Here is a 144,179-nt window from a genome sequence, read left to right as displayed (position 1 = left end):
TTCTTTTGAATGATTAGCTTAGATTGATGGGTTTGGAGCCCATAGTGGGTTTTATTAATTTCAGTTATATGTTCAGGGGTTACTTAGTGGAAAAGTGATTATTTTTAAAGTATGAAAGTAACCACTGTGTTGGATTTGATTGTCTGAATGGCTTATATGGGTTTGATTCATTGGATTGATAACATACTAGGGTCAATTTTAGTTTTATGTTTTATGATAAGATTTATTTGATTCTAATACAAAACATTCACTACCAATACTGAAAGCCTTATTAAGATCCCTTTTTAAAACACAAATTTGATCATGAAATAGCTTAGGCCCTATCTGCTTCCTAATATTAACTCTTGTGCTTTATTATAAATTTCCCTTCTGGCCTCAATGCAATAATATGGTTGGGTTTTAGATATTCAGGCTCCAACGCACTGTGTTTGGATTCAGTTCTCTCCTATCATATAGTTTTAAAGAATCATATTTGGTCAGTGTAAAACATCCATGATTATTAGTTTTATGGAGGGACAGTGCTCTGTCATTATTCAGTGAGGCCCTTCATTAATTGGTTTTATTTGATTTTTTTCCCCTAACAGGACACAGTCTTTGATCCATATTCCCTCACTTGTGGCCATATATTTTGCTACATGTGTGCTTGCTCATCTGCATCAGTGTCAATTGTTGATAAGTTAAAGTCAGTAGAGCCTAAAGGAAAATGCCCTCTGTGCCGAGAGGTAAGTTAATATCTTTATAGCCTTTGCTTCTTGGTTCATTCCAGTGACAAAACGGTGGGGTTGGATTGGGGTAGGTCCTAAATTCAAGCTTTGCAAACCAAAGTATCTTTCTATTGTTGGACTCATATAGGTCTTTCTTTTATTGGACTCAAATAATACCATATTCTCTCTGATTCATCAATTTAGAACCAAAAAAGAAAAAAAAATAGAGAAAAAATAATAGATTTGTCGTGATTTGAGCTATTTTATGTTTTAGAGACTATATATGTCTTTACTTCGAACATAGTGAAATAATGGATTTGATAAACAATTCAATAAGGTGATCTGCATTATGATGGAAATGTGCAATTCTATGTTAAGTATAGTTTTTCATTTTTTTTTTTATATTTTCCCTATTTACATGTATTGTGGCTTGCTTCCAACAATTTTATTTTTTGATTGTAAATCATTAGAAAGCAAAATAAATGTGTTTCATTTATTTTCTTTGTGTATTTTATTCACATATTTCAATTAGGTAGTCAAAAGTAATTTGGCTGGTAAAAAGTATTGTTCTTTATTGCCAAATGTTTGTTTGAATTGGAAGCCTTACAGAACAATTTTCATGAACAAGGAACCCTCATTTGTTTGGTATATTTTATGTTTAGTTGGCCTTTGGTGTTACTATCAATTACATATGGCTTGGTCTTAATGAAAGATTATTTTAAGGAAAAGTAAGTGGGGTTTCTGTATTGCTATTTATCTCTGAGTTGAGGACTTCTTTCATTGTAATTTTGGATGGTTCTTGCTTTATGTTGAACGAAATTTCTTCAATTTGCTGCAAACCTTGATGGGTATTGCTTAATAAAAAGTTATTTGTCTCATATATGTGGTCAATTGCAACTATCATGGCCATTGCTCTTGCACATGGAGGGGTAAGTCCATATGACTTCAATTTTAATTTTTCTTTAAGCTTGAACATTTTTTTATTGACATTGCTTCTTTTTTTGCTATTGTAACATTGTCATTTTGTAGAACTTTTAGAAGTCAACATGAATGATTATCGTTAGGTTTTGAATCAATAGTTCTGAATTTGTTGATGAAATTTCACACCATGAAATTTCTATCCAAAAAACTGTATGCTTTAGTTTTACCTAAGAATGTTATGATATTCTTTTTCATTTCCATCAAATTTGATAATAGTTTTCCCTCTCATCGTATCTTGAATCTCCAGGAGAATATATCTCTTTCCAATTTACAATAGATTATAATATATAGGATTTAGAGAATGTATAACAACTCCTTTATTGCAGCTTATGAATTTTAAGGAGAAAGATGGCTTCTCATTTTGATTGGTGATGAACTGGACTAATTATACTACTCATCAGCGACATGGAATCTTTCAGGTTAATTTTTACTTTGGAATATTTATTCTGTTTATTCTCCTTTTAACAAAAAGGAATATCACATCAATGTTTCCCCTTTTTTGATTGAGAGAGTTTAGCTTAAGGTTGTCTAACTTTTATTCTTTTGATAGTTAAGGTGAAAAGGGTTGCATTGGTGAGTTTCTTTTGTATTTCTCTTACCTTTCAAAGGGCACAAGACTGAGGATGTATACTTTTATAATGCCTGGTCTACATGAGATGGAGTTTCTACTAATGAACAATTAGATGCTTGTAGTGCACACAAGACTGAGACAGGGCTAATGAATAACATTATGTAATAACATTATAACCTTAGTTCACCAAGTTCAAGGTCCTTAATGATTTTCTTTTAATATGTTATTTATTTATTTATTTAAATGGATGTAGTTTATATAAAGATATGTTAAGCATTCTTGTGTTTGCATGTTGTGCTCCCTTTCTACTGTTTACTAATTGCACCATATATGACTTTACAAATGATACTCCTAAATGTGATTTTTTAAGCAACATTGATGATGACAAGAACAAGGAATAAACAACCAGGATTATCAGGATTTTGCAAACAGACTGAATAATAGAAGGGATTATGTTAAAAAAATTGATAGAGACCTTAAAGTTCATGAAAGAAAGGCTGCAATTGATAATAGATGTAGGATGCCTACCAGTAGTTTGAGGTTGTTAACTAAAGGTACAAATAAGTTATACAAAGTTAGATGTTGTTTTTAACTTTGTGCTTGGTTAGAACAAAGCAATTGAATTTCCCATATTGGTATAGTGTTTTAAGAGATTTAAACTTTTATAAATACTCATGCATTATTTAACATTATTAAAAATAAATAAATAACACTATTTTAGAACTTAGTTATTAATTTTCCTGTGCATCGCACGGGTTAGCGACTGGTTAATAATAACAGTACAGTATAGTAAAAGTTTATGTAAGCCAAAAAAAAAAAAAAATTGCTAAAGCTTTTTCTTATATTATATCTATTTCAGTATAATAATTCATAATAATAATACCGTGTCGTATCTTTGACTTTAACATCTTTTTTTAGAGAGATATGATATGTTCGTATCTTTGACCATACGGCAAAAATATCTTTTTTTATGAGCGTAACTTTACCTTAGTTTGCGTTTGATATATCAATAAACATGCAAAATGTATTTCACGTATTTTAAAAAATTCATTATAAAATATGTTTGCAAATCATATCAGTGCTCAACAAATTTGGAGAGCATTATAGCTTTGTAAAACTTCTCATATTTGTATTTAAACCTCTCTCTCTCTCTCTCATCTAAAAAAAAAAGAATCTATGATAATTGGATGTAAAACAAAATAATTAAAATAGAAAAAGTAACCATTCACTTTGAAATTGAGTTGAAGTTTACAAAACTAGAAGTATGCACATCCAATTTTCTAAAATTTTCCTATTTTACCTCATTAAAAGTTACTTTTTCTACTTTACAATCCACTTACATCTCATTCCTCTGTTCACAATACATCATATTAAAAAGATAATCTAAATAATTATTTTTATATAATTTATTTACATCCAACAAAGCAACGACTCCTTGTTGTTTTAATAATTAAAATAAATACACCTCAAAACTCTCAACAAACCCACCCAACCATCACACATTTGAGGTATCCAGACCTATCATTGCCAGAACTTATAAAGCTTGTCAATCCTGAACCCATCACCGCAAACCCATGGTTCCTTCTGCCAAAACCCACATAAATAGCCGCATCTAATGCATAAATTAACCACCACAAATGACAGCATCAAATCAGTTGCATCGAGTTGTCAACCTAGCAAACTCATTACCACAAACCCACTTTCTATTTAGCTTTTGAGTTTGAGAGCGAATTGACTCTTGAATAAACGAGAGAGAGAGAGAGAGAGAGAGAGAGAGAGAGAGAGAGAAGACTACAAAGGAATTCTCACTTAAGGATGAAAAACTCTCTCTAAAAGTTGGGTTTTATAAAACCCTTAATATTTCTAGGGTTTCTATTTGTTAGCCTCAAAATTTTATGGGTAATGAGATTATATATAGTGTGGGTGAAGGAGAGGAAATGTCACACAAAAAATCCAACTATTCAAAGTGCCTGGCGAATCATTGGTGGATCGACCTACCCGTGAGCCAATTGCCAGCCACTAGGATAACTAAATTTTGATGAATCACAACAAGTGCTCCTCACATAATGTATGGAAACCTGGTGCAGTTGCCAACCAGTCTCCAACTAGTTGCCAAATGAGCTATCTTAAGCAAATCTTCACCGTCTTATGACTATATGCATTACAATAAATCTCACAAAATACAAAGAAATAAAATCATGGAATTTACAACAAATTTATCATGGAATAATGTCAACATAGACGTTATGGAAATCATAACTTAACAAAGAGAACAGTAGTTTTTGCAAACTTTTGAATAAAGGATATACAAATTGGATGTAGGGAGTGGTTTTGTGTAATTTCATAATTTGGTGTATAGGATTCTTTCTCCCTCTCTCTCTCTTTATATATATATATATATATATATATATATATATATAACGTACCATAATATAATTTAGAAAAAGATTGTCCACCTCAAAAAGGAATAATATCAATCAAACACACCCAAAATAATATAATGATATAATTTATAATAGTAAAAGCCATCATGCCAAATATTCATATTGTAAACAATAATTAAAGGCTCTTCATCTTTAAGCTCAAAATCAAAATAATTCACAAAGATCTTCACTAACACCGACACATTAGGTTTCCTTCAAAAGAAGAAATGCACTTTTGGACAAAATAGAGACATATCATAACAAAATCATTGCAGATGAAGAATCTACTAGAGTTCTTGGTGGAGAAGACAAGAAAGGCTTGGGAGGGATTTGCAAGAAATCAAGGCTTCCTTCCAACATATTTACCACTTTACTCATTGATGGCTAGTTTGAGGGATCAATATGTATGCACCACAAACTCACTGTTATCATCTTCCTTGCACTTTCTTCATCCTCTTTGTTAATGAGGCCTTGCAATCCTAGTTCTTCATCTAGTTCAAGACGTTTGTAAATCCAACGTGGAATATATATTTCACTAAAACAATCAATGCTAACATCAATATTCTTTCTTCCCCAATCATTTCTAAAACCATCATTCCATAACTGTAGACATTTGACTATTGAGAGACCCCTCCAAAATTTCTACAAAATAGTTCTAGAGCTATATATCCTACCGTTGCTCTTGCTCCCAACATTGATATGATGCTCTCTTCTTTAGAGCATATTTTTACAAGGCCAAAATTTAAAATCTTTGGGCAAAATTTTCATCCAAAAAAATGTTGTGGGGCTTTATATCCAAATGCAAGATTCATGTATTGCAACCTCTATGCAAGTATTCTAATCCCTAAGCAATGCCAACTGCAATCTTGTATAATGTTTCCCACGCCAATTGACAATCAACATTTGTGCAAAAATCTTCATATATGAACTTTTCAAGAGATCCATTTGGCATAAACTCATAGATTAGAGCTCTATGAGTTTATGAATGGATAGCTGGGACTAGAAGTTCAATTGTTTAAGGATTTGCAACGATTGGAATCCAATTGTGGGTCCTAATTGATTTGTATGATATTAGCCCGAGAGATGGTTTCAACATCGTATAGTAGTGTTTCTTTCCTCTCCAGTTTGATCTTCGGGGTTTTCATTATTTGATGTGGATCTTTGCAATCATGTAAAAGAAGCAAACCACATTTTGGGCTTGACAATGTAAAAGATGACGGAATCCCTTATCCACCACAAGGACCACAACTAATGATAAAGCACATGATTAATTTTTCAATTGAGTGAGTCACTTTTTTTTTCTTTTTTTGAATTGCATATCATGAATTGCAATTGAGATCTAAAACTGCATGTGTTACACTTAATAAAATAATTGGATCGGGTATGGGTAAGGGTGACAAAATAAGCCCAAACCCATTTGCCCACCCAAACTCACCCATTCTAATTAAACTCAAACCCACCCAATTATTAGTTGGGTTAAATGAGCATTAACCCAACTAGACCCAGTAATTATTGGGTTTTAACTAAGAACCCATTGAACCCCATTTAACCCAAAAACAATATACCCAAATTTAACACAGCCTTATCCAAAAAAAAAGAAACTCAGCCCTCAAACGTTTAAGGCTTTCACGAGGGATTTCATTTTTCCCTCATTTTCTCAGAACTCGATGATGCCGATGTTCATGACAACGGAGAACATATCGGCGACGTTGAGTCATGGAGGGAGGTTTATTCAGGCTCATCTTCCTCTGATCGGTGGAAAAGATCCTCTCTTTCTCGTCTTCCTCGACCTCTTCCGGCTCGTCTCGGATGATTTCGGGATCCACAGCGGCCTCGTCGTCGATGTTGATGTCATCATCGTCTATGAAGTTCTCGGAAGTGCGAGGGATTTGATCGGTGTTGAATCCGGCAGAGGTCGGTGATTCCGACGTTGAAATACGCGTCGGATTCTCTCCGTCTTCTCCTCTGGATTCTCTTCGGAGTTCTCTTCGTCTTCTCCTCCGGCCATTAACTCTTTCTCTCTCTTTTAATTTTGCTTCGATTTAATGCTTAATTTGGTTTAGTGATTATTGATTACTTAGCTAAAATTGGGAAAAAAAAAAAGAAAAAAGAAAAAAGAAAAGAAAAAAGAAGCTAATTAGGTATAATAGTGTGTTATGAAGTGTATTTAATTAATGGTAATGGTGAATGAGAATTGAAAAATTGTTTTGATTTATTGCTTAATTGGTTTAGTAATTAGTAATTATTTCGTTTTTAATAGAAATTTGATTGCTTTATGTCACTTAGCAAAAACTAGAAAAAATAAATAAATAAATAAATAGTGAATTGGGAATAATAGAGTGCTTTGGTTATTTTTACTTTAGTGACATTTTGATAATTGGGTAATTGGGTGGGTTGGAATTTACCCATAATAATTCGGTTGGGTTGGATTTGGGTTAGAAACAATTAGTTAAATGAATTTTAATGGATAAATGGATTTTGTAAACCCAACCCAATTATGCCCCACCCCAAACCCGTCCATTTGCCACCCCTAGGTATGGGTATACCATACCCATATCCAATCCAAGGCCATTCCTACTCATGTATTTGGAAAGTGGATATATACATTTATTGGAAACAATTTACTCGTTGAATAAAATAACTTTATATGCAATTTGTTTTACTCATGTATGTGTAATGTCTGTGTATGTGAGCGCTTGTTTTCCAATGTCTTTACCTTCCTCCAAATTAGAAAAATTAAAATTATTCCCTTGATGTCACTAGCCTCTTCTATAACACAATTAGAGCTTTCGAATAAGGAAAAAGCTTTGCACTTGCTTCTAATACATTTTCTTTGCCAATTTCCACCTTTTGAAGCAAGTGACAACTCTACAGCAATATAGAAACATTTGACTGCTTCAACGCTTGCTTTTTATGAAGGAATCAGTAGTTAACGATACAAAAACAGGTCATTGTTTCTCGAAGTTGCATGCTAATAAAGTTAATTGGTTGAATATTGAGGCATATAATACCTGTCATAGTCAATGCAAGCTCATATTATTGAAATTTCTTAGGTAAATGATATTGAGAGTGTGATTGCATTTTATCGGTTACAGTTTGATAGGCAATATGGGTGAACAAGGAAAAAATACAAATCAAATCTTTAATGGTTCAAAGGAATGAATGAATTATATATGTAACCATATTGGGAGGAAAAGTTGGCAAATGAAACAAAACAAGAAAAAAAGAAAAAGAAAAGTTAAAGATGTATTGGATGCTCCAAAGATATTGGGTTTAGGAAATATTTTTAAAATTTTTTAATAAGAAAAGAAAAATGTAACTAACAATTTTGATAGCTTTGTATATTTTTAATAAATATTATATAAAATCTTCCTAAAATCATCTATTAAAGCCGGCCAAACCCATATATAAAAAAAAACTTATTTCCTAATTATATTCTCAAGTATTTTTTTAAAGATAATATTCAGTAAAAATGACACACGTTTTATTTATTTATTTATGGAATTAGCACAGGTTTTTGGTTTTGGGCCACGCAGGCAACCAACTTTATCTTAAAAAATAAAAGAAAGAAAAGAAAGAAAGAAACAGTTATCAGTTATACTGGACACCCATGCAAGAAAGAAGTAAACAATAATATGGTAATGGTGTTGGGTTCTTTTTCTCTCCTCCACATTCACAACCACTTCCCTCCAATCCACAAACACAACTTTTATGGAAAACACTTACTGTACAAACTTCAGACTAGAGGGTTTCCTTTTAGAAATACAATTAGTCAAGTAATACACATAGAAATGTAATAAGGATAACACCCTTTAAAAAAATAATTTACTCACCCGACCCGGGTGGTGTATGGGTTGGATCTGAACCTGACCCGAACAGAACCGTGCTCAGTCCTAGCAAAATTATAGTCATACTTTTATACTGATATGTTAAAAGTTTAAACTAAAAACTCAGGCAGAGCATGAGAGTCAATCCAGGAATGAAGTGATGCCGTTTTTATAGCAATTAAGGATCCAAACTTAAAATAAGACGACGTCGTTACACTTAAATCACACTGATATGAAACAAGAGGTGAGAGCATAGATTCGTAAAGAAACGGTGACGTTTCTATTTAAATAGTAATTCCTCTTTTAAAATGAAACACGGATTCACGTACCTCTCTATTTTCAGTCTGTTGAATTCGTTACTAATGGAATCCACATAAAAAAGATATCAAACGACACCGTCTTGTTGTCTGATTTTTTTGATAAACAATAAAAGTAACACCAACTTGTTGTCTGATCTGATTTGATATTTTCTTAAATATAGTAAATATAAAATCTGACACGTGGCTTGTTACATGTCACAATAATACAATTCAGCTAAAGAGAAAATAAGTTGGCTGTAAATGCATTAACTAATACCATTGGGATTGACACCTCTGCATGAAGAAAATATTGGAAAATTTTGCCAAACAGTATAATTCCAAAAATATTTTAGGTGGATAGTATGTATTCAAAGTTATTTAGTAACATGGACTCTTTTTTAAAGTCGAGTACAACAAAATCAACTTCCTAACAAAAATTAGTTCTAACGTGGATTAAAAAAAGAAGAAAAAAGCCACATAGGCTATTGAAAGTCAAGCATAATAAAGTCGACTTACACTGAAAGTCGACTATACCAAACTCGACTTCCATGGTAGTAAATTTCATCATCTCCAAAACCCATTTTCTCACACTTTCCACGTCCCCACCGACTCCCAAACCCAACATCATCATCAACAACAACAACACAACACTCCGAAGATGATGAGAGCCGAAGCAATGGTGGTGGGCCCACACCAGCCCTAAAGCCCAAACACGACGCTGATGGAGCTTTAATCGAAGTGGTTCAGCGACCCAAAGGCCGCCCACTCGGTTCCAAAAACAAGCCCATAAGCCCGTACATTCTCGAAATCCCAGGCGGAAATGACGTCGTCGAGGCGATCTCGAAGTTCTGTCACTGCAAAAACACCGATCTCTGCGTCCAAACAGCTTCGGGAACTGTCGCCAACGTCATGTTATGTCAGCCGTCAACCACTACCGGTGCCACCATTACTTTTCATGGCCGCTTCGACATGTTATCGCTCTCCACCACCTTCCTAATGGCGTCATTTCCTCCAATCCCAAATGGGTTCACCATCTCCCTCGCCGACCTTGCGGGCCAGATTGTCAGAGGACTTATCGTCGGAGCTTTAATCACCGTCGGAACTGTCTACATCATAGATGCCTCGTTCAACAACCCCAAGTCAAGTTTGGTACACGTGACTTTCAGCGGAAGTCGAGTTTCTTATGCTCGACTTTCAATAGCCTATGTGGCTTTTATCCTCTTTTTTTAATCCATGTTGGAACTAATTTTTGTTAGGAAGTCGATTTTGATGTACTCGACTTTCAAAAAAAGTCCAACTTACTAAATAACTTTGAACACATGCCATTCGCTGAAAATATTTTTGAAATTGTATTGTTTGGCAAATTTTGCCAGAAAATATTACTAATAGATATGCCCATCATCCAATTACCAAACTTGTGAATTACTGGATCAAATGCCTATATATCAAAATTAGAAGAAAATATTGTTGGATATATTTCAACAATTTACTGATGTGATAAAGCAAAAGGAACAATATACAGATCTAAAATTAAACAATAATACAAATAAATATAATAGGCAAAAGTAATAAATAAATAATGAATATAAATAATAAGAAATCTGCAAATAATTGAAAACTCACAAACCAGATGCTTGAAAGGATAAACAATGCATGAAAGGATGAACAATTGAGATCAAGTCTTGGGTTTTACACAATCTCCTTAAAGCAGATTTCGCCCTTCACACTTTCACTGTGGTGCTTTGAGACTCATGGACGTCTGCTTCCTAAGATAAAATGATCTTCAACACGAAAACGAAGCACACAAGGTCGTGCTCTGCGAACTACCCAATGCCTCTTTCTCTCTCTTTGACACAAAAATGAATGAACAAAAATTTCACTGGAAGAGTTTTCTCTAAAAAAATTCTTTTTTATGAATAAGGGACAATAAAACCATACGTAACTTAAAACTGAAACACTGTTTTAGAGATAACTGCTGTGCACAGTCTAACTGACTCAATAATAAAATAATAAAATATTATTATTAATTGGATAAGTGGGCCTAGTCTACATATGCCTAAAGCCCAACCCAATATCCAGCCCAAAGCTCATATTTTCTATTATTTCCAATGTGGGACTCAAGGATTTTCACCACTTATAATAACATCTTCAAGTGAATATATAAAATATCAATTTCTTATTCACTCCATACTATTTTTCCAACAAATATTGTTTACATAAAAGAGAAGAGTAGTCTTATACTATTAGAAGAACCAAACTATTTATACAGAAGAAGAGCTAGAGAAAAAGTAAAACTAGCATATATAAATCACTACCAAAAAAAAAAAAAATTATTTATTACAACAAAAAAAATTATTGCAATTACATTAGAGTCATTGCAATAATTTATGCAAAGTGTTGCAATAAAATTTGAAATAATTGGTTTGTGCTAAAAAAAAAAATTTGTTGCAATAAACCTTAAATATTTTAATGACAATTTTGATGTAATAGTATATTTGTTGTTGCAATAAAAAATTTACTACTTCGAATATCTTGTAGCAATAGGCTATTATTTCACAAATTTTATTGCAATAGATTGCAAAGAATTGACAAAAATAATTTGGGTCAAATTATTGCAATGATATCTTTATTGTAATAAATAATCGTTTCATATTTTTTGTGGGGCCAGAGAACTTATGACCCGGCCCACTTTCCATTAGGACTCAGAGCTCGTGCCAAAGAGAATAGTTGCCGAGGACAAGTGATGAAAGACCAAATAGCCTAGAGATGCAGTCGAGGATGACCCTGTCCTCGGCATCCCAAGACTTCAAAGGGAAGAGCGACATGTCGTCAAAGGCAGCCTCCAAAGTGCCCCCAGAAGAAGAGGCGAGTAGAATGGGACTCACATGGGGGTACGGAGTGGGGGTGGTTCTAGGTAAATACTTCACCTCCGCATTGAATGCGCCCACAAACGTCCTAGTCATATTAATGAGAAAAGAATCCTGAACAGTGTGGCTTCGGTTATTGCAACTAACAAAAAGCAGGGGGAGGCGACTGATGGGACAGGTATTCGAGTAGGTACCTACCTGATCAACAGATGGAGGGTCAGGATCAACCGAGAAGGGCTATATAATGTGAAGGCTTATGTGCCAAAAAGAGGGGGGGACAAGTTGTCTCCCAGGCCATGGAGTCCTAAAAAAGGAGAATAATAAGAACATGAAACTCCTCGGATGAGGTCTAGGGACCGGAGCCACTCAAGACGTACCGGAAAAGATTATTGTTAAACACGTCAGGTTCACCCTTGTGCAAATCGCTATGGAAACCATGATTAACTACCGTCCGATAACCAAGGCCTATCCTTTCAAGCCCACGCTCTACAAATTTTATTGTTTGGACCCTTAACATGCAAACCTAATATCATTTTGGGGTCGTTATAAATTGATTCCTTACAATTGGCACCGTCTATAGGAAAGGCTTGTGCGTTGGCACAGGCGGTGGATCGAGAAAGTCTCTTCATCACTTCCAACAACCCGTCGTAGTGCCCTAACATAAAATTCCATTAGGGGCTACGCTTTTCCATTAGGGGCTACGCTTCGAAGCGTTAGTAGCGTGGATGGTTCTAGGGGCTTGGCCGAGGGGCTAATCCCCCCAAACCAACGTCCCACGCCTTGGCCGGGGGGCTAATCCCCCCAAACTTAAAGAAAATTCTAAGTTTTGAACAAAACCAAGGTATTGCATGGTCCTCGGACTCAAACCTATCGGGAAACCAACTACTTAAAGAAAATTCTAAGTTTTGAACAGAACCAAGGTATTGCATGGTCCTCGGGCTCAAACCTATAGGGAAACCAACTACTTAAAGAAAATTCTAGGTTTTGGATAGAACCAAGGTATTGCATGGTCCTCGGGCTCAAACATATGAGGAAACCAACTATTTAAAGAAAATTCTAGGTTTTAGACAGAACCAAGGTATTGCATGATCCTCGGACTCAAACCTATGGGGAAACCAACTACTTAAAGAAAATTCTAAGTTTTGGACAGAACCAAGGTATTGCATAGTCCTCAGACTCAAACCTATGGGGAAACCAACTACTTAAAGAAAATTCTAGGTTTTGGACAGAACCAAGGTATTGCATAGTCCTCGGACTCAAACCTATGGGGAAACAAACTACTTAAAGAAAATTCTAGGTTTTGGACAGAACCAAGGTATTGCATGGTCTTCAGACTCAAACTTATGGGGAAACCAACTACTTAAAGAAAATTCTAGGTTTTGGACAAAATCAAAGTATTACATGGTCCTCGGACTCAAACCTATGGGGAAACCAACTACTTAAAGGAAATCTAGATACCAAGCTCGGCCTAACAATACACATGACATCTCGGATGATGCCTATATCTCCCCAGAAGTATGTTCAAACACAAGTTCAACGCCCTATGGGCGCGGGTAAGTTAGAATTCCGGGATATGATCCCAAATATATCATATGCACAACCATTCATACATGTTATGATAACTAGTTCAAAAATCAGGAGATCCGCAATAATAGTAAGTATCAGCAAGGCCAACTAACATGTAATTTAAAGGAAAAATGAAGAAAATAATTTCATATATGTGGTCAATAAGTTCAATTGCAAGCAAACTATAAAGTTTCCAAAACAAAAGGGAAATTAGTTAAATAATTAAACTAGAAACAAATGCAAAGGTCGGCTAGGGCTTCTACTTCTTCAATTTCGTTTTGGCCATATCCTGGGAAGGCTGAGCAGGACTAGCTTCGGGGCCCTGGGAGACATCCCCTTCTTGGGAAGGCTAGGCAGGATCAGTTTCGATGCTCTTAGGGACATCAGTAGGAGGAATGGCCTGTAGGGGCTGAACAAAGATGGCTGGCTCCTCGATACCAGAGATTTGAGCACTGACCGTGGGCTCGTCACCCTCTTTAGGCATCTCGGGATTCAAACCTCCAGGTGCTTCCGTCGTATCATGAGGCTCTCCTCCTTCAGTCGACTCGCCAAGAGGGACGATGATCTGTGCAGCGTCTGACTGAGCAACCCCTGCCTCGTGTTGATCGCTCATAGCCTCGGAGCTGGTGGAGGTGGTCTCACAGATGGCTGGAGGATAAAATATGCTCTCCGCCTTCCACAAGTCAGACGAAGCTTCCACCCCAGCTCGTTTGAGGGTCTCTTCCCAAACCTGGGAGCAGTATAGCCTGCATACGCCAGGAATTTAAGCTTTAAGGGAGGCCTGGGTTTCAGCTACTCCTATCTCGTAAGCCTCCTCCTCAGCCTTGTCCCTAGCAGTTTCGGCCTCGTTTCTGGCAAACTCAACCTCCTGCTTGGCCTTTACGACTTCGTCCCGGGCAAACTTCGCCACGCCCTTAGCATTGTCTGCCATGATCAGTTTCTTCTTCAAATCACTTATCTGCTCCTTGGCTATCTGCAATTGCTCCTCAGCATCGAGTAAGCGCTTTGTCTGTTCCTCGGCCTATTTTTGGGCACCCGTTAAACCTGCCAAAGCATTGTCCCTGTCTCGGGTAGCCTCCCTTAAATCCTCTCTAACCTTCGTGAGGTCAGCCTCGGAAGCTTTGAGGGTCCGCGCAACATCTATACGTTTGGTGCGTTCAACCTCGGCGGCCTTACTCTGCCCCTTAACTTCTTCCTCCATCCTATAGGTGGTCTGGATAGCCTGCCAATTGAGACAAGTATATCATGAATGAAAATCCGGGAACAAGAATTGATAGAGTCTCAGGTTTTAAGAGTCTTACCATACCCAGGTACCTCTTCACATTGAGGAAAACCTCCTGCATCCTCATATTCTTCAACTCCTCCACATTAGTAGGAAGCAGCATGGTCCTCCCTAACGCGTCGGCCACATAACCGCCATCGCCGTCTCCAAGGTTCCTCATGGATGCGTTCTCCAGCAATGACTCCCCGTGGAGCATTGGGGCAAGAAGCCAAGCACTTGGTGCGGATTGGGCTTCGATCCCTTTCCCCTTGCTTTGGGCGGATTGGGCTTCGATCCCTTTTCCCTTACTTTGGTGTCCAATTTTTAACTGTTTTTGAGCTTGCGAGGTTTCATCCCTTTCCTGAGAGGATTGGGATTTTCCCTCATCCATGGGTTCCTTCCCCTTGGGACTCCTCTTTCTCTTTGAGTCAGCGGGCTCCGGCCGAGGAGGCAGAGCTGATTGAAGAGGAGCAGGAAGTTTGGGGTGGGGAGATTGTGGCTGCGACTTAGTATACGAGGACCTAGTCTGGACGAGTTGAGGCTGAGACGGGGGAGTTGGAACATTGGATTGCGATTTTCCCGGTGCACCCTTCCCCGGTTGACCTTTGATGAGGTCAAATAAGCTGGTCGGGGGCTTTCTCTTAAAACCCATCTCGGCTCAGGAGGATGTTCCCACTGACAACAGTTCCACTTCAAACAAGTCTGGGTCACCTAGATCACCAGAAGGATCCTCGGATGGGTCGGTTTGGTCAAATGCCCCAAATCCCTCCTCAGACAGACCCAACTCGCCTTCGTTCTCCGCTGCTTGATGAGATGGGGAGGAGTCCACCAATGGGATGCCCTCTGGGACAGGAGATCCTTCGGAGATTAAAAACCCTTGTTCGACTATGGTAATTTTTGGAAGCCGAGGATGGTTAACATTGATCATATGCTTTAGGTCGGCAAATGACTTCAGAAGGGGAGTGTATCCTAAGATTTTGTGAGCGGCTTTGACTTGACCATCCTCGTCATTTACAAAAACTGCTGCTTGAAGAACAGTTTCCAAGTCAACCTGGTTAACTAGATGAAAGTGTCGGTGAAAGGCGTTTGGATCTGCAAAAAAAGACATGCACATGGTTAGTAACCGAACCACATCAAATTAAAATGGCGCAAAGGATCGGCACCCTTCTATTCTTTATACCCCACCTGGTTCTCCCTCCACCATTGGGCATGGAAGGCCATCATGCCATTCACCGGATACGATAAGGAAGTCCTTGTTTGACCCCTTGTTGGAATCGGGGAGGCATTGGATTAGTCGAACCCTCTCGTCTCTCGTTTTCATGTAATAGGATTTTCCCTTCAAATTTTGGAGATTGTGCACCTATTCACATCATGATGGGTTAATCTTAGCCCCATTTTTTCGTTTAAGGCATCCACACAACCCAAAATCCTAAACATGTTAGCGGCGCACTGGGTGGGCGCTAATCGGAAATGCCTAAGGTAACCCTTCATTACCGGCCCTATGGGGATACTCATACCCCCCTCGACGAAGGCGAGAATAGGAATTACCACCTCGCCCGTCCTTCTCAGAAGATGCCATTCCCCCATCTTACAGTGCCTCAAACTCACGTTGGGGGGAATCCTATAATCGGCGATGAACTTTTCCATCGCCTCTTCAGTATCAACCAATTTGCTCAATCTCAATTTAACCATCTCTAAGAGTTACTAAACAAACTCAATAGATGACGGGAGAAGGAGAGGAACAAGAGAAAAATAAACCTAGAAAAGAAAAAGCATGAGTTAGTGAAGGCAAAGAACTTACAGAAAAGAGGAAAGGTGTCTCGGACAGGCTTTTTGTGCTGGAGATAAACTTGAATTTGGATGAAAGTTTGGATGAACCCAAGGTATATGCGCTAGAACTCTTAAGTGCAAAAGTGAAGAGACAAATCAGTTTCAAAAATCATTTATACCTCCCATCGAAATTAACTGCACGAATTTTCCCGTCCATAAAGGCAAGGAAATCTCTACCGTTAGATCACCATCGCCATTGAACGTGGGAAGCACAGAGCCACCCGCATTTAATGAGGACACGTTTCACCTTCCAAAGGCTGTAGGAACGTGTCTCGGGCAGACGAAGAATCTCGAGAACCGATAGGTGATAAGGATTGACAAGTTTTGACAGAGGCCTGATGTCATCAAAACCCTCCTATCCGGCCGAAGATCCGGACAGCAGGATTTTGAGGGGCTATTGTGAGGCCAGAGAACTTATGACCCGGCCCACTTTCCATTAGGACCCAGGGCTCGTGCCGAGGAGAGTAGTTGCCGAGGACAAGTGATGAAAGACCAAATAGTCTAGAGATGCAACCGAGGATGACCCTGTCCTCGGCATCCCAAGACTTCAAAGGGAAGAGCGACATGTCGTCAAAGGCAGCCTCTAAAGTACCCCCAAAAGAAGAAGCGAGTAGAATGAGACTCACATGGGGGTACGGAGTGGGGGTGGTTCAAGGTAAATACGTCACATCCGCATTGAATGCGCCCACAAACGTCCTAGCCATATTAATGAGAAAAGACTCCTGAACAGTGTGGCTTCGGTTATTGCAACTAATAGAAAGCAGGGGGAGGCGGCTGATGGGACAGGTATTCGAGTAGGTACCTGCTTGATCAACAGATGGAGGGTCAGGATCAACCGAGAAGGGCTATATAATGTGAAGGCTTATGCGCCAAAAAGAGGGGGGGGGGGGACAAGTTGTCTCCCAGGCCATGGAGTCCTAAAAAAGGAGAATAATAAGAACATGAAACTCCTCGGACGAGGTCTAGGGACCGGAGCCACTCAAGACGTACTGGAAAAGATTATTGTTAAACACGTCAGGTTCACCCTTGTGCAAATCGCTATGGAAACCATGATTAACTACCGTCCGGTGATCAAGGTCTAGCCTTTCAAGCCCACGCTCTACAAATTTTATTGTTTAAGCCCTTAACGTGCGAACCCAATATCATTTTGGGGTCATTACAAATTGAGTCCTTACATTTTTTATTACAATAGATTGTAAAATAATTGGTATTAGATCATTATAATAATATATTCATTGCAGTTTCATGTTTGTAATTGCAATAAATTGTAAAATAATTTATATTTAGTTATTGCAATGTTATATTTGTTGCCATAAGCTGTCTATTTGAAATTTCTATTGTAATATATCACAAAATAATTGATATCAAATTATTACAACAATTTCTTCAATATAAGTTATTGCAAAAAAATTTTGATTTCTTCAATTTAAGTTATTGCAAAAAAATTTCTAAATTCAATTTAGTATTAAAGTCTCTATTGTAACTGAAAATTATAAATTATTGCAACTAATTATTATTAATGTAATAACTTACTACTTTTAAGTTACTACTGCAATGATTTTTAAATTTTAAATGTGATATTATGTCTAATACCACTATACTAATTTTGTTGTAATAGACTTATTTTGGTGTAGTGAAATATATCAAAATGTTTTACACCAAAAGAAATGAAATATATGTTTGAATATGGGTTTAATATTTGCTATTTGTATTATAGGAGGTGTTGTTAACATGAAGGAATCACTCACACTTTTTGTTGTTTACTAAGAAATGCAATTTACAAAGACAGCCAATTATTGTTCATTTTTTGACAATAAAATTAATAGCAAAGAGTGAGGGAGTTTATAGTTCCTTGTTTCATCCTTTTAGCCTCCAGTATATGTCATATCTATTTATTGCATGTGTATGAGAGATTTCATGCAAATGACGGGAATTTTTGCCATAAACTTTTTTGCCCTAGTATTTTTAACTTCTGTTAGTGTGTTTGCCTCTACTTCTTATATTTCATCCATGGCAGTTGGGTATACAAATTTCATTATGGTAATTTTGGGAGTTATGTTAGTTGGTCAATACAGAAGACGGGTAGTGCTGCGATCTTTTGCATCTGCGATGGCCTTCACATTATTTATGATATTTGGTCTACTACGATTGAATGACTATAGTGTGGTGTACAAGTGGATGTTGCTGTTGCCATTTCTGTTTACATTTTTTTCTATATGGATGGATATGCGGTGATCAGTGGACCACTAGGATGGCTTAGTGTTCCTTTACCTCGGAAAGCTAAATGTATGGGATCTATTTTGACATTGACAATTTCCATGTTACTCTTAAGCTTAATGGCCTACATATCAGTGCCTGTTGGATGCACCTACAAGGAATATATTGTTCTCCTTTTTGCCATGCATGCTCTAGTGATGGAAGCCTTCATTAGCATTTTGGTTCCAGAAATGAGAAACATAAGTGAAGAAGAAATGAATGTGAAAGCATAGGGAACACATTGACTTTGGAAAAAGTACATACGATGAAGCCTGAAGCCTTGCTATATTCACTATACCAAAATAAGTCTATTATAGTTTTAATACAACAAAATTAGTATAGTGGTATTAGACATAATATCATATTTACAAATTAAAAGTCATTGCAATAGTAACTTAAAAATGGTAAATTATTACATTAATAATAATTAGTTACAATAATTTATAATTTTCAATTGCAATAGAGGCCTTAATACTAAATTGAATTTAGAAATTTTTTTGCAATAACTTAAATTGAAGAAACTATTGTAATAATTTGATACCAATTTTTTTGCATTATATTACAATAGAAATTTTGAAGATGCATCTTATTGCAACAAATATATCATTGCAATAATTAAATGTCAATTATTTTACAATACAATGACAAACATGAAACTGCAATGAGTATATTATTATAATGATCTAATACTTATTTTACAATCTATTGTAATGAAATATATGAAATAATTATCTATTACAATAAAGATACAGTTGCAATAATTTGATCAAAATTATTTTTGTCAATTCTTTGCAGTTTATTGCAATAAAATTCGTGAAATAATAATTTAAAGGCTACCTTATGATATATACCATCATGGCAAAGAACATTCACAATAGCTTGTGCAAACTTTTGGGGGGGGGGTCTATTTTAGAATAAGAATATTCTTTTTTCTATTTTACCTAACTATTTTTCAAAGAGAAAACGTTCTGTCCGGAGCTGGCAGAAAAGAGAGGTTTTACGCCACCAACGAGGAGCTACCACATCAGATATTCAATGAGGCCTCAGTACACTCTATCACACAGGATTGTAGCTCAAATAAAACCAAAATCACCAAACAGAACGTGTTCAGAAGCCTTACCTGGAGAAAACAGCACCAGCACCAACGCCTCCTCTCCTCTGACCAACGGAGCTCCTCCCCGTCGCTAGAGCCGCCGCGGCGTCGTTCTGAGCCAGCGCCCATGCACCAAAATGCTTCGGTTTGTTCCGATTAACCCTTTATTGTTTGATTAGTTATCTCCCCAATATTTAGGTTTCAAAATTTTGATGGGTTTGGTTTTTTGGACGTTAATCACTTGCTTTGGTATGGGTTTTGCTGTATTTTGGTACCATGGAACCCTAAACAAATCTGATTTGTCTATTATGAGAATCTTGTTTTCATGTTCCAGCTAATTTTGTTTGGGTTTCAAATCGTGATTTTTTTTAGGAAGAAAATTTTTGGGGTTTTTCTTTGTATTTTATCCCTGATCTTGGCTACTGTGTTTGTTCTTTTGATAGGATTTAGTTAGTATTTCAAGTTCTTACATGAATAAATTATATATTATGTTTGCATTAAGATCTTTGGTGATATTAACCATCAGAGTGACATACTTATTTTCTACATGTCCCTTAAAGCTTTTGGATTGTCAAGCTTCTATAGCTTTAGAAGAAAATGTCATTGTTATTTGGGTGATTCATAATAAGGGCCAATTTAGATCAAGAAATTATCATAGTTAACTATAAAACGAAAATATTCAAATATAAATAGGAAGATAAATAGTAGAATTGTAGGAAAATTGCTATAAGAAAAAACCATTCTGTCATGAAATAATGTGCAGTTCCTGCTGTAATTATCTGTTTATGGAACTCAGCCTATCATAAGTTTGGCTTTACTTAAACATAGTAACGCTTTGCTTGAATCCATATCAATAAGGCTTTGGCATGTCTTTCAGCTACTCTAAGCTCTGAAGAACTAATGTTATTTCCCTAATAGGATAAGATATAAAAATTTGTGTGATGACTTGCCTTTTTTAAGATAAAACCCTTTTTTTTAAATAAATTTAAAGAAATTGCAAACTTTGTACCTTTCCATTCTCTCTTTCCTTGCGCAGCCTAGGGACTTCATCTGCTGTTGCACCAAAGAGGAAAAAGTTATCCTCCCCAATTTCCTCCCTGATTTCTACATTAGCCCCATCCAGTGTACCTATAATGAGGCAACCATCGAGTGCAAATTTCATGTTGCTTGTTCTGCTTGCCTCCATGCCTGCAGTGCTAATATGTTATGACAACTCACTTCCTGGAATAAGTATTTCTACGACAGATACATTGTAATTTGGTACAAAAACTACCTGGAAAATGCATTGGGAAGCAAATATTTTTTTTCTATACAATATTTTAATTCTGGTGGATAGAACCATCTTCTTGTAGTTTGTATTAAGACAAGTTTTATTTTAAGATGTATCTTCAATCATATGATTCTCTTTTTTCTATTTTGAATCATGACATGTTTTATTTCAGGTGAATCCGTGAATGTATTATTTTTTTTGAGAAAGATATGATAGATTTTATTGCTTAAGGCTGAATAAAAGAAGCATAAAGAAAATGGTAAACTGGAGACATATTTCCAGTGCAGCAAACATGCATACCCAGTCCAAAAAGCCGCCCGTGGGGCTTAGCTGGGATTGTAAAAGAAAAACAATACAAAGTAAAATAAAAACAATAAATACTGAGGCAAGAATTCAGTGGCTGGTTCGTGCTTCCATAAGTCTCTGATACTCCGTTAGTAAGGCTAAGGCTCCATCTGCAATGACTTTCGGGTGCATCTGTACTCTTTCAAAATAGAACTTGTTTCTAGCATTCCATAGGGCCCAAGCCGTGATAGCCCAGACTTCTATGTCACTACAATCAAGTCTATCCTGCAGCATCCTAAGCAGTACGAAAAAATCTGTAAGCTCATTTGGACATTTCTGCCATCTCCCCTTACAACAACCCATGTATTGAGAGCAAATGGACATTCCCACAGCACATGACAAACAGACTCGGGTTGTTTCTTACAAGACTCACACAGTGGATCCACTACTACCTTCTGCCTATGCAGATTCTCTCTGGTGGGTAATATGTTGGAGCACGCTCGCCACAGAAAGTTCCTGACTTTTGGGGGTACATTCAGAGTCCAAATATGTTTCCACACCTTTTCATTACTCCGATTATGAGAGATTTCTCCAATTTGCTGATGTGCTAGCCTTAACACCACCTAGTAAGCAGACTTAACAAAGAAGTCATGGACCTTATTTGCCTTCCAAATCACTCTATCCTCTTCCTCTACCCGTGTGAGAGGTATCGCCAAAATTTCTTGGCGAGTAGCTTCAGAAAACAGAGTATTCACTTTACCTCGATCCCATTGCTTCGTTTGTTAATCAATAAGCTCCTTCACGCACATATCTTCTAGTATATCTCCAATCAGTTCCGGGGGGTGAGGGAGCCATTCATGGGACAAAATTTTTATGGTTTCATCGTTGCCAACCTGCTACTTTGAACCAGCCAGGATTACCTCCCTCGCCGAGAGTAGATTGCGCCAAACATACGATGGATTGTGGCCCAACTCAGCATCCAAAAACGTAGTGGTTGGAAAGTATCTGGCTTTATAAATACGGTAAAACAGAGAGTCCGTTTTCTGGACCAGTTTCCATGCTTGTTTAGCGAGTAAGGCTAAATTAAGAGCGTGTAAATCCCGAAAACCCATCGTTGCCAACCTGCTACTTTGAACCAGCCAGGATTACCTCCCTCGTCGAGAGTAGATTGCGCCAAACATACGATGGATTGTGGCCCAACTCAGCATCCAAAAACGTAGTGGTTGGAAAGTACCTGGCTTTATAAATACAGTAAAACAGAGAGTCCGTTTTCTGGACCAGTTTCCATGCTTGTTTAGCGAGTAAGGCTAAATTAAGAGCGTGTAAATCCCGAAAACCCATTCCGCCCATCTTCTTCGACTTGCACAGCCTGCTCCAACTCATCCAATGAACCTTCTTCTCATTCTTTAGCTGACCCCACCAATATCGAGCCAAGATAGAATTGATATCCTCACATACTTGCTTCGGTATTTTGAAAATACTCATTGTATACGTTGGTACCGCCTAGGCAACAGTTTTTATGAGTATTTCTCTCCCCGCCTTTGAGATAAACTTCTCTTTCCACCCGGTTACCTTCTTAGAAATTTTTTCCCTCACACCTTTAAAGGTGTTTGTCTTAGACTTTCCGGCAATCATGGGCAACCCGAGGTACTGCTCACAGTCATGAAAAACTTGTGCTCCTAACATGTTTTGCACGGCCAGCTTGATATTTGCCCTTGTGTTTTTCCTAAAAAATAGGGTTGTCTTCCCTCTGTTAATGGCCTGACTGGAGCTATTTCATAACTGTATAATATGCGTAGAAGGTTCTGACATTCCTTAATCTTGGCTTGACAGAATAGCAGGCAATCGTCGGCGAAAAGGAGATGAGATACACAAACTCCCCCTCGGCAAGAAAGTATTCCTTGTATCCTTTTCTGCTCCTCGGCTCTCTTTATCATGGCTGAAAGACCCTCAGCGCATAAGAGGAACAAGTATGGTGATAACAGATCACCTTACTTGATTCCTCTTGTGGGTTGTACATAACCTTTAGGTTCACCATTTATAAGGACCAAATAAGAGGCTGTATGAATAGTCTCCATTGCAAGTGTCACCCATCTCTCATCAAACCCTAATCTAATCATCATCTTCCTTAAAAACAGCCACTCTACACGGTCATAAGCCTTACTTATGTCCAATTTGATTGCTATCTGACCATCCTTTCCCCTCTTTCTATTCCTCATTCTGTGAAGTACTTCAAAGGCAATGGTAGTGTTGTCCGTAATAATTCTTTCCGGTATAAAAGCACTCTGAGCCTCAGAGATCACTCCTGGTAGAATCTGCTTCAAATTGTTGGCTAGGACCTTTGAGAAAAGGCGAGAGATCACATTGCCTAGGCTGATGGGCCGAAAATCACCTAGACTTTGCGGATCATTCTTTTTGGGCACCAAAACAAGGTGAGTATAGTTTATTTTACGAAGCAAGCGACTCGAATTAAGAGCAGACAGGATAGCATAAGTAACATCATGCCCAACTATATTCCAAAATTTTTGGAAAAAGAAAGGAGACATACCATCCGGCCCCGGCGCCTTTGAGGGGTGCATTTGAAATAAAGCTCTCCGTACCTCCTCCCCTATGTAAGGCTCCAACAATGCATTGTTCATGTCATCTGTAACACGTTTATCCACTGCTTCAAGGACACGGCCAATCTCTTCATCTCCAGGTTGGCTTGATGTAAATAAATTTTGGAAGTACCCCACAGCTGTGTCCGCAATCTATTCATCATCCGTACACCATTCCCCTGTTGCATTAAAAACTCCCAAAATCTGATTCTTACGTTTCCTTTGGGTGGCTCTCTGGTGAAAAAACTTAGTGTTTTTATCCCCGGCAAGTAACCATATTGCTCTAGATCTCTATCTCCATGCTAACTCTTCATGGTGCAGAATGTTATTAATTTCTGCCTTCGTTTCCCTTATCCTTTCTAACAGTGCTGGATCATTCCTACAAGTCAGCTTTTCCAGCAAACGTTGCTTTTGTTGAAGGATGACTTTGGTATTTCCAAATGCCCTCTTTTCCCATTTAATCAAAGCCAGCCGTGTATTTCTTATCCTCTGAAATAGACAAAACATTAGACTGCCTCCTTCTACCCTTTGTCGCCATCCTTCTTCAACAACCAGTCTACACTCCGAGTGGGAAGCCCATTTTTCCTCAAATCTCCTGGGAATATTCTTTTTTGTCTTCACTTCGCTGCTTGCTTGTATAGTCAACATAATTGGGATATGGTCCGAATAAGAAACAGAGAGATGAAATACTTGACTCCTTGGGAATAAGTCTCTCCAAGCTTGATTTGCCCAGGCCTCATCAATCCTCTCCTGGAAAAAATCCACTCCAGGCCTGCCATTATTCCATGTGAATTCACCTCCTTGAAAGCCCATGTCGATCAACTCACAATGAGCTAGTGTACTCCGGAAAGCTAACATTGGTGAAAAAGCCTTCTCAAGCAGTCCTTGCTTCTCATCAGAGGATAGGATTTCGTTGTAGTCTCCTATGCACACCCACGGCAAAGACATCCTAGAATGGAGGTGGCGCAACAAAATCCAAGACTCATGTTTGTGACATTCCTCAAGGTACCCATAAAATCCAATAATCCTCCACGGAGAACCTGGGTGTGTTTGAATGATAACATCAATATGATGCGGAGAGTAAGTTTGTATATGCAAGTCAACATCATCTTTCCAAAGCATCGCTAGGCCACCCCGTCTTCCTCCCCAGCTTCTGTCACATGATACTACCAATCCCCCTTGATAGTGTAATTCCTCCTTCAACTTTCTCATTTCATCAACCGTTTGCTTAGTCTCCATGAGAAATATAATTTTGGGTCTCTTCTCCCTCACCAAATTGGGGAGGAAATTAACTGCGCGTTGGTTCCCAAGCCCCCGGCAGTTCCAGTTGAAGGCATTCATTGCGATCGGCGGGGCTGGCATCTAGCCTCCACCGTTGGATTAATTGTTTTTTCCATCTGCATCTCAATCCTTGCCTTCTTGCACTCTGTTTTTTCAGGCTCTGCGACATCTTCCCAAGCTCTATGCTCTCTCTTCAAACTTGTTTTTTTATCAACACTCCCTTCCTCCTGTTTGGCCGCCTCACTTTTACGTAAACATTTCTTCCTTGTGGCTTTTTGATTTATTGGGCCGATTGGGTGCATGGGTAGAATTTCAGCATGTGGTGAGTCACATGGCCCAGATGTACTCTGTTTAGCATTTGTTTCTGTTCCAAAAGGAATAGAGTTAGTGCCGTAATTAAGAGGGACATTATAAAGGTTAATACCTTGATTTGCGGCTTCAAAGGATACTCTGTTCCCCTCATCTATTACAAAGTCCTTAATTGTAGGGTCAACCATCATCAACTCTGTTTCCGTTGAAGTTGCTTCCAAAAGGGATGGGATTTTATTTGCCTCATCATTAATCCCTGATTTTTCGGCATTATCATAAATGATCATTACTCCAGAATTTGAATTCGAATTTGCCACCCCCTGTGCCAGACCTCTGCCACGGTCCACCCTGCCATTCGTTTCATTTTGCTGTTGAAATCCCTATGGACGTCTCCCCATGTTCCCCTGGCTGCCTCTATACCCTACTTTCATCCATTCTCCATAAGGATTCTCCCCTTCCACCAACTCCGGTGAAACCATGTAAAATTTTTCTTCATGGCCCAACATATCGCACCTATAGCACAACCCAACCAATCTCTCATATCTAAACGCCACTAGTACTTTATCCCCTTCCGGACTTATCACTAGACTACCTCGACGTAGAGGTTTGTTTAATGGAACCTCCACCCGAATCCTGAGGAATCTTGCTTGGTCTGCCGTGAGAGCTTTTGAGTCTATAGCCACCACTCAGCCTAATCCGCTTCCAATATCTCTCCCTGCATCTTCGTTAATGAGGTCGAAGGGTAAACCCCATACTTGCACCCACATAGGAACCGTTGTGAACTTTACTGATCTCGACGTCATCCCTTTCTCCCATCGTCTCAACACCAGGAGCTAGTTCTCAAAACTCCATGGGTCATTATCAAGGACCCATTTCATTTGGCTCTCAATGGAAAATTTGAACCAGTATAATCCTCCTCCAATGTCCACTATTTTCAGGTCATTCCCCATCTTCCACACTGATCGTAGTAAATTCTTTGCCGCTCTCTAATTAAAGGTTCTAGAACCCAGGAACTTGCCAATAAGACTGAGTGACCACTCCTCTAAAGTTTTTTCTCTCTGTGTTGATCGGATTGTTATTTCCTCACCTTCCTCCATCGTGAGTTTCAGCTTCTCTATCTGTTCTATAAAATTAGTATCCATTGCCCTGCCCACTATAGGGATAGTAGGTTAGGCGAAGAAAGACTCTCACCTCTCCCTTAAGGTTTGGTGATAGAAAAAACTCACCTAAAGTGAGAAGAAACACTCCTACTCAGAGGAGAAGAAAACCAATAGGAAAAATGCACTTAAAGCACTATAGGAAAAACTTTGAAGTCCGTGAATGTATTATCAATTAGAAACTTTTATTGCAAATTGCGACAAGTTTTATTTCAGATGTATTTGTAATCTTATGATTATCTTTTTGTATTCTGAATCATGACAGGTTTTATTTAAGGTGAAAGTATTGTCAATTAGAAACTTAAAAAAAAAAAATTTGTGACAGGTTTTATTTCTGATGTATTTGTAATTTTATGATTCTCTTTTTTGTATTTTGAATCATGACAGGTTTTATTTTAGCTGAATGTATTGTCAATTAGAAACTTAAAAAAAAAAAAAAAAAATTACGACAGGTTTTATTTCAGATGTATTTGTAATCTTATGATTCTCTTTTTGTATTCTGAATCATGACAGGTTTTATTTTAGATGAATGTATTGTCAATTAGAAACTTGAAAACCAATTTGAAAATTTTAAAACTATTCATTTGAATACTAAGTGATACTAATGCAAAAAAAAAAAAAAAAAAGTTTTGCTAATTAACACTATGAACAAGAAAATTTTGATCTTTATATTCAAAAAATTTTTGCTATATTTTTTCCCTCACCTCTCTAAATGTGTGTAATAGAATTTAAACTTTGTAAAGGGTCTATTGTATGATATTCGGATTATGTGAATGTTCATAACTGTCTCCACTCAAATAAGTTTTCTAATGGGTTTGTAAGCAAACCATCTCCTAAATACAGCTAATCAAGATTCTACAAATAACAAAATTGGGGAATTTTGTGAATTTCATTATATGGAGAGAAAAATTTGACTCCCCCCCCCCCCAAAATATGGTTTTTTATTTATAAGGAATGAAGAGTTGTAATAATAATAAAAAACACATTTGAAAGGTGACTTATACCTTCATTGCCAAAGAAAATACACATTTGAAAGGTCACTTATGCCGAAACTAACACTCTAAAATGTTGCCAATGCTCTCTTGTTGTTCTACAAAATTTTCTAGTAAACACGTTTTTTTTTTTTGCGATTGTTTCTTGAGCAAACAACCCTTCTTACTCGAGTAAATTCTTCAATAATAGAAAAAAAAAATTCAACAAGGTCTTTACAGAAAGTTTGCTTGTCCTTTGCTGGAGTGGAACTTAAATCGCTTGAACAAAACTAAATTTTGCTAGAGAAAATTTAAATCTTGATCAAGTGAGATTTTGAAAATTGCAATTTAATTTTACATTAAAATATTCTCTATTCTTCTAATTACAACCATGTATAACTTCAATGTGGTAAAGGGTAGGAATTATTTGTCCAGGATAGATTATATTATTATACAACTCTTTCATGTGATTACATAATTAGCATGCATTTGACAATAAACAGAAGAAAAATACAAACTACATCACACTAAATTTATCATGGTCCACCCCAACAAATTTGATTACAAGGGAAGAAGTATATTGTTCATAATCAATGACAGTGCTTTCTGTGCGTCCTATCATCAGTCCTTTCCAGCAACACCAATAACTGCTCCAACTTCAGTCTTTCCTATTGCAAATCAACATAAAGAAATAACACAAGTTAATAAATTAATAAACAAAAGTGGGTCTAGAAATGGACTTACATCTAATTATGAACATCAAGTTTAGATTGAATTAAAACTCAAATTCAAATTGACTCAGGCCAGAACCACTTTTTCTTAATTAAAGTGACATACATACGAAATCAATCAATGGTTAATTCAAGATAATATAGGATACTAAGGATATGGTATGCAGACTTTGGAAAATTTGATCGAAAAGAAAGTTAAACAGAGCAAATACATCAGTTTGGATATGATAAATTTTTGGTAACTGTTACAAGTATTTGTCCACCAAAATTTCGAAATAAAAAATTATATATATACATACTTAATACACACACACACACACACGATTTTATTAGAATTTTGCCCCCTGACCCTAACATAGATCTGCCAATGCAGATGCCATTGTTTTAGTGACAAAGTACAGGGGTTGTCATTGTAATTTACCCTTTAGGCAAGACCCTTGTCAATTCACAAAGTACAAAGAGGTGCACATTACAGCTCAAAATAGTACATCTCTCTCAAGCCCAATTCATCAGTATGGCATTTGGATAGCGCCTAGAATGAGTTCAAATGCTCTGCTCTATTGAACATAGCGAAGTCCATCCCCACCCCTCCCCCCCAATAGTACATTCATTTTGTTTCTCATAGCATTTGGAAGGACCATCAAACTATAAATTTCAAAATCAATGAGAATTTGGTGCAAGAAATGGAAATTGTTAAACAATTATATACTTTACTAGAGGTCATATAGACACATACCTTTGGTGGAATAGATCACCAAATTGCCGGATCTTGTTCTTTGCTTGCTTTACGAACTCCTTACGATCTCCTTTGTGGAACACCTCCAAGTCGTAGGAGAGGCTACTAGAGTCTCTCCTAATTTCCACGCTCCAAATTCTAGGGAACAGTAGATGGTGTCCCAGAGAGATGGCTTATTTGAGAGAGCACTCAAAAACTATACGTATGTTCACTCACTGTCATCTGACTGATGTAGGAGTACTTTAAATACTAGTAGAGATTCACTTACTATCAGATATATGTGATCCCTAAAAGATCTCATCTGTTAAATTTAAATTACTCCACTACTAATATTGATAACTCATATTAATATTTGTTAAGATCAAATTTAAACTTACTTATCAGATAACCCATGTGGATGATTCATGGGCCATGGTTTATGGGTTGGATCAAAACTAGCCCAATTTCTAACATCTCCCACTCGTCCACACTAGGTACTACAGTCAGAACTGGCTCCTCTCAATCTCTTGTCCAATCCTCTCTTTATACAGAAAAATGGAGTGTGCAACCTAATGAGAAGGTGTAGGGTAGGAGTACCATATGAAGTCACCATCTAAACTAACATAGTACATCACTCATAGTATCTCGTTTATGCCCCAGATTATTTGATCACACCCGATCAAGTTTCTTTAATCCCTCATGAGTTCAAAACTCAAAGCAACACTTGATCCTATACCATATAATATGCTCATGATTATGTTGAAAAACAAATTCCTCATAATCGCCCGGGCTATGAGCCATAATATAAATGGTGTGTTCTAAATAATCTTCCCCAGACACTTATGTCAATTCATTCACACTTGACCGCTTTCCTAGACATGCTCTGCGAGACCGTATATATCATGGCCCTGAGATGACATGCTAAAGTAGTGACATCAAACATTCATTTCATGACATAGTTCTAGGTCGAAAAAAAAGGGCACAGAATGGACCATATTATGGTCGACTAGGGCTCACATAGTGATGGAGTAGGGATATATCAATCACTACCTTAATTGGTCGGCTATAGCACATATAGTATAATTTGTATGCTACGGTGGAGCTCCCACTCAACTGGGCTTGTCACACTCAAACACCATACAAATCTTAGTCCAATTGCCACAAAAGCAACCAAACTGAGTTTCTTAGCACAGTTACACATCAAGTTCCTGTCCAAGATCTCACATTTGGCTTTATTCAGGTTTCATGAAGTTGTGGATACACTTCAAGTGCGACTCCCATAAGTCTCATCTTAGCCTAGCTAAGGCAACATTCATTATATTATCTTTCACTCCTCCCTAAGCGTCAAGATGATCACTTACTTGATTTACAGAAAAAACAAAGTGATCACTATGTCTCATCCTGCTCGCTACTCAAGCGCTAGGGTGATCGTCTATGTGAGTAGACCAATTTAAGCTTGGTGACATAATCTCAAATAATGTGTGCTCAGTATGCAATATCAATCACATCACAAGATGAATCAAAATGAATAACATCGTTATTGCATAAAGTATGAATAAACATAAATATCCATAAGGTATCCAAAAACATATCAAATCATACAAAGTCCCAAACTCCTAACATGAGCCTGAAAGGCATCTCTAGCAATGGCTTTAGTAAGTGGATCAGCCACCATCCTGCTAGTGGAGATATGTTGGAGGATCACCTCTCCTTGTGTAATAGCAAGACGAATGTAGTTATAACGAGTTTGTATGTGTTTGCTTTTGCTATGATACTTAAGATCTTTAGCATGAGCCAAGGCTGCCATATTATCACAATACATCTTTACAGCTTCATCTATAAGAGATGTCACCTTTAGGCTTTGGAAAAATCTCTTTAACCAAACAGCTTCTTGTGCTGCTGCTGAACAAGCAACATACTCAAACTCCATTGTGGATAAAGCAATGCAAGACTGTTTCTTACTACACCAAGAGATAGCTGCACCACTAAGTAGAAATGCATAACCTATAGTGGACTTGCGCTCATCTCTATCACTGGCCCAGTCAGCATCAGAATAATCTCTTAATCTCAAATCTCCACCCTGATAGCAAAGAATGAGATTCGATGTCCCACGAAGGTATCGAAAAATCCTCTTAACTGCTTGCCAATGAACAGGTCCTGGATTACTTTGATAACGACTAACCATACCAACTGCAAAACAGATATCTGGCGAGTACACAACATAGCATACATCAGACTTCCAACTGCACTTGCATAGGGAACTCTTGCCATTTCTCTCTTTTCTTTTTCTGATTTAGGGCAATCTTCAAGGCTTAATGTATGTCCCTTCTCAATTGGAGTGTCTATGGGTTTGGAATTATGCATACAGAATTGCTCTAAGATCATCTTTATGTAAGTTTCTTGAGACAAACCAAGAAGCTTCTTTGAGCGATCCCTGAAGATCTTAACTCCAAGCACATAATTAGCCTCTCCCATGTCCTTCATTTCAAAAATAGAGGACAACCACCTTTTGGTGGTGACAATCATCTCCATGTCATTTCCAGCCAACAAAATGTCGTCCACATACAAAGACAGGATAAGTAAACTCTTTCCTGATCGTTTGACATACACACAATGGTCTTCTTCCATCATTTCGAAATCAATTGAATAATAGCCTTATGAAATTTGAAATACCATTGTCTAGACACTTGCTTTAGGCCATAAATGGAACGCTTAAGGCGGCACACTTTGCGCCCTTGTTCCTTGACCTCAAAGCCAATAGGTTGATCCATATAGATCTCCTTGTCTAGTTCTCCATTGAGAAATGCAGTCTTTACATCCATTTGGAAGAGTTCCAAATCCAAATGTGCAACAATAGCCAGAATAAGGCGAATAGAGACAAATCTCACTACTGGGGAGAAAGTCTCTTCATAGTCTATCCCTTCTCTTTGGGTATAGCCTTTCGCCATGAGACGAGCCTTATATTTGTCAATCGATCCATCTGCCTTGCGCTTTATTTTTAAGACCCACTTGTTTCCAATGGTCTTGCGCCCAGGCGGAAGGTCAACCAACTCCCAAACTTGATTCTTTGCCATAGAATCCATCTCATCCCTCATGGCAACTATCCATTCATGTGAAGCAGGTGAAGCTAATGCTTCCTCATAGAAGCAGGCTCATCAAGGTCCAGTGAATCACATATAAAAGATTCCCCCTCAATCTCAAAATGACGACGGGGAATAGTTCCACGTTCACTTCTACGTACCTTGGATCCTTGTGTGTCACTATCTAGTGGTTTGCTCCCACTAGGAGCAAAATCACTCCCACTATCTTTGGCGATTTCAGGATGAAGTTGTGATTCTCCACCCTCGCCCAAAGATGGTATGACACCTTCAAGTTCTTGCAGCTCATAAAGCTGAAGATCTTGTTTTGCTTCACTGATGCTTGGAAAATCATCTTCAATGAAGTTGACATCACGAGACTCTATCTCAGTCATTCCACCATCAGAATGTTCACCATACATTACATACCCCTTTGAGCTTTTTGAATATCTTATAAAGATTTTCTTACTTGCTCTAGGGCCCAATTTCCCATACTTATGGGAAGTACTGTGAACAAAACCTGCACAACCCCAAGGCCGCAAGTTCTCCAAATTGGGTTTTGCACCAGTCCATAACTCATATGGTGTTGTGGGAACTGACTTAGAAGGCACACGGTTAAGGATGTAGGCAGCAGTCATCAATGCATCCCCCCAAAACGAAATTGGAAGGTTGGCTTACGCCATCATCGATCTAACCATCTCTAATAGAGTACGATTCCTTCTCTCTGCAACACCATTTTGTTGTGGAGTACCAGGAATCGTCAATTGCCTACGTATCCCTTTTTCCTCACACAGTTCCTGAAACTGTTTAGACAAATATTCACGACCCCTATCAGTTCGAAAAACCTTTAGGTTCCTTTCTTTCTGATTCTCAACCTCTGCCACAAAGCGCTTAAAGCAATCTAATGCTTCAAAGCGATGAGAAATCAGATAGACATAACTGAAACGTGAATAGTCATCTATAAATGTGAGAAAATAAGAGGCGCCATGGCGTGCCTTAACATTCATAGGTCCACATATGTCTGAATGGACTAATTCCAAAGGATGAGTTGCCCTTGGAGCCTTACCAAAAGGCTTCCTACAGGCCTTTCCAGCTAGACAAGGTTCACACATAGGTAGGCTTACATTAGTGATAGACCCCAATAGGCCTTCTCTAGCTAGTCTAGCCAATCTATCTTTTCCTATGTGTCCAAGTCTAGCATGCCACATTACAGAATCAGAAATATCATCATTATGAGCAATGAAAGAAAAAGAGGAATGATCTAAATCCAACATAAAGAAATTATTAGATAAATAACCATGTCCATACAAGGTTTTATTTAAATAAAAGTCCAACTAAGGACCATCAAAACGGAAACTAAATCCAAGTGTAAGCATAGTAAGTACTGAAAATAGATTACATTGGACACCAGGTGCATGAAGCACATCATGAAGAAGTAACGTACGTCTCAGATGCAATTTGAGCTGGTAGGTTCCAACTCCTATGACTTCTTCTTGAGCTCCGTTACCCAAAATAAAGTACTGTGTGCCTGTTGGTATCTTTTTGTAATCCACACACCCAACTCTATCTCTGGCTATATGTTTGGTTGCTCCTGAATCTACAATCCACCCAGGAATAGTATGAGCAACAAAAACATGTGTACAAACATAAGTAATAGCAGAGTTGTTAAGAATGGATACCTTCTTCGGCTCAGTGCACTCACGAGCGAAGTGACCCTTCTTACCACAGTTGTAGCACTTGATCTTTGCATTATCCTTCTTAGCACGCTTGCCCTTTTGGCGCTTTGCTATCTTGCCTTCTTTAGGCCCAAGGTTATCAGCTCCTTTGGCATTCCTCCCTTGTCCTTTGCGTTTAGGCCTGAATGCCTTCCGCTGCCCAGATTGGGCGACAAGGAAGGTGTTTTGGTGCGCCCCCATGTGCTCTGCCTCAAGCTCAAGATGACGAGAAATATCAACAAAAGTCTTGATATTCTCACTATGTGTCAAAACAAGCTTCATTTGCCCCCAAGTAGGTTCAGGCAGTGAACGTATCACCATTGTGACCTATTGTTCATCAGAGAGATTATTACCAGCAGCCTTTAGGTCACGGATCAATGCTGACATTGTCCTTAGATGTTCAGCTATTCTATGCTTTGAATCCATAACATATTGTTCAAACTTCAAAATAAGAGCTCGCAACCTAGTTGCTGAAGTCCCTCCAAAGGCAATCTTAAGTTGGTTCCACATCTCTTGGACATTTGGGTAGTTCTCAAACTCCCCAATAAGATCATTGTGCATGCTACTCAGCATAGTGAAGCATGTACAACGATCTTTCTTAACCCAAGACTCATAGGCCTCTAAGTCACGGCGATGTTGGGCAGTATTCCCATTTTCAGGTTGCATCATCACATTGGTTAGGGTTTCAAGGACCTCTTGTTCATTAAGCAGATATTGAATTTTTCTATGCCACATATCATAGTTGGTTCCATCTAGTTTCTCACCCTTAGTTAGATCAGCAACTACTTTCTTAGTGGCCATGTTCACTACATTCATTACACAAGTTGACATTAGCACATACATTTTTAAATTTTATTTTCAAAAATCCAACTAGACCATGATATTCCTTTCTACATAGTGAGATCGAAAATTTTGCTAAGCTCATAATCATCTCTCACTATGTAAATTGGAATAACACATCTAATTGATTTTAAATAAAATTTTGTGATGATAGCGAACATTAATTATTTTGTGAGGACTGCTACTCCTATTTTGATAATGGACTAGTGCCTCCAAATGTTATGGAATATGATACGGATTCATTTGATTCCAGGAAAGCCCAAAACCCTTTATGAGCAGAACTTATCAAGCAAAGTTTATATATCTAGACAAAATAGTTGTAAATGGAATATGTGAACACATACCTGCAATTGAGGCCAAACTAAATGCAGTAGGCACACTGGTCTCTGCCTCAACAACAGCTTTGGCTGCCGCAATTCCAACTACCACACTCTGTATAAGATTTAAACCTGCGCAAATGGAAGCAAGCATCCCACCAACCAAGCAATCACCAACCCCTGTGAGCCTAACAACTGATGTAGGAAGTGCTAGAAAATGCACGACAGCACGCAAAAGAACAAACACAGCAGTGCAAGACCGGGGATAAAATACAAAGAAAAACCCCAAAAAGAAGAATAACAATGACATTTTCTTCTGAAGCTATAGAAGCTTGACAATCCAAAAGCTTTAAGGGACATGTAGAAAATAAGTATGTCACTCTGATGGTTAATATCACCAAAGATCTTAATGCAAACATAATATATAATTTATTCATGTAAGAACTTGAAATACTAACTAAATAAATCCTATCAAAAGAACAAACATAGTAGCCAAGACTGGGGATAAAATACAAAGAAAAACCCCAAAAATTTTCTTCCTAAAAAAATCACGATTTGAAACCCAAACAAAATTAGCTGGAACATGAAAACAAGATTCTTATAATAGACAAATCAAATTTGTTTAGGGTTGAACTTAACCACTTTGGAATCCAATCAAAACGCACCAATGTACCAAAATACAGCAATACCCATACCAAAGCAAGTGATTAACATCCAAAAAACCAAACCCATCAAAATTTTGAAACCTAAATATTGGGGAGATAACTAATCAAACAATAAAGGGTTAATCGGAACAAACTGAAGCATTTGGGTGCGTGGGTGCCGACTCAGAACGATGTCGCAGCGGCTCCAGCAGCGGGGAGGAGCTCCATTGGTCAAAAGAGAGGAGGTGTTGGTGCTAGTGCCGTTTTCTCCAGGTAAGGGTTTTGAACATGTTCTGTTTGGTGATTTTGGTTTTATTTGAGCTACAATCCTATGAGATAGAGTGTACTGAGGCCTCATTGAATATCTGACGTGGCAGCTCCTCATTGGTGGCGTAAAACCTCTCTTTTCTGCCAGCTCCGGACAGAACGTTTTCTCTTTTTCAAAACACTTGCATCAAATTATAATTCTAAACTCTATTTCATTAAATTAGATATCATTTTTTCCTTAATTTTTTTAATCGTTTTTCATTCTTGCACTACAACCATCATCCACACTTTTTCTTTATCCTTGGAAAATACAAAAAAGAATAAAAAATTAAAATGCAAAACTACAATTCTTGTGTATATTTGCACAAGTACTATAACAAAAATACATTCTGCACAACAAATGCATACTGAGTTATTTATGACCAACATCCAATAGTGCTCAAGCAGGAGAGAGTTGATAACTCTGAATATTTTCAATAAAAATTGTATAAATTAAAAAAAAAATTCTTTTAAAAAAATGTGTTAAGGCGGGCAAACCCATATATAAAACTTAGACCCATTTAACCAGAGATTTCTAGTAACGTTGTTTGTATTTTTTGAAAATAAGTGTGAGTGAAAAAATGTGTAAAAATATGTGTAATGTTGTTTAAATACTGAAAAATGTTATTTAAACAACGATAACTAGGGCTGTCCATGAGTCGGGCCGGGTCGGTTTTGGACCCAACCCAGACTCGACCCGCCGGCGTTGGGTGGAGGGGCGGAGGAACCCGAAACCGACCGCCGGAAAAATCAATCGATTCGGTTTTGGGTGATGGCCAGTGTCGGTCGGGTCAAGTCGGTTGCCGGAATTAAAAAAGGGCATCCAAAAAAAAAAAAAAAAAAGAGTCACCGAAATCTGGAATTTTCGCTGAAAACTGGAAAATCTCGCCGGAAACTGGATTTTTTTTTACTAGAAATTGCTAGAATTTGGCTAAATCTAGCTAAATCCCATTAGATGTAGCCGGATCTGGTCGAGATCTCACCGAATCTGGCTTGTTTTTCCAGGATTTGGCCAGATTTTTTTGTAGTTCCAATCGGGTTTGGGTTGCTCGGGTTTTGGAGATGCAAACCCACCACTTGACCCGTCAGTGTCAGTTTTTGAAAATGGAAACCCGTCGCCGATTAACAGGACCTTCAATTTGAGCTAGAATCGGACGGTTTGGTCAGGTTGTCGGGCTCCAGTCGGGTCTAGACAGCCCTAACAAATGGGCCCTAAGGAATTTTGTTGGCAAGGTTTTTTTTTTTTTTTTTTTTTAAGTAATATTCAGCAAAAAAAAATGGCAAAAGGTTTTGGTTTTAGGCCACGTAGGCAGCCGACAAAAAAAAAAACAGTTATCAGTTGGACTGGACACCCGTGCAAGAAAGTAGTAAACAGTAAGATGGCAGTAATGGAGTTGGATTCTTTTTCTCTCCTTCACATTCACAATCACTTCCCTCCAATCCACAAACACAACATTACTTCCTCTTCCTCTAATACGCCAAAGTCACAGAAGAACCTCCTTACGAGGCGGAGGGCAATAGCACTTGGTCCAAGCCTATTTGTTGCAGTTGCTTCTTCTTTAACTCACCTTGCACTTGCCCAACAGCAACAAGAAGACCCACTTGAGCAAGAAGAAGACAGAGTAGTGCAACTCTTCCAGGTCTTATTACTCTTCCTCTTACTCACTCTTTTTCTTCTGTTTCTGCATTTGTTTTTGGGGGACATTTTAATAACAATAATTTGCTCTCAAACTGATACTACTAGTTGTTGTGAATGTTGTCATTTATTTCACCCATTTTTGCTTCTGTTTTGAGTGATTGGAACAATTTGTAATTTTCTTTTCGCATTTGGGTACCCAAATTAAAAAAAAAAATCAATTTAGGCCTTTTTGGCGTTATAATACCACTTTGTAAAATTCCTATCAAGGGTTTTTTAGTGCTCTATATGAGTTTTTATTTTTGGAATAAAATAGGTTTTAAGTCGTCTATGACTATGAGAAAACCATTTGCAATTTATTTAAACAATAGAGGTATATTTTAAAAATTGCAACTTTAGGGTTTACTTTAAAACCAAGATCAAAATTTAAGGTTTATTATTTACCAAAAAAATTTCTTTTGAATATGTACAAATATTTAGAGTGGAAGTCCTAACTGCTGATAAGGGACATACTTCTTCAATAAATTAACCTTAAGCAGCACATTGAAGAGACAGAGACAGTGCACACCTCCACCATAAGCCATTTTCTTAAATTGCAGCACAATTGGTTTGATACCATGCCTTATGAAGTGAAGGTCACTAGTTTGAATCTCCCCTTTCCTCCTCCCCTTTGGGCCAGAACATATCAAAAAATGAAAGAAAGAAAGAAAGAAAGAAGGCATAAATGTTAATCAGTTCTGTGTTTTTTTTTTTTTAATTTTCATCTTTGCCCCTGCATGCTTGTATTGATTGCTTAACTGGCGGAGTTATTTTTGAATTATTGTAGGAAGCTTCACCATCTGTTGTTTTTATTAAAGACCTTGAAATAGTTAGAAGCCCCAGGACCACTTCTGATGATGTCAATCTTATTGAGGATGAAAATGCAAAAGTTGAAGGGACAGGTTCAGGCTTCATCTGGGATAAGTTTGGTCACATTGTAAGCTTTCCCCTCTTCTGTTCTTGTATTTGAATCCATCTTTAGCGTTATATGCTATTGCTTCTTTGTTTTCCTTATCTGCAAAGTTCAGTAGCGAGTTCCCTAAACAATTATTGTCATCAGATTATCTTTGCAGAAGAAAACACCATGCAAGACCTGGGTTTTGTTGATGGTTTAACATCTTTTCCTAAAAAATTTGAAAAATGAATATCATATAACAAAATATACCATATTGCTAACATCCTTACACCCAATGTTGCAGGCTTGCAGCTGATACTTACATATTTACCTGCATTTATACTTTTCTCTAGAAAACTGAAAGATGGGTTCATTTTAAGCTTGAATTTTATGTATGAGTTAGTGATATGCGTACTTACCAATCTAATTATATATATGTTCTTAATACTTATGGGTGATTTCTCCAATACTAATGAGAAAAGTCTTATTTTTGTGTGTGACAGGTCACTAATTACCATGTTGTAGCTAAATTGGCAACAGATGGGAGCGGGATACATCGTTGTAAGGTTTTGGCTCTTTTCTTTTAGTTATTATTTTTTGTTTCACTTGTTTTGACAATCATCATTCAGTCAATGTACTAGCCCTTTGTTTGAGTAACAATGCTTCGGTTCTGTATTTACAGATTTATCTAGCGGACACAAGAGGCAATGGCTTTTACAGGGAAGGAAAGATTGTTGGTGTTGATCCAGCATATGATCTGGCCGTCCTTAAGGTGTGCACTGAAACTGTCCTTTAATTTCTTTGCCACATACTAAGCTTCTTATCATGGATATATAATGTAGACTTACTTTTATAGAAAAAAAAAAAAAGCTGCAAACAACTTAGGGTGAATTCCAGGAGGTACCTCATGATAAGGCTTATCTCATAGACTATTTCGATATTGACTAGGTTAAAATATAAGTTGAAAAACTAAGAATGGTAACATTGTAAAATAATCTACTGCCTATATTGCAGAGAAGCATGAAAGTGCTTAAGATAACTTAACCTCATTTTCTGGGAGAGCAATGAAGCAGTAGTGGAATGTTGCACCCTAGATGGTGAGAGTCCAATAGCCGAAAGCATCACTAGCTTAAGCTTTGACATGAGCATCATGGAGAACATGGAATTTGAATCAGGAAGGATCACCTTGTAAGGTAAACACCCTTGACCGATAGTGAAGTATCAGGGAGTGAAATAACATGAACCGTAAGCTCCCAAGTAGCAGGAGGAGCTCGGGGCTCTAACTGTGTGCCTGTTGAAGAAAGAGCTAGTGACTTATGGGTAGTGGCTTGGTTAAGGGAATCCACCATAGCCATAGTGAAAGCAAGTCTTCATAGGGAAATTTTTATTGCTTATAGACCCAAACCTACGTGATCTACCTAGACTAGGATGAAGCTTGGGTGAAACTAAGTGGAGGTCTGAACTGAATAATTTTGAAGAATCAACGGATGATTTGTGGTTGGGATGAAATGACACCTGTTAATTATTTTTACATTTAGATGTTGCACTTTGAAATGCATATACATCCATTTGTTTCCTCTTAACTTATACAATTGTCCTTGGACTCAGAAGTTTTGCATTGTTACTAAATGCTATTCGCTTCAGCACCAGATCATATATGATGTAAAAATTGGTATACAAACGTCATATAAGGAGGAGGTGGAGAAAATTTCATACTTGAAAAACAATTAAGAGATATGGTTAATACTAGATGACATAAACTTATCTCAATGGAACTGTTTATGATGTCAATTCCACAAGTGATGTAGACAAAAAGCCACAAGAAATCAAACAGGTTTGTTTTAAGACGATAATCCTTGAATCCATAAGGTGAATTCTGGAATCCACTAGAAAATTATAGGAGAAAACTCTCAAAATTTTTTTATTCACGAAAAACCAAATTGCCTTGGAGGTTACAATGTACATAAATAGGAAAAGATAGGGCTGCAAGGAGACCCTTAGAAAACCCTGAACAAAAGTACTCCTATGGTGAATAGGAGACAGCTAAACTCCCTAATTTTTGTTAAGCACAGAATTAGGCTCAAAAATAGGAAAAATTACCAAAAAGAAAAAAATTTAGAATATTACAAATCAAATGCTATAGTCTTTAGGAGATGTCTCAAAACAAACTAGACCTTATTTTGAATTTTAAATTGAAAGTTATAACATAAAGAAAATCTATCATGACTAGCAAAAGTACTAATTAAAGGAATTTTCCCAAAAAGCGGTGTAGGTCATGGTCGTAAGGCGATGAGTTTTGATCCTCACCATGATTCCCTTCTAGTCACCAAATTTCACTTTAATTTTTTTTTTTTGGCTCGGATGATTTTTATTAGTACTTTTCTACTCCTAAATTTCTTACGTGTTGACTTTTGACACACTCTATAGAAGGAAAGTCTGTCCTGTCCATTCTAAATCAACTAGCCCATTGTGGATGGAAAAGACATTTCGAAAATTAATGATACAGAGAATAATGATGGATTGACAACGGATTTCACATTTAGGATTGAGGTGTGGAGGTAAGTTTTATGGTCAAGTTAGAAGCTGAGGTGCAAATTAAGCATCAACATGGTAATGATGAATCATTGCATCTGAAATCAATTGAAAGACAAATTTTGTGAGTATTTAATAAATTGAATTTTATGTTATCCTTTTCTTAAAAGACAATAATGCACTACAGAGTGGCAGCCCTCACATAACCAAGAAGCAGCCCCTGCACCACCCTTGAATCTGCATCATCAAAACCACTAACTCATGCATGCCCTAGGATTTGATTGTGGGGTCTTCAGCACAATTGTGATGATAAATCAATCATTAAAGTTTTTTTACTAATTTATCTTTGTGTGAGATGACATTGGGAGCAGGGTCGTGATGTGAATCAAGCTATAATATTGGCTTTTGATTCGCTTGCAAACGTCTCATTAGAGATTGTGGTGAGATGTAAGAGGCAAGCTATTAAGATTTTTTTATTTTCAGGTAAATGCATGTTTACTTTAAAACCAAGCTCGAGCTGAACGATGTATGTTTTAATAGGCTTATTAGTGCTTTTAATATTCCCAACTACTACTTGGTCTCAACTTATGGTTGGCTCAACTAGAGGCTTCTTGGTGATCACTTTTGAGTCTTGAGATAAACAAAACAAAGACAAATGCTGCTTGGGGATCATCAAATTTAAATCTTAGCTTTCATGACCTATTGCTCGATATGGTTTGCCTTGTATACTATCTTATATGAAAACTTATATAATTTTATTCTCTTTATATTTTCATTGTTGAATAGAGTTTCATTCATCAAGTTGAAGATTTTAGGATTGGATATATGCTATTACAAAGCTTAGTTTTTTATCATGTTTGATTTGACATGCCATGGTTAACTACTATATACGGTAGCAAAAAGTCTAGAAAATGTATTTGGTAAGAGAAACAAAAGTTGACCTTTCTAATTGGAGGAAAAGTTTGATGCAAGGAGCTCCAAAATCATTAAGATTTTATTTTATTTTTGAATTGTTTTTTTAGAATTTAGAATATTGATTTTAATGTTGAGGGTTTTATGGGATTTAATTAGATATTTTCCATATTGATGTAATCCCTAAACCCTTGCAATTAATCTTAAAAAAATTAAAGCAATATGAGAACATCTTATTTTAGCTAATGCAAATTCATAGAATAGGGAAGGATAATGGCAGGGGTGGTGGTAAGTGGAGGCAGAGGAGACCTTTGGCAAGCATAGCTTCAAGGCCTAAATAGGAATGCTTCATGCTCTTTAGAGTCAATTTTGGGCTTGGGAGGGAATCAAATGCTTCCCAGCAAAAATTTCACCTATTTGACTCCTTCCATTAACAAAAAAACAATGAGATATCATTTTCTATGTAGCTCTTCCTAATATACCTCCCATGAGCTGGTCAAAAACATAGAAACTCTATCATTTGTTGATTACCATGCAATTATTATAGAAGATTGAACTAAAAATTTGTAATTTTATGTAATGAAGTGAGATTTTACATTCCAAGAGATGTATTATTATCTCCCACCTATGAAGTCTTTGTTTTGACCTCAGCTCATATATGATGGGTAACCAGCTTTCTTGGAATCATATTTACTCAATATAAAAGAACCGGTCAAAGACAAGATAGAAGGCCTTTCAAGTGTGAACTGCAGCATGAAATGCACATGAGATGGAAGTATCCATGGATTTTCCCTTTTCACCTTTGCAAAGAACATATAAAACTAATTTACAATGTGTACTTCATTCATTATCTGCATAAACAAGAGAGATTTCGAAGAGTCACTTCTAAGGACAAATTCCCTTATTCATTCCCTTCCGCATGATGACATTTTTGTCTACTTGTGGGTGTTTTGCATTATGTCATCTCTATGTAAAATTATTCAAACATAATATTATGGCCAGGTTAGTGTTGAAGGGATTGAATTAAAGCCTGTTGCTGTTGGCACATCTCAGAATTTACATGTTGGTCAAAGCTGCTTTGCCATTGGAAATCCTTACGGATATGAGAACACTCTGACAACAGGGGTAATTTCTCTAATATGTCTGCTATATAACCAACCAAAAGAAAAGAAGAAGCAAAAAAAAAAAAACGTTTTAATACCAAGTGTGAACTATAAAATTTCACAACTGAGGTCATAATCTATTTTAAGTCTATTGTACTTTGTTTTGGAGTACTTTGAGGCTTTGAGCAGTCAATTGAGAGTGTTATTTTCTCTTTGGCATGTGGCCCTGTCTTTGGTAAAAGAGTCTAACATCCAAGTATTTGTTACTTTGAGTTGTGCAGGTAGTCAGTGGATTAGCTAGGGAGATACCCTCGCCAAATGGAAGGGCCATTCGAGGAGCAATTCAGACAGATGCTGACATTAATGCAGGTAAATTTCATTTTGCTTTCAAATATTTGAAATTCCTTGATAATCATCACTCTTTCTCTTACTTCAGTAAAGATTGTATTTATTCAATCCATCCTATTATATCTAAATTCTTTATTGTTGAAGATTTACTCAGTTTTGTATATTGCAAATATGCAACCATTACTCTTTGTCGTTGTCGAGTGATATAAGATCATACTACTATAATTAGCTACCCAGCAAACAATGAGGCATTACCTTGTGCACTGGCGGAACCGTAGACATTTGAGTGGGGGCAGTTGTCTTCACAAAAAATTTCTAAGATTTTATGAAGTTATGGTTTGTTCAAATTTTCAGAATAGTTTTGGATATTTATCTGATTATTACACCCACTGATATAAGATATCAAGTAGAGTTTTTATTCAAGTAAAATGTAACTTTGTATTGAAGTGTCCATTTTAATTTTTCCTCAATTAAGTAACCTTATGATCAATTGAATTATTTGGATATAATTTGTACTTTGATTGAGTCATTTGCTTTTTATCTGCATTGAGGGTGGTTTTATAGTTTAGGATTTGCATTCCACAATCTTGAATAGATTAGAATTATTGTTTTTTATATGACAAAGTTGAACTGAGTTCTTACCAATGCTAATTTTATAGTTAAATGAATTGCTATTCTTACCAATGCTAATTTTCATTCCATGATCCTTCATACTTTGTTACATGGAATCTGTACAGGTAATTCAGGAGGGCCATTAATTGATTCATATGGCCATGTTATCGGAGTCAATACTGCAACTTTTACTTGCAAAGGTGAAGAGATGCTTCTTAGTTAATTTTACTTCTCTTAATTGCACCTTTGACCTGACATTTTGATAAATGAACATCATGCACATGTTTTTTTTTCCCACTGTAATAGCTTGAGCCACTTGTTTTTTCACTTCAAAGGTGCATTGCCATTTGTGATATAATCTTCAGTAACTCGTTCAGCATTTGGAACTTGGAAGGATAAAGAATGGGAGGAAGTAAAGGGGAAAAGAAAAAAACTTAGTTACATTTCCCTAGGTATTGTACCATAGGTTCTCCAACTAAACACAACTGCATAAATAAATTAAAAGAAATGGAGGGAGAGAGAGAGAGAAAGAGAGAGATAGATAGATAGAGAGGGGAACGATGAGGTCCTATTTCATGAACCTTATTTTTGAACCTTAAGAAAATTCATATTTCACAAACCTTATTTCTACTAGAATAATATATATAAATATATATATATATATATTTATATATATATAGGTTAAGTTATTACAATTTATAGTTGAGGGATTAAATTGAACTTCACGCAATAATTAGAGGAACAAATTAGTTATTCAGGTGTGGTTTGGATCCACGTTTGTTGCGTCCCATTTGCAAAAATGCGCGTTTTAGCTTCTTTATTTATTTATTTTGCTTGCTCTCAACCGCAAAGGTTGACTTTTCAATCGTGAACAGTGCACGGATGTATTGTTCACGGACCCACAAATATCACTTTTTAACAACTTTTTCATTAAAAATGGGTCCTAGGATACTATTCACACATTTAAAAATTATTTTGCTGCAGTGTTTTCAGTTTTCAGTTTCAGCAAAATAAGTTCTATCCAAATAGACCCTTAATCTAAAATATAATAAAGATGCTAGAAGCCAAGATCAAAGTTTTGAATGCTATTGGTTCTTCATTGTATTGCAGGGACAGGAGTATCATCAGGTGTTAACTTTGCAATACCAATCGACACTGTTGTTCAAACTGTACCTTACCTCATTGTGTATGGAACATCTTATAAGGACAGGTTTTGATCATGTTTGTAAATAATATGAAACATGTACTTGGTTGGTCTTACATCAAGCTTCGAAGGGTAGGGTTTTGGTCATGTTTGTCCATAAATATTCTTTTGAGTGGAGTTTATTACACACCACTTAACGCACATAAATAAACGCACACATCATTTTTGCACTGACAGTATATGTGTGTATTTATCCTAAATCATAATTCCTATTATCATACTTAATATCTTGGGCCACCACATGATGTCATACTTAATATCTTAGGGCTGGAACTTGCCCATGGATACCCCCGCCCTCATGGCAAAAGGAGGTACCACTTTTGCCCAACAATGGCTATGGTAATTTGATACCCCCAGCCCTCATGGCAAAATGAGGTACCACTTTGCCCAACAATGGCTATGGTAGTCATAAAACAATTAAGTCGTAAAACATAACTCTTTTAATTGAATCATGCACATTGGGATTTAGAAGCATAGAGGATAGTGTTAATTATGCATACCATTTTGTACTCAGGTCCATACATAGGTGAATTTGAACTGAAATGGTGAGTTGAAGATACAAAATCCTAATTGTTTGTTTTGTTTCTTAACACCAAACAATCTCTATCTCTTTCTTAACACCAAAATCAGATATAAATGATTTGGTGTGAATGCTCTAACCCCATAAACTAAATTCTAGCAATTAGGAATAGTTACAACCCTATTTTGATCTCTAACTTATCACTGATAGACATGTTTTAATAAAAAGTACATGTGAAACTAATATCGCGTAAGCTACAAGAAAATAAACATATTGCTTTCTGAACGGAAAAGAAACTAAACATGTTAGCTTTTGAATGAAAACCTCAAATCTACAAGGGGTTCCTTGAATTCACAAGGTGATATGGTTTTGGAATCCACCAGAAAGAAATAGACAAAGTCTATATTTTTTATAAATCTAAAAACTGAACTGCCTTAGATGCTACAATATGTTTAAATAGCAAAAAAAAACTTATAGCGGCTAGGAAAACACCCAAAAACCCTAATTCACGCTCATCACATAATTAGATGGTAAAATAGTAATTTTTACCAAAAAAAGCAAATTGAAAATACTATCTCTAAAAGACGTCTCAAAACAAACAAGATTTTATTTTGACTTTTAAACTAAAAGTTATTAAGAAAAAAACAAATATTACTATAAATAGCAAATACATTATTTTTGGGACCTTAACGAAGGAATTTCCCTCAATTTAGGCAACACTCAAGATAATATCGAGTCTGGATCGGAATGCCGGTTCTTGTCAACTTGCCAAATTTCATACAATTCCAACACTGTCATTGCGATGGCCTCTACTAGCACCCCTTGATCTTGCGCCATGACTTCTAGCACCCTTGTGGCTTCAAGAAGGCATGTGTTGTATGTTTTACGTCAAAAACACATTCTTAAACAACTAATAACAGCTCATGCTCTATCAAGAAGAGCCAAGTTGTCATCAGATTATTTTGTTTTGGACATGAAGCTACATTTGTGACTTATAAGAGTCATGCTAATAAATTTTAGTATTATACAAACCTCACGGTGTTAATATTTAAACATAAAATGAAAATATAGTTTTCGTTTATTACGTTGTTGGTTTAAAAAAATCACATTTATTATCACATTAATTTATAAATTTTTTTTATTATAAAATTAGTTATAATTTTAGTATTTTAAAACTATAAGGAATTAATGATGGGTGTATAATTTTTTGGAGAACCCTATTGACAAATATTATATCAGAGTATTGATGAAGCCAGTTTACATAAAATCAGCCCCTCCCTATCTCTCTCCCGGATCTCTCTGTCTCTCAATTTTCGACCTGGGCTCTAAGTTTGAGAGGGTTTGGGTTGGGTTAGGTTAGGTGTGGGCTTGCTAGGTTTTTATGTAAATGGAGGCTTCTGTTGGGCTTGAATTTGACGTGGGCTGATAATTTATTTATTTCAAATGGGGCTTTGGTATGAGCTTAAAATATGGGCTGGTCTGATTGTAAAGGAAGTGTTGGATTTCAAGGTTGGGTTTGGACCTGGGCTTGGTACTGATTGAGACTGGCTTCAAAGGTGTGTGCTTATGAGAGTGATAGTTTTGGGCTTGAGAGAGTTTTTTTTTTTTTGAGAGAGAGTTGGGCGGGTTCAATGGGTCAGACCTAGGACTAGGCCACATGTGTGTCATCAATTTCGAAACATTGTGGTTGGTTGGTTCCTTGTATTTGGAAACAAGGCAGCTGTGATTAACGAAATTGAAGAAATGTAGAAGCTTCTATTAAAATGTTAGTACTTAAGAAAAAAAAACTGCAATGACAATTTCAACATCTTTCTTTTGATATTTAACAAATTTCATTATAAAGTATGTAGATTAATAAAAACTTTCTCAATAAATCCAAATCCCGGATATATTTATCTCTTTCTCACTAAAGACATAGTATAAGATAATCTTTCTTACACTTCATTTGGAACGAATGAAAGATGAGAGAAAAGGGGAAAGTGATGCATTATTTCTGTTTGGTTGATAGAAGAGAAGATAGTTAAAGTTCAAAAGGAAGGAAAATATATCATTCCGTGCTCACATTTTGCGTCCATCTGATTTGGGTGGAATGGAGAGAAACTCCACTGAAGAATTGCAGCCACATTTGTTAACTTGAAATGTCTCAAAAAGTTACATTTTTGCCTAGGAATTTTATTGCCTTCTTTACTTTTATATATCATGGTTAAAATAATATATAAATATATATATATATATATATTTATATATAAAAACATTTTTCTTTCCATATCTCTTTCTTTTGTAAACCAAATATAAGAAAGAGAACTGTACAGACTACAACTATCGGTATGCACTGAGCTCAAGACACATTTCCTAAAACGGGTCATTCCTGCCTTACTTACTAAACGAGCACCTAGCCCATTCCCTAGATGGGTTTGGCCCAAACTCATAGCCTGACTGAGCATCACCTATTATACCAAGATCAATTGATGCTTTGAGTCTTGAATGTTATTCACCTAGGATACAATGATCACAACAAATAGAAGAAGAACATTAATTTAAATGCTACAGTGAACAAAACTGTGTCTCTTTCTCATCCTTTGACTACGAATGTGAATGTAAAACTAAAAACCATATGGAATAAATGAGAACTTACTATTTAAAATGGATCCACAAATTATATATAAGAAAATGGTGTCACATGAACAAATATATTATTCGGAGAATTGCTGCACAATAGTAGACACTTAAAATAAATTAATAAATAATTATTTAATATTAGACATCCCGCTTAGAACCACACCCATAAGTATGTAGTTTTATAAAAATATTCAATTTGATTTCTATGTGAGACTTACAAATTTTACACTTTAGGAGTCAATTATACAACAAATCCTTAAATGATTTTGGGAAAGTGCTCACATGATGTTAATCTCTTCATTGAGGAGAAAACTTTCCAATTTGGTCTTGCATGAAACAATGTGTGAGCTCTACTTTAAGTTTGGCTTAAAAGTTGCCAATCAAACCAAAATCCATTTTTCTAACAGAAAATGGTATACTAAAAACAATATTAAAAAATTTACCGATAACAATGATTTTTTATAAGTACATTTTTCATTTAAAAGAGAAATTATCTAAAATTAATTATTTGTACATTAATCATCTAACATTGTGCTTGATTGGAATTTTAAATTTTAAAAAATGTGGTTGGCACATACTAAAACATGCACATGCTAAATTAAGTATTTTTATTTTAGAAGAAGTAATTAGAATAGGAAGAAATCACTATGAAGTAGTTGTCCAAGTTTATTGAAAAATGTATAAAAGAGTTATAGAACAAGCTCATTGTCATTGTCACAATCCATCGTGTAAGAACTTTGGAATAAACTATTGAAAGAGACAAGAAAATTTTTGGTTTACATGCTTTTTCCCACAAGTGGGAGAAAGTATAACATTTATTTATTCATTAATAAACATTTGAAATTGAATCAAATAAAATAAGAAAACTTTTCTAAGACTAATTGAGTTCATTTTTAATCCATGCCATAGGTTTATTGTCCCCTATTGTCATTGTTTAATTTTTGTAACATTAGTAGTGTATAAATATGTAAGAGCTATGGGAATCCTAAATATTGTTATTTTGAAAAAAAAAATCACTAAATATTAGTGTGGGGCCGTAGAACTTGTGACTCTGGCCTACTTTACATTAGGGCCCAAGGCCCGAGCCGAGGATAGCATTGCTAAGGACGTATGAAAGTCCAAATTACCTTAAGACACAGCCGAGGAGGATTCCGTCCTCGGCATCCCTTAATATCCTAAAGGAAAAGACGAGCTCAGTACAGGAGCAAGGCAAGTGAAAAGCTACCAATACTGCAATAAAGAACTCTGCGTCTGACAGGTCCATGCTTTTCCCCATGCTCTTTAGTTTTTACAACTACCCCAAACCACTATAGGTATGGGCCGATGGGACAAGTCTCAACCCCAAAAAGTGGAGCTTACACGTGGATACTGGAAAGAAGGTAAATGCTAGTATAAAAGGGGAAGAGAACCAAGGGGGAGGGGTGGGGTCTCCCAGACCAAAAGATCCCAAAGAAGGAGAATAATAAGATCACCAAGCTCCTCGAATAAGGTCTAAATACCAGAACCCCTCACGTTGCACCGGAAGAAGGCCTTGCTAGACATGCCCAGTTCATCCCCGTGTAAACTGCCATAGAAACCACGACTGACCATAGTCTGACAGTCAAGGCCTAGCCTTTCAAGCCCACGTTCTACAAATTTTATCATTTGGGCCCTTAGCATGCGAACCCAATATCATTCTGAGGTCGCCACAAATTGTGTCCTTACAATTAGAGTTAAAATTCAGAATTCTAAACCACTTTAAATGTCTAAATTAAGAAAGTTTCCATATTGAAAAATAATATAATATAAATTTTAGGTCATAATTAAATTTTCAACGAATTATGATTTAGTAAAAATCAAGTTCTAACACTATTGTACATAAGGATTCCATGCATAAGAAACCTTATATTTAATTTTCAATCTAAATCAATTCATATGTGCCACAGTTGTACAAACATGTTTCAATACTTGTCTCTTTAGCATAATATTTCAATTAAATGCTTTTTGTGCCATGCGTAAGAAACTTTATATTTAATTTTCAATCTAAATCAATTGATATGTGTCACACTTGTACAAACATGTTTCAATACATATCTCTTTAATATTCAATTAAATCTCTCTCTCTCTCTTTGACCAATATAGGGGACCTCGTTCATGTTTGGTTCTGCCCAAAAAATCCAATCCTTGTGACATTTTTCATTAAAAAAAGTGATTTATTTTCTAAGGTTATATGGACATTAGGCATTATGAATTCATTTGATGAATAGTTTATGGATTATATTGTAGTGTGTGTTAATAGGTGTGGTGTCCCACAGGCCACGCCATTTAGGACCTTTACTTAACTTTGGTAACCCTAGTGTATGATTAAGTGGAAATAAAAGGGTTAAGTTTGATAAGCATGCATGATTAGGGATTGTTATATATATATATATATATATATATATATAAAATTAACTAAGTAAAAGAGAAAGTGGAAGGAAAAATACACTCACGATTTTCTACTAAAGCACATCTATTTGATTAAATACAATAATGTAAATGAACCCGTAAGTGCAATTTGTGTTCTGAATATGTATGAAGGGTCCTCAGGTCAAAAAGAAAATTGGAGTAAAACAGCTCTTTTCTTTAGCAAATCCACCTCTGCTGAAATGAGATCCACCATCAAAGGAGTATTGGGCGTGCAGGAGATTATGCAATATGAAAAATATTTGGGTCTTCTATCTCTTGTTGGGAAAGGAAATAAGGCAAGTTTCAGCTGCATAAAAGAAAGGGTATGGAGAAAATTGCAAGGTTGGGAATGGAAGTTTCTTTCTCGGACTGGCAGAGAAGTATTGATAAAATTTGTTATTCAGGCTATTCCTATATATACCATGGGATGTTTCAAAATTCTTTTGGGACCATGTCATGAAATTGAGGCATTGATTAAAAAAATTTTAGTGGCGACAAAGGGGTGAACATAGAAAGGTTTGTTGGCTAAAGTGAGAAGAGATGACTAAGTCAAAGACAGTAGAGGGAATGGGCTTTAGAGATCTTGCTCTGTTTAATGATACTCTCCTAGCAAAGCAAGCTTTGCGACTATTGCACTATAAAACATCTCTTTTTTACAAGGTGTTCAAAGCTCATTTTTTCCCAAACACTACTATTATGGAGGCAACTGAATCAAGGATGGGGTCGTATGCATGGAGAAGCATCCTAAAAGGTAGAGACGTCCTACAAAGAGGTGCAAGATGGCAGGTGGGAAATAGTGAGAAAATAAGGATTTGGCAACATCATTGGTTGCCAAGGAAACACCCTCCACAGGTAATCTCTAATCCCATTGAATCCTTTGAAAATTTTACAGTGGATTTGTTAATAGATCCAAACTCAAGACAATGGATTATGGAGGTGGTTGATGGATTATTTGCACTAGAAGAGGCAGATATAATCAAGAAAATGCCTCTAGCATGTGGGGCTTCTGAGGATCCCCTGTTTTGGCCTCATTCAAGTGGTGGTAGTTACAATTGAAGTCTGGATATAGATTCCTTAAAGAAGAACCAGACTTGGATGGGTCACAGCAATTTTCAAGCTAAGAAAAGCATTTTTGGAAAGCTTTGTGGGCACTGAATGTGCCACAAAAGGTGAAGAATTTGCTATGGCGAGCTTGTCGTTATGCCATGCCAATGAAAGTAAGTCTTGTTCGACGGACCATCATCAACGACCCACTATGTGACTGCTGTCACAAAGCCTCAAAAAATCCTTTACATGTGTTATAGCTGTGTACAGAGCTCAATATTGTCTGGGCAAATTCGGTGCTTTGGGGTTTATGACGTTCTACAACGTTCTAAGATTTTAGAGAGCTGTTGTCTTGGATGATAACACAAAGCAGAAATTTCAATCTCTTCACTTACATAGTTTGGGCGGTCTAGACACAACGGAACCAGATCCATCTCCATAAACTAGCCCAAGCTCTTCATCAGGTGCCTCAACTATCCAAGGATCGACTCCACTCGTTTAAGCGGGTTTGGTCCAAATTCATTAAGAACTAGGAGCACTGTCTCTCACACATCTGTCCACATTGAGCCCTACAATTCTGCTAAGATTTCTCCCAATACAGGACCATACCAGCCAATGTTCAAGCTTGGCATTGCGTATTTATGGTACTTCTCCAAATTGCTATTGTGGGGGCACAGTACACCACAAACAAAACCCATTTATGTCCAATCATGGCATTCACTTTCAACTTCGGCCTTTAACTCTTACAGCTTTCTTTGATGCTGATTGGGTTGGTGGCTCAGTTGATCGTCAATCCACTTCAGTCTATCTCATCTATCTTGGATGCAGTTTCTTTAACTGAACTTTGTTCATGAATTCGACAATTGCTCAAGGACCTTGGTATCTACCTTGCTCATCTCCAGTCTTATGGTGTGAACCTCCCTTTCATCCTAGAACATGTAGTCTGCAAGGATATCGTTGTTAAATTCATCTCCACTCATGATTGAATTGCTGATATCTTTACTAAACCATTGCCTTCTTCTTGCGTCGTTGATCTTCAACTCAAACTCTTGGTCCCTGTTCCAACCATGGGTTTGAGGGAGATAACAGGCTAGACAAACAAGACAGTAGTGTTTGAACTTCAGTAATGTAAGGTAGCAAACTAAACGACAATGTTTCAGCGTGTGTTAAAAAGAAGGGTCTAGTTAACAAACCTCAAAGTAATATTGGTTCTAATGTCCAAAACGGTATTGTAATACAAGTTTTTTATTCCTCTGATTTTTCAATTATCTCTCATTTCATTTCCTTCATTCGTATATGGACCTTAATACACTTCCATTTATGGTTGGTACACATGTAAGACCAAGATGACCTAAGGAGTGACTCTCTCCCTCGTAGGAGTCTCCTTTTCTCTCTGTCAGTAAGAGCCTTTTTCCTCTCTCCTAGGTAAGAGCCTTTCCTCCTCAATAAACTCTGATTTCTGAGGGTTCTCTCTTGGTCTATTATTCTTCTTCTTTTGGTTGTTGTTCTATGGATCAAGAAGTTGTCAATAGCCTAGGAAACTTGAAACTCACTAGAGAAGAAGAGGAAGATATTGTTGTTGCAAATAGTAGTAGTTCTGGAAATTTAGAAGAATGCTCTTTAAGTCTGTTTGGTCGTTTACTGTCAGATCGTCATCAAAATCTTAGAGCTTTAAAGAATACCCTTAGGGCAGCATGGAAGATGGGTTCTGACTTAAGAATTGTGGAAGTTGGGAATAGCATTTTGCAATTTAAGTTTGGGTCTAAATGTCAGTTGGAGTGGGTTGAAAAGAGTGGTCCTTGGAACTTTGAAAATAACCTTCTCCTTCTATGCCGATGGAGGAAGGGGCTGACTTCAAAGAATATTTGTTTTTCCCACTCTCCTTTTTGGGTTCAGATTTGGGGTTTGCCTTTTGAGAACATGGTTGAAGACTTTGGAAGAGAGATTGGCAGCAAAATCGGAAAGGTATTGGAGGTCGACAAAAGAGCTTTACAAGCTGATCAAGCTAAGTTCCTTAGAGTAAGAGTTGAAGTGCAGCTGGATAAACCTCTCCGGAGGGGTGGGTTAGTTAAAAACGATGAAAATGATAGGATTTGGGTTGATTTTAGATATGAAAGATTACCCATTTTCTGCTACAAATGTGGAATCCTTGGGCATGATGATAAACATTGCCTAGTTAATCCCATGGAGAATCCAGCAGGAAACCAGTATGGTGAGTGGCTGAAAGCGGGTGGAGCATTAAAGGATGGAGGTGGAAATTTTAAACTGAAGCAGCAGGCCAACGCAGAGATGAGGGGCGCTGACTCTGTGGGACTGAATAGCAATATCAAAGAAAGAAATGGAGGTAGCGGTCATAGCTGTCCAGCTCTGGCAGTGGGCGGAGGTAGCGGTCATAGCTGTCCAGCTCTGGCAGTGGGCGGAGGAACTGAAGGGAGGAAGGGGACGGTGAGCTTGATGGATACTGACCGGATGGAGTGTGTGAAGTCAAATCCCAGGGAACACGGAGAGAAGGTCAGAACAGAGGATGATGTTGCTGATGCCTTGAGAAGTGGAGAAGTGCAGAAGTCACGTGAAGTGCCCAGCGCAAATCCAACTTGCTTGGTAAGTCAGCAGATGGTTGATGTTTGGGCTGGCCCGGATATTAGTGTGGATGTTCATTTAAGCCCACAAAGAATAAAAGGGGCAGATAGCTTTAATGGGGAGAAGGATTGTGGGCCGGTTATGGAAGCTCTTAATGCTACTCATAAGATAAGGCCTGTTTTAAAAGAAAAAATTATAAGCTTGGGTGGGGAAAAGAACTTTGGGCCGGACCTGAAAGTTAATGATGCAGCTCAAGATATGAGGCCTGGAGGAAATGGAGAACTTAATTGTCACGGGGAAGAGGCTGTTCCTCTTTGTCAGGAACGTGGGCTAGCTCAAACAATTAGAAGGAAGTTCAAGAGAATGGCAAGGGATAAAGGGAAAGCCCAAGAGTCTGTGAATGCTGAAAAAGCCCAAGAGGTGAGTAATAAAAGAAAAGCCTTAACTGATGTTTTATTTGCTTCTGAGGAAACTGCACAGAAGCGTTTATGCTTCGGTGAGAAGGGGGGGAATGTTTATGAAAATTTTGAAACGGCGGTGACTGCTGAGCAGCACCGCCTAGATAAATGATTGCTTTAGGGTGGAACTGCCGGGGGCTTGGGAACCCCCGGTCAGTTCGAGTGTTGCGCGAGCTTGTGCAACGTTGGAAGCCCGGTATTGTTTTCCTGTCGGAAACAAAGATGAAAAATTACCAAATGAATAAAGTAAAATTCAAAATTGGTTTGCTGAATGGATTGATTGTTCCTAGTACGGGTAGGAGTGGGGGTTTAGCTATGCTTTGGAATAGAGATATACATTTAGAAGTCCAAAGTTACTCCAGATATTTTATTGATGCTGTGGTGACTGAAGTTGAGTCGGGTTTTAAATGGCGTATTACCGGTTTTTACGGTAACCCTGAAACTTGGCGTAGAAAGGAATCCTGGGATTTTTTGAGAAGCCTTAACCGAATGTACCATTTGCCCTGGCTGTGTTTTGGTGATTTTAATGAAGTAGTTTCAGTGGAAGAAAAGTTGGGAGGAGCTCCAAGATCGCAGAAACAAATGGATGATTTTAGAGAAGTTATTCATCAATGCGGATTCAAGGATCTTGGTTTTGAGGGTCCCGAGTTCACTTGGTGTAATATGCAAGAGGGTGATAGCAGGGTATTATTAAGATTAGATCGAGCATTAGCTACCCCCGAGTGGATTGATCACTATAAGAATGTTAAAGTGCACCATTTGGTGGAATCCACTTCGGACCACTGTGCTCTTCTTTTAACTGATACTGCTGTTACTCAGGAGTTATCCTCTAAGCGTAGATTCCATTTTGAAGCTATGTGGACTAAAAGGGCGGAATGCAAAGATATCATACAGGGAGCTTGGGTTGACAGCCAGGACTTACATTCCCCCTCTGGAATAGCTGCTAGACTAAGGAATTGTGCAAAAAATCTTTCCAAATGGAACAAAACGGTGTTTGGGCAAATCCCAAAGAAAATCAAGGAGAAGAGGGAAACTCTTAATTATCTGGTCAGCAGAGACAAAGATGGCAGCCTGGGGGGTGACATTAATAAATTACGAAAAGAAATTAATGAGCTACTAGATAGTGAAGAAATTAAATGGCAGCAGAGATCTAAGGTTCAATGGTTAGGACTTGGGGATAGGAATACTAAATATTTCCACTCTAAGGCCTCAGATAGGAGAAGGAAAAATACCATCAACTGTATTATGGATGATGGAGGGGTTTGGCATGATTCTCCTGACAGCATTGCGGAGGTGGCTGTTTCCTATTTCAAAAATTTATACTCCACCGCCTACCCGACTCGCATACCGGAAGTTCTTGATTCTATTCCAACAAAAGTCAGCGAGGACATGAATCAAGCACTCATTAAAGAATTTACTAGAGAGGAGATTGAGGTGGCCCTTAATCAAATGCACCCAACAAAAGCTCCGGGACCGGACGGTATGTCTGCTATCTTTTTTCAAAATTACTGGAGTATTGTTGGCAATGATGTCATAAGCATGATTTTAAATGTTCTGAACTTGAATATGCCTATGACTGAAATTAATAGAACTAACATCACTTTAGTGCCTAAAGTTAAAAACCCCACAAAAATGATGGACTTTAGACCTATCAGTCTTTGCAATGTTATATATAAACTCATATCAAAAGTATTAGCAAACCGTCTTAAAGTGATTCTTCCTTCTATTATATCTGAAAACCAGAGTGCATTTCTTTCCGGGAGACTTATCACTGATAATGTACTTGTTGCTTTTGAACTTATGCATTATCTTGAACATAAAAAAGAAGGTAAAGATGGTTTTGCTGCTATAAAATTGGATATGAGTAAAGCTTATGATAGGTTGGAGTGGGATTTCATTAAATCTGTGATGATTAAAATGGGTTTTCACGTGAAGTGGGTAGAGTTGATCATGCATTGTATTACTTCTGTTTCTTACTCTATCCTTGTGAATGGGGCTGCCTATGGTGATATTATTCCTACAAGGGGTCTCCGGCAAGGAGACCCTATTTCGCCTTATATTTTTCTTTTATGTGCAGATGGCTTTTCCTCTCTTATCCATGATGCTGCCAGGAATTATAAGATTAGTGGAATATCCATTTGCAAAGGCTGCCCCAAGATCACCCATTTGTTTTTTGCGGACGACAGCCTCCTATTTTGCAAAGCAAATAGTCAAGAATGTCAGAGCCTTGTTAATATTCTCCAACTGTACGAAGATGCTTCTGGCCAAAAGATTAATGCAGACAAATCATCCATATTTTTCAGCAGCAATACCTCTGATGAAAGAAGAAGGGAAGTGCTGAATTTATTGGGGCCGATGCAAGATACCCACCATAAGAAATATCTGGGATTACCCTCTATTATTGGGAAGTCTAAAGTGGAAATTTTTGCTGAAATTAAGGAGAGGGTGGAGAAGAAATTGTCGGGGTGGAAAGAGAAAATGTTATCTATAGGTGGCCGGGAGATTCTTATTAAAGCTGTTGCCCAAGCTATTCCGACATATGCGATGAGCTGCTTCCAAATTCCGAAGAGTCTTTGTGTTGAAATGGAAGCAATGATGAGAAAGTTTTGGTGGGGCCAAAGGGGTCAAGAATCTAGAATAGCTTGGGTTAGTTGGAGGAGAATGTGCAAGTCTAAATTGGTTGGAGGAATGGGGTTCAGGAATCTTCAAGCTTTTAACCTTGCTATGCTTGCAAAGCAAGGTTGGAGGCTAATCTCAAATCCAAACTCTCTGGTAGCAAAAATCTATAGAGCAAGATACTATCCACACGGGGATGTTTTCCACTCCAAGCTTGGTTCCAGCCCTTCCTTCACATGGAGGAGCATTTATAATGGGTTGGAAGTTGTCAAAAGAGGCACCCGTTGGCGCGTAGGTAATGGTGAAAGGATTCTTATATGGGAGGACAAATGGCTTCCGACTCCTACCACATTCAAAGTGGTCTCACCCCCGAAGTCTTTTGATGATTATCCTAGAGTCTCGGCACTTATTGACAAAGAAACTAAAAGGTGGAAAGGTGAGATAGTAAGATCTCTATTCCTACCTTTTGAAGCTAGAACTATACTAAACATTCCCCTTTGCCACAGCCTTCCGGATGATCAAATTATTTGGGTGGGTAATAAAATAGGGGAATTTAGTGTCAAAAGTGCCTATTACATTGCTTGTGATGTATTGAATTCCTCAGATGAAGGGGAATGCTCTAATGGCGACTCTAGGACGGCTCTTTGGAGAAAACTTTGGCATTTAAGCATTCCTCCTAAGGTGCGTATTTTTGCTTGGAGATTATGTTTGAATGCTCTTCCTACTCTTGTGAATTTGCAAAGTAAAGGGGTGGTAAAGTGTGATATTTGTCCAACTTGTGGGAAGGAGCCTGAAACTATCTCTCATGTTTTTGTCAAATGTGAAATGGCTAAGAGAGTTTGGAGATGTTGGCTGGATTGCCCTCTTGTGGTGTTGAATGGCAACATGGATATTGTAGATATTGCCTTGGAGATCTTGGGGAGTGGTTCGTCCAACGAATTGGAGTTCTTTTTTGGGGCTGCTTGGGCTATTTGGTCCAATAGGAATAGAATTCTGTATGAGTCCTCAAGCCAAATTCCGGATTACATTTGGAGTTTTGCAAAGAAATTTATTTTGGAGTCGAGGAGTGCTTTGTCAGCTAGCCCTCAGGATCTGTCTCGGCAAGTTGACATAGGACACGTAGCCCCTCTTGGTTTTTTCAAGATCAAAGTTGATGGTGCTACTTCGGAAAGTGGAAAGAACTCTAGTGTGGGTGTTGTGATTATTGATGCAGCTGGTGATTTTGTAGCTGCCTGCTGTAAATATTTTCAAGGCAGATATTCGGTGGAGGAAGTTGAAGGCCTAGCAATGGAATGTGGCCTCCTTCTTGCCAAAGAGCTTATGCTTACCCAAATTATATTGGAGTCTGATTCTATGGCAGCTGTTTCGGGTGTTCTAGATGGCAATTTTGGTGGCTGTGTTGGTCATATTTATCAAGGAATTTGTACTGTCCTTGCTTCATTCAGCAGCTGGAAAGTGAATCATGTGAGACGTGACTACAACAAGGCAGCGCACTCCCTTGCTCAATTTGCAAGGCTGCAGGAAACTTCTCAGGTTTGGTTAGGTGTTTGTCCTCCTATGTTAGCTGGATTGTTCTACTCTCACTGTATGTACTAAGTTTCCTTGAGTGTATTCTTTATCTCCTTGTTGTACTCCTTTCTCATTATGGAATGAAATTCAGTTTAAATTTCAAAAAAAAAAAAAAAAGATGACCTAAGGACATTACATGTGTAAAAGGATCGTAATGCCCTCAGTCCTAACCCTTGTGACAATACACTATTTAAATTTTTGCAAATCATTACAGTGCTCAACAAATTTGGAGAGCATTATAGCTTTGTAAAACTTCTCATATTTGTATTTAAACCTCTCTCTCTCTCTCATCTAAAAAAAGAATCTATGATAATTGGATGTAAAAAAAAGAAATTTTTATTTAAAAACAAAATAATTAAAATAGGAAAAGTAACCATTCACTTTGAAATTGAGTTGAAGTTTACAAAACTAGAAGTAATGACATCCAGTTTTCTAAATTTTTCCTATTTTACCTCACCAAAAGTTACTTTTTCTACTTTACAATCCACTTACATCTCATTCCTCTATTTGCAATACATCATATTAAAAAAATAATCTAAATAATTATTTTAATATAATTTATTTACATCCAACAAAGCAACAACTCATTGTCGTTTTAATAATTAAAATAAATACAACTTAAAACTCTCAGCACACCCACCCAACCATCACGCATTTGAGGTACCCAGACATATCATCACTAGAACTTATAAGACTTGTCAACCCTGAACCCATCACCACAAGCCCATGGTTCCTTCCGCCAAAACCCTCATAAATTGCCGCATCTAGTGCATAAATTCACCACCACAAACGACGGCATCAAATTAGCTGCATCGAGTTGTCAACCTAGCATACCCATTACCACAAACCCATTTTCTATTTAGCTTTTGAGTTTGAGAGTGAATTAACCCTTGAATAAATGGTCAAGAGAGAGAGAGAGAGAGAGAGAGAGAGCAATAAAAGTGAATTAAAAATAAAATAAAATAAAAAGATAAAGGAATTAGAAAATTTATAGTTTTCTTATATGTTTAGAAGAGTGAAAGATCACTAGTCTAATTACTAGAGATAATTAAGACTTCCAAATTTTAATTACGGCTATATCAATTTTAGGTTAAACACAATTAAAGCTAAATTTATGTAATTAACCAATTAATTAACTGAAATATTCAACAATTGTAAGGATGAACATGAAAATACAATGCTAAAGTGTAAAAGGTAGTAGGGAAGAGAATAGCAAACCCAAGATAACACACAATGTGTTACCGAAGAAGAAAACCGAAGAACTCAGTAGAAAAACCTCTCTGCGGCCCTCCAAGACAAAAGGATCCACTAACAAATAAGTTGAAGTATAAGAATAATCGAAGAGTCCTTTCAATCATAATTTACCTAATGCACTTGATCCCTACAAGCTCTAACTTCCAACGAACTTTTCAAAATCTTGTCTTTACTAGCTTTCCTCATCTAGCAATTCCTCCTAATTACACCACCAAGCCTTATTAGTTGAATTTGGCTAAGCTCCGATGCTTCTCACAGAATCAAGACACTTTCAACACTCAATTTGTGTGTAAGTTGTGTTTCAGTAAATCTCCTCTCAAAATATGACAAGGAGAGAGAGAGAGAGAGAGAGAGAGAGAGAGAGAGTAAAGACTACAAAGGAATTCTCACTTAAGGATGAGAAGCTCTCTCTAAAAGTTGGGTTTTATAAAACCCTTAATATTTCTAGATTTCTATCTGTTAGCCTCAAAATTTTGGGGGTAATGAGATTATATATAGTGTGGGTGAAGGAGAGGAAATGTCACACAAAAATTCCAACTATTCAGAATGCTTGGCGAATCATTGGTGGATCGACCTACTCGTGAGCCAGTTACCAGCCACTAGGAAAACTAAATTTTAATGAACCACAACAAGTGCTCCTCACGTAATGTATGGAAATCTAGTGCAATCGCCAACCAGTCTCCTATAGGGGTGTCAATGTTCGACCTAACCCGCGAACATGACACGAACCCGACATGTGTTTTTTCGGGTTAAGGTTGGGCCTTAATGGGTTTAGGTCATAAACAAGTCAACCTGAAAGCGACACGATAAGAAACGTGTCATAAGTGGGTCAACCCACGTAACCCACAATAGATACGTTTGACACGCCAATTTATTTGTGTCAACCTGAAATGACCCACTTAACACAACCCGCATTTAACTCGTATAACAAATAAATATTTATTTTATTTTAGATTTGTCAAAAACCTTTTATATTCAACATATATTTTAAATTTAAAAAGAAAAGTAAGTAATTACAAAAATTTACAAGGGATATAATTGGAAATTGAAACTTTACGACACTAGAACTACTAATACCTTTTCTTTTCTTTTTGGGGGGAGGGGGGAACATAGAACTTGCACAAATAAAATTGGATGATCTTGTGGAAGATGTTATGAATTTGGACATCAACAAAGAATCTATAGATGATAATTGTGGTCATAGTTAGGATTAGTCTACTATTTGCTCAAATTCTTTCAATATTGATACTTGGTATTTAGTGAGTTCCAAGGATATTATATTTTTGTTGAACTATGTTATTTTATTTTTGTTAAACTTTGTTCTTTGAATTTGGGTTAAAGTGTATGCACTTCTTTTGGAGTGTAAAGAATTTATTTCTAAATAAATGTTATATTTTTGTTGAACTATATTATTTTGAATGTGGGTTGAAGAGTTGAAGTATATGCACTACTTTTTGAGATGTAAAAAAAATGATTTCTAGATGGATGTTATATTTAATATTATGCAGGTTAAAATAGGTTGTGTTACATTCGTGTTAACCCAACACGACTTGTTTATTAAGCATGTCAAATGGGTTGGGCCAGGTCAACCCGCCTTATTAATAGGTCGAGTTAGGGTTGAAAGATCATGACGCGATTATTAAATGGGTCGGGTTAGGGTTGAGCCATTTAGTAGAATACTCTTACCTCGACAAGACACAAACCCAACATGCTAACCCGAATTGACACCCCTAGTCTCCCACTAGTCGCCAAAGGAGCTATCTTAAGCAAATCTTCACCCTCTTATGACTATATCCATTACAATAAATCTCACAAAATACAAAGAAATAAAATCATGGAATTTACAACAAATTTATCATGGAATAATGCCAATATAAATGTTATAGAAATTCATAACTTGACAAAGAGAATAGTAGTTTTTGCAAACTTTTGAATTAAGGATATACAAATTGGATGTTGGGAGTGGTTTTGTGTATTTTCATAATTTGATGTATAGGATTCTCTCTCCCTCTCTCTCTTTATATATATATATACACACACACACATATATATACATATATATACACACACACACACACACACATATATATATATACATATATATAAAAAACGTACCATAACATAATTTAGAAAAAGATTGTCCACCTCAAAAAGGAATAATATCAATCAATCACACCCAAAATAATCAAATGATACTAATTTATAATTGTAAAAGCCATCATGCCTGATATTCATATTATAAACAATAATTAAAGGCTCTTCATCTTTAAGCTCAAAATCAAAATAATTCACAAAGATCCTCACTAATACTGACACATTAGGTTTCCTTCAAAAGAAGAAATGCACTTTTGGACAAAATAGAGACATATCATAAAAAAATCATTGCAAATGAAGAATCTACTAGAGTTCTTGGTGGAGAAGACAAGAAAGGCTTGGGAGGGATTTGCAAGAAATCAAGGCTTCTACATATTTACCACTTTACTCATTGATGGCCAGTCTGAGGGATCAATATGTATGCACCACAAATTCACTATTATCATCTTCCTTGCACTTTCTTCATCCTCTTTGTTAATGAGGCCCTACAATCCTAGTTCTTCATCTAGTTCAAGACGTTTGTAAATCCAATGTGGAATATATATTTCACTAATACAATCAACGCTAACATCAATATTCTTTCTTCTCCAATCATTTCTAAAACCATCATTCCATAATTGTAAACATCTGACTTGTGAGTGACCCCTTCAAAATTTCTACAAAATAGTTCTAGAGCTATATATCCTACCATTCCTCTTGCTCCCAACATTGATATGATTCCCTCTTCTTTAGAGCATATTTTGCCAAGGCCAAAATTAAAAATCTTTCAACAAAAGTTTTCATCCAAAAAAATGTTGCAGGGCTTTATATCAAAATGTAAGATTCATGTGTTGCAACCTCTAAGCAAGTATTCTAATCCCCAAGCAATGCCAACTACAATCTTGTATAATGTTTCCCACGCCAATTGACGATCAACATTTGTGAAAAAATCTTCATATATGAACTTTTCAAGAAATCCATTTGGCATAAACTTATAGATCAGAGCTCTATGAGTTTACGAATGGAGAGCTAGGACTGGGAGTCCAATTGTTTAAGGATTCGCAACGATTGGAATCCAATTGTGGGTCCTAATTGATTTGTATGATATTAGCCTGAGAGATGGTTTCAACATCGTACAGTTGTGTTTCTTTCCTCTCCAATTTGATCTTCGGGGTTTCCATTATTTGATGTGGATCTCTATAATCATGTAAGAGGAGCAAACCGCATTCTAGGCTTGTGTCATTGGCGAATGGAAAAGCAATCTTGTCAACTTTTTTGTAGTAGTCAAGAAGATTTTTGTAGAAAAGTTTGTAGTTTGCTTGAAACGTTAAGATGACAGTATCCCTTGTCCACCACAAGGACCACAACTAATGATAGAGCATATGATTAATTTTTCAATTGAGTGAGTCATTTTTTTTTGAATTGTATTTCATGAATTGTAATTGAGATCTAAAACTGCTTGTGTTACAATTCAATAAAATAATCGGATCGGGTAGGGGTATACCATACCCATACCCAATCCAAGGCCATTCCTACGTGTGTGTGTGTATTTGGAAAGTGGATATATACATTTATTGGAAACAATTTACTCGTTGAATAAAAATAACTTTATATGCAATTTGTTTTACACGTGTATGTGTAATGTCTGTGTATAGAGCGCTTATTTTCCAATGCCTTTACCTTCCTCCAAATTAGAAATTTAAAATTATTCCCTTGATGCCGCTGGCCTCTTCTATAACCCTTTAAACAATTAGAGCTTTTGAATAAGGAAAAAGCTTTGCACTTGCTTCTAATACATTTTCTTTGCCAATTTCCAACTTTCGAAGCAAGTGACAACTCTCCGACAATATAGAAACATTTGACTGATTCAACGCATGTTTTTTACGAAGGAATCAGTAGTTAACGATACAAAAACAGGTCATTGTTTCTTGAAGTTGCATAATAATAGAATTAAAGGACAAAATGGGTTTTTACCCTTTTTGGGCAAATTAATTAGCTTTATACCCTCTTTTCCAAACTAAGTAGGGAAATGTCCCTCTTTTAAAACTCGATTTATCATAAATCGAGTTAGACCCTATAGTGGTCATTGTTTCTTGAAGTTGCATAATAATAGAATTAAAGGACAAAATGGGTTTTTACCCTTTTCGGGCAAATTAATTAGCTTTATACCCTCTTTTCCAAACTAAGTAGAGAAATGTCCCTCTTTTAAAACTCGATTTATCATAAATCGAGTTAGACCCTATAGTGGCATTTTTAAGGAGCCTATAGTGACGTTTTTAAAGACCTATAATGGCGTTTTTTAACTCGACTTCAATGAAATCGAGTTATAGGTAAAAAAAATTGCCTATAACTCTATTTCATTGGAGTCGAGTTAAAAAAACGTCACTATAGGTCTTAAAAACGTCATTATAGGCTCATTAAAATGCCACTATAGGATTTCAGAATTTTTTTTTTCTAACTCAATTTATTATAAATCGAGTTTTAAAAAAGGGGTATTTCCCTACTTAGTTTGGGAAAAAGGGTATAAAGTTAATTAATTTGCCCGAAAAAGGCAAAAGCCCATTTTGTCCTAGAATTAAATGGTTGAATATTGAGGTCTATAATACATGTTGTAAGGACGCAATTCGTGGCGGACCGTAACAGTGTCGGGTTCGCACGTAAAAAGGCCCCTAACAATATCATTTGTAGAGCGTGGGTTTGGAAGGCTAGGCCCAGGTTGACAGGCAGTGGGTTTTTCGCGGTGTTCGTACAAGTTTAAGTTTTCCTTCACCCCTGGAGTCTTTCTCCTGGAGGTGGGTTGGGAGGCTCTGGTTTTTAGCCATTTTTCCCAACCCCTTCTTTAGGTTACTTGTTTTTCCTTTTATCTTTTTCTGTGTTCATTGTCCTTCGTCCACGTATAGGATCAACCTTTCCAAGATTGATACTTGTCCCATCAGCCCATATTCAAAGTCGTTGGGGGTGGTTGTAAAAGCCAAAGAATGCAGCTCTGTCAGGTTCAGAGCATTGAATGGCAGTAAGGGCAGCTTTCCCTGGATATTTTAGATCTTTCTTCCTAGTTTCAGTCCTATACCGTTTTTACCCTTTTTTCAGGGGGGACTTTGGGTCTGCCGAGGACTGAGCTGTCCTCGGCGGTATCCAAAGGCTATTTTGTCGAGCTTGGGCCATAGCCCTCCTCGGCTTGGGCCTTCGGATTCTCCCCGGGTAGATGGGTCTGGCCCATAAATCATTTGGGCCCCACACATGTCATAGTCAATGCAAGCTCATATTATTGAAATTTCTTAGGTAAATGATATTGAGAGTGTGATTGCATTTTATCGGTTCCAATTTGATAGGCATTATGGGTGAACAAGGAAAGAATACAAATCAAATCTTTAACGGTCCAAAGGAATGAATGAATGAATTATATATGTTACCATTGGGAGGAAAAGTTGACAAATGAAGCAAAACAAGAAAAAAAGAAAAAGAAAAGTTAAAGATGTATTGGATGCTCCAAAGATATTGGGGTTAGGAAATATTTTTTAAAATTTTTATTAGAAAATAAAAAAATAACTAACAATTTTGATAGCTTTGTATATTTTTAATAAATATTGTATCAAAATCTTCCTAAAATCATCTATAAAAGCCGGCCAAACCCATATATAAAAACTTATTTCCTAATTATTTTCTCAAGTATTTTTTTTTTTAAAGATAATATTCAGCAAAAATGGCCCAGGTTTTTTTTTTCTTTTTTCTTTTTTAAATGGAACTGGCACAGATTTTTGGTTTTGGGCCACACAAGCAACCAACTTTATCTTAAAAAATTACAAAAAAAGAAAGAAAGAAACAGTTATCAGTAAGACTGCACACCCATGCAAGAAAGAAGTAAACAGTAACATGGTAATGGTGTTGGGTTCTTTTTCTCTCCTCCACATTCACAACCACTTCCCTCCAATCCACAAACACAACTTTTATGGAAAACACTTACTGTACAAACTTCAGACTAGAGGGTTTCCTTTTAGAAATACAATTAGTCAAGTAATACACATAGAAATGTAATAACGATAACACCCTTTAAAAAAAATAATTGACTCACCCGACCCGGGTTGGTGTATGGGTTGGATCTGGACCCGACCCGACCCGAACAGAACCGTGCTCAGTCCTAGCATAATCATAGTCATCCTTTTATACTGATATGTTAAAAGTTTAAACTAAAAACTCAGGCAGAGCATGAGAGTCAATCCAGGAATGAAGTGATGTCGTTTTCATAGCAATTAAGGATCCAAACTTAAAATGAGACGAAGTCGTTACACTTAAATCACACTGATATGATACAAGAGGCGAGAGCATAGATTCGTAAAGAAACGGTGACGTTTCTATTTAAACAGTAATTCCTCTTTTAAAATGAAATACGGATTCACGTACCTCCCTATTTTCAGTTGAATTCGTTACTAATGGAATCCACATAAAAAAGATATCAAACGACACTGTCTTGTTGTCTGATTTTTTTGATAAACAATAAAAGTAACACTAACTTGTTGTCTGATTTGATATTTTCTTAAATATAGTAAATATAAAAATCTGACACGTGGCTTGTTACATGTCACAATAATACAATTCAGCTAAGGAGAAAATAAGTTGGCAGTAAATGCATTAACCAATACCATTGGGATTGACACCTCTGCATGAAGAAAATGTTACTAATAGATATGCCCATCATCCAATTACCAAACTTGTGAATTACTGCATCAGATGCCCATATATCAAAATTAGAAGAAAATATTGTTGGATATATTTCAACAATTTACTGATGTGATAAAGCAAAATGAATAATACACAGATCTAAAATTAAATAATAACACAAATAAATATAATAGACAAAGTAATAAACAAATACTGAATATAAATAATTAGAAATCTACAAATAATTGAAGACTCACAGATCAGATGCTTGAAATGATGAACAATGCGTGAAAGGATGAACAATTGAGATCAAGTCTTGTGTTTTACACAATCCCCTTAAAGCATATTTCGTCACTCACACTTTCACTATGGTGCTTTGAGATTCGTGGACGTCTGCCTCCCAGGATAAAATGATTTTCAGCACAAAAATGAAGCACACAAGGTTGTGCTCTGCGAACTACTCAATGCCTCTTTCTCTCTCTTTGACACAAAAATGAATGAACAAAAATCTCACTGGAAGAGTTTTCTCTGAAAAAATTCTTTTTTATGAAAGAGGGACAATGAAACTATACGTAACTTAAAACTGAAACACTGTTTCAGAGATAACTGTTGTGCACAGTCTAACTGACTCAATAATAAAATAATAAAATATTATTATTAATTAGATAAGTGGGCCTAGTCTACATATGCCTAAAGTCCAACCCAATATCCAGCCCAAAACTCATATTTTCTATTATTTTCAATGTGGGACTCAAGAATTTTCACCACTTATAATAACATCTTCAAGTGAATATATAAAATATCAATTTCTTATTCACTCCATGCTATTTTTTTAACAAATATTATTTACATAAAAGAGAAGAGAGTAGTCTTATACTATTAGAAGAACCAAACTATTTATACAGAATAAGAGCTAGAGAAAAAGTAAAACTAGCATATATAAATCACTACAAAAAAAAAAAAAAAAAAAAATTTATTTATTACAATGAAAAAAATTATTGCTATTACATTAGAGTCATTGCAATAGTTTATGCAAAGTGTTGCAATAAAATTTGAAATAATTGGTTTGTGCTAAAAAATTTTTTGTTGCAATAAACCTTAAATATTTTAATGACAATTTTGATGTAATAATATATTTGTTGTTGCAATAAATAATTTACTACTTCGAATATCTTGTAGCAATAGGCTATTATTTCTCAAATTTTATTGCAATATATTGCAAAGAATTGACAAAAATAATTTGGTTCAAATTATTGCAATGGTATCTTTATTGTAATAAATAATTGTTTCATATTTTTTATTACAATAGATTATAAAATAATTGGTATTAGATCATTATAATAATATATTCATTACAGTTTCATGTTTGTCATTGCAATAAATTGTGAATAATTTATATTTAGTTATTGCAATATTATATTTGTTGCCAAAAGCTGTCTATTTGAAATTTCTATTGTAATATATCACAAAATAATTGATATCAAATTATTACAACAATTTCTTCAATATAAGTTATTGCAAAAAAATTTTGATTTTTTCAATTTAAGTTATTGCAAAAAAAATTTTCATATTCAATATTAAAACCTCTATTGCAACTGAAAATTATAAATTATTGCAACTAATTATTATTAATGTAATAACTTACTACTTTTAAATTACTACTATAATGATTTTTAATTTTTAGATGTGATATTATATCTAATACCACTATACTAATTTTTTTGTATTAACACCTAATGTAATAGACTTATTTTGGTGTAGTGAAATATATCAAAATGTTTTACACCAAAAGAAATGAAATATATATTTGAATATGGGTTTAATATTTGCTATTTTGATTATAGGAAGTGTTGTTAACATGAAGGAATCACTCACACTTTTTGGTGTTTACTAAGAAATGCAATTTACAAAGACAACCAATTATTGTTCATTTTATGACAATAAAATTAATAGCAAAGAGTGAGGGAGTTTATAGTTCCTTGTTTCATCCTTTTAGCCTCCAATATATGTCATATCTATTTATTGCATGTGTATGAGAGATTTCATGCAAATGACAGGAATTTTTGCCATAAACTTCTTTGCCCTAGTATTTTTAACTTCTGTTAGTGTGTTTGCATCTACTTCTTATATTTCATCCATGGCAGTTGGGTATACAAATTTCATTATGGTAATTTTGGGAGTTATGTTAGTTGGTCAATACAGAAGACGGGTAGTGCTACGATCTTTTGCATCTGCGATGGCCTTCACATTATTTATGATATTTGGTCTACTGCGATTGAATGACTATAGTGTGGTGTACTACGAAGTGGATATTGCTGTTGCCATTTCTGTTTACATTTTTTCTATATGGATGGATATGCAGTGATCAATGGACCACTAGGATGGCTTAGTGTTCCTTTACCTCGGAGAGCTAAATGTATGGGATCTATTTTGACATTAACAATTTCCATGTTACTCTTGAGCTTAATGGCCTACATATCAGTGCTCATTGGATGCACCTACAAGGAATATATTGTTCTCCTTTTTGCCATGCATGCTCTAGTGATGGAAGCCTTCATTAGCATTTTGGTTCCAGAAATAAGAAACATAAGTGAAGAAGAAATGAATGTGAAAGGTTAGGGAACACATCGACTTCGGAAAAAGTACATACGATGAAGCCTGAAGCCTTGCTATATTCACTATACCAAAATAAGTCTATTATAGTTTTAATACAACAAAATTGGTATAGTGGTATTAGACATAATATCATATTTATAAATTAAAAGTCGTTGAAATAGTAACTTAAAAATAGTAAATTATTACATTAATAATAATTAGTTACAATAATTTATAATTTTCAATTGCAATAGAGGCTTTAATACTAAATTGAATTTAGAAATTTTTTTGCAATAACTTAATTGAAGAAACCGTTGTAATAATTTGATACCAATTATTTTGCAATATATTACAATAGAAATTTTGAATATGCAGCTTATTGCAACAAATATATCATTGCAATAATTAAACGTCAATTAGTTTACAATCTGTTACAATGAAAAACATGAAATTGCAATGAGTATATTATTATAATGATCTAATACTTATTTTACAATCTATTGTAATGAAAAATATGAAATAATTATCTATTACAATAAAGATACAGTTGCAATAATTTGATCAAAATTATTTTTGTCAATTCTTTGCAATTTATTGCAATAAAATTCATGAAATAATAATTTAAAGGCTACCTTATGATACATACCATCATGGCTAAGAACATTCACAATAGCTTGTGCAAACTTTTTTTTTTTTTTTTGGGTCTATTTTAGAATAAGAATATTCTTTTTTTCTATTTTACCTAACTATTTTTCAAAACACTTGCATCAAATTATAATTCTAAACTCTATTTCATTAAATTAGATATCATTTTTTCCTTAATTTTTTTAATCGTTTTTCATTCTTGCACTGCAACCATCATCCACACTTTTTCTTTATCCTTGGAAAATACAAAAAAGAATAAAAAATTAAAATGGAAAACTACAATTCTTGTGTATATTTGCACAAGTACTATAACAAAAATACATTCTGCACAATAAATGCATACTGGGTTATTTGTGACCAACATCCAATAGTGCTTGAGCATGAGAGAGTTGATTGTAATTCGGTATCTCCATTATGGAATTACATGCAAATTTTCTCTCTAATTTTTGCCAATAATTTGGTAACACTATTACTTAATTATTTGTCAATTCGGCATTCCTTCTACCTATTTTATATACCTCATTTCTTTGAATAATTTCACCCATGTCATAAACTCTCTCTCTCTCTCTCTCTCTCTCTCTCTCTATATATATATATATATATATATATATATGAAAAAGTTCATATATGCTCTAAGAATATTAGTTTAAGAAATATTTTCTAAATTTTTTGGGGGAAAGAAAAAAAAGTGACTATCAATTTTGATAGCTTTGAATATTTTCAATAAAAATTGTATTAATTAAAAAAAAAATGTCTTTTAAAAAAATGTGTTAAGGGTGGGCAAACCCATATATAAAACTTGGACCCATTTAACCAGAGATTTCTAGTAACGTTGTTTGTATTTTTTGAAAATAAGTGTGAGTGAAAAAATGTGTAAAAATACATGTAATGTTGTTTAAACACTGAAAAATGTTGTTTAAACAATGATAATTAGGGTTGTCCACGGGTCGGGTCGGGTCGAGTCGGTTTTGGACCCAACCCAAACTCGACCCATCGGTGTCGGGTGGAGGGGCAAAGGAACCCGAAACTGACTGCCGAAAAAATCGATAGGTTCGGTTTTGGGTGATGGCTAGTGTTGGTTGGGCTGAGTTAGTTGCTGAAATTAAAAAAAGGCATCGAAATCTTAAAAAAAAAAAAAAGTTGCCGGAATCTAGAATTTTCATCCAAAACTGGAAAATCTTGCCAGAAACTGGAAAATCTCGCCGGAAACTGAATTTTTTAAAAATGAAATATGCATTTTTTTTGCTAGAAATTGCTAAAATTTGGCCGAATCTAGCTAAATCCCACTAGATCTAGCATGATTTGGTCGAGATCTCACTAGATTTGGTTAAGATCTCGCCGAATCTGGCTTGTTTTTGTAGGATTTGCATTGCTCGGGTTTTGGAGATACAAACTAACCACTCGACCCATCGGTGTCAGTTTTTGAGAATGGAAACTCGTCGCCGACTGACTGGATCTTCAGTTTGGGCCAGAATCGGATGGTTTGGTCAGGTTGTTGGGCTCCAGTCGGGTCTGGACAGCCCTAACAATTGGGCCCTAAGGAATTTTGTTGGCAATTTTTTTTTTTTTTAAGTAATATTCAGAAAAAAAAATGGCAAAAGGTTTTGTTTGGTTTTGGGCCACGTAGGCAGCCGACTTTCATCTTTAAAAAAATAAAATAAAAACAGTTATCAGTTGGACTGGACACCCGTGCAAGAAAGTAGAAAACTGTAAGATGGCAGTAATGGTGTTGGGTTCTTTTTCTCTCCTACACATTCACAATCACTTCCCTCCAATCCACAAACACAACATTACTTCCTCTTCCTCTAATACGCCAAAGTCACAGAAGAACCTCCTTACGAGGCGGAGGGCAATAGCATTTGGTCCAAGCCTATTTGTTGCAGTTGCTTCTTCTTTAACTCACCTTGCACTTGCCCAACAGCAACAAGAAGACCCACTTGAGCAAGAAGAAGACAGAGTAGTGCAACTCTTCCAGGTCTTATTACTCTTCCTCCTACTCACTCTTTTTCTTCTGTTTCTGCATTTGTTTTTGGGGGACATTTTAATAACAATAATTTGCTCTCAAACTGATACTACTAGTTGTTGTGAATGTTGTCATTTATTTCACCCATTTTTGCTTCTGTTTTGAGTGATTGGAACAATTTGTAATTTGCTTTTCGCATTTGGGTACCCAAATAAAAAAAAAATCAATTTAGGCCTTTTTGGCGTTATAATACCACTTTGTAAAATTCCTATGAAGGGTTTTTTAGTGCTCTGTATGAGTTTTTATTTTTGGAATAAAATAGGTTTTAAGTCGTCTATGACTATGAGAAAACCATTTGCAATTTATTTAAACAATAGAGGTATATTTTAAAAATTGCAACTTTAGGGTTTAATTTAAAACCAAGATCAAAATTTAAGGTTTATTATTTACCAAAAAAATTTCTTTTGAATATGTACAAATATTTAGAGTGGAAGTCCTAACTGCTGATAAGGGACATACTGCTTCAATAAATTAACCTTAAGCAGCACATTGAAGAGACAGAGACAGAGACAGAGACAGTGCACACCTCCACCATAAGCCATTTTCTGAAATTGCTATTAGAAAAGACTGAATTTTAACTCCAAAGGGTAACACAATTGGTTTGATACCATGCCTTATGAAGTGAAGGTCACTAGTTTGAATCTCCCCTTTCCTCCTCCCCTTAGGGCCAGAACATATCAAAAAATGAAAGAAAGAAATAAAGCAGGCATAAATGTTTATCAGTTGTGTGTGTGTGTTTTTTTTATTTATAATTTTCATCTTTGCCCTGCGTGCTTGTATTGATTGCTTAACTGGCGGAGTTATTTTTGAATTATTGTAGGAAGCTTCACCATCTGTTGTTTTTATTAAAGACCTTGAAATAGTTAGAAGCCCCAGGACCACTTCTGATGATGTCAATCTTATTGAGGATGAAAATGCAAAAGTTGAAGGGACAGGTTCAGGCTTCATCTGGGATAAGTTTGGTCACATTGTAAGCTTTCCCATCTTCAGTTCTTGTATTTGAATCCATCTTTAGCGTTATATGCTATTGCTTCTTTGTTTTCCTTATCTGCAAAGTTCAGTAGCGAGTTCCCTAAACAATAATTGTCATCAGATTATCTTTGCAGAAGAAAACACCATGCAAGACCTGGGTTTTGTTGATGGTTTAACATCTTTTCCTAAAAAATTTGAAAAATGAATATCATATAACAAAATATACCATATTGCTAACATCCTTACACCCAATGTTGCAGGCTTGCAGCTGATACTTACATATTTACCTGCATTTATACTCTTCTCTAGAAAACTGAAAGATGGGTTCATTTTAAGCTTGAATTTTATGTATGAGTTAGTGATATGCGTACTTACCAATCTAATTATATATATGTTCTTAATACTTATAGGTGATTTCTCCAATACTAATGAGAAAAGTCTTATTTTTGTGTGTGACAGGTCACTAATTACCATGTTGTAGCTAAATTGGCAACAGATGGGAGTGGGATACATCGTTGTAAGGTTTTGGCTCTTTTCTTTTAGTTATTATTTTTTGTTTCACTTGTTTTGACAATCATCATTCAGTCAATGTACTAGCCCTTTGTTTGAGTAACAATGCTTCGGTTCTGTATTTACAGATTTATCTAGCGGACACAAGAGGCAATGGCTTTTACAGAGAAGGAAAGATTGTTGGTGTTGATCCAGCATATGATCTGGCTGTCCTTAAGGTGTGCACTGAAACTGTCGTTTAATTTCTTTGCCACATATTAAGCTTCTTATCATGGATATATAATGTAGACTTACTTTTATAGAAAAAAAAAGCTTCAAACAACTTGGGGCGAATTCCAGGAGGTACCTCATGATAAGGCTTATCTCATAGACTATTTCGATATTGACTAGGTTAAAATATAAGTTGAAAAACTAAGAATGGTAACATTGTAAAATAATCTACTGCCTATATTGCAGAGAAGCATGAAAGTGCTTAAGATAACTTAACCTCATTTTCTGGGAGAGCAATGAAGCAGTAGTGGAGTGTTGCACCCTAGATGGTGAGAGTCCAATTGCCGAAAGCATCACTAGCTTAAGCTTTGACCTGAGCATCATGGTGAACATGGAATTTGAATCAGGAAGGATCACTTTGTAAGGGTTAACACCCTTGACCAATAGTGAAGTATTAGGGAGTGAAATAACATGAAACCGTAAGCTCCCAAGTAGTAGGAGGAGCTTGGGGCTCTGACCGTGTGCCTGTTGAAGAAAGAGCTAGTGACTCATGGGTAGTGGCTTGGTTAAGGGAATCCACCATAGCCAAACCTAGGTGATCTACCTAGACTAGGATGAAGCTTGGGTGAAACTAAGTGGAGGTCTGAACTGAATAATTTTGAAGAATCAACGGATGATTTGTGGTTGGGATGAAATGACACTTGTTAATTATTTTTACATTTAGATGTTGCACTTTGAAATGCATATACATCTATCTGTTTCCTCTTAACTTATACAATTGTCCTTGGACTCAGAAGTTTTGCATTGTTACTAAATGCTGTTCGCTTCAGCACCAGATCATATATGATGTAAAAATTGGTACACAAACGTCATATAAGGAGAAGAGGTGGAGAAAATTTCATCCTTGAAAAACAATTAAGAGATATGGTTAATACTAGATGACATAAACCTATCTCAATGGAACTGTTTATGATGTCAATTCCACAAGTGATGCAGACAAGAAGCCACAAGAAATCAAACATGTTTGTTTTAAGACGATAATCCTTGAATCCATAAGGTGAATTCTGGAATCCACTAGAAAATTATAGGAGAAAACTGTCAAAAAATTTTTATTAACGAAAAACCAAATTGCCTTGGAGGTTACAATGTACATAAATAGGAAAAGATAGGGCTGCAAGGAGACCCTTAGAAAACCCTGAACAAAAGTACTCCTAGGGTGGATAGGAGACACCTAAACTCCCTAATTTTTGTTAAGCACAGAATTAGGCTCAAAAATAGGAAAAATTACCAAAAAGAAAAGAATTTAGAATATTACAAATCAAATACTATAGTCTTTAGGAGACGTCTCAAAACAAACTAGACCTTATTTTGAATTTTAAATTGAAAGTTATAACATAAAGAAAATCTATCATAACTAGCAAAAGTACTAATTAAAGGAATTTTCCCAAAAAGCGGTGTAGGTTATGGTTGTAAGGCGATGAGTTTTGATCCTCACCATGATTCCCTTCTAGTCACCAAATTTCACTGTAATTTTGTTTTTGGCTCTGATGATTTTTATTAGTACTTTTCTACTCCTAAATTTCTTACGTGTTGACTTTTGACATTCTCTCTATAGAAGGAAAGTCCGTCCTGTCCATTCTAAATCAACTAGCCCATTGTGGTTGGAAAAGACATTAAGAAAATTAATGATACAGAGAATAATGATGGATTGACAATGGATTTCACATTTAGGATTGAGGTGTGGAGGTAAGTTTTATGGTCAAGTTAGAAGCTGAGGTGCAAATTAAGCATCAACATGGTAATGATGAATCATTGCATCTGAAATCAATTGAAAGATAAATTTTGTGAGTATTTAATAAATTGAATTTTATGTTATCCTTTTCTTAAAAGACAATAATGCACTACAGAGTGGCAGCCCTCACATAACCAAGAAGCAGCCCCTGCACCAACCCTGAATCTGCATCATCAAAACCACTAACTCATGCATGCACTAGGATTTGATTGTGGGGTCTTCAGCACAATTGTGATGTTAAATCAATCATTAAAGTTTTTTTACTAATTTATCTTTGTGTGAGATGACACTGGGAGCAGAGTTGTGATGTGAATCAAGCTATAATATTGGCTTTTGATTCGCTTGCAAACGTCTCATTAGAGATTGTGGTGAGCTGTAAGAGGCAAGCTATTAAGATTTGTTTATTTTCAGGTAAATGCATGTTTACTTTAAAGCCAAGCTCGGGCTGAACGATGTATGTTTTAATAGGCTTATTAGTGCTTTTAATGTTCCCAGCTACTACTTGGTCTCAACTTATGGTTGGCTCAACTAGAGGCTTCTTGGTGATCACTCTTGAGTCTTGAGATAAACAAAACAAAGACAAATGCTGCTTGGGGATCATCAAATTTAAATCTTAGCTTTCATGACCTATTGCTCGATGTGGTTTGCCTTGTATACTATCTTATATGAAAACTTATATAATTTTATTCTCTTTATATTTTCATTGTTGAATAGAGTTTCATTCATCAAGTTGAAGATTTTAGGATTGGATATATGCTATTACAAAGCTTAGTTTTTTATCATGTTTGATTTGACATGCCATGGTTAACTACTATATACAGTAGCAAAAAGTCTAGAAAATGTATTTGGTAAGAGAAACAAAAGTTGACCTTTCTAATTGGAGGAAAAGTTTGATGCAAGGAGCTCCAAAATCATTAAGATTTTATTTTACTTTTGAATTGTTTTTTTAGAATTTAGAATTTTGATTTTAATGTTGAGGGTTTTATGGGATTTAATTAGATATTTTCCATATTGATGTGATCCCTAAAACCTTGCAATTAATCTAAAAAAAATTAAAGCAATATGGGAACATCTTCTTTTAGCTAATGCAAATTCATAGAATAGGGAAGGATAATGGCGGGGGGTGGTGGTAAGTGGAGGCAGAGGAGACCTTTGGCAAGCATAGCTTCAAGGCCTAAATAGGAATGCTTCAAGGCCTAAATAGGAATGCTTCATGCTCTTTAGAGTCAATTTTGGGGCTTGGGAGGGAATCAAATGCTTCCCAGCAAAAATTTCACCTATTTGACTCCTTCCATTAACAAAAAAACAATGAGATATCATTTTCTATGTAGCTCTTCCTAATATACCTCCCACGAGCTGGACAAAAACATAGAAACTCTATCATTTGTTGCTTACCATGCAATTATTCTAGCAAACTGAACTAAAAATTTGTAATGTTATGTAATGAAGTGAGATTTTACATTCCAAGAGATGTATTATTATCTCCCAGCTATGAAGTCTTTGTTTTGACCTCAGCTCATATATGATGGGTAACCAGATTTTTTGGAATCATATTTACTCAATATAAAAGTACTGGTCAAAGACAAGATGCCTTTCAAGTATCCTGCAGCGTGAAATGCACATGAGATGGAAGTATCCATGGATTTTCCCTTTTCACCTTTGCAAGGATATAAAACTAATTTACAATGTGTACTTCATTCATTATCTGCATAAACAAGAGAGATTTCGAAGGGTCACTTCTAAGGACAAATTCCCTTATTCATTCCCTTCCACATGATGACATTTTTGTCTACTTGTGGGTGTTTTGCATTATGTTATCTCTATGTAAAATTATTCAAACATAATATGATGGGCAGGTTAGTGTTGAAGGGATTGAATTAAAGCCTGTTGCTGTTGGCACATCTCAGAATTTACATGTGGGTCAAAGCTGCTTTGCCATTGGAAATCCTTACGGATATGAGAACACTCTGACAACAGGGGTAATTTCTCTAATATGTCTGCTATATAACCAACCAAAAGAAAAGAAGCAAAAAAAAAAAACGTTTTAATACCAAGTGTGAACTATAAAATTTCACAACTGAGGTCATAATCTATTTTAAGTCTATTGTACTTTGTTTTGGAGTACTTTGAGGCTTTGAGCAGTCAATTGAGAGTGTTCTTTTCTCATTGGCATGTGGCCCTGTCTTTGGTAAAAGAGTCTAACATCCATGTATTTATTACTTTGAGTTGTGCAGGTAGTCAGTGGATTAGGTAGGGAGATACCCTCGCCAAATGGAAGGGCCATTCGAGGAGCAATTCAAACAGATGCTGACATTAATGCAGGTAAATTTCATTTTGCTTTCAAATATTTGAAATTCCTTGATAATCATCACTCTTTCTCTTACTTCAGTAAAGATTGTATTTATTCAATCCATCCTATTATATCTAAATTCTTTATTGTTGAAGATTTACTCAGTTTTGTATATTGCAAATATGCAACCATTACTCTTTATCGTTGTCGAGTGATATAAGATCGTACTACTATAATTAGCTACCTCATGGAACCGTAGACATTTGAGTGGGGGCAGTTATCTTCACAAAAAATTTCTAAGATTTTATGAAGTTATGGTTTGTTCAAATTTTCAGAATAGTTTTGGATATTTATCTGATTATTACACCCACTGATATAAGATATCAAGTATAGAGTTTTTATTCAAGTAAAATGTAACTTTGTATTTAAGTGTCCTTAAATTTCATTTTAATTTTTCCTCAATTAAGTAACCTTATGATCAATTGAATTATTTGGATATAATTTGTACTTTGATTGAGTCATTTGCTTTTTATCTGCATTGAGGGTGGTTTTATAGTTTAGGATTTGCATTCCACAATTTTGAATAGATTAGAATTATTGTTTTTTATATGACAAAGTGGAACTGAGTTCTTACCAATGCTAATTTTATAGTTAAATGAATTGCTATTCTTACCAATGCTAATTTTCATTCCATGATCCTTCATACTTTGTTGCATGGAATCTGTACAGGTAATTCAGGAGGGCCATTAATTGATTCATATGGCCATGTTATCGGAGTCAATACTGCAACTTTTACTCGCAAAGGTGAAGAGATGCTTCTTAGTTAATTTTACTTCTCTTAATTGCACCTTTGACCTGACATTTTGATAAATGAACATCATGCGCATGTTTTTTTTTTCCCACTGTAATAGCTTGAGCCACTTGTTTTTTCACTTCAAAGGTGCATTGCCTTTTGTGATATAATCTTCAGTAACTCGTTCAGCATTTGGAAGGATAAAGAATGGGAGAAAGTAAAGGGGAAAAGAAAAAAACTTAGTTACATTTCCCTAGGTATTGTACCACAGGTTCTTTAACTAAACACAACTGCATAAATAAATTAAAAGAAATGGAATTAAAAAGAGAGAGAGAGAGAGAGAGAAATAGGGGAATGATGAGGTCCTATTTCATGAACCTTATTTTTGAACCTCAAGAAAATTTATATTTCACGAACCTTATTTCTACTAGGATAATATATATATATATATATATATATATATAGAGGTTAAGTTATTACAATTTATAGTTGAGGGATTAAATTGAACTTCCCCCAATAATTAGAGGAACAAATTAGTTATTTAATCTAAAATATAATAAAGATGCTAGAAGCCAAGATCAAAGTTTTGAATGCTATTGGTTCTTCATTGTACTGTAGGGACAGGAGTATCATCAGGTGTGAACTTTGCAATTCCAATCGACACTGTTGTTCGAACTGTACCTTACCTCATTGTGTATGGAACATCTTATAAGGACAGGTTTTGATCATGTTTGTAAATAATATGAAACATGTACTTGGTTGGTCCTACATCAAGCTTCGAAGGGTGGGGTTTTGGTCATGTTTGTCCATAAATATTCTTTTGAGTGGAGTTTATTACACACCACTTAACACGCATAAATAAACGCACACATCATTTTTGCACTGACAGTATATGTGTGTATTTATCCTAAATCATAATTCCTATTATCATACTTATTATCTTGGGCCACCACATGATGTCATACTTAATATCTTAGGGTTGGAACACGCCCATGGATACCCCCTGCCCTCATGGCAAAAGGAGGTACCACTTTTGCCCAACAATGGCTATGGTAATCTGATACCCCCAGCCCTCATGGCAAAATGAGGTACCACTTTGCCCAACAATGGCTATGATAGTCATAAAACATAACTCTTTTAATTGAATCATGCACGTTGGGGTCTAGAAACATAGAGGGCAGTGTTAATTATGCATACCATTTTGCACTCAGGTCCATACATAGGTGAATTTGAACTGAAATCGTGAATTGAAGATACAAAATCCTAATTGTTTGTTTTGTTTCTTGACACCAAACAATCTCTATCTCTTTCTTAACACCAAAATCAGATATAAACGACTTGGTGTGAATGCTCTAACCCCATAAACTAAATTCTAGCGATTAGGAATAGTTACAACCCAATTTTTATCTCTAACTTATCATTGATAGACATGTTTTAATAAAAATTACATGTGAAACTAATGTCGTGTAAGCTACAAGAAAATAAACACATTGCTTTCTGAATGGAAAAGAAACTAAACATGTTAACTTTTGAATGAAAACCTCGAATCCATAAGAGGTTCTTTGAATTCACAAGGTTATAGGGTTTTGGAATCTACCAGAAAGAAATAGACAAAGTCTGTATTTTTTATAAATTTGAAAACTGAGCTACCTTAGATGCTACAATATGTTTAAATAGCAAAAGAACACCTATAGCGGCTAGGAAAACACCCAAAAACCCTAATTTACGCTAATCACATAATTAGGTGGTAAAATAGTAATTTTCACCAAAAATAGCAAAATTGAAAATAATTGCAGAAATTGAAAATATTGTTTCTAAAAGTTTTCTCAAAACAAACAAGACATTTTTTTGACTTTTAAACTAAAAGTTATTAAAGAAAAAACAAATATTACTATAAATAGCAAATACACTGTTTTTGGGGCCTTAACGAAGGAATTTGCCTAAATTTAGGCAACACTCGAGATAATATCGAGTTTGGATCAAAATGTCGGTTCTTGTCAATTTGCCAAATTTCATGCAATTCCAACACTGTCGTCGCGATGGCCTCTACTAGCACCCCTTGATCTTGCGCCATGACTTCCAGCACCCTTGTTGCTTTAGAAAGGCATGTGTTATATGTTTTACGTCAAAAACACATACTTAAACAACTAATAACAGCTCATGCTCTATCAAGAACAGCCAAGTTGTCATCTGATTATTTTGTTTTGGACATGAAGCTGCATTTGTGACTTATAAGAGTCATGCTAATAAATTTTAGTATTATACAAACCTCACGGTGTTAATATTTAAACAAAAAATGAAAATATAGTTTTTGTTTATTACATTGTTGGTTAAAAAAAATCACATTTATTACGACATTAATTTATAAAATTTTTTTATTATAAAATTAGTTATAATTTTAGTATTTTAAAACTATAAGGAATTAATGATGGGCGTATAATTTTTTGGAGAACCCTATTGACTAATATTATATCAGAGTATTGATGAAGCCAGTTTACATAAAATCAGCCCCTCTCCCGGATCTCTCTGTCTCTCAATTTTCGACCTGGGCTCTAAGTTTGAGAGGGTTTCAGTTGGGTTAGGTTAGGTGTGGGCTTGCTAGGTTTTTATGTAAATGGAGGCTTCTGTTGGGCTTGAATTTGACGTGGGCTGATAATTTATTTATTTCAAATGGGGCTTTGGTATGAGCTTAAAATATGGGCTGGTCTGATTGTAAAGGAAGTGTTGGATTGCAAGGTTGGGTTTGGACCTGAGCTTGGTACTGATTGAGACTGGCTTGAAAGGCGTTTGCTTTTGAGAGTGATAGTTTTGGGCTTGAGAGAGTTTTTTTTTTTTGAGAGAGAGTTGGGCGGGTTCAATGGGTCAGACCTAGGACTAGGCCGCATGTGTGTCATCAATTTCGAAACATTGTGGTTGGGTGGTTGCTTGTATTTGTAAACAAGGCAGCTGTGATTAACGAATTTGTATTTGCTTGGGGTTACCAAAATGTGTGAGTATATTTGTGACTGTTTGAAATTGAATTAGACTGTGTGTGTGTGTGTGTGTGTGTGTGTGTGTGTGTGGGTGAGCATGTCACATTTATGAATACTATGTGATTGAGGTTATGGGGGAGATATAAGCAGATTTCATGTAATTAACATGTACAAAGAATATAACACAGGTGCAAAACTAATGAGTGACAAAGAAAAAAGAACATAACACATATGCAGAAACTCCATGTGTGTGGGTGAGCATGTCACATTTATTTTACCTTATTTTATTTTTGCTAACTTAAGTATTCAGGGAAACTAGTGAAGCAAGTCGGGGATGGTTGTTCGCAATCCTTAGGGGTTGGTACCAGCTTCTCTAGCTGAAAAGGTTCGATTTTGAATTTTATACTCAACAATTCATTTAACACAAAATTAAAAATTAGATAGGAGATGTGGCGCAAAATTGATAATCCAATTAAAATCTAATTGAATTTTCCAACTAATATTAAACTGCGGTATAATTCACTAATTCATTTAAGGTCTATTTGAATACTGTTTATTTGCTAAAAACTAAAACACTGTAGTAAAATAATTTTTAAATATGTGGATAGTGCCGTAGGACCCATTTTTAATGAAAAAGTTGCTTAATAAAGAGGTTTGTAGGTTCTGTGAACAGTACACAGGACCCATTAAACAGTGTCATTCTAGTGAAAATTTGGATTGTCAGAGAGGTGGTGGGTCCTGTGCATAATGCACGAGACCCATTGACAGACACTCCCCCGTGAAATGCGCACGTCAATTTAAAAAAAAAAAAAAGAAGAAGAGGAAAATGCAAACGCAGCACTGTGGATGTTAATCCAAACGCATACTTAGTATCCATTTGGATGCAGATGAAAACTCAGCATTTTGCGTTTCACTTTTTTTTTTTTTAGAAGAGCGCCACAAATGGGATTATGCACTATTTAATAGGTCTCGTGCGTGCACCGTACACTAGCCTCAAAAACATCATTTTTTTAACAAAACTTTTGTTAAAAATTGATATCACTTCACTATTTACATATTTAAAAATTATTTTACTACAATATTTTTAATTTTCAGCAAAATAAACTATATCTAAACACACCATTAGTGAATTTGTGAAATACTGCCTCCAAAGTATTTCACAGCCAAGTTTCTCAAAAAAAAAAAAAAAGAAAAAAAAAAAAGAAAGTATTTCATAGCCAAGATTCTATTCGGGGTCTTATATGGAAGACAGAGATTTATGATGGACTAAAATTGCATTTATGGAGGACAGCAGCAAATGTCCTCCCAACGAAAGAACTATGTAAAGTGGAAGAAGAGAGCAGCCTTCACCTCTTTACAAACTGCCCTGGGGTGCGTGCTATCTGGTTTAATAGTCTTTGGGGTCTGACACCTAAGTGCTGAAACCTCAGCTCTCCAGATCTGTTTATTCAAACCCTTTTATCTCTCTCTTATGAGAATGAGGTGGATTCAAAGTTGATTCTGTTTGGAGCTATGGTTTGGGATGTTATATGGAAGGCTAGGAATCAAGCTCAATTTGAAGGTATGTCCCCTAATGTCTCTCGCCTCCTCCAAAAAAATTTCAACTCTATCTTAGAGCACAAGAGATTCAAGGCCACACTCGTCTGCACACAAACATCACGCTATTAAAAGGTGTGGTCTAAACCTGTCGGGCCTCAAATTAAAGTTAATGTAGATGTTGCTTGCAATCTTGGGAGAGCAGCCATTGCTTCGCCCATGACTAAATTGGCGGTTTTTTTCTTTAATAAACTAAATATTACTTAAGTGATATTTAAATATTAAAATGTCCATTTAAACTTTTTGTCTTACAACTCAAATTGTATTGGGCCAATCCTAGCTACCGCTTGCTTGGCTTGGCACGTACATTGAGTGATGTTACTGCTTAATGTGTTTGATTTTTTATGTATAGTATAGTACTATTAAAATAATTCCATGATAAAAATGACTAATGTTTGTTTAGTTTAACTTTTATGTAGAGGGCAAGGCACATTGGGTAAATATTAATTGCTAATTTACTCTATAATTTCAGTTTGCTTAGTTCTAATTCACTTATAGGATCAGTTTGCAACTGTCCAGTATGAATCATTGAAATTGGACCAGTCCTGGTCAAGATACAATGGCATCTTGCATATAAACCAATTTTCTTAATCATATAATATCAAATTCTACTTCAGAAATGAGAGAATTTCTGTGTATTGCAATAAAGAATGAATTTGTTTGTATATAACTAAATAGAAGAGCGGAGACTACTGTCTCTTCGCGTATTTCACTCTAATTAGTTATTAACAGAAATAACATAACTCACTTTAAGTGCATGCATAACTTATTAATAAAAAAGAAGAAGAAAAGAACAAACTTATAAATTCTGATAAACTTCTTCCTATCCACCCATAACCAATATCTTATTATGAGATTCCATAAATAGTCACACAAGACTGAATAAGACAGCTTTGAAGGCAAAGGTTGATTTTTTGTCTAAGCTGTATGTACTGAATCTGATCCTTTTCTTAATATGTTTTTCCTCCTCTTTTTTGAGGGGAATCAAGATTCTGAATTCTTGGTTTTCCTGAGAAAAAAATTTCTTTATTTGTTGGTAGGTTGTAATTCCTCCAGATGGTTATTTAAAATCTGTCAGAGATCTGTGCTCAAAATATAATGTTTTAATGATTGCTAATGAGGTGCAATCTGGCTTAGCACAATCAGGAAAAATGCTGGCTTGTGATTGGGAAGAAGTGCGCCCAAATGTAGTGGTGAGCAACCCCCATCCCCTCCAAAATCTCTCTCTCCAGATTCTTTATAATTTTCATGACTTTTACCAAGTCTTGGATGTGAACGTAGAAACATTTTGGATAATGATGTTTACTTGAACCATTAAACTAGAATATGATTGCAAGTTACACCAGGAAAATTACCCATGTAGCATCCCTTTAATTACCCAGACAGTATTAAAATTTCTTACTATAATACTTGATTTTCTATTTAGCAGAAAGGATTGTTCTGCTAATATATTTATACAAGAATGATGCATTTGATGATTAATGGAGTTTTATCCACTTCTCACTTCAGATTATATTCATCCTGACATTTTAAAGTATCTGACTAACTTGCATTTGTTGTTTATCTAAGAACCACAGAAGGAGAAAGGAAAGGAGAAAGCAGTAGTCAGCTGCAGAGAGCTTTCACAAGGCTCTAAAAAAGCCAATGTAAAATGTGGTGGAACTTGCTTTTAAAACTAAAGCCACCGTGGAACAACAATTTCATCTGTATTATGGTTTGGAAAATAATACTTGGTTGTACTTTATGCAATACCTTCTCTGAAATTTCCTTTTAAAACTAAAGCCCAAAGGTTTTAGTAGAGCTTCTATCTTTCAATTCAATTGGATTACAAATTGGGGTTTTCATAAATAGAGTTTACATAAATTTAGGCTTTGAAATAACTATGCTTTTTTCTCCCAGATTCATCATGTATATCTATGGCTGCCTTCATTATTTTTTTTCTTTGATTTTTTATCCCCATTTGATGCATAAATTGTCTCTTGATATTTCTCAATTCTATAGATCTGCCCAACTGGGACAGGAGTTAAGGCACCATCTACTTAAGATTCAGCAGCAATACCCAAACTACATACGAGAAGTTCAAGGTAGAGGTTTGTTCAATGCTGTGGAGCTCAACAGCAAAAATCTGTGCCCTATTTCTGCATATGATATCTGCCTACAGTTAAAGGAGAGAGTTCTTGCTAAGCCCACCCATGATACTATCATCCGATTAACTCCCCCCCTCTCAATAAGGTAAGGAAACATGCTTGGTGCATGTTCAAGATTTTCATGTCATTGAAACTTTCAGGTTGTTTTCATTGTGCTTTTCTTTCACATAGTTGACATATTAGTGACTGGGAAACAAGGTTGGCAAGTGAGGGGACTTTTAGGCATCATACACGAAATAGATATTACACTAGAATGAATTACTGTATTTTTTATAATTGTATGACTTACATTACCTGTATATTTTCAGTTTGGATGAGCTCCAAGAAGCCTCAAAGGCACTGAGTGATGTTCTTGAGCATGATCTACCAAAGATGCAGAAAGCAAAGCCAGAGCATGTCTCCCCAACTAGTTCTAACATATGTGACCGTTGTATTGAATAACATGCACATTACTTCTTAAGGCAATCAGTTGCTGAATTTGATATCTTATACTTTAACATGGATTTTCAAAAAAGCTCTCTCCTCTAATTGTAGCTTTCTTCTTTTAATCTTCTTTTTAATAAAATTAGGATACTAATCTCAATCTGGATTTTTTATTTGGGGTTTAATTACAATAAATGCATTGATGAAGGAATATTACAAAACTATTAGCTCATGCCTATCTAATCCTGATCACTTTTTTTATTTTGTAAGAATTTTCTGTTTTAAATCATATTTTTCTGGTTAGGATCAAATAAGAACTCCAGTTGCTCAATGTGCCAGACTTCCGCTTAGATGCCTCAAGATATGAATAAGCTTGGCAAGAAACCTTTGAGCTTATAGAAAATTGAGTGAGATACATGTGGCCTGTCTGATTGGAACCTTTACCATGGGAAAAGAGCATTGTTTATAATGTTCTTTTAGAATACCTTTTGTTTAATGAAGAACAAATATGCATGCCCAACGCTTCTGTGTTTGTGTAGGCTCAGCTGGAGATAGATATGAATATTATTTTTAAGACGTGGAGCTACCATATGTTTTACTTTGTCTTCTCTTGTAGTCTCTTTTATGAGGCATTGACCTCCCTTGCAGTTTGTTTACGAGGTATTTGCAAATTTTAATGCCAACAACACCCATTGGAAAAGAAACGAGAAAAGGAAACAAAAAAAAAGACTGTTCTGCCTTAAAGCTTACGCCTTCTAAACATACAAACTAAAATGATGATTGAAGGAGAATTTAGAGAGAGAACTAGAAATGTAAGGAACCTACAATCCGTTTCTTCATTTCTTTCTCTAAATGTGATGTTGGCACTTGACACATAATCAAATTCTATTATAGATAGCAGAAACTGAGTGAGAGATCGATCTGATTGGAACTTTTATATGTCGGGCAGAAAGTGTTTCGTTGTTTTTTCTTTGATATAGATCTCGTTTGTACTGCTTTTCTTTTACTAGTACAATTCTTCTTTGTTAAAGGAGATATGGTGTAGACACAATAGCAGTGGTACACTCATGCAAACTCCAAGGGCATATAAAGCATGAGTGGGAGGGTTACTTAGGCGATGTGGGACAAAGGTGTAAAGCCAAAAATTGTGAAGATCCTAGACTCCCACCCCTTCGTGACAAATCCGTGAGGGCTTGGCTCTCCAAAGGGAACAAACATTGCTTAATGGCGGTTCTAGTACCCAATTTGAGGTAATAGGTTTGTGCTACAAAGATATTTTGTTGCAATAAATCTTAAATATTTTAATGACAATTTTGGTCTAATAATATATTTGCTGTTGCAATAAACAATTTACTATTTTATATTTGCTGTTGCAATAAACAATTTACTATTTTGAATATCATGTAGCAATCGGCTATTATTTCACGAATTTTATTGCAATAGATTGTAAAGAATTGACAAAAATAATTTGGGTCAAATTATTGCAATGGTATCTTTATTGTAATAGATAATTGTTTCATATTTTTTATTACAATAAATTATAAAATAATTTGAATTAGATCATTGTAATAATATATTTATTGCAACTTCATGTTATTGCAAAAAAATTTTGATTTCTTCAATTTAAGTTATTGCAATTTTTTTTTTAAAATTCAATTTAGTATTAAAGCCTCTGTTGCAACTAAAAATTATAAATTATTGTAACTAATTATTATTAATGTAATAATTTACTATTTTTAAGTTACTATTGCAACAACTTTAATTTTTAGATGTAATATTACGTCTAATACCTAGTTTTGTTGTATTAAAACCTGATGTAATAGACTTATTTTGGTGTAGTGAAATATAGGAAAATAATGTTAAGAAAAATATTTTACACCAAAAGAAATGAAATATATATTCGAATATGGGTTTAATATTTGCTATTTTGTTTCTAGAAGGTGTTGTTAACATGAAAGAATCACTCAAACTTTTTGGTGTTTACTGAGAAATGCAATTTACAAAGACAACCAATTATTGTTCATTTTATGACAATAAAATTAATAGTTTGGTTGCATGCCTTTACTTTGTTGCTACTATGTCAATCCTCCTTGCATTTGTATGTTTGAAGCTTTATGGTAGAAGGCTATTGGTTGTTACTGGCTTCAGACTTGTGTTGGTGGGATCCATACTCTCAACAGTAAAGAACCATCCTACCCTATTCATTGGTCGAATCATCTATGGTCTTGGAGTAGGATGTATTCTACAAGTATTACTTTTTATTTTAGAATTTTAAAAATTAATGTATATAATGTTTGTGTATGATTATAAGAAAATGACTTTTTCATGAATGTTGACAATGTGATGTATGTAAACTATTACATTCTATTGTAAGCTCTTCCTGTCTATATTTTAGAATTTGCTCCAGCTGAGTATGTATACTCCTTAGCTACTAAATATGTCTATGGTTTTAATTTGGGGGGATCCGTTGTGGCATCAACCATAAATTATTTAGTGGCAGAGACCAAGTCAGGGTGGAGGTGGTTTTTTGGTCTTTCAGGAGCCTTAGCTCTTGCATCCTTGATGCTATTTGCTACTACTCCTGAAAGTCCACATTATTTTATAGAGATGAAAGACATTGAAAGAGCTGAAAATGCTTTTAAAAGGACTAGAGGAAGACTAATAGTTGCTGAATTTGACAAATTGGTAGCAGAGAGTAAGGGAGTTTATAGTTCCTTGTTTCATCCCTTGAGCCTCTAGTATATGCCACATCTATTTATTGCATGTGTACTAGAGATGTTTATGCAAATGAAGGGAATTTTTGCCATAAACTTCTTCGCCCCAGTATTTTTAACTTTTATTGGTGTGTCTGCCTCTACTTATATTTCATCTATGGTAGTTAGGTATACAAATTTCATTATGGTAATTTTGGGAGTAATGTTACTTGGTTAATACAAAAGACGGGTAGTATTGTGATCTTCTGCATCTGTGATGGCCTTCACATTATTTATGATATTTGGTCTACCACGATTGAATGACTATAGCGTGGTGTACTTCGAAGTGGATGTTGCTGTTGCCATTTCTGTTTACATGTTTTTCTATGTGGGTGGATATGTAGTGATCAGTGGACCACTAGGATGGCTTAGTGTTCCTTTACCTCGGAGAACTAAATGTATGGGATTCGTTTTGACATTGAAAATTTCCATGTTACTCTTGAAGAAATTAATTAATTTTTTTTTGCAATAACTTAAATTGAAGAAACCGTTGTAATAACTTGAGACCAATTATTTTGCAATATATTACAATAATAAATTTCAAAGAGACAACTTATTACAACAAAAATATCATTGCAATAGCTAAATATCAATTATTTTACAATCTATTGCAATGACAAACATGAAGCTGCAATGAATATATTATTACAATGATCTTATACTTATTTATAATCTATTGTAATAAAAAATATGAAAAAATTATCTATTACAATAAAGATATCATTGCAATAATTTGACCTAAATTATTTTTGTCAATTCGTAGAAAGAACCTCTTTAGATAAAATTGCAATACTACTCTATTAGAGATATCATTATAGAATTTAAACTCTTTAATTAAATCTAAATAAATGACTATCCTAAATCTTTTTTCAAGAACTTATATAATATTAAGCATAACCTTTGAAGAGAATATCACTAATAAGGAAACTACAATATTTTACAAGAAAGAAATGCAGACTATAATTTTATTTTAACTCACTCACTTGAATGCTATTAACTGTACCTTATTGCAACGAAATTTTTTGTTGCAATAAACACCTAACGAAAAAATTTTTGCTGTGCAGTTTTGCAATAAAGTCTGTAGCAATAAATTATCACGACAAAAATTTCGTTGCAATACTAGAATTCCGAACCACCTATCCTAGTAAATAACATCTTTTTTGTTTTATCGAATCACTTTCTAACTGCTAATAGAGTAGGTTGGTATTGTTCCTAAATAGAATAGGGCTGGTCCCAGTGCCTCTTTCCTCTGAGCTGGAATAGGGGTAGCATTTTATTGCAATCAATGATTTTTAATAATTTTTAAATTAAGTTATTGAAACAAAATAAATCATTGCAATAATTTATTACAACATAAATTTTTTTGCAATAGAACTATTACAACAATATATATATATATATATATTGTGAGTATGCCCAGGTTCTTTAAGTTGTTCTTCCGTAAACTCCACTACACAATGATAAAGACGAGGGTGGATAACTACTGTGCATATTATAGTAGTTTAATAGAAGGTTACCTCTCATCTATCTTCAGCTCAGCTGTTGTTGTAGCCACACCATCGTTCTTCATCTACACAAAGTTGGGAAGAAGATGGCCTTTGTTGTTGGGGTTTAGTTTGTTATTCTTGGGATCTACCTTAAGCTCTTCAAAAACATTTTAATAATTTTTAAATTAGGTTATTAAAAAAAAAAATTGTTGCAATAATTTATTGCAACATAAATTTTTTTGCAATAGAACTTTTACAACTATATATATATATATATAAATGTGAGTATGCTCGGATTCTTTAAGTTGTTCTTCCGTGAACTCCACTACACAATGATGAAGATAAGGGTGGATAACTACTGTGCATATTATAGAAGTTTAATAGAAGGTTACCTCTCATCTATCTTCAGCTTAGCTGTTGTTGTAGTCATACCATCGTTCTTCATCTACACAAAGTTGGGAAGAAGATGGTCTTTGCTGTTGGGGTTTAGTTCATTATTCCTGGGATCTGCTTTAAGCTCTTCAACAACATTTTAATAATTTTTAAATTAGGTTATTGTAACAAAATAAATCGTTGAATTTTTTTGCAATAGAACTGTTACAACAAGAGTATAAGAAAAGAAATGTTTTGCAAAGAAAATTTTTTCAAGGAGAAGAATTTTTTTAAAAAAAATAATCTTTTGTAAATGATTTTTTAAGGAATTTTCAAAAAAAAAAAAAAAAAAAGAGAAGTTTTCAAAAGAAAAAAAAAATTTATGAAAAGAAAATTTCAAAAGGAGGATATGAGATGATCCACAAAGCCATAATATGCCCTAAGTTTTGGACCCATTCAAAAAAAATTTCAAATCAAGAGAGTCCAAGATCATGAGTATACCATAGACTTTGGAGAAAGACATTGGGCTATAAAAGTCATAACATACCCTAGGTTTTGGATCGAAATTCAAAAATCTTTTTCAAAAGTAAGAGAGCCCAACATCATGAGTATGTTATAGGTTTTATTGAAAAAAGTTGAACCCATCCATACTTTGGGAAGGTTTTGAAACCCTAAAACCCAAAGATATGGGTAGCTTACTAAGCGTCCAATGAGGATTCAAAGAGGAAATCTTTTCGAACCAATTGACCAAACTCTTCGAATTAGGGGCAAGGCCCATTTGAGAATGAAAGATAAATGGATCAAACTTTTGAAACTAGGGGCAAGCCCTCACGAGTGAGGAGAGTGAACATTCAAGATGAGTTTTGTAATGGCACAAATAAAAGGCTTTGATATGTTGAGATATAATTTGGTTACCCTTTTTTCAAAAGAAATAAAGAAATAAATAAAAATCCAAAAAGAAAAAGAAAAGATGTGGACTTCTAAATGTCATGGCCCATTTTAAATACAAGTTGAAATAAGTTTTTCATGAAAAAAGAAATTTTCCAAAATATGTTTGGCTTGCATTATAAATAGGGCATTGATCTTTGTGTTTAAATTGTTTGATGGGACCTTTTTCATAAGGTCTAATAGAGCACAAGATGTGAACTAACCTTGCAAAATTCATGTATAACCTATGCTTAAGCCCAAATGAGGATGAGAGGGCGAGATGAGTGACTTGTAATTGGATTCTAAGCCTAACGAAATAAAAAGAGAAAAGAAAAGGAAAGAAAGAAATGAAATTGGGCTTGGATCTAAATGAGGGAAGGAGAGAGTGCGAGATATGTGAATGATGTAATTGGGCTTTAAGCATAAGGGAAAACATGAATTTTGAAAGATTGATGTAGCTCATTTTATTTCTAAATCCAAGATAATGAAATGATACAAGATTTAGAATACAAATGGAACATACATATAGTCCCCAAGTTGATGCAAGTAAGAAAAGTTGATTAAGACAATGGGTCCAAAAGTTTATTTGATTAAATTCATTGTAAACAATTATCTAAGTGTGATTTAGTAAATGAACACATGTCATTTGTCATATACTGGTATAGAGTATATCTATGTGTTTCATTTTAATACTTATTTTAGTAAAATCTCCTTATAGCCTTAGGCTATGATGAAGTCTATAGCCATATTTTGTCACTTTTTATTATTATTTTTTTTCTCTTTTTTACTGTTAAGTGCTCGTTTGAGAGTGTGCTTTAAAATTGAACTTTATCAAAATATAGCCTTTTGAAACTCTACTTTTATTTTAGGTAAATTTTTTCAAATAGTCTATTTAAAAAAAAAAAATTGCAAAATAAGGTATACTAGATGAGCACTAAAACTCTTTTACTTGTTTTCATAAATCCGCTCATTCAAAATATCCATAACCCAAATAATAGAATCAACCTAAAAGAAATAGGATTTTCCCCAAGTTCAGGTACATGTTTCACATTAGCCAAAGTCTTCGGAATCGCATCAAACATCTTAACTTTTACTACATTTATTCCCCAAAACTTTACATTCCAAATTATTAGCCAACATAATAAAACCTTCACATGAATATATATGAAAAGAGCAAGTGGAATCTCATCAAATCTGATCAAAAAATTACTCTATAGTGTCAAATCAGTCTTTATTCCAACACACACGAAAGGAATAATTCAAATCCAAAACTCGCAATTTTTATTTATTTAATATGTATTTTGCTAACCATTAGAACATCACCACAATCTTTATCCTCTATATATATTAAAGTAGTCATCGCATTTGCCAACTCCTAAGTATCACAACTTCTCTTGAAATCTATTAACTTTGCTTTTAAGTTCTTGCATGGGTATTGACAATTTTTCATCTATTAAGAGATCGATTTATCCAAGAAAATATCTTAACAATTACATTCAATCACAAATTATACAAAAGTTGACAAATTTTCATGGAAATTTACGTATTACACAGATGAATGGAGGGATAGAACCGACTTCATATTTCCCTTTTCTACTCAACCAATAATCTAGATAGGATGTTATTCCGGTTTGTCTCCATTTTCGTGAAACAATTCCTCAACAAAGGTAGCTAATGAAAATTCTTCCCATGCAACATACCCTTATTATGGGGGATATTGGGCTTTTGCCCTTATTTTGCAAAAATAAGAGCAATATATTCTTGTTTTGAAACTATTTAGATTTGTGTCCTTATTTTTGAAACTTGATTTTAACAAAATCGAGCTCCGTATCATGGGATCGTGTCAAAGGTGGAGGTATTAGTTCCAAATGGGATGCACGGGGGATTAATCAAACACCATCAGCTGATATGGGGTTGGGCCTAATGCCTTCGGAGGCCCAAAGCTCTTCAGTGGGAAATACAAATGTACTAGTTGGCCCGTGTATGTCAAGCCTAAGAGGTTATGAGCCTGGAGAGTGGAGAGTGCTTTAATGCTTATCATAGCCCTTGTTCCTCAAGCCCAATATTTTGTGCCCAACAAATCCCCGATTGCCTTAATAGATGGATTTGATGAAGGGGTGATTTCGGAAACTGCTTCGGCTGATTTTCCCGTGTTTATTTTGACAGACTAAAAAAGTGATTGGAGGTCCCAAGTAGGCTCTGTAACAAGTCTAGACGCTGTTTCAATATTTCTTTTTATGTTTAAGCTTTCTTGTCTCTGACCCTGTTGTTGTCTGTGTAAAAAACCCAAAATATTCTTCATTTTTACTACTTTTTTAGTGACTGCATAAAGAAGTAAAAGTTCGAACAAATTATGGCTTTGAAATAGTTTTGTGCTTGACCTTTTCATGTCAAGTTGTTGATTCAATATGTTGTGGGGTTCATGCAATGTTTGAAGTATATGCTGTTCTGCAATTCTGCTACAGGAACTATTATTATATCTTCATGATTATGGAACTATGGCTTAAATTTTTGCGCAATGCTATAAATTTCTGGTACCCTAATCCATTATCCCTTTCATGGATTAAAATTAGTGAGAAAGTTGTTAATGGTACGCATGTATCAAGTTCAACGAGTACGTGATGGGAAACATTGTATTCACATTACTATCTCCATTTCAGGTATGAGTTAATTGCATGTTATTGAAATTTTCCTGAGTTGAGTTTGGCCAGTAGTTACTTTGATCATGATGCATTTTGGTTGCCATGATTTTTTATGTGGTTTTGAAGGTGCGAATATTTAACATTCGATTAAGTTGATTTTACAGAAAGAAGAAGGGTTTGAACACCAGAGATGGTAACTAATATGTGCTTTCCATTTTTTTATTAAACATTTTCCCATTTCTTGCTATTTTTAATTATTGAACTCCAACTTGCAGCTTCCATCGATGGAAGAGACGTCTCACGGATCCACATCTTCCAAGGTAAGATTTGTACTACGCAATTCACAGGTTATTGCTATCTGCCCTTGCATATGGACATTCCGTATCTCCACTAGTTAGATTAAACGATTCATCTGTCCTCGTGTATTGCATTTTATTCTATAATTTATTGGTTCTCGATTATTGTTTTGTTTATTTGTTTTCTTGCTGGTGTGTTTTTATGTACTGTATAATGATCACAGTAAACACTAAGTTTGGGGGTTTTTTAAAAGAACAGAGTGTATTTGGAAGTTTTAAAAGAAGGAACAGAAATAAAATAAATATATAGTTTTATTATTATAACCGATGCCTTTTTATTTATTTTTTGTCTCAAAATAGGGATAAAATTGTTAATTTACCACCATTTCATTAAAGGATTGAGTGTTCCTCCCACTTCGAGAAGGAATGTTTAGAAGGGAATGAGATGGAATAAGCATTCTTTCCTAATCATTCCTTTCCTTCCTAATAAACTCCCAATTAGGAAAATGGTTGGAATATTCTTAAAAATCCCTTTCAATTGTTCCATTCCATTCCTCCCCCCACCCCCCGTCCCAAATGGAAGTTAGTTTAGCAATTTGACAAGGAAAATCCTATTAGGCAAACCTATATGTTTCTCGGACAATTTATAAAGTCCTAGACTATAGTTCTTGTTAAATTGGAATTTCAGAAATTTGTTGGAGAGCTTTATATTATGATCCCATCTTTCAATCTTCATTTGGGAGTTCATAAGGAAATGGAATGAAATGTATAAGCAAGGGAAAGGAATGGACTGGAATTAAGTAATCTTGTTTGGATGTTTAAGAAGAATGACTTGAAGAATCTGTTTATGAATCAAGAAATTCAAAATATAGGAGAATTAGTAAATTCTTTATTTGTCGTTCAGTAGCTTTTAGGTTTGGTAGAAGGCTGCCTCATTAAGCAACCAAAACCATCTTTAGGATTTAAAAGAAGGTAAGTTATATATTATATAGGAATTCACCATTCCATATGATGTTTAAATGTTTAAAGATATAAGGCTAAGGATGAATGTCCACCTTTACTTGCTTTGAAGATAAGATGCTATCTTTGGTATTGTCATGCTCACTATATAGTTATCTATGCTACATGGGAGTCTTAGGATACAGGTGGTATGGTTGATGGTACACTTCTCTACCAGGCTATAAAAAAAATCTACATACATTCCTGAGTATAAATTCAGTTTATTTTTTTTTAATGAGTAAACAAATTTCATTATGAGAGAAAAGGGTCACAACCCATGGGAAGTACACAAGAGATACACCAAAGAGTCAAGAATAAGTTTAAAAAAACAAATGAGAAATTTAGATGAGGTAGAAAAAAGAAAAATAATCACTTGGCAGCAAATGCATGCAAGCACACCTACACACAGACACAGTGCTTTCTCTATATCAGATCCTATTTGATATAAGCTCGTGAGCCTCCAGCAAAGTAGACCGGGATAGCCTTCCAATTAGTGCCTAAGAATAAAGTGAACCATAATTATGTCTGTATTTGGCTTCACTTGAAAATAGGAACCAGAAAATCTGCCATATATGCGACCTGTCAACTTTTTTAAACTAAATTGTATTTAATGCTATCAATACTTTTCTGCTAGTTTTAGTAATTGATAGAGACAAGCATGGGACATTGTTTCATAGCTCTGTTCTGTCTGCTTATGTTTTGTTTTGAGTACTGTTGCTTGTTTTTCCTGGGTAATGTGTGCTTTGCAGTAATTGTGAAATTGGATGGATTTTCATTGTTATTGTACCTAAAGATCATCTTTTGATTATATAGGAATTCACCATTCCATATGATGTTTAAATGTTTGAAGATATAAGGCTAAGGATGAATGCCCACCTTTACTTGCTTTGAAGATAAGATGCTATTTTTGGTATTGTCAAGCTCACTATATGGTTATCTATGCTACATGGGAGTCTTAGGATACAGGTGGTATGGTTGATGGTGTACACCTCTACCAGGCTGTAAAAAAAATCTATGTACATTCATGAGTATAAATTCAGTTTATTTTTCTTTATGAGTAAACAAATTTCATTATGAGAGAAAAGGGTCACAACCCATGGGAAGTACACAAGAGATACACCAAAGAGTCAAGAATAAGTTTAAAAAACAAACGAGAAATTTAGATGAGGTAGAAACTGGCAGCAAATGCATGCAACCTACACACAGACACAGTGCTTTCTCTATATCAGATCCTATTTGATATAAGCTTGTGAGCCTCCAGCAAAGTAGACCGGGATAGCCTTCCAGTTAGAGCCTAAGAATAAAGTGAACCATAATTATGTCTGTATTTGGCTTCACTTGAAGATAGGAACCAGAAAATCTGCCATATATGCGACCTGTCAACTTGTTTAAACTGAATTGTATTTAATGCTATCAATACTTTTCTGCTTGTTTTAGTAATTGATAGAGACAAGCATGGGACATTGTTTCGTAGTTCTGTTCTGTCTGCTTATGTTTTGTTCTGAGTAGTGTTGCTTGTTTTTCCTGGGTAGTGTGTGCTTTGCAGTAATTGTGAAATTGGATGGATTTTCATTGTTATTGTACCTAAGGATCATCTTTTGATTATGAGCCTAATAACTGAATGAAAGCTGTTGTTTGGTTAGATTATTTACTCTAATTTTTTCATCTTACATAGCTAAAATGTTGGTGTTTGGCTGATTCAGGACTTATGGGAACAAGGTGGCCACTACAAATTTCATCCCTTGGCCCATTGAGATACAGTTTTGTGAGCCCAATGCTTCAACCAATCAGACTAAATCTCCCCCAAGGTTAGCCTGGTTTATTGTGTTGGATATTCATCTTTTCCTATGGGCTAAATATGCACATCACTTATTATAGAAATATGAATATGGTTTTTGCTTGCATGCAAATCCATGTTTACAAGCCACATCTTTTGAGTACATTTTATTTTTATTGCAGTTTGAGGTATTGAGCAAAAGGCAACTCTCTGATGATCAGGCCTTGCATAGGCAAGTAAAACCTTTTTATAAATATATATATATATATATATATACATACAAGGTGGGTTCTGCTTTGCTGGAATAAAAGCTGAGCAGAATGAGTATCTCATAATGAATGAGCAATGTGGCCTTTTGTATTGTTCTGCGTAGTTTTTGAGGGAACCTTATACTATAATTATTCGTATATTCCAATTAAGTTAACATGCCATATCATCTATGTGTTATATTTACATGACTGAAAATCAGCCTCACTGTTATTTTGATCCTTTGTAGAGGTCAGGATGAAAATTTTTGTTGGTGGACCTTGCCCCAAGAAAGGTTTACCTGGCATATATAGAAGAGCTCTTGGGACAGTTTACCAGCACAAATAATGCCCTATGCAATGTTTAATGTACTCTTAATCAAATATAAATTCGAATATTATTAATGATATCTGGATAAAGGTCCAATTTACTTGGCTTTATTTTTGTTCCTATTTTTTAATATGCTTTTTTGGTCATTTACAGATGTGTAGTGGCATATACTTCTGATCTGATATTTCTTCAAGTAAGTATGAATCCCCACCATAGGAAGAATTTGAAGACAAGTGCTGTTAGTCTGGACCACTGGTAAGTGTCTGTGTCATATTACCAGATGATTAATCACCAATGTGTGTGGCCAATATGACAAAATTGATTATCGAGTACTTTTATATTCAATATCAGTTTAAAAATATAGGGCCTGTTTTTATAATGTAGCTTAAGCTGTTATATGTCTGAAAAAGATGACCAAATCATAGTTTGCTAACATGGTTCTTGATTTTAAATGAGAAGCACGAAGTGAATTCAGGTAACTATTGCCTTGTAGCAAACTCCATTTTTTAAAAAATTGGACAACTCCTTTTGTATTGCTGAATAGATGCACTGCTACTATCATTTATCAAATGATGCTTCTGGCCATGTCTTGGAAGTATCTCTGTTGGCAAACTTAAATATCCTGACATACATGTCGTCAACTATTGTATGTGCATTTAAGTTCATGGTCAAAGTTGATTGAAGAGCATTCCTTTGCCACTTTTTTCAATCATTACTATAAGCTTGTTTTCAATTCCATCTCAGGATGCACTTTCACTGGCCTCTAAGAGCTGATGACTGCCTATTATTTGTGGTATGTGCCATCAAGTGTTTAGTTCTCATATTTAGTTTTGTTTGGATGCTTGTGCTTGCAAGTTTGTTTTGGCTTTTTCCCCAGATAAACAGTCCCGCTGCCTACAATGCACGTGGTTTTGATTCTGCTAAAATTTTCAATAGAAAGAGAGAGGTAAAGATTTCATTATATGTTCATAAATAGCAGAAACAACCTTCTTTATTCTTCTTTAATTACCTCTTACTCTTTTTGCTGTTTTCTCTCCATCCAAGTGATGTCTGTGTCATGAACCGATTTATACATGTTTTGATGTGCAGCATGTTGCATCGGCAACTCAAGAGGGCCTAATTAGGGTGATTAAAAATCCAATTCCACCTGTGACGTCAAAGCTGTGAACTGGTTGATGCTAGGTCATGTCAATGGAGTATTATGCTGAACTTTTGGTTATCAATCAGGTTTATGTGCCAAGATCCACCCCCCCCCCCCAACTCCCCCTCTCTCTATTTTCCTTTTATGTTAAATATTCAATAATGATTTGTGCAATTGTAACAAAAATGAAAAAGGGTGAAAGTTAATTATTCTGACTATGTAGCATTTAAGATTTGCTTTTTCTCCGTCTCTTTCTTTTTCTCTTGAAAAATTATATCATGATAAAAAGCAATGACATGCATCGTAAACCAGAGGTATAGCCCTCACAGTATGTTTAAGGCAAACGGTAGTCTACTGGTCCCTTTACATTAGTTCTGACTCAAGCTACATGCCATTGGCTAACCTAGTAATCATTCGAGGCATATTGTCCTATATTACTTTCAATATTGTGGATCTTGTGGGAGAAAACTCATTTTGAATACATTGGTCCCCACTCCCCGCGGCTCTTTGAAGTAAATTAAAGAGAACAGGGTGAGCTTGCTATATTATTAAGGGTAAAATGCACTCGCATTGCTTGTGATTTGAGCTTTGGCTAATTCTTGTCACATACTTGTTATTGCACATTTCGTATACGCTTCATGCCCACATAGTTTTTACTGTTTTCAAAACACCATTTGAAAGGGAGTGTGTATTTAGTGTGCAATTGCAGGTGTGTGATAATCATTACTGTAAGAACCAAGTATAAGACTTCTGGGCCTTAGATCACTTGGGCTCACAATTTATTTGTAGTGGGCTTGAGGATTTCCTACAATGGGTCGTTCTCGGCAGAGAGACTCAAAGCAACACTCAGTTGATACTCTCTCCTTGACTGTTTTTTCTCAATTTTTCTGAACCCCTTATTCTCCCAACTTTCTTCTATTTATAGCCAAGGTTAGTGGGGAGATTATGATTACAGCCACCGTTAATGCTACTGAAGGTCTAATATTATTTGATTAAAGTGGATGTTTAGGTGAGAGGGCGGTGCTGCATTTATGATCTTGGAACTTGGTTTCATCTTGTCCGATTATGTTCGACAACTCAGTTTCTTGTGCATATCACATTTTCCCGGGAACGGTTCATATACTTGACCGGGAACGTTTGACCGATCACCTCTTGGAACTCAATGCCCTACACTTGTCTATACATTAAGGAAGCTTCAAGAAGGGCGCAGGATAACTGGACCTTTCTGCTGGGCCTGCGCCCAAGGCCGGTATGGGACTGGGCCCAGGGCCTGTATGGGCCTGGGATCTCGGTGCCGTACAATTGGGACTGGGCCCAGGGCCTATATGGGCTTGGGATCTCGGTGCCGTACAATTACTCTTGAGGTTCTACTACACAATCTTGGTTCTTTCAATTTCTAGTCATACTCCTTGTGCGATTTAGTTGGTTTTATTTATTTATTATTTATTTTTTTATATCAATATTTCCTTTCACTTTTTTTTATTTACTTCATTAATAGAAATTATTCACAGACTTGCAAGTGGCAAGTGTTCTAGAACTCTATATGAAACAACACTAGCGCCCCCCCCCCCCCTAATTCATACCCTATGGTAAGAGTATTGAAGGAGAGGAATGGATTAGTATTGAAGAGCAAAACAGGGTGAAAAGTGAAAACAGTTTGCCATCCCTAACGAGGTTGTATTAATTCTGATGAAAGTAAGAAAAATGAGATAGAAGGAAGAGGAATTGATTAGTATTTTGAAGATGATACTAAGCTATACACAAAAAGGTTAAATTATATATAAATCATCTATACACGTACTTATAGACGGTAAGCGTGTGTGAATCTTGTAGTTATTGGTTTGGAGTCCATCTCATTTTTCCCCTTTCACATTGGTGTTCTTGTTTATCTAATGATTTTGGAGTCGCTCAAAAACCTAACTATTTGGTGTTAGCACTCATTACATTAAAGCTCTATTAATCCTAAAAAGGATGAACTACGGTTGATTTTTTGTTTTGTATTTTCTTGTTCTTTTTTGAGCTCCATAAAAAATGCTTCCTCAAAAAGGAAAACTCCCTTCCCAACTTGCTGAATCTAAGGGATCACAGTAGTCTTGCATTGATGTTCATGGGAGGAAAAGTGTTATGTTAGATAAAACTTTGTTGCACGGTAGATATGTTCTGGTGTCCTTGAGTTCCTTTACGTACACAGCATCAAGCATAGACCCAATGATCCCACAAGTGTTCAAAGCTCATTTTTCCGATTTTGAGTGGGCCCTAGTAGATATAGAATGACCCTTTTTCCCTTGGCAAAATTTGCTTAATGGTATCTTTTTCCAAGTAGACTGTTTTTGGAACTCGAGTTTATCAAACTTGAGTTCCAACCCAAAATCGAGTTTATCAAACTTGAGGTCTAACTAATATAGGTCTAATGTGGAATTAAAAAAAAAAAAAAAAAACCACGTGGAATTCGAGTTCTAGTTCGGTAAATAAAATTTATCCACTTGGAAATCGAGTTTACTAAACTTGAGTTCCTGCCAACAAAGTCACAAAATTTTTCCAAGTCACATATGAATGTCTCTCTCTCTCTCTCACAATACTGTTGTTTCTCACTCTCACTATCCTCCCTCACTCTGACTTTTAGGTCTATCTCTTGTAACCTCTTGTCTTCCTTAGTATCTCATCTCCCTTAGTCTCTCGTCTATCTCAGTGTCTCCTCTCTTTGTCTCTCTTATTTGCTCCACCATTGTGTCATCCCTTACCTCTTGCTCAACGGACGACAGCCTCTCCATTAATGGCGGTGACAAGCAACAACACTCCATTTGAAAACTAGGCAGGCTCAATCTTTTTTACCTAACTTATTTGTGAAATTTTGTTAGGGTTTTTTTGTAAATATGTTTTGGGTTCTAAATAATATGTTTAAATTTGTTTAAGTTTGTTGAGGAATTCCTTTAAGTTTGATTAGGATGTAATTAATTGAATGGGTTATGGACTAGATATTTGAGTACATTATTTAGTTAGATGAATTCTGTGGCTGTCCCTAGTGAAGATTTGTGACTATTGTTTCCTCAAAAAAAGAAAAAAAAGAAAAAAAGAAGAAGAAGATTTGTGATTATTTTTGTGATGAGATGTGCACTTGGGTTCTTGTTTTGCTATTTTATACTACCTAAATGCCAAGCCACTAGATTCTACAGAAATGAGAGAAGGGTTTCCTCTAATTGGATATATAGTTAGTCGTTCCTCTCTATTAACCAAATTAATTGGTCCTTTTCCACAAAGGCATTCAATGAATCAAGCAGGACTTGTTATTAGTAGATAGCAAGTTTCTGGCACATGCAATATAGTATCACAGTGTCGTTGATGCAATATAGTATTATAGTATCGCTGATGCGATATAGTATTACAGTATCGTTGATGCGATATAGTATTACAGTGTTGTCGACGATCTAAATCCAGTTTTTTCATAATTTTCTTTTTCAACTTTTCAAATTGATCTCCCATCATTTTTTTAGCTGAATAATACATCACTCCATAAGTCACATTATACTATGAGGCTCCCTACTATAATATAGATATAAATCAATTGCACTCATTACAAGCATATTCAAAGTCAAAAAATTTTATTAAAAGTTATCGACAAATATAACACTTTTATCCGATATGAACTATAAAATATTGTCTCCAAGCAAATATAAAGATAACATTGTATGTGTTGAGGGTCATTTGTGAGAATCCAAGTAGGAAGAAGAAAGCCCAACGACAAGGGCAGCAAAGAATTGGCAAACAGATGGCAAAACCATTAGGCCCAAGTGGCAGGAATAATAGATCATAGGCCCATGAAATAAACAGATGAGTCTTGAAGAGGCAAGTGGGCTTAAAGAAGCCCGGAAAGAGAGAAATAGCATACCCATGAGTAGTATATGATGTAGAAAAGTGAGAAAGGGCCACCGCAGGCCCAAAGTAATGCAAACAAAGAAAGTAAGGAGTTAATGGCAGGCCCATGAACCTTAAGGATGAGAATAAAGTAATTGGGTCAGGGAAGCCTAATGAAGTTAGTAAACCGCAAGCCCAAAGTAATGCAAACAAAGAAAGTAAGGAGTTAATGGCAGGTCCATGAACCCTAAGGATGAGAATAAGGTAATTGGGCCAAAGAAGCCCAAAGAAAGCACATGGGCCAAGGATGCCCAAAGGGACACAGGAGCCCATAAATAGGAAAATCAATGGTCATACCAAGCCATTGGGGGAAAGAGTAAATGGCTGGTCTAGAGAGGCCCAGCAGGATTGAGTCATTACAACAGGAGTGATAAAGTAATATGACAGGAAATGAGGGTAATCAAGAAATGGACCGAAAGAAATGTAAAACCCAATATCAAATAAAGCCCAACTCCTCAAGGGATTGGGAAATCGAAAAGCAACTCACATAAAAGGTCAAAAGGAATGGATGGTAGACTATGCAGACAAGCCTCCAGCTTACGGCAGACAAATGACCAGCAGGTAGATTTTGGACATATATGGAAGGGAGGCACGCGCAAGACCCAGGCACCATTGGCCTGTACCTAGCCAATACAGGGCATGGTGAGGTCATGGGTCAGAGATTCAGAGGGCATGGTTTGGTGGTTGGGAGAGGGAAAAATCTATTTTTGAGGTTCTGGCTCAGGTTCTTTCGGGGAAGTGTCTTGCTGTGATGACTTATTACCCAAAAAAATCAAGCTAAGTTGGAACTACTAGGTGCATGCCATGAGGGATAGGGAGAGAGAAAGAACCCAGACCGTAGTAAGAAAGGGTGTCACGACAGACAAACAAACAAAATACCCTTCTTTGTCTGGTGATGGGGGGTGGCTCACAGACGAACCAGTGGTGGTCGGCCAGTATACCCAGACCAGACAAAAGAGGTTAAGGGCTAAAACAGTAAAATCCAGTCACGGTAGGCATTATAAAGAACGAACCTTGCCATGAACGAAAAACAGAGCAACCACAGGAACCATAACTAAGAAATAGGAATTCGAAAAGAAATACCAAGAAATAGAAAAGAAACGAGTGGGAGGGAAAGATAGAAAACAACCAGAAAGAAAAATAGAGGGAGAATTAGAACGACAGGAATGCACCGGTAGATTGATTCCCTCTCTCCCTCACGAAATCTTGCTCTCTGTCAAAAACCAAAAGGAGTCCTTGTGTATCAACCATTCAGGTCCGTTTCCCCCAGGGTAGTTAATCTCCACGGCAGGATTTTCCTGAGAGATTAATTGCGTTGAGAAGGAACGTTCTTTCTTCTCTGGCTTTGTGCCTATAGACTAGATTTAAGTTAATTTCTTCATCTTCTGATTAACCCATACATATTACTCTTTGCTCCCTTTTATTCTTTTCTTTTTCTTTTTTGTAAAAGTGATTATTATTACTGTTATTGTGCCTGAGGATCATTTGGTCATTTCTTACTAAGTAGCCAGATGTTTTATCTTTCTTGTTTTGTTATTATGTTTGTCTGCCACAACTTATCTGAAACAGCTCTGCCTGCTGCAAGCACGTTTCTGGCAAACCAGGCATAGTTTGTGCACAAACTGGACCAAATTGAGTTGCAGTTGGACCGATCCCAACTCCTTTATCCAGAAAACTTGGGTTTAGTGTAGCAGGTAGCAGCCCAACACTACTAGCACAGCTCACCACTTTACAATTGGCGAGGAGTTGGGAAACAGATAGGGGTGAAAAAACAAAATCCCCCGCAGACAATGCCACCAAAGTCCAGAATGACATGAAATACGAGTGACGTGCCCTCGCAAGCAGAGTCTAGGCCAACAACGCCTCACCAACAGCAGCCTAACCAAACGGAAGGTGCCAATAGAATGGGGGCTAATCCTTAGCCACAGCCAAGAATTCCCACGGATGATGTCAGTACTTTTATTGAAGTATTGCAATCACTGCAGCACTCACAGCAACAAATGATGGAAGAAATCCATCAACTAAAAGCAGACAAGATGAATGAGAAAGGGAGCCAGCATGACCCAGAGCATGCGGCAGACAGAGAAGAGACACTAGCAGGAGGTGTCCCACAGAATGCAGAACAACGTTTCATTACTATGGCTGAAGTAGTGGCTCTCCTGGAACAAGAGAGAGCCAGAACACCTAAGGAGAAGTTTTACGCACGAAGGCCTCCTTACCCACTAAAGGTACTTAGCAAACCATACCTTGAGAGGTATGAGCCGAGGGCCTTTGCATAATACAATGACAAGAAGGGAAGTGTAGTTGAGCTTGTGAGCAAGTTTATTGATACCCTTGGCCCTTACGCTGCAGACGAAGACTTATGTCTTTGAGAATTTTCGAAGTCATTGTGTGACCGGGCATACACCTGATACATCGGCTTAAAACCAGGATCGATCCCAACTTGGGATGACATGGTGGATAGGGCTGTCCACGGGTCGGTTTAGGTTGGGTTTGTGCCCAACCTGACAGAATCGGGTTTTGGAAAAACTCACCCGCCGCCGACCGCCGAAGTAAACGGGTCGGGCGGATCAGACTTCAACGGGTGCACGGACGGGTCGGTCGGAGTCAAGGATCTGAGAAAATAGCAAAAAAACGACGAGGAAACTGCGAGAAAAGGTTAGAAAAACCCAGATCCTGCGAAAATCTCATCGGAATCTATGAGATTTCGCCAGATTCGACGGTAATCTCACCGGATTCGATGAGATTTCACTAGATTCGCTCAAAATTTCATCAGATCTACTTGAAATAGTGCCTGAATTCGGGTTTTTTGGCCGAGATCTGGGTTTTTTATCGCCAGAATCTGGGTTTTTCTCGCCGGAGTCTAGGTTTTTCGCCGGATTATGGGTTTTCGTCGGTCGGTTCAGGTTTTTCGAGTTTTTGGGGAGAGAAACCGAAACCGACCCGTCGGAGTCGGTTTCTGGTGGAGAAAATCTGCCGTTGACCGCCGGAGTAGCTCGGGTCGGTCGATTTTGGATTGGTTCCGGTCGGGTCTCCGGGTGGATCGAGTTACCGGATATGTTTGGACAGACCTAATGGTGGATGTATTTTGCACTAAATATTTCCACGAAGAAAAAAACAGTAATGCTTGCAACCCTGCAAGCGACCAAGCAAAGGAATGGCGAATATTTGATGGAATACATCAAGAGTTCAGGGACATACACTTGACTGCTATGACCATTGTGAAGAAAGAACCTTAGGAGAAATGTGTATGACTAACATAATTTGGGAATTCAGAGCAGTCTTGGAAAATCTAGAAATTTTCCAGTTCACACATCTATTGCAGAAAGCCAGGAAGACGGCCCAGTCTGTAAAACAAAGCTCAGACAAAAGAAATGCCTCGCAGGCTATGGCGGTGACCACTGGAGAACGGAGAAGGAAAATCGAAGGGAGGGAATATGATACACCCCCACTCATACCGTGTACTCCTAAGGAACTGGATGTGCTGCTAGATAAATGGATAATAGACGAAATCTTTAAACCCAACCAGGTTTCCAGAGAGCCCACGGAGGAAGAAAGAAGAGACCCTTACTTCTGCTGCCTACACAACTATGTACAACATCTCACAGCAGAATGCTGGGTGCTCCGCAGATTGGTGCACCGCAGAATTAAAGAAGAGACACTGGAGTTAACCTAGTAGGAAGTCCAAAGAAACCCACTCCCGAATCACAAATGGAAAGGTGTAGCAGCAATGGTAATATGCGCAGACCCAGGGGAGGACGAGATGGAAAACTCAGCCTTGCCTGATGCAGCAATTACCACCCTACAACAAAGCGCCAAGTTCAAAAATTTGTTTGACTAGTTGGGACTCACAACAAAGGAAAGAAAGATAGCCATAGAGGCTTTGGTGAGTATCGCCTTCGGGGCAGGAGTAGAGTGTTTATCAGCAGAAATCCCAGAAGACAGAGCCCTCTAACAGGAATCAACTGAGATCACTTTTAGTAGTGAGGATATAAAGGTGGGACACCCAGATCACAGGATGCCTCTCTATTTGGCAGCTTCCATAAACCAAATCCCCATCAAGAGGGCCTTGGTAGATACAAGTGCTTCCATAAATCTCATTCCGTTGAGCATCTTGCAAGTGGCAGGAATTTCAGAAAGAAAGATCCAAGGATGCCCAATGGAAGTAATAGGGTTCGGCGGAAAGGGCGAGTACATCGCAAGCCACATCTAGCTGTGGTTGAAAGTAGGCCCTATACTTTCTTTAGCTCATTTCCATGTGGTTAGAACAGAAGTATTCTATCATGTGCTTTTGGGAAGGCCCTTGTTGCATAAACATCGATTAGTCCCGTCCACTTATCACCAGTGTGTGAAAGGGAGATTGAATGGCAGGATGATGCGTATAGCTGCAAACCCCTCACCATTCGAGCAAGCAGAAGCTCGCCTAGTGGAAACCATGTTTTATGACCAATGGGCTCCATCTGGGGAAAACTCAGTTTCAAAGCCACAAAGTACCTTCCTACCTAAGTGGGAAGGCGTCCAAAGTGACCTAGAACCTGATCTAAGTGGGAAGCGTCTGCCGCAGAATTAGATAACACATCCCAATCCATCAAGGTCCGAGGCCTTGATGGCAGGATTATGTATAAGTTATAAAGGCACGTGAGGCCCACGAGTGAGATGCAAGCGGGCCCTACCCAAGAATGGCAGCACGGGAGTTTGGTGTGTTTTGTCGCTCAAGAAAGTTTGGGAAAAGAAGAAGAAAAGGATAGGGAAGTTGTGGCAGAAAAAGATGCAAAGGTTGTGGTAGAAGAAGAATTGGAAGAAGTTGACCTAGGGTCTGGTTCACAAGAACCAAGGCCTATCTCAATTAGCGCAAGTTTGACAGACAAGGAGAAGTCAGAATTGATACTACTATTGAAAGAGTTCAAATATGTTTTCGTGTGGGACTATAGTGAAATGTCAGGATTAGACCCTGGGCTAGTTACACATACATTAAATGTAGACCCAGAGGTCAAGCCAGTGGCCTAGCCTGCCGGGATATTTCACACAGAAATAGAAAGGCAGATAGTTAAAGAAGTATAGAAATTGCTAGCCGCAGGATTCATCAAGCCTATTGAACATTCTCGCTGGCTATCCAACATAGTACCAGTAAAGAAGAAGAACGACCAGATAAGATGTTGTGTAGATTTCAGAAATCTCAACAAAGCCTGTCTAAAGGACGAGTTCCCATTGTCAAACATGGATTTACTAATAGATTCTGCGGTAGGAAGCGCCATGTTTTCCTTCATGGATAGGTTCAGCTGATACAATCAGATCAAGATGGCACCAAAGGATGCAGAGAAAACTACTTTCAGAATACCTATGGGTAATTTCTACTACACTGTGATGCCCTTCGGGTTAAAAAATGCAGGCGCAACTTATCAACGAGCAATGACGGCCATATTTCACGACATGATGCACCAGGAACTAGAGGACTATGTGGATGACATAGTGGTTAAATCAAAGAGGAGAGAAGAGCACTTCTACGTGTTGAAAAGGGTATTCGAAAGATGCAGAGCCTTTAAGTTAAGAATGAACCCCCTCAAGTTCGCATTTGGGGTGTCCTCTGGGAAATTCTTGGGTTTCTTGGTTCACAGCAGGGGGATAGATGTGGACCTAGCCAAAGCCACGGCTATAGCAACTATGAGACCTCCGGTCATGATAAAAGAGTTAAAGATTTTCTTTGGAAAAGTCTCCTATATCCAGAGATTCATCCCTGGGTTGGCATCAATCACTTCTGCTTTCACCAAGTTGTTCAAGAAGGGGCAAAGTTTTGAGTGGGGGGAAACGCAGCAGACGACCTTCAAGAGGCTACAGCAGATAATGATGAACCTCCCCACGGTGCAGGCCTCTATCCACAAAAAACCATTGCTACTTTACTTGGCCACCAACTGGTATGCCATTGGTGCATTAATCACCCAGGAGGATGGAGGTGATGTTGAGCAGCCAATGTACTACATCAATTGCACCTTAAAAGATGCAGAAACTCGTTATCCAAGGGCGGAGAGGGCATGCTTGGCCATTGTGTATGCTTCATAGAGGTTGCGTCATTATTTCTTGGCCTATGAAGTATGGCTGATGACCAAGTCCCATGCTATCAAAGCTTTGTTATAGCAACCAATCCTCTCTGGCAGAATATCCTAGTGGTTGTTACAACTGTCACAATACGACTTGAGAATGGGGACACCTAGGGCAGTAAAAAGCCAGGCTATAGTAGATCTATTGGCATAATTTCCGGGAGAGGAAGAATTCATGCTAGATGATGAAGTTCCAGGGGAAGTTGCCATGGCAGAAGAGGTCAAAGAACAATGGGTAATGAAATTTGATGGGCCTTCTACTACCCAATCTGGAGGAGTGGGAGTAGTTTTGTACCATGGAGAAGACAAGGTAGTAGTAACTAGTTTCTATTGAGACCCACAATTGACATCACTTTTTACCTACCTTTAAGAACTTGCCATCTAGATTTTGTTATAAATTTTTTGTTAAAGTATTGTGTAATGAATTTATAAAAAAAATTTAAAAAAATTTTCAAAATTTTTCTCCTTCATTAATAAATAAATAAATAAATCTTCTATCCAGGACTTTGGCTTACTTTATAGTTGACAACGAGATGAAGCTGTTTTTCCCTGCATTTTTCTTCTTCATAAGCAAAAAATTACACCACTGTTACAACCAACAGATCTTTATCTACATATGTGATTCTTTCCTCATTCTCCTTATTTCTCTTTTTCTCTTCTATATTTTTTTTAGTTTTTCTCTTTGTTTGATCAAATAGTTTGATAAATGCTTTATATATTTCCAAGTCCAAGATGTCTTTTAATGTTTGCTCAAATTCCAAGAGAAAGACCAGGAGTATGATTAAAAAGTCAATACACTTCAAAAGTAAAAACTTATATTAGTTACTACTTTCTTAGATTTACATTTACTCCTAGTCCTACTCCTAGGTGTGTCACAATTTTTCTTTATCATATATTTTTATTTAATTGATATTACATATAAATATATCAAGTTATTATTAATTTAACAAAAATTTATGATTAATTATTTAATTATATTTGTTTATGCATTCAATGGTTGTTGTATTACTGATCTTTAAACTATTAATAACTTTTTTAGAATATTGTACAATATAGTTGTATTTTATACTAAATTGTATTTAGAATACTATTTTAGATTATTGTATATAGTATGGAAGTTGTATGTACAGGAAAAAAAAGTTATCATTTTATTTTTTAGTTGCCCCCCATGACTTATGTCTAGGTTTTCCATTGCTGATCCCTCTAGAAAAATATCCTATAGTCGCCATTGGGGTAATATGTTATCCAAATGGTTTCATATTAAAATAAGAGAAGTGCTACATCCACAATATTTTCACAACAAATCCTAGTGGGTATTTGTTTCAGATTTTTAATTTGAATCTACAACTTAAATTACTTTTTTGTCCATTAATAATAGCAAGAAATAACTTGCCACATAGGATTTGTTGTGAAAATGTTGTGAACATACCATCTCTCTTAAAATAATGGCAAAAATTACGCTTTGCAACCCTATATTTATGGGTTGTTTTAAATTTAGGCCTTGTTCTCTATTTTTTTTTTTTTTTGGGTACTATTTTTGTTTATGATTTTTCTAACATGGTTCCATTTCATTCTTTCCTTCATCTAATCTATGAGGTTAAATTTTAATTCAATAAAATTAAAAAAAAAAAAAATCAGATAAATTTTCTATAACTTCCAGTTTTAGACAAATACAAACTTCTTACCCATTTCTAAAAAGTAAAAATCTCTAATCCCACAACTCACAACTTCCCACCTCACATCTGACAAACTACAAACAAAAACTCTTCCCAATTTTCCAAATAGATGAACCTGGTGTACAAGTTCCCAATCTTCCCACCCTTCCTATCATAAACTACAAACTCTTCCCAAGGATTACTATTCCTGTTAGGGTCATATTTTCTATGTAATTGGCTAATTCTTTGACAAAACGCACTTTACTTGTAATTGAGTAGATCTAAGTTGGATTTAATGTATCAAGAAGTATATTGTTCAAGCATATCAATTGGTATCATTAAAGACATGAAGATTAATCCAAGAAACAAGTGAAGAAAGGTTGTTTCATTAAGTCTCGACACAAGCTTGACAGATGCTACTATCAAAGATTAATGGAGAAACTCGACACAAGCTCTATCTATCAAGAACTACGATTTTAGAAATCTCAAATTTGAAATTTGGCCCATGATGACTTGAATGATTAGGGTTTCTCTTCCTACAACCCTAGTCATATTAAGGCTTATTTTAAAAGTCATAAAACAAGAAAACAAAGACCTAGAACTCATATACTCTATGTGAAGCTACTACGTTTGTACACCTTAGAGTTTTATAACCAAATACTTCCTAATCTTCATCATTTATGAAGTGAAGAACTTTGCAGCCAATAACAATCAATCAAGTTCCTAGAGTTAGTCACGTACTAGGATCCATGTAAAGGAGTTAGTCACAGATTGGAGATTTGTGCAACAAAGGAAAGAAGTCTACTACAAAATCAAGTCCAATTAGGTATTGGAGCAATGGTTCAACTATAGGTTGGTATTTTAGGATAAGCCAGGGTAGTGGTAAGATTCCTTATACTTTAACTGCTTCATTGTTGATTAGTGGATTCTTAAGAGTGGTGACCTTAAATTCACCCAATGGGGGTTTTTGCCTTGTAAGAGGTTTTTCTTATTCGTTAACAAATTACTGTGCCAATTTATTTTCCACTACATATTAGTTTATTGGTGATTTGTTGGTGCATCCACGATTTGAATGTAATTTGACCTAATTAATCAACTTAGGTAATTGAGTTGATTAAACGAGGTCAATCGTTTTTAACCCAACAAGTGGTATTAGAGCGAGAAAACTCTAATTAGGTTTCTAATCTTTGCTGTGTGATCCATTGACTCTTGTTGTTATGGATCACAGACAATCTTTGATTATTCCTCCTCTTTTTGATGGTATTAACTATGCCTATTGGAGAGTACACATGAGAGCTTTTTTGCAGTCTTTAGATGAGAAAGTTTGGTTGGCTGTAGAAGTTGGATGGACTAGACCAACTAAATCACTGACGTCTTGGGATGACAACCAAATCAAAGCTACAAATTTCAACAGTCGAGCATTGAGTGCTTTGTTTAGTGTTGTGACTAACAAGGAGTTTAAGAAGATCTCATCCATTGAAAGTGCCCATGAAGCATGGACAATTCTTCAAAACATTTATGAAGACACTAAAGTTGTGAAAGATTCCAAGCTTCAAAGGCTCACTACTAGCTTTGAAGAAATAAGGATGGATGATGATGAGGCGTTTGAGGAATTCTATGTGAAGCTCAAGGACATAGTGAATTTTTCCTTCAACATAGGTGAAGATTCCAAAGCCTAAGATTGTAAGAAAAATTCTTAGATCACCCTGAGCGGTTCCATGCTAAGATCACCGCCATAAAAGAATCAAAGGATATCGACACCATTTCTTTGACAGAGTTTATTGGGAATTTGCAAACCTATGAATTAGGTTTAGTAAGGATTGGCAAGGGAAATAAGAGCAAGAATATGGCTATAAAGACCAAGAATGATGAAGGAGATGAGTAGTCTAAAGATGAGAATTCAAAGCTAAAATCCAACATTTCCATTCAATTCAAGAAGTTCATCAAGAATGCGAATGTCAAAGCAAGTGACAAGGATTGCAAATAGTCTGGATTTTCACAATCTAAGTCACAAGACAAGTTCAAGAGGGAATCCAAAGAAGGTGGACAAAGTAGCAACACTCTGGCGGGTCCAAAGTGTTATGGATGCCAAGGATACAGTCATATGAAGCAAGAGTGTCCTACTTATCTCAAGTCATCTAGGAAGAGCAAAGCCTTAGGGCCTATTTGGTAGTGCTTTTAAATAATAGTTTTCAGTATTTAAATACTGAAAACTGTTATTCAAAAAAAAAAAAAAAAAACATGTTTGGTAGTTTATTTTTTTAAGAGTGTTTGAGTTATATTGCTCATTTTAGGGTGTTTAAACTCTAAATTTAGAAAGCTCCTCATACTAGTTTTCAAGTATCAAACAACGCTACTTAAATGGCACAATCATAAATATCTTAAAAAAGTGGGACCCGTGGATTTGAAAAATCCCAACTTTGCCTTGTCTCTCTCCAGACTTTTCTTTTTTCTCTCTCTAGATTTGACAATACCCACAGATTTGTTCTTCTTCTTTCTTCCTCTTCTTCTTTCTTTCTTTTTCTTTTCCTCTTTCTCTTGCATGCTGCCACTCTCTCTTCCTTTTCTCTTTGGTTTTTACATTTTTTTTTCTCTTTCTCTCTTGCATGCTATATTCTTCTTTCTTTCTTTCTTTCTTTTTAAAAAAAATATCCTAGTTGATGGGTTTTAGTTTTTTGGATCTTCTTTTACACAATTATAAACGCTTGCCATTCACTCATTTTCCAATGGAACCAAGATTTTATACACAAAATGAAAAGGAAGATGTAAAAAAGTATTGAAAAGAAACAGATAAAAAAAATTACTCCTTTATGTCGTTGGGTGTCAGAATTGGTGAATGAGAAAGTGGTGCGGTTTCTAACTAGTGGTGACACTAAAAAAAGAGCAAAGGCGATTTCCAAGGTTTTCAGAACCAATAGGTGATTTTCGTCCAACATAATTGATAATGGAGACAAAATAAACAAGAAAATGATAGTAAGAAGAAATATAAATCTAGGCTTATAATTCCAAATTTAATTATTTCCTTGTAACTTTCTATTGCTCCAATAACATAAAAGGATCTCTACATTACAAATTTAGAAATTGAAATATATATATATATATATATATATATATATATAATGGGTAAAAATTGGAGGATGAGACAAGAGCCATTTATTCGTTTGGAAAACAAAATGAGAAGATTACCCACAAAGAGAGAATACTTGGAGGTGGTCGGCCATGGTAGTAGGGGCGGTGGTCGGAACCGGAGGTGGGGTAGAGTAGTGCGGCAACAAGGAAATGGAAGCAGCAGTTGCGGGTGGAAGGCAGTTTGGGTGAGAGAGAGAGAGTGTGTGAGGATTGAAAAATAAACATTGATTTTGGGAATTAGATTGAAAGAGCAAGATAGAGAGAGAAAGTGAGGGGTTTAAAATTTTTCTGGAGATTCATTTTGGGGATCAAATTTTGAAAGGGGAAGACAAGAGAGTAAGGCTCTGTTTGGTAGACTATCTAAATAACATTATACACATTTTCATATACTTTTTCTCCTACACGTATTTCAAAAAACTGCAAAGAACATTAGTTGTCCTTGAATGTGTGCGTACCTTAGTTCACTGGTGATTGAATAGAGAAGAGGTTGAGACATTGAACGCCAATGTGGTGGACAGAAACCGGCCCCATGTGGTCGAAGGTTAATGGTGGTTTCCAATGGCAAACGGTGTTGTGGGCATTGCCATGAAATGAGAGATAGTGATAAAATAATTTTTTTTTTTAAAAATGACAAAATAGATTGGTAGTACATATTGAATTTTGAAAATGAATAAAAAAAATGGTTCTATTTTGTAGGCAATATTGTACGTGAAACTTAAATAGTAGTATAAATAATTTGCTAAATTTAAGGATATGGATGGGAAGTTATAGTAATAGTTTTTTAATAAGAATGTTTTTAGCTTTCCAAAAAAAAAAAAAAAAAAGAGTGTTTTTTTTTTCTCTCTCTTTAAATTCAAAATAAATAAGAAGATATTTGAAAAAAAAAACCAAAAAAAAAAAAAAAAACAAACAAACAAACAAACATTAGATCATGGAGTAAGGAAAGCAAATTCTATTAAAAAAAAAATTGAAAACATTTAACCAAGAGAGTGGTCCTATATTGTTGGCAATGTTTTACTGGGAGTTAAAAGACATAATTTTACTATATTATCCTTTAGTTTTGTCTCTACTTAAATCTAGAGAAAGAGGGGTATTTTGGAACAAAAAAAAAATCCGAACCAAACAGGAGTAGCCTCTTAAATAGTCCATCCAGCATCCACCACATCCCAAACGATTTCATCAATCAAACATAAAAATGCCCTCATTCGGGCTTTCCAAAAGGCATAATTGCTACCCTCAAAATATGGTGAAACATTGAGAGATTGAGACCGGTCTATCTCAAACGGGGTCAAGGATCGCACTAAGGTAATTAAACCATAGCAAATGCACCTGCTCTGATACCAATTGAATATTCAAATAGTGTATAAAACACCTATGAATGTTTAGACCCCCAATTTACAAATTACCAATTTAAGCTTATTATCAAACAATGTATGTGCAGAATATGAAAACAAGCTAACACAAAATTAATAAAACAATCTAAACCAAAAATAATCACAACCACGACAGTAATTAAATGGAAAAGATTAAGGGAAGAGAGATGCAAACACAAAGACAACAAAGTGATGTATTATCGAAGAGGAAACCGAAGTCCTCGGCGTAAAACCTTTCCGACTCCCTCCAAGCGGTCAATAATCTACTAGAGAATAAAGTTGGGATACATGAACAGCAGAAGACCCTCCAAGCCTAATCTACCCAATGTAACTAAGCCCTCCAAGCTTCTTACTCCAACGAGGTTACCCCAAACCTTTGTCTTCTCTTCTCTAGCTTACCAGATCCCGCAATTAGCCCATTGCATCAACCAATATCAATTGATCCTTTCCTAATTGCTTCCCAAGCACCAAATAACCTTCTCATAGATATGGGTATAGTAAGATAAGGATTTGGTTAATGTACCTCTCAAGGATGTAACAATGGAGAGGATAAAAGGGTAAACAAGACAAAATTTTGGCTCCACCTCCTAAAATCTACTTTCAAGAACTCCATTTCCACCCTCAAGCGCATTTTAGTGAATTGTTCAGCCCAGTGTTGTTTTCTTAGATGCTTCCTTGGCTTGTGGAACATGAATTAACCCTTGATCTCACCCTCTAACCAATTATTATGGGAGATGAAGTGTTAGTTGAGCTATAGTTCATTGGCAAGAACTTTGGTCTAATTTAGAAGAAGGATTTTAGAAGGAATTCCAGTTACAACTAGCTTATGTCATGGGTAACTCTCTCTTTTTCTTCGTTGAGTCAAAATCTTTTGAATTTTCTGTTGAAGAAGGGGGTACTTTTTTCTTATTGCGTATCTTTGAGAGAGGCAGAGATTCTCTCCGATCAGTGTTCTTGGGCAAAGAGAGTGCTAAGAGATTGTTCTCTATAATAGAGAATTTTATTTACTCTGAGTCCCCTGGACACTTTGCTCGTATTGTTAGAGAGGGCGAGACGTTGTTTATTCTACAATCAGGTTCCAATGCTCATGGTTCTTTTCTTATGATTTCTGAACTTTTACATGGTCGTCGGAAAGGTTTCTTAGTAATTCCGGAAGGAAGAATGGGCAATGGTTGGAGAGGTTTTGTTTGGCATTTGAAGAAGGTTTTAGCTCTGGGGAATCTTGCCATTAATCTGCCCCCAAAATTCCTACCTGGGTCTGAATTTCAAGCCTCCAAATCCTTTGCAGCAGTGGTGGTGCAAGGCCGTTGGAGTGAGCCCAAAGCTCACAGGTTGGCAACGAAGGAGCTTCCTCAGACCCAGGATTCTCGCGACAAAGTAAATCCTCAACATTTAATGTTGGACTCTCGAAATCCTAACATAGCAAATTTGGGTTCTCAGACCCAGGATTCTCGCGAGAGCTGCTTGGGAAGGAGAAAGCTCTGATCAGGACGCAACTCTCTCCTGTCTCCTCTGATGGGACTGAAGGTGAGGTGCAATTAGATCTTTATTTTAGACTGGTTCGTGGGCCTTTTGGTACGTGGGAGATCAGTTGGTCCAAAGTCACTGAGGTGGACTCCTCACTTAGCCAACCCTCTAACCTAAAACCCACTGATTCCTTTAATCCCAAACATCCTACAGTTGCTCGACACTCAACTCCTAAGCCATTTCAAGCCTCAAACCCAAAGCACATCTCAAACCCAAAGCCAAAGCCCATCTCAAACCCAAAGCCCACTCAAACTAGAGCCTTCAGGTGGCCTAATACTAAACCCAAAGCCCTTCCAGCCTCTAACCCAAAGCCCAATATTAAACCCATTTATAAATGGAAGCCCAAACCCCACCGGCCCTCTTTGACTCAATGCCTGACCCACCCATACTCCTTGCAAGCCCCTCCCACTCACCCTTTCTCTTCGGCACCTTCATTTACGGGTAGCGAGATGTCCGACGTTGTGCCTTCTTTGACCCACATGGATCCAACATGCACCGAGAAGCTTCTCTCAGTGCTCGACAACTCCAAGGCCTCCGTCACAGAGTCTATGTACTCCGATGCTTCCTTGGATGAATCCTTGTGCTCCGATGATGATGTGGATTTGCAACGTAACATCCAACATATCATTCATCAACACATCAATGATGTCATCAAGAAATGGGGGAATTTTGAGCAGTAGGTTCTCAAATTACGAGATGGGAAGAGGGTGGTAGTCTCGATTCAAATTTCTTTGCCTCCGGGAGATGACGTTGTCGGAGTGGACGACTCAAACCAATTAGCGATAGTTTCGGGGAAGGCTTCGGAATCTAAGGAACTTAATTCTGAGTCGGAAAAAGGGATTGATGTTATTGTGGAGGATTGGTCTTCAGATTTTTGCTCCGAGGATGCCTTTCAGTTCATTGATTCTTTGCCACCCCTCAATGTTGATCCTCTGGCTTTCTCTTTGCCTTTGGGTGCCACAGATATTTCTGATTAGCCAGCAACTCTAGTAGTAGAGACTTTGCTGGGTAAGGGCAGTTACTCGGAATGGTTTCAAGATAAATTCAGTGGCTTTGATGATTTTCTTGGGACTTCCCTTAAAGGTTTAGAAGAGCCAGTAACCAAATTCCTGTTGGCTGTTGAAACTGAGATACAACAAAGGGCTATTAAGGATAAAACTGACAAAACTGAGAAGAGCTCAAGGAGGAAAGGAATAAGGGAATTAAGGGGCTTATTCAGCTCTGTCAATTACGGTTCCGTGTCTTCAAGACGCTCTAGTTATGGTAAGGACAGGGCTCATATTGTTTCCCAATGAATTTGAAGATTATATCCTAGAATGTTAGAGGTTTGAATGACAAGGAAAAACGGCTCAAGATTCGCAATTTTTTACGCTCTTGGAGGGCTGATATTGTTTGTTTGCAAGAGACAAAATTGGAATTGGTTACTAGAGGTCTAGTTAGAAGCATATGGAGTTGTCCCTTCATTGATTGGTTATATTTAGGCTCTGAGGGTGCTTCCGGTGGTATTCTTCTCATGTGGGATAGAAGGGTGGTGGAAAAGTTAGAGGAAGCAGTGGGGAATTTTTCGATTTCGTGTAGGTTCAAAAATGTCAGTGATCATTTTGAGTGGGCCTTCACTAGTATCTATGGTCCAAATTTGAACAGGAATCGTCAATTTATGTGGGAAGAGTTGGCAGACTTGATCAGTTGGTGGAATTTCCCTTGGTGTTTGGGAGGTGATTTTAATGTCATCCGCTTTCCATCGGAGAGATTAGGGGCGGGAAGATTCTCTCGCTGCATGCATGATTTCTCGGATTTTATTTCTCTTCATGGGCTTATGGATAATCCTTTAGAGGGAGGTCTTTTCTCTTGGTCTAACTCCACCTCTGCCTCTAGAATTGATCGGTTTCTCTTCTTTCCGGCTCTAGTAGATCACTTCACTCACTTCTCCTAAAAAAGGCTTCCTAGAGTGTTATCCGATCACTTCCCTATTCTTTTGGAGAGTGGGAGTCATTGAAGAGGGCGAATTCCTTTTCGTTTTGAGAATATATGGTTGAAGGCGGAAGGGTTCTTAGATAAGGTGAAGTCCTGGTGGGAGAATTACCATTTTCAAGGGACCCCTAGTTACATTCTTGCCAAGAAGTTGACTGCTCTAAAATCGGACCTAAAGAAGTGGAACGAGTTGGATTTCGACAATATCACAGTAAAGAAGCAGCAGCTATGGAGTAAGTTGAATGCTTTAGATGTAAAAGAGGACTTTCAACCCTTATCTGAAGAGGAAAAATTGGATCAAGCTTCCTTTCGCGCCGATCTTGAGAAGGCTACCTTGCTTGAGGAGATTAATTGGAGGTAAAAGTCCAAAGTGTTATTTTTAAAGGAGGGCGACTCCAATACGAGATTTGTTCACGGGATGGCTAATTCTAATAGAAGAAATAATTGTATTAAAACCCTTATGATTGATGGGGCTGTGACTACCAACCAGGATAGGATCGTTCCCTATTCCTGCCTCTGTGGCCAACCGTATTGCTAGACTTCAGCGGGACTTTCTGTGGGGTGGCCTAGGAGAAAATCCCAAATTTCATCTGGTTGATTGGTCTACAGTGTGTACCTCGCTTTCTTCAGGTGGTTTAGGGATTAGGAACCTGAGAACTTTCAATATAGCTCTTTTAGGGAAATGGCTTTAGAGATTTGGGCAAGAAAGGGATGCTCTTTGGTGTCAAGTGATAGAGGTAAAGTATGGTTGTGATTGGGGTGGTTGGTGTTCTAGCTCTTCCTCTGGTCCTTATGGTGTCAGTTTATGGAAAAATATTAGCAGGGGGTGGCACTCTTTATCTCGGTTTATTATGTATGATATTGGAGATGGTTCAAAAGTGCAGTTTTGGCTAGATTGTTGGTGTGGGACTTCTTCTCTTGCAATCCGCTATCCCGAATTATATAGGATTAGCTGTAGCAAAGAGGCAAGTGTGGCGGATCTAATGATGTACTCCAATGGAGTCCTCCATTGGGAGATTCAGTTTTGTAGGGAGGTGCATAATCGTGAATTGGAAGCTTTCAGGAGCTTCATCAATTCCATTTATAGCACTCCTGTAAGGGGAATCGAGGAGGATAAGAGATATTGGCTGCCTTGTAAGAGTAAAGGGTTCACGGTTAGTGCATACTATCATCTTCTTGTTGGCCATAGTGAGCAATTTTTCCCTTGGAAAAGCATTTGGAAGCAAAAGATCCCCTCTAGAGTGGGTTTTTTTGTCTGGACCGCAGCCTTGGGGAAATGTTTGACTATTGACAATCTAAGGAAAAGAAAGGTTTGCATTTTGGATTGGTGTTATATTTGCAAGTGTAATAGTGAAAGTGTTGACTATCTTTTCCTTCATTGCCCGGTTCGGAGTTATGGGATATGGTTTTTGGTTTATTTGGAGTGTGTTGAGTCATGCCTTTGTCTGTTGTTGGGCTCTTTGCTTGCTGGCAAGGTCGCTTTGGTCACCACCGCAATGGAGTTATTTGGAAGGTCGTTCCTCTTTGTTTGATGTGGTGTATTTGGAAGGAGAGGAATAGTAGATGCTTTGAAGACATTAAGCGTGCTATGCCTGACCTCAAGCTTCTTTTCATCCGAACCTTACTTGACTGGTTCTCTGTGTGGAGAAACCATCCTTTTTCTATTTTGGATTTACTTGACTTTGGTAATTTTCATTCTTGACTTGTTCACCCCTGTATACTCCCTGTGTGCTTGGGTGTCTCTTATTTTATTATCAATGAATTCTTATTACTTATCAAAAAAAAAAAACAATGGAGAGGATGAAAGTAGAGGAATTTGGAGAATCAAAGGATGAAGATTATGGATGAGTCAATCTTGTTTTTCTCTAGGGTTTCTCTCTCAAAATTCTCTCTGGAAGCTCTCTACAATACTTAGGTATAAGGGTATTTATACTGGTTTGTGTTTGGAATGCGAAAGGTCAGGTTTCTAAATGCTGAATTACAAACAAATTGGCACGGAATAAGCCAACAAAATGGTTAATTAAATTCATCCTTACAAATACTATTGTCTTCATTAATCTTAGACATATCCTTCAGCATCTAAAACATGTCGCCATGTGGCACAAGCCAAATTGGGTCCATTATTTTGTAGTCTTTTTCAAGAAAATTCAAAGCTCTTGAGAATTACGGTAGGTATCACGAAAAAAAAAAAAAAAAGTGGCTCCCAATTTTGGAACATCCTTTGCCCAATTGAAGAATTTACGGTCCACATTCAAATAAGACCTCACACATTTTTTTCCGAAAATGCACATGGCGTGCACGTACTGATGTGTAAAAGCACAATTAGTGCTAGCGGAATTAAGAATCAACCAAGTCAATTATACCAATAAAGGTGAGTGATAAGGTAATTTAATGAGCTGGATGCACGAAAAATTACATCCATGTAAATACGTGCAGTATACGTGCATTCCATATGTGCGCCTAGCAAAGCTCTAAAAAGGAGTAATATCAAAACAAATTCCATATAAATGAAATGGTCATGTTAACGAATGCTCTTAGGGCAGTTGTTAATAAACCATAATAGGAAAATTTTGACACTACTTTTTTGGAAAATATAAAAAGTTGTCAACAACATTTATTGTTTTATCATTCTCCCAATAAAATGTTTCTAAAAATAGTTCCTAAACTAATCTTCTAAGGGCATTGGTTAACATTTCCTTAAATGAAATAAAGTGAATATATTGACAAAGTAATGACAAGGATAAGGTTTCCCTTAAATAAATTCATCTCTGCTGGCACTAACTATGATTTTACCCATCAGTACGTGCACACCATGTGCATTTTCGGATGTGTACCAAGAATTTCCCTACTTTTTATAGTCTCTAATCTCTTCTAGATATACTAGCCTCATCATGCGTGCTTTGCGAGTGCGATGGACTTTCTTTTTTTCTTTTTTTTCTTTACTAGTGTCATAATTTTCCTTTTTTTAATAAAATTTTTGGGTAAGTTTGTTTTGAAAACATGGATTAGTAGGAGAATGTCCTATTTTGTAGGCATTTTTAAGAGTAGTTGGAGATATATTTTCCTGAATTGTCCACAAGTTTTTTCCGTGTTAAACTTAAAGTTTTGGGGTATTTCTAAACCACATAAAAATCCATTCCAAAGAGAGGAATCCTTTTATAAATAGTATAGAATAGATATTGACACCAGACAAACTCAAGTGTTGAGGATCCATGGCATTCAAAGAATTTGTTGTTTTTTTTGTCTTAGTATGTATTGCATCCTCCCTTGATGGAGGCATGGTAAAAGAGAACGATCTCAATGATTTTATTTCCAGAAAACAGATTGAACCACGCATCAAAAGTATTGAGGTATCTTCGGTTGTATGTTTGGTAAAGTAATTTTTCATTATTCCATGTCAACTTAGTGCAAAAGCAATTGCAATTTTCATTTCAAACAAAGTCCTGGCATTTATAATAGCTTGAGATTTAATCTAACAATTACAATATTTTTGCAGACTAAAAATGGAGAAATCTATGATTGCGTGAATATTTATGAGCAACCAAGCTTAAAGCACCCTTCACTCAAGAATCATAAATTTGAGGTTCATATTTTTTTACGTATTTTCTGTTTAATTTCTCATTAAAATTTAAATTTTATTATGGTGTTTGGCATGAGAGGTTGTTTTTCATGATAATTAATGGTGTTTCTAAGCATTCTTAGGACACATGTTGTAAGACTAGTTTCTCTCTTTCTACCTTTTTTTTTTTTTTTTTTTGGGATAAGATTTAGTTTCTCTTTTTTCACCACTCTCTATAGATTTTTCCCATCTAATATTACTTTATATTTTTAATATCTCTTTTTTCATTTCTCTCTATAGATCTTGTCCTCCTTATCAGTGTTATTAAACATGGCCTAGCCCAACCAGTCAAACTAGTGACCTGGTGACCCGACGCATCAATCGGGCCGGGTGATCAATTGGATCGGAAAAGTATACTATCCAGTCAAAACCAATGCAACCCGGTGGGTTTTAAGTAACCCATGTGACTCGGTTGGGTTTTATTAACTCGGCCGGGTTTGTTAATTGTGTAAAATTACACTAATAGATCAACTTTATTGACTTTTTTTATTATTTAAATGTGTGATAATATGGTAATTTAAACAAGAGAAAACCTAAAAAAAATTAAAAAAAAAAAGCATTTTTTTCACTTTTCAATTTTCACAATTCTTAAAACCTACTACTACTGTGCAAAAAAATTTATGCTTTAAAGTCTGAACAGATGTACTTGGCCAACAATTAGCATGTAAGTATGACCATATAACTCTATGCCACCAACTATCTTCTTTTGTTTAGGTTTTTTTTTTTTTTATACTTTATTTCTTCTTTGCTTTTTAGTTTAAGCATTTTTTTTCTTTTTTTTGTCATGTACAGTGTGAGTGTGTGAGAGACTGAGAGAAATACACATTAGAGTTTGAGATTTTCCTTTTTATTTCTTTAATATACATAATTTTTAGACATGTAACAAGATTTTCTTTAGCAAATTTGTTTATTTTCCTTGTAAATTTTATAGAATTTCTAATGCTATTGCTTATGAAACATTGATTTTGAATTATAATGGCTAGTTTAATTTGGGCATAAGCCTATTTTTTTCTTTTTTAATTTACATATTCAAGTTATGATTTTTCAAACTTATTTTTATATATATTTAATTTTTAAAATCTTATTATTTGACCCTACGACTCAACTGATGACCCACTAGTTGAACCAGTGATCTGGTAACCCAGCTCATAGACTGGGTTAACATCTAGTTCGGGTTTAATAACTATACTCCTAATATTACTTTATACTCTAAATGGGGATAGTGAATTATGGGTATGTTTGGTATGCTAAAGCTTGTAATAATTCCAGTAAGCTTTTCAAAATCATCTCTCCCTAGTTATCAAAAAAAAAAAAAAAAAATTCATCTCTCTCTATAGACTTTGTCCTCCTAATATTACTTTACTTTATAGATTTTGTCCTCCTAATATTACTTTATATTTTTGAAGCATTCACAGTAACAAAGCTAAAAAATATAACTTTTAGTAACTCAAAAACTTACTTTATCTATTTTAACAACTCATTTTATAATACACTTAACATCAAAGCTTCTACTTTAACATTCAACATATTAAAACAATATAAAAAATACAATAAAATAATATATCCCATAAACAACCGTTACCCACGTCCTTCAAATCAGAACCCCAAAAACTACCATCACCAACCCACCATCACTGACCCACGATCTACCATCACTGACCCATGAACCACCATCGTCGATCCACAAACCACCATCACCGACCCATGAACCCCACGTGCCCTCCTACTCCTCCTAGACTTTGATTCTAGATTAGCACCACCACCACTGCTGTGCCTTCATCACCGCCCAAGTTGTTCCACAACCAAAACCGCCCTTCGCTAGCCTCCCCATGCAAATCAATAGTACTTATCCTCACCAACTACCTTCTCACTAGCTTCATCTTTAGACTTGATGTGCTTCTCAGCACGCCACAATATTGCGTGAACACTAGGCCAAGATTGATCCGAGTTGTCTGGGAGCGTGTTTGAGACGGAGTCGTCAGTAATGCAATGGAATTGGTGTACATCCGAATATGAAGACAAGGAGGCAAAAAGTGATGGGTTTTGTGGGCAATTTAGACAAGGTTCAAGTTCGTGGGATGTCATAATCTATGAAATTAACCCAAACCCACGAGAGTAAAAAGGGGAGACGGAGAGGTAGAGAGAAAGAGAAAGAGAGAGAGACGGTTGGAGGGAGAGAGGGAAGGAGCTATGGTGGCTTGTCTACATGTGAGAGTGAGATATAGTGATTTAAGGAAGATGAGGTTTACATGTGTGTGGGGGCAATAAAAAATTATTTTTTCTTTTAACATCCAACTATAGTGAACTACTATTTCTAGCAGCTCACTATAGTAGACACTCAAGATTTTTTAACTTTAGCTTCTTAGTTGTAAGACCTAGGATCCCCAAGTCTAATGACAACATACTGGAACACTGACCAACAGGCCAATCTCTTTTGATGTAACATTCTTAGACTCAATATTTTATTTATTTTGAGTTTAGATTATAGTTTTTCAATTTATCATATTACCCCATCTCAATCTATTATTATTTTATAATCTTATTAGTGGTTCAAGTAATTATGCTTTTTGCACCTGAATATAAAATTTACTAATTTATGTTGAAAATGAATTTATTTTAAACTATTTTTTTATTCGAAATATTACTAAACACCTTTTTTTTTATACTTTTTTTATGCTTTATTATTTTCTAGTAAACTTATAAAAATGGTAAAAATTCATTTGAAAGTTGTTTAATATTTTTCAGACATAATTTTAGTAAACTTTTGTTAATATTTGCCATTTTAATACTTTTATTTGTATTTTATTATTATTAAATTAATTATGATATTATTACGGTTCAATTTCAGTTGAACCTTGGTCCGACCTTAAAAACTTTGAACCTCTTCCTTTTTCAATTCGTTGAACAGTTTAGGTCTGAAAACCGTGATATTTACACAAGATTTTTAACATTGAGCCCCAAAATATATACTTGCTCCCCTACCCAAAAATTTACATACTAACCCAAGAAATACAAGTTATGGATCGAACTTGGTTGCTAAGATCTCTTGTAAATGATTTGATATAGCAATTTGAAACAAGAAAATGATGGATCTGAATAGACTTGTTTTGAAAATTAAATGTCAATAAAAAAAAATAGAGATAATATAACTGAGGTTTCAGGAAAGAGAAGTAGAGAGGAGACGATTATGTTATGAAGAAAAAAATATTTAAATACTGTGTTGTTTTGGTTTTTGGTTTTCATGATTAATATTGCTAATTTAATTTTTTATTCTTTATTTTTGGGAATAGGAAATATTGTAAGATTTTAATGTTGACACTTTCTTCCCAAAAAACAAATTGCAATTGAATGGTGTTCTTTGGTTGTAGAAAATATTTCCATATTGACAATAATTTAATGTTAACACTTTATTCTAAAAATAAATAAATTAATGTTCCTAATTTAATCTTCATTTAGTTTACTAAACTTGCCCTAGATTAAAAAAAAAAAAAAAAAAAAAAAAACTTGCCCTAAGATTTCATTTCAGTGATGCCTTAGTCATGCACCTTGTTTCTAACAAGCAAGCATTGTGGGACTTCTGTAGTTTTCTCTCTGTAAGTTGGTATAATTTCTTCTATGATTCAATTACAAATCTAAGGTGAATTGAATTTAGTGCCATATCATTTAGAATTGTAAACGTATGGCACTTTGCACATTATTAGATCGGGGAAATCACATCTTGACTGTCAAATGAACCCTCTCTAATTTAAGTAGAATTAAGAGGATCTTGCTCCATGTAGTTTGTCTCTGAACTTGTGGAAATTCCATATCTAATTCTCTTTTTCTCTTGTTGGAAAACATTACTCCATAACATATGCGCCATAAAGGAACATACAGACAAAAAAATTTAATTAAAAAAAAAAAGTCAAGCATGATAAAAGTGTCAACATTAAAAGAAAAAATGGTGTTCGTTGGTTGCATCTATGCTAGATAATGGAAGAGTGTAATTGAGAAGAAAGAGCACAAATTGATATGAATAAAAAAAATTGATGCTACTCTAACACCTCGGATGCTTCTTTTATAATATTTCTTATGTCATGATATTTTTATTTGCTGAAGTATAGAAATTATTGAACAGATGAGACCTAGCAATAAAGTAAGAGAACTATTAGCCCAAATACATTCGAAGAAGCTGCCGCCTAGTTTTCGTTATGCAAAGATTGAGTTAGATGAGAAGTGTCCGCAAGGGACTATCCCGATTGTGAGGGTCACATACAATGAAACACCTGAGAATGAATCAAATTTAAATAAGCCTCAATTTTCTCCGCTTCAATCGAATGGTGGTTTGCGAGTAAGTGATTTATGGCTTTCTTTGTTTAATATTAGTAGTGAATTTTTATTTCTCTACTCATTTTTGTTTTGGTAATACAATTTGAGTCCTTTAACCTTGGATGGAATTTATCCTCAGTCTGCAGGGCTGCTTACAAAAACAACCCCAGACAAAATGTTTCATTCAAATCTAGCAAGTATTAGTGTATATAATCCTCAAGTTGGACCTCACCAATATAGTTCGGCTTCAGTAGCAGTAGAAGCAGGAGATGGACCTAACTTCAATCAAATACAAGTGGGGTGGATTGTAAGTCTTAGGAATGAGAAAAAGTATTTAAACTTTATTCAGCTAGCTTTACTTTTTATTTGAGGATATCTAATATCTTAACTTCTTGTATAGTTTAATTTCAACATATGCTTTCACCTTATCATTGTGAATGCTGTGATTTGGAGCTAGTGAAAGCAAATTCACACAAACAAAAATAAAAAATCCATATAGGACGATAATATTTAAGGTGGTTTGACCAACTTGAAGCCTACTTTCGTAGGCAACGCCAACCAAAGTCCACTATTAATAATATTGATTAAGTACACTCAAAACTTTACGAGTTTGGTTTACTTCTAGTACTTTTTTAATTGGAATCTCCTTTTATTTTAAAGAGAAACAGTCACATCACCCACCAACTAGATAAAATGCAGAGATTAAAACCCACTGCAACTTGTCATTGTATATATAAAACGAAAGGAAACTTCTAGTTAAAAAAGTACTGAAAGTAAGTCAAGCCCAAACTTCATAAGCCAAACTCACATACTCACACTCACAACACTCATGAACCTCAAAAATATAAACAAAACCTCTCAAGAATATCACACACAAGCTCATATACAAAAGCCTCAATGCACCAAATAAGTCTCTCACAAACAAACTCTCAACACACATACTTAAGTATCTTTCAACCCCAAAAATCTACTAAACTACTTTTTGAATAAACTCACTCATTTTTCTTGAGCAAAAGCTACCAAACACTTTACAACAATGCTTATTTATAGGGCTCAAATTCTATTCCTAATGAACAATGAAAACCTAATTAGTTCTTCAATAAGGAACTTTCCTTCCATAACAAGGAGTATCTTTTTCCTCCAATCCACACCAAGGAAAATCCTTTCCTTACACTCCAAGAAAGACGAAATCAATTCAAATTAGGAATTCAAGGTAACTTTTAATAGTGAAAAACTTGTTTAGATCCTTAGCTTGGTTAATTAAGCAATGGATTAATCGACTAATTTCCGAATAGGATGATTTAGTGAACCTCCCTTATGATAATTTAAGCATAAACATATCGAGTACCAATTCGATCTGTAAAATGAAGAAAGAAACAAAAAGTAGATACACACAAATTTCGTGACAAAGTGAAAAAACAAAGGAGAACTACTTCAAAAGAAAAAACACTCAAAGGGCAACACACTCCAAATAAGGCAATCCACTACTCAAATGACATTCTGAAATTGGTCATGAACTCCGATCAACTCCAATAACCCTCATTAAAGGTTTGATTACCACAGCTTGGTATGCACGTTCAACCTCCAACATCCTTGAATAGTTGAGTTCTAACTTGCCTTATATAAATGACGAGGGTAGGGTATGAATTCCTTTGCAGCCGACATTAAATAAAACACATCATTTAATTTTGCAATTTTCAGTCGATTGAGATGCGATTGAATGACTGTCAAAATCAGAATTTTGATCAATCGATCATCAATTGAAATTTTGTCGAATCCATGAATGTCAATCTATCAACCCTCAATCAAGTGGCAGCCAAGTCCTTCATAGAAAGACTTCTTTGAAGTAGTTCTTGACAAATTGTTCTTGAATACCACAATAACAGTTACCAACTAAATAGTTATAAGGTTATTACATTTTCTTGGAATTTAGCCAATTTAAAACCTAACACAATTGTTACATGCATGACAGAATAAATTCCTGCTACCTTAAAGCTTGGTTTGGATTCTGTTTGGAATTTCACGCAGATGCGTTTTTGGCTGCTTTTTTTTTTTTTCCAATGCCTAGTGCACTATTCATGGGACATGAACAGTGTATTTAGGCTTATGAATAGTAATTTTAAAAGTGAACAGTAACCAGAAAATGATTTGTGATATTCTTCAGGTGAACCCAGACTTATATGGTGATACACGCACCCATTGGTTTATGCAATGGACTGTAAGTACTTTTAGCTTCAAACAAATTTAAGGTCTTGAGAGGATTTTATATATGAACAAAACTTATGTAAAGTACCTTAGATGCTGTTCTTTAGGTTTCCCTCTTAAGATTTTGCCATGTGACTATTTAACTTAAAAAATACACTTCCATCCATGAAAAAAAAAAGTCATGTGGCAGAATCTTAAGAGGAAAATATAAGAAACAGCACATAAGTATTGTACCTAAATATTGCTCTCTCTCTCTCTTCTTTAGGTTTCCCTCTTAAGATTTTGCCATGTGACTACTTAACTTAAAAAATACACTTCCATCCATGAAAAAAAAAAGTCATGTGGCAGAATCTTAAGAGGGAAATATAAGAAACAACACATAAGTATTGTACCTAAATATTGCTCTCTCTCTCTCTCTCTCTCTCTCTCTCTCTCTCTCTCTCTCTCTCTCTCTCTCTCTCTCTCTCTCTCTCTCTCTCTCTATATATATATATATATATATATTACGAATGTATAGAGTACTAACTTAATTTGAATTTCATGTCATGCATGGAAAAGAGCAACGTCCGCAATATTACAGGATGTTTTAATCTTAATTGCGGGGGTTTCGTACAAACTAATACCCAAGTTCCTGTTGGCGGTGCAATCGATAAGGTCTCTGTTTACAGTACTGAAGACCAAGTGATTCTAAGCTTTGGCCTTATTCAAGTAATAATTTCCCCATTTATTTTTGTTTTTGTTTTTAACATGATATTTTGAATGTTGGATCAAAATGTTAGATATATGCACTGGCTGCGAATCGAAAAAACACTTGACCACTCTAGAAAAAAGAACTTGACCACCCTAAAAAAAACACTTGATCACCCTTAATAACAATTGAACCCATTAAAAATAAAATTCAACCTCTCCAAAAAAAAATTCTTTTGAATGTTGAAAAAAAATTGCAAGAAATGCTATGTTCACAACATTTTCGCAATATTTTCGTAGTAAATCCTAAATAATAGGTTGTTATTAATGAATAGAAAATAATTTCAGTGATAAGTTCAAATTAAAACCAGTAAAAACTTACAACTTAGGTTTTGTTGAGAAATTGTTAAAAAAATGTTGTGAACATAATATTTCTTAAAAATTTCTCAAACAAACATATTAGCCTAAAATCTCAAATCAAATGTTTAATTGTGATTTTTTAAATTGTGTTTCAACTGGCATATTTTAAAGTGGCTATGTGATATATTAGCTAGTCTATTAGTATTTGCTTTAGTCATTAGCCGAATTTGTTGGATTTATGTGATATATTTTTTCAAAAAGATAATGTATTTTGTTTATATTAGTACTTATTTAGGCAATATGTTAGCAATTAAATAGGAGATCAATAGCTTAATAATTGCTTAGTTGTGTATATTGAAAAAGATGTAACTGATAATATTAATAGTAAAACTATCATATCACACAACAATTTTAAAATATGAAAACTTGTGAAAGAAAATTTTAAAACTTTATGTATTTGAATATGTTTTTATTTTGTGATGTTAATATATTCAAGTTTTATTATTAATAAAAAAAAATTTAAATTAAGTGTTTTTAATGACCACCTTGAAAAAACTTTCTAGAGCTACCACTGGAAATATGTAGTTAAATAATTAAATTTACCATATTCCAATATCATAAGTTTTTAGAGAATCGGTAATTTAATATATATAGTATCAAAGCAGAATATCATAAGTTTGATTTTTGTTTTCTCCACTCTACCTCTATTTAAAATCTCACGTGTTGGACATCACTTATTAAAAGGGAGTTTGAGCCTGCACATGATAGTGAGTGTTAGAAATATATAATTATATAATTAAATTTACCATATCCCAATAATCAAGTATTTGGCAGAATAAGTAATTTAACAAACAATTAAAAATTATCAAAAAAATATTTTACAAAATGTCTGATCCTTCATTTAATTTGTTTTTCCTTTTTAACAATAGGATAACGAAGGTGGAAAATGGTGGGTGGTTTATAATGATAATATTGATCCAATTGGGTATTGGCCACCCACAGAATTTAAAGAGTTAGTTGAAGGAGCAGACACATTGGAATGGGGAGGCTATGTTTTCACTCCGCCGGATGATAATACTTGCCCTCCAATGGGCAGTGGACATTTTGATGATGGTATATATGATCGGACTTGCTTTATGAACCAACTTCAATATACGGATTCCAACTATGATTTGCAGTCTCCAACTGATGTTCAAACCTTTATGTCCGATTGCTACCATGAAGGAGATAATTCATACAAAAACGACTTACAAGGTTATAGCTTTCTTTTTGGCGGACCACTGGCACCGAAAAAGATTGTAACTACTTAAAAAGAAAAAAAAGTTAGAAAATACTTTTGAATAATACAAGGGTGGTATTATAATCAAGCTAGGGGGCTTAGAAATTTTTCAATAATGCTTTTTTTTTTCTTTTTTGGTTTAGTGTTATAATGCTTAAAAGTGATATATAAATAGCTGTGCGTGTTTGTTTTTTTTAAAAGAGATAAAGTAATATGGAATAATGTTTAAAAACGAGATAGTGAACCGTAAGAAGTTGAAACCTAATGGGACATTTGAATTTATTGATTGAGTAAGAATTGTAATAGGTTAAAAAACAATTGAGATTTGAACAAAAGAAAGATGATATATGTCAATGTGGATGGAAGGGGATTTGTGATAATTGTATAGAATTTGGATAACAAAAATTTTGGAAAGTTTTAAAGAATTAAAAAAAATCATAGAAATTTCGGGGTAAAAATGAGTAGTTTTTAAGTAAGGAAATGAGTTTTTTTTTTTTTTTTTTTTTTGAGGAAATAACTTTGTATTTTTTTTTAATAAAAATAATAGAAGTTTGAATCCAAATAGATAACAAATACAGATAGGAATCAAACATTTGAATACAAATGGGTGGTGAGATTAACGGTTTTTATTTATTTTTTTTTATTTTTGTATGTGAGATAGTATAATTGTATTAAACTTTTTTGCTTTTTTGTAGGAAAAAAAATTAAACTAAAGAGTATGTTATTTCACAATTTGTCTGAGCATATTTTAGTACACAAAAAATTGAAGATGAAACAAGGAAATCCTCTTATTGATAGTATAGATAAATTTAACAAAGAAAAAAAATTTTGACCTCCTAAAATAAAATTTAAACACCCTAACCCTAAATTTTACTTAAACCCAACTAAAATAAATTTGAATATAATCATCTTAATGCTATTTTCACAATAAATGTTATATGGCAAGTTGTAACTAGTTTCTATTTAGACCCACGATTGACATCACTTTTTACCTACCTTTAAGAACTTGCCACCTAGATTTTGTTATAAATTTTTTGTTAAAGTATTGTGTAATGAATTTATAAAAAAAATTTAAAAAAAGTTTCAAAATTTTTCTCCTTCATTAATAAATAAATAAATCTTCTATCTAGGACTCTGGCTTACTTTATAGTTGATAGCGAAATGAAGCTGTTTTTCCCCATATTTTTCTTCTTCATAAGCAAAAAATTACACCACTGTTACAACCAATAGATCTTTATCTACATATGTGATTCTTTCCTCATTCTCCTTATTTCTCTTTTTCTCCTCTATATTTTTTTAGTTTTTCTCTTTGTTTGATCAAATAGTTTGATAAATGCTTTATATATTTCCAAGTCCAAGAAGTCTTTTAATGTTTGCTCAAATTCCAAGAGAAAGACCAGGAGTATGATTAAAAAGTCAATACACTTCAAAAGGAAAAACTTATATTAGTTACTACTTTCTTAGATTCACATTTACTCCTAGTCCTACTCCTAGGTGTGTCACAATTTTTCTTTATCATATATTTTTATTTAATTGATATTACATATAAATATAACAAGTTATTATTAATTTAACAAAAATGTATGATTAATTATTTAATTATATTTGTTTATGCATTCAATGGCTGTTGTATTACCGATCTTTAAACTATTAATAACTTTTTTAGACTATTGTACAATATAGTTGTATTTTATACTAAATTGTATTTAGAATACTATTTTAGATTATTGTATATAATATGGAAGTTGTATGTACAGGAAAAAAAAAAGTTATCATTTTATTTTTTAGTTGCCCCCCATGACTTATGTCTAGCTTTGCCATTGCTGACCCCCCTAGAAAAAAATCCTACAGTCACCATTGGGGTAATATGTTATCCAAATGGTTTCATATTAAAATAAGAGGAATGTTATGTTTACAATATTTTCACAACAAATCCTAGTTGGTAGTTTGTTTCAAATTCAAAAGTGCAATTATTTCAAGAATTATGAAGCAGATTGCCCACTGTTCAGTTTGAATTATTTTTGGTTCAAGCTTGGCTAATTTGGAACCAAAGGAATGTTTTGAATCATGGAGGGAAGCTAAAGGATTTGGCGTGGCTGAACAGAAGGGCTGCTAATTATCTAGATGAGTTTTGGCAAGCCCAGGACTTGCTGCAAACACCAGTGACAAATACGGTTCCCAGGTGTGGCAACCTCCTCCGAGATCAATGTTTAAATTGAACTTTGATGCTGCTACTTTCCAGGCTTAAACTACTCAGGTTTGGGTGCTATGATCCACAATGAGAAGGGTGAGGTGATAGCGACTTTATCAGCAAGAGGGCCTTCGATGACTGACAGTGAAGAGGCAGAGACCATTGCGTGCAAGAAGGCGCTGGAATCTACGATTGATATTGGATTTTCTAAGTTAGTGATTGAGGGAGATTATAAGACAGTCATGACATCAATTTCTTTTGCTGGTTCAAATCTGTCGAGTAAGCCATATTCTTAATGACATACAATGCTTGGCTCATGGACTGCATTGGGTGCAATTTAGCTGGGTTAACCGGGGTGCTAATTTTGTGGCACACTCATTGGCTAGATTTGCTAGGAATGTGGATGGGGATATGTAGTATGTGCTGGATAGAAGATTCTCCTCCACCAGCTTTGGAGGCATTGTATCATGATTCCTTATCTTTGAATGAATGAAAATTATGTTTGTCTTCAAAAAAAAAAAAAAAAAAAAAAAAAAAAAAAAAAAAAAATGGTATAATCAAAGAATCATTTTGGTGCAAACTCAAATCGGTTTGATAAAATCATACAGATACTCATACCTAGATAACAAAAAGTCACTCTATAATTGCAGCTTTTTACCGCTGTTCCTTTTTGAGTAAAACTGCAACTTTCATGAAGAAGCAAGTCAAAATACAAAGCTTCCATTGTGGGGTGTGGGGAATCTTCAACCCAAATAAAAATAAAAAAGAAATAAGCTTTTGTTTTTAATTGTTTGTGAAGGGGTTTTTTTGTCTTTAAACAATGTGTCACCTAAGCAAAAATCATGTGTAAATCATGTGCTATTAATTTTTGTCTAACTTAACAATAAAACTAACATTGGGGTGCAAAGTGTAATAAGTGTAATAATTTAAGGTGCAAAATGAGCATTCGAATAGTTTATGGTACAAAGTGTAATTTGGTATATAGTTTAGGGTGGAAAAGTGTAATTTACCCATAATCTGTCTTTCAATTTAGTTATTGAAAAAAAAAAAAAAAAAAAAAAAAAAACCTCTTTGTATAGGAAATAGCCTACATATATTATGGTGTATTACCAAAAAAGAATACCAGAGTTATAATGTACAGGACTGACTAACTATACATGTAAAGAAGGTATGGAAATTTGTTAATATATCTACCACTTACAACCATCCAAAATTTCCCACTTGTCCCTCTCTTTACAACCATCCAGATTTTCCCAATGGTCCTCTTTACAACCAACTCTTTAGCATTCTAATTCAACATACCTATAACCCGTGCCATATACAGAAACTTTTCTTTATTATTTATTTTTAATTTTTTCGTCAATAAAACTTGTAATGTCCCTTTATTTGCAAGGCAAATAGCTAAAAATCATAATGAAATCCTATTAATAGAAAAATGCATTAAATTATACATTTAACGATAATTTTGAATGCATTATCACATTTCCTTGGTGCGATGGTCACTCCACAAGTATAAGTGCTAGTGAGGGGCAAGGGTTGGGGTTCAAATTTCCAAGAGGGAGCTTCACACACATATACATTTAGATTAGGTTAGAGTAGAATTTCTATCTTGTATATATATAAAAAAATGATAATTTTGAATGCATTTGAATGCATTAGATTATATTGATATGAATTAATTTGTGTGGTTTTGAGATTATATGGATTTGTGGATCCTTGATGAATTTTAGATTTGGTTGCTTGGATTAGATACCAAAGTTTTTTTTTTTTTTTTTTTTTTGTGAGAGATAAATTTCCCATTAATTTTGGCCTGACATTGTTGATGCTTTTTGGAGTACAAAAGCTTCTAATTTTCATTCCATGATCATTCGTAACTTTTAATAATTTTTTAAATTTCAATATCAGCCAATGTCAAACTCAAAAAGAAATTGTACTTATCATGATTGTTCATGCTTTGGATAAGGAAATTGGATACGTTAATTGCTTTCCATCTACTTCAATCAACTCCTCATTTGAAAATTATTTGTCGTGCAACAAATTAGTAACAAATGATCACCTGATCTGTCCCATGGGGTTCGGCCTATGGTTAGCCCCCCAATCCACACCTCCTACTACATATGGACCTCGATTACCCAGCCCACAATCTTCTAAAACCTCATGGACCAAACTACCACGTTCAAATTCTGCATACCCAATTAACCCAACCTTAATAAAGACTTTTACAAGCATTGAAAGCATGATGTTCATTTCTCAAAATGTCAGCTCCAATTGTACAATTAACAGAAGTAAAATGAACTAAGAAGCATCAAAGCATGAACAATCACGATAAGTACAATTTCCTTTTAGTTTGACTATGGCTGATATTGAAATTAAGAACAATATTAAAAATTACGAAGGATCATGGAATGAAAATTAGAAGCTTTTGTACTCCAAAAAGCATCAACAATGTCATCTCAGCAAAGGGAAGAACATATTAGTCTGAAATCATTTTTTTTAGGAAGTTGGCTTGTTCAAGTTTCTTGGATGTGCCTAGTATTTGGATCAAAAACACAATAATCGTTTCTCAAAAATTATTTTCAAACAAATATGAAATATATGATCTAATGCACTAAAGCATCTTAATTTGAAAGATTCATCTTTAATCCTTCATTATTATATATATTGTATACATTATTACAATTTTTTCAATTCAATAGTTGGGAGTGGGTGATTTTGAATCTTGGATGTTTTCATTAAAAACACCAGAATGTGTCAATTAATAGAGATACAAAGTTCTTGGCAATTATTACTTAATGATCCCACTATCATGCATTAATTTGAGTAGTATAAGCCTTTAAATAAAATGTCATCGGTATAAGATAAACTCTAATCTTAAATTCTTGTATTTAATTTAAGAAATAAATTTATAATAAATATCTGTGACTAAATACATATTTCTATAAAATCCCTAATAACAAACATTATTTTATATTGACATAACAACAAACATATTTGACTATAATTTGATCTTAAAACAATTAAATTTATGGAACAATTATAAAATGAGATCATTAGTTCTAAGCTCCTTTTCATATATCAATTTCATTCAAAGTGCAAATATTTCCATGCTTACCTACTTGCAAATAAGAGGAAGACATTGAATTTAATAGAAAATGTCTTAATTTTTTTTTAATAATTTGATAATTGAGAAAGGGGGATTAAACCTTGAACATCTCTATTAAATATTGATATATTAGGGAGTATCGTTAAGCTAAAGGCTTTGAAATAAAATTTCTTAATTAAATTTTTTTCATAAATCTTTGTAAACTCAATGCACATTGTCATGATAAAACTATAACAAATTTTATCTTTGACATTTTTATACCGCTCTTTGAGTTGTTGTCATTTTATCATTTTTTATGACGATATTTCCCCTCTTGCTCCTTTATGGATGCTGAACTCGGATCAAATCCATCTTATGTTTGGCGTAGTCTGCTCCAAACGAGAGACCTCATCCGGGAGGGTTCAATATGGCAGGTTGGTGATGGGGAGCAGATTGGGATAGAAAGTCATAAGTGGCTGCCTCGCCCGCCATGTTTTCGTCCTAGGGTAGACAAATCCCTCAAGGTGAGTAGTTTACTCAATGCAACCACACGGCAATGGGATCGAGCAAAAATCCAGTCTCTATTCCATGACTCCACGAGAAGTGATATTTTTCACCTAAAGCTTGGTCCGCCTGGGTCACGAGACAAGCTTTGTTGGAATGAGAACAAGAGTAAAACATTCTCGGTCAAAACTGCCTACCAGATCGCTGTGAAGCTCCTGAACCCTCCATCAGGTGAGCACTCTAATGCAAGGCAGGATGTGAGGATGTGGAAGACGTTTTGGTCCCTGAACACCCCTCCTAAGGTCCGTAACTTTCTATGGCGTGCGAGCTCAGACATCCTCCCCACTCGAGTGAATTTACTCCGTCGCAAGATCCAGGTTGATCCACGATGCACCCTGTGTGGACAGCATGATGAGACAACGACTCATATCTTATGGGATTGCCCGTATGCTCAAAATGTTTGGGCCTTGGTGCGTGGGAAGCTGCAGAAGAGTAGATCGGGGGTTTTAAGTTTCTATGAGCTAGCACAAATGATGATGACGCGGCTAACAACCTCAGAGCTAGAGACTTGGGCAATGGTTTCGTGGTCTATATGGAATGCTAGAAACAAGTTCCATTTTGAGCAGGTGCAGACTCCTCCTTGTGTGATTTTTAAAGGTGCTTCGTCTTTTCTGGAAGAGTACAAGAGACTTACTGGGGCATTTTCCAACCGATGAGCCCTGTTTGTGGGACTCATCCCCTTTTTTATATTTTTTTGTGTCTCTGTTTTTCTTTTTCTTTTTTTCAGAATTCTTTATTTTTTGGTTTTTTCCCTGAGGTTGATAGCCACTGAGTTGGCTCTTCTAATTGTACAACCTTCAAGTGCTAAAATCGTTGTATTTTTTTTTTTTTTTTTTTTTTTTAAAATAAAAAAAAAAAAAAAAAAAAAAAAAAATCTAACCAAGCCGCTCGACAACAAAAGATCGAAAAGAAGGAAACGTTGTTAAACGTCCCTTTTCAATTCATTTCATATGCAGATTTTTGTGGCATGAACCATACCATATGCATGAACCCGATGGTCTCTGAATACTTCTAGACCTAGACGCAGAAAACAAACCCCTCAGTCTAAACTCCAAACTGAACGGTGCCTACTACAGCCACTCAGCCCACTGCCAAGCCAAGTCTACCACCGCCCCACCCCAGCCATGACAGAGTTTCCTCCTTCATTAACCTTGGCCTTGCCATGCCATCTATCTGCGAATTTTATTTTTTCGTGATGGTAAATTTGGTATAACCATGGAAGCTAAGATTCGTGGATAGAAAAAATGTAGGCTTGCTACTAGATACTACTGAATTTTATTTCTACTCGCTGCCATGCCCAGCGAAGGATGAGTTTAGAAGTTTTCTGCAAATCCCAATACTAGCAAAGTGCATAGTTTGGAAGTAAAAGGGAAAAAAGGTATCGATTTGTTTGTTGCTTTGTGTTAAGGGTAATGGCAAAGAAAGCTTAATTGCTGAAGGACTTTTAAGGTTGAAGTGGAAGCAATTTGGTGATTGCTGAAAGAGCTTATAGGTATTTTGAAACCTTCCTTCATGATGTGTCCAGAATCATGGGAGAGGAGGGGCTGATCTCAGGGATCTCCACTGTGAAGGTGAGCTCTTGGAGATTTAGAGAGAGAGTGTGAGATTGAGAGAAAGATATCAGAATATGTTGCTGATTTATTTGTTGAGCTCTCTGAAGAATTGACCTGGTTCGCTTAAGCCCATTTCTTGTAGAATCCCAAGCCAGTTTTCCAAAGGCCTTATCCCAATCCGAACCCTGCTCAATAAATGGCCCAATCCGAAAAAGTACCCAGTCCAAACCACTTCACCTTAATACACACCAGCCCACATACATTTCTGAAGCCCCAAGTCAACGTAGCCCAACCCAAAAATTGGAATCAACAAGCCATCGACCTAAACAAATTATTTCCCCTGTTTTCAAGTCATGCCCAACCCAGCCCATTATATTCCAAACCCAAATTTGATTAGGAATTAGAATTAGAAACCCTATATTATAAATATTGGTTTGTTTGGAGATTAGTATAGATGAGAGTTCTACACCCTCAAGAAAGTTTTTGACTTTAAAATAACAAATGTGCGCATTTTTTAATGGAGCAAAATTACAAATTTGATATTTAACTTTTACATGTCATAAATTATTTTTCGGAATCCTAAGTTTAATTTTAATTTAAGTTTGATTAATATTTTACATTTAGTAATTTAATGTTTCATATCAATGATAAGAATTTATAATGATAAACTCTTTAATGTTTAAACTCTTTAATGATATGGGGTTTCAATTTCCGCCTACACCAAAAATCGATCTGTATCTTGTTTGATGATAAAGAGATATTATTATGAGCAAATGTTATAGGTTAAAATTCTCTCAAAAAATGATAAGAATTTCTAAGACTAGAATCTTAATGTCCAATTAAAAAGGAAAAAAACAAAGATTTATTTTAATCTTTATATATATATACCATGCAAAATCAAAAAAGAAATACGTATTAGATTTTACTATTAATTTAAGCCACAACAAATTAGAAATATCAGTTAAAGCCTAAGACTACTTTAATGAGATTTATATCAAACTACGTGAAATATTTGACCATGGCTTTTATATAAAAAGGTCATTTTATTATTTATTTTTAATACTATTAGTAATTAATAACGGATTTATGCTCTTCAAGATACCCCCACTTTTCACACTAATAAATTTACTATCAACTTTCTTTTTTTTCTTTTCTTTTAATTTATAAATATCTCACACGACTTTCATCAGCTATCTTCATATTAGCTAGAATCATATTACATGTCCAATAATGTAATGTAGAATTAGCAACAATGGCTATTTCGGTGCAGAGATTTCTATGTAATGTTTCTTATTAGCAGCTTTATGGAAACTGAGAACATCCTCTATTACCTTTCTATAGCAAAAACTACTTCAAAAAAGAGATAGACCCGTATATCCCACAAGTTAATGACTAGTCTACACACACATACATATTTGGTTCTTATATTCTTCTCCTATGATTTCTAAGTTGATAAAAATTTTAATTTGAAATCACTTCTTTGGATAAATTTTGATAGACACAAAAATTTAATAATTTAATATAAACTTAACTTCTTCTCATCCATCAAAAAAGAATTCCTATTTTATTTTATTTTTTTAATTTTTTTTTTATTTCTACGGTTTGTCAATTTGTTCTACTTCTTAAAAAAAAAAAAAAAAAAAAAAAAAAAAAGATAGACACAATTATATTTAGGTTTTTTTTTTTTTTCCTTTTCTTTCTGTTTTCATATCTCTCTCTAATTCTTTTTTATTTATTTATTTTTTTAAGATAATAGTAGACTTTATTTATAAAGAATCATATATTTTTTTCTTTCTTTTTTCATATCCCTCTTTCTTTTGCTCTCCTATCTCTCTCTTTCTCTTTCTCTATCTCCAATTCTTTTTTTAGAAGAAAAAATAGTAGACTTTATTTATAAAGAATCCCATATCTCTCTCTCTTTCTCTCTCTCCAATTCTTTTTTTAACAAAGAAAATAGTAGGCTTTATTTATAAAGAATCATATTGTACAATGGAAAAGAGAAAAGATGAACATTCTTCTAACCAAACAATGAACTCCTCATTGCACTAAACACAACTAAAATAGCACGATTATATCGTAGAAGAATATAAGAAAATGAACTTTTCATTATACTAACCACAACTAGAGTAGCACGATTACATCATATATAAAAAAATACAAGAAAAAAAATAAAAACAAAACTATATCTAATCAAATTAATATCTTCAAGGGTCCATGCCACCTTAGTGAACAAATTCCTCGTCACAGAAGCCGTTGTATAAATTCCTCATCATAGAAGCTGTTGTACAAATGGGATCCAAATTCTTCTCCTACCCGAACATATGATGCAGCTTACACTTCACCATAAATCTTTGTGAGTAGGAATTACCATAAATCTTTGTGAGTAGGAATTTTATGATCCAAAAAAACGAGCTTATTACGGCAACTCATATCATCCATAAGCTATGCAAAGAGTATAAAATCTGATGAGGTAGTTTCTTGTGAGTTGTGAGTAGCATCAATTGTGCCAATGAAGTTAATATGAGTAGGTAGCCTAAAACCATTCTAGAGAGGAGATTGCAGCCAAACGGCTTGGGCAAATCTGCACTCAAATTTCAGTTTGCAAAAAATATGCAATTTGAAAAAAAGAAGAAGAAAGCACCAGATCACATAACCTTGTGACAAATCCAGTTTCTTCTTTAATCTTGCAGAACCATCCATATCCAATCAAGTTTTGGGATCTTCTTTGCTCGCCAAACAGCAGAGCTCATGTATTGCCTCTTGGATCCCAAGCTCTCGGCAATTAAGGCTTAAAAGATTCATGTTGGAGGAGGGATGGAAAAGTGCTCCCAGCCAAGGATTGAGAAACACTCAAGCTATCACTGTCAAGAGCTTGTTTTTTGTGAGCAGGAGACTCTAGCGAAGAAGCAGTGAAAGGGCGTTTTGTTGGGCGCCAAAAAATAGTCTGAACTTCAGGAGATGAGAGATTGTCCGACTTATGTAAGATACGTTTCCATGATCGAAGAGATATTTTGTTATGGCCCGAAAAATCCTTAGTAGTATTTGGAGATATCTCCCCATCTTAATATCAATGTTTGAGGGGTTGTTTGGTACATGTGTTTAAACACATGTTTTCAGTTTTTAAACAATATTACATGTATTTCTACATACTTTTTCACTCACATATATTTCTAAAAAATATAAATAACGTTACTAGAACAACGTTACTAAACAGCCCCTAAATACCTCTTATTTGAATTTTTGTTATCCAAAACTGGGATTTTGCAGCTGCTTATTCTTCTCACCAGCTTATGTTGCCTGGGATACATATCCAACCTATTATTTGCTGGAGAAGGTGTATTTGAAACACTTTCCTATTTATATAAAACCGAAGTATTTGACTTTTTTAATTTAATTTATTTATTTTTGAGCTCCCACGTTTTACACATCAGCATTATTAAAAAAAAGTCTAACAAGGCTGCTGCGTTAAAATAAAAAACCTCTTTTCTCTTCCAAAAAAAAAAAAAAAACCCCGATAATGACTTTCTTCTCCATTGTTTCACAAACCAAAAATGCTATTGATAGTTGACCAACCCAGCATGGCGAGAGTTACTTAAACGCAACTTGCCAACGAGTCAATCTAGAACTGCTCATAAGTAGCCTGATTCATTCATCAGCACAACAAGCAAACTAATTGCCCAAGAAATAATATAGAAACATTATCCCACATTACTTTCAACATTTTTCTACTCCCTCCATTTTTATCCCACGCATTACACCAGAATGGCACACTAAATGCATTGTATGTACTAACATTGAATTTGGAAGACAATTATTTAGCTATACATTATATCAAACGTGTCAGAGTGCTTGCAAAGATTTTCATTACAAAAAGAATAATGGCCTTTGAAAGACAATTATTTAGCTAAAGATTATATCAAACATGATGAGCTGTGACGTGCTAAAAGTACAAAAAAACAGTACTTCTCTTTGTATTGTAGACTAAATGTACAGCCATAACTTATACTTTTTGTTTGTAAGGTGATCCACAATATTTTTTTACCTATGAATTAGCTCAATCTTTACTGTAGGAAAATAATTTCATCATTCTTAGGTGAAATATGTGGGGATAGTGCAGAATCAATGACACATGAAATTTGGGAGTACTGAGAAGCACTGGAAGTCTAGAGACCAACCATGATGTTTCCATAGGTATAGTATTATTTTGTCTTTAAAGCAAAATGGGCATGTCATGGAGGTGGAGGTCATGCTAAATATAGCCTGGCTGTTATGGTACAATTAGAACCACAAGGGGGTGGGTGAAGCTTTGAAGACAATAGTGAATTTGATGCAGACAACCTCTAATCTTAATATGGAATTTATGAAAGCTTAGAAAACTAATCAAATAAGAGTGGTTGTTGAAAAGTGTAGATAAAGACCTCATGTAGGTATGTATTATAAGGTAGATTTGGCTATGAAGGAATTACAGAACAATGCCTGTCAAAAAAAGGAAATTGTAGAAGATAACATGGTATGGTTTGGGGGTAGTTCGTGATAGTGGAAGCCAACGTATAGGAGCTATGCATGCAAAAAAAGCAGGGAATAACCAAATTTCATGAAATTGCATATGGTTGTTTGCTGTTATTCCTATGAATGATTATTTGATTTAGTTTTTCTTTCATTATTATTATTTTTTTTTTACAATTATTATTACAATTATGATAGTTCATATACAATTAGAAAGCTTTTATGTATAAACTATACTTTCATAAGAATTTTGCCTATGCATTGCACGGGTTAGTAACTAGTTTGTATACACAATAAAACCAAAGATGTTTGGCCATTGGTTGACTTACCCAAGTTGTGTCACATTAGATTTGGAGGCCTCAAAAATTTCCATGTATGCATTGTTTTAATTAAAAAAAAAAAAAAAAAAATTCTTCTGATTTTATGCCCAACGTTGTTCAACTCTCTTCCCTTTGCACTCTCTCTATCCTTACGGTAACTCCTCTCTCTCCAGGAAGGATAACCGGTGACCAAAACCCAGCTATTGTGGAGCCCAACCGCCCACCATCATGTTTAATCACCGCTGTCTTCTCCTCTCTCTCCACTCTCCACTCTCCAGTCCACTATCTATCTTCTCCGGCAACAGTTTCAGCCGCCAACACCCTGAGGCAGAACAACCCCACTTGAATGGCTGCCTTAGTCCCTCTGCTAAGTGAATCCTACCACAGGCCCGGCTGTGGCAGAGGGTGTGCCTGCATTTTCAGTTGTCATTATTGGCCTCACTAGGTCTATCGCTATCTCTATTCTAAATTTTTTTAGACTCTATGTTCTGTAAATTTTTTTCCCCTTTAGAATGTTTCAAAAAAATAATGGAAACCAGTAGACTCTAATAGTTCTTCATTGCATGAGAAGAGAACAGAGGCCAACCCTTCAAAGTGTTCAACAAAATGCTTGAGCCAAACTGAAAAAAAGGCTTTGGCTTGGAGGCATGGATTATAAAGATAGTGTTGACATTAAGCCTGTCCAAGTTTTATTGTATATTTGTGGTATGATGTTTGATAGTTTTTTTTTTTTTTTTTTTTTTTTTTTGAGAAACTGATGTTTGATAGTTTGATCTAATAGAAACAATCAAATCTTTTGTATAGCAACCAAAATTAGGTCACCTTGATTTCACCTTCTAATTCGATTTGTTTGACTATTTTGTTTTTCTAAAACTTTGATTTGTTTGTCTCTCTCTGCCAATCACTCCTCTA

The 144,179-nt window shown here is 35.6% G+C and overlaps 7 protein-coding genes across 21 annotated transcripts; 6 read left to right on the top strand and 1 right to left on the bottom strand.

Moving 5' to 3' along the window:
• Positions 1 to 28,066: 28,066 nt before the first annotated feature.
• Positions 28,067 to 35,342, bottom strand: LOC115989329. Its single transcript, XM_031112999.1, has 2 exons — positions 34,971 to 35,342; positions 28,067 to 28,216 (listed from the first exon to the last, which is right to left on the bottom strand). The coding sequence occupies exons 1-2, from the start codon at positions 35,251 to 35,253 to the stop codon at positions 28,170 to 28,172; spliced, it is 330 nt and encodes a 109-aa protein (XP_030968859.1). The 5' UTR covers positions 35,254 to 35,342; the 3' UTR covers positions 28,067 to 28,169.
• A 1,875-nt stretch (positions 35,343 to 37,217) lies between these two features.
• LOC115993159 (protease Do-like 5, chloroplastic) lies at positions 37,218 to 45,353 on the top strand. 4 transcript variants are annotated; one of them, XM_031117448.1, is made up of 8 exons: positions 37,218 to 37,533; positions 38,356 to 38,505; positions 38,967 to 39,029; positions 39,146 to 39,235; positions 42,910 to 43,032; positions 43,292 to 43,379; positions 44,096 to 44,170; positions 45,081 to 45,353. In XM_031117448.1, the coding sequence occupies exons 1-8, from the start codon at positions 37,273 to 37,275 to the stop codon at positions 45,185 to 45,187; spliced, it is 957 nt and encodes a 318-aa protein (XP_030973308.1). In that variant the 5' UTR covers positions 37,218 to 37,272; the 3' UTR covers positions 45,188 to 45,353. The 4 variants fall into 4 exon arrangements, with proteins under 4 accessions (XP_030973308.1, XP_030973309.1, XP_030973307.1 ...); XM_031117449.1 differs by lacking the exons at positions 44,096 to 44,170; positions 45,081 to 45,353 and having other exon boundaries at positions 37,238 to 37,533; positions 42,961 to 43,032; positions 43,292 to 43,711; XM_031117447.1 differs by lacking the exons at positions 44,096 to 44,170; positions 45,081 to 45,353 and having other exon boundaries at positions 37,238 to 37,533; positions 43,292 to 43,711.
• Positions 45,354 to 54,107: 8,754 nt separating this feature from the next.
• LOC115990765 lies at positions 54,108 to 59,034 on the top strand. The gene is made up of 2 exons (XM_031114556.1): positions 54,108 to 56,302; positions 56,900 to 59,034. The coding sequence occupies exons 1-2, from the start codon at positions 54,931 to 54,933 to the stop codon at positions 59,032 to 59,034; spliced, it is 3,507 nt and encodes a 1,168-aa protein (XP_030970416.1). The 5' UTR covers positions 54,108 to 54,930.
• A 12,852-nt stretch (positions 59,035 to 71,886) lies between these two features.
• LOC115992860 (protease Do-like 5, chloroplastic) lies at positions 71,887 to 79,706 on the top strand. Its single transcript, XM_031117092.1, has 8 exons — positions 71,887 to 72,208; positions 73,077 to 73,226; positions 73,688 to 73,750; positions 73,867 to 73,956; positions 77,597 to 77,719; positions 77,975 to 78,062; positions 78,760 to 78,834; positions 79,442 to 79,706. The coding sequence occupies exons 1-8, from the start codon at positions 71,948 to 71,950 to the stop codon at positions 79,546 to 79,548; spliced, it is 957 nt and encodes a 318-aa protein (XP_030972952.1). The 5' UTR covers positions 71,887 to 71,947; the 3' UTR covers positions 79,549 to 79,706.
• A 3,311-nt stretch (positions 79,707 to 83,017) lies between these two features.
• LOC115988669 (ornithine aminotransferase, mitochondrial-like) lies at positions 83,018 to 86,121 on the top strand. Of its 11 annotated transcripts, none has more exons than XM_031112265.1 (5): positions 83,018 to 83,356; positions 84,432 to 84,584; positions 84,969 to 85,037; positions 85,393 to 85,623; positions 85,847 to 86,121. In XM_031112265.1, the coding sequence occupies exons 1-4, from the start codon at positions 83,318 to 83,320 to the stop codon at positions 85,432 to 85,434; spliced, it is 303 nt and encodes a 100-aa protein (XP_030968125.1). In that variant the 5' UTR covers positions 83,018 to 83,317; the 3' UTR covers positions 85,435 to 85,623; positions 85,847 to 86,121. The 11 variants fall into 11 exon arrangements, 2 of the variants coding, with proteins under 2 accessions (XP_030968125.1, XP_030968124.1); XR_004091615.1 differs by having other exon boundaries at positions 83,030 to 83,356; positions 84,961 to 85,037; XR_004091612.1 differs by having other exon boundaries at positions 83,030 to 83,356; positions 84,961 to 85,105.
• Positions 86,122 to 93,653: 7,532 nt separating this feature from the next.
• On the top strand, positions 93,654 to 99,168 carry LOC115992333 (acyl-coenzyme A thioesterase 8-like). Of its 2 annotated transcripts, XM_031116491.1 has the most exons (8): positions 93,654 to 94,160; positions 94,307 to 94,335; positions 94,418 to 94,462; positions 97,141 to 97,245; positions 97,944 to 98,045; positions 98,535 to 98,583; positions 98,668 to 98,736; positions 98,880 to 99,168. In XM_031116491.1, the coding sequence occupies exons 1-8, from the start codon at positions 94,122 to 94,124 to the stop codon at positions 98,955 to 98,957; spliced, it is 516 nt and encodes a 171-aa protein (XP_030972351.1). In that variant the 5' UTR covers positions 93,654 to 94,121; the 3' UTR covers positions 98,958 to 99,168. The 2 variants fall into 2 exon arrangements, with proteins under 2 accessions (XP_030972351.1, XP_030972350.1); XM_031116490.1 differs by having other exon boundaries at positions 98,535 to 98,736.
• A 22,634-nt stretch (positions 99,169 to 121,802) lies between these two features.
• On the top strand, positions 121,803 to 131,139 carry LOC115988643. Its single transcript, XM_031112230.1, has 7 exons — positions 121,803 to 121,943; positions 122,090 to 122,176; positions 126,330 to 126,542; positions 126,660 to 126,827; positions 128,685 to 128,738; positions 129,284 to 129,433; positions 130,702 to 131,139. The coding sequence occupies exons 1-7, from the start codon at positions 121,806 to 121,808 to the stop codon at positions 131,080 to 131,082; spliced, it is 1,191 nt and encodes a 396-aa protein (XP_030968090.1). The 5' UTR covers positions 121,803 to 121,805; the 3' UTR covers positions 131,083 to 131,139.
• The last annotated feature ends 13,040 nt before the right edge of the window (positions 131,140 to 144,179 follow it).

This window comes from Quercus lobata, chromosome 5 (assembly GCF_001633185.2).
Source record: "Quercus lobata isolate SW786 chromosome 5, ValleyOak3.0 Primary Assembly, whole genome shotgun sequence".
Classification (NCBI taxonomy): Eukaryota; Viridiplantae; Streptophyta; class Magnoliopsida; order Fagales; family Fagaceae; genus Quercus; species Quercus lobata.
The sequence above is the reverse complement of the archived record's forward strand: the minus strand, read 5'-3'. Positions and strand labels throughout refer to the sequence as shown.

What these genes read in the sequence shown, in the direction of transcription:
- LOC115992860 (XM_031117092.1), top strand. Translation starts at nt 71,948, where the DNA reads ATGGCAGTAATGGTGTTGGGTTCTTTTTCTCTCCTACACATTCACAAT. An exon ending in AGAACACTCTGACAACAGGG is followed by an intron (nt 77,720 to 77,974) that starts GTAATTTCTCTA and finishes TGAGTTGTGCAG; the next exon opens with GTAGTCAGTGGATTAGGTAG. An exon ending in TGCAACTTTTACTCGCAAAG is followed by an intron (nt 78,835 to 79,441) that starts GTGAAGAGATGC and finishes ATTGTACTGTAG; the next exon opens with GGACAGGAGTATCATCAGGT.
- LOC115989329 (XM_031112999.1), bottom strand. Translation starts at nt 35,253, where the DNA reads ATGTCATTGTTATTCTTCTTTTTGGGGTTTTTCTTTGTATTTTATCCC. An exon ending in TAGTTTGGCCTCAATTGCAG is followed by an intron (nt 28,217 to 34,970) that starts GTATGTGTTCAC and finishes GATTTGCAATAG; the next exon opens with GAAAGACTGAAGTTGGAGCA.
- LOC115988669 (XM_031112264.1), top strand. Translation starts at nt 85,274, where the DNA reads ATGCTTTTTTCTCCCAGATTCATCATGTATATCTATGGCTGCCTTCAT. An exon ending in ACTCCCCCCCTCTCAATAAG is followed by an intron (nt 85,624 to 85,846) that starts GTAAGGAAACAT and finishes GTATATTTTCAG; the next exon opens with TTTGGATGAGCTCCAAGAAG.
- LOC115993159 (XM_031117447.1), top strand. Translation starts at nt 37,273, where the DNA reads ATGGCAGTAATGGAGTTGGATTCTTTTTCTCTCCTTCACATTCACAAT. An exon ending in GGGATAAGTTTGGTCACATT is followed by an intron (nt 38,506 to 38,966) that starts GTAAGCTTTCCC and finishes TGTGTGTGACAG; the next exon opens with GTCACTAATTACCATGTTGT. An exon ending in GCGGGATACATCGTTGTAAG is followed by an intron (nt 39,030 to 39,145) that starts GTTTTGGCTCTT and finishes CTGTATTTACAG; the next exon opens with ATTTATCTAGCGGACACAAG.
- LOC115992333 (XM_031116490.1), top strand. Translation starts at nt 94,122, where the DNA reads ATGGGAAACATTGTATTCACATTACTATCTCCATTTCAG. An exon ending in CAGACTAAATCTCCCCCAAG is followed by an intron (nt 97,246 to 97,943) that starts GTTAGCCTGGTT and finishes GGTCATTTACAG; the next exon opens with ATGTGTAGTGGCATATACTT. An exon ending in TTTTCAATAGAAAGAGAGAG is followed by an intron (nt 98,737 to 98,879) that starts GTAAAGATTTCA and finishes TTTGATGTGCAG; the next exon opens with CATGTTGCATCGGCAACTCA.
- LOC115990765 (XM_031114556.1), top strand. Translation starts at nt 54,931, where the DNA reads ATGATTGCTTTAGGGTGGAACTGCCGGGGGCTTGGGAACCCCCGGTCA. An exon ending in AAAAGCTCCGGGACCGGACG is followed by an intron (nt 56,303 to 56,899) that starts GTATGTCTGCTA and finishes TTTTATGTGCAG; the next exon opens with ATGGCTTTTCCTCTCTTATC.
- LOC115988643 (XM_031112230.1), top strand. Translation starts at nt 121,806, where the DNA reads ATGGCATTCAAAGAATTTGTTGTTTTTTTTGTCTTAGTATGTATTGCA. An exon ending in AATCGAATGGTGGTTTGCGA is followed by an intron (nt 126,543 to 126,659) that starts GTAAGTGATTTA and finishes ATTTATCCTCAG; the next exon opens with TCTGCAGGGCTGCTTACAAA. An exon ending in ATTGGTTTATGCAATGGACT is followed by an intron (nt 128,739 to 129,283) that starts GTAAGTACTTTT and finishes TGCATGGAAAAG; the next exon opens with AGCAACGTCCGCAATATTAC.